Source organism: Arvicanthis niloticus, chromosome 19 (assembly GCF_011762505.2).
Source record: "Arvicanthis niloticus isolate mArvNil1 chromosome 19, mArvNil1.pat.X, whole genome shotgun sequence".
NCBI classification, from domain to species: Eukaryota; Metazoa; Chordata; class Mammalia; order Rodentia; family Muridae; genus Arvicanthis; species Arvicanthis niloticus.
The window spans coordinates 460,620-604,798 of NC_047676.1; the positions used below are offsets into that span (position 1 = coordinate 460,620).

At 38.8% G+C, this 144,179-nt stretch overlaps 1 protein-coding gene, 1 non-coding gene and 3 pseudogenes across 9 annotated transcripts; 2 read left to right on the plus strand and 3 right to left on the minus strand.

Moving 5' to 3' along the window:
• Positions 1-1,765: 1,765 nt before the first annotated feature.
• On the plus strand, positions 1,766-1,884 carry LOC117724067 (5S ribosomal RNA). The gene has a single exon (XR_004608757.1). It is a non-coding gene; the product is annotated as a 5S ribosomal RNA (ribosomal RNA).
• Positions 1,885-18,005: 16,121 nt separating this feature from the next.
• LOC143435056 (vomeronasal type-2 receptor 116-like) lies at positions 18,006-19,877 on the minus strand (annotated as a pseudogene).
• Positions 19,878-20,066: 189 nt separating this feature from the next.
• LOC117723694 (vomeronasal type-2 receptor 116-like) lies at positions 20,067-20,625 on the minus strand (annotated as a pseudogene).
• A 9,518-nt stretch (positions 20,626-30,143) lies between these two features.
• LOC117723919 (vomeronasal type-2 receptor 116-like) lies at positions 30,144-78,744 on the minus strand. Of its 7 annotated transcripts, none has more exons than XM_034523509.1 (6): positions 78,539-78,744; positions 35,950-36,232; positions 34,719-35,522; positions 33,457-33,680; positions 32,021-32,151; positions 30,144-31,027 (listed from the first exon to the last, which is right to left on the minus strand). In XM_034523509.1, the coding sequence occupies exons 1-6, from the start codon at positions 78,742-78,744 to the stop codon at positions 30,144-30,146; spliced, it is 2,532 nt and encodes an 843-aa protein (XP_034379400.1). The 7 variants fall into 7 exon arrangements, with proteins under 7 accessions (XP_034379400.1, XP_034379405.1, XP_034379401.1 ...); XM_034523514.1 differs by having other exon boundaries at positions 32,021-32,144; positions 33,456-33,680; XM_034523510.1 differs by having other exon boundaries at positions 30,144-31,030; positions 32,021-32,144; positions 33,456-33,680.
• Positions 78,745-98,961: 20,217 nt separating this feature from the next.
• On the plus strand, positions 98,962-118,891 carry LOC117723695 (uncharacterized; annotated as a pseudogene). The gene is made up of 6 exons (XR_013105108.1): positions 98,962-99,075; positions 114,052-114,178; positions 114,398-114,458; positions 115,626-116,791; positions 117,425-117,497; positions 117,881-118,891. The product of XR_013105108.1 is annotated as an uncharacterized LOC117723695 (transcript).
• Positions 118,892-144,179: the final 25,288 nt, after the last annotated feature.

Sequence of the window (144,179 nt, forward strand, 5' to 3'; positions counted from 1 at the left end):
GTTAATTGTGTATCTAACAAATTTGCTGAAAGTGTTTGTCAGCTCTAGGAGTTGCCTTTGGGAAGTTTTGGTTCACTTATGCATACTATCATATCATCTGCAAATAAAGATAACTTTACTTCCTATTTTCTAGTTTATATTACCTCCATCTTGTTCAGTTTTATTGCTCTAGCTAAATGTTTAGATAGTATAGTGAATAGATATGGAGAGAATAGACCACCTTGTCTTGTTCATGATTTAGTAAGTAGATTATTTAGAATTTCTCTAGATTTAATTAAATGCTGCCTATATGTTTGTTATAAAGTTACATAATTATGTTTAAGTATGTCCCTTGTATCCTTAATCATTTCAACAGTTTTATCATAAACGGGTGTTGGATATTGTCAGAGATTTTTTTATCATCTAATGAGATGACCACTTGTTTTTTTCCTCATTCATTAATCGCATTATGTTGAATGATCCCTGCCTCTCTTTAATGAAGCCTACCTCATTGATTGTGGTAGATGATGTTTGGATGCATTTTCTATTTTATTTTATTTTATTGTTTTATTAAGTGTATTTGCATCTTTCATTTTAAGGAAAATTGGTCTGTAATTCTCTTTTGTTGCTGAGTCTTTATTGCCTGAATATATTACTAAACATGGGTTCACAAAATAAATCTGCTAATGTTTTTTTTTCTGTTTCTATATTGTTGAATACTTTAAGGAGTATTCTTATTAACTCCTCTTTAAAAGTCTGGTAGAATTCTAACCTAAAATTCATGGTCCTGGGCTCCTTTTGGTGGCAGATATATAATGACATCTCTTTTTCTAGATGTTTAGGCAGTTTTAGTTGTTTATCTTAGTTTGATTTAACTTTGGCCTATTGAGGATTTTGTCCATTTTTTTTTCTTTTTTAGTAATTCCAGTTCAGTGGAATACAGGCATTTTAAAACTATGTCTCTGTCATTCTCTGGATTTCTTCACTGTCTGTTTTTTTTTTTTTTTTTTTTTTTTTTTGTCATTTTCACTTTCATTAACTTGGATATTCTCTATCTTTTATAAGGGTTTGACTATATTGTCTACTAAAAGGCTTGAAGAACCAAAGTCATGTTTCATTTTTTGCATTCTTCTCTTTCTATTTTATTGATTTCAGTGACCAATTTGATAAATTCTTGATGTCCACTCCTTTTTTTAAAAATTGCTGAATCACTTCTTTCTGTTTTAGACTTTAAGGCGTGCTGTTAAATTGACAGTATGAGAGCTCTCCGATTTTTTCATGTAGGGATTTTGTGCTATTAACTTTCTTCTTAGAACCATTTCATTTTCTTTGTGCTCCATAAGATTGTACATGTTGCATATTTATTGTCATTGAATTCTAGAAGTCTAATTTCTTCCTTTATTTCTGTGTTAAGCTAGTTTTCATTCAATATTGCAGCTTCCATGTATTTGTAAGCTTTGTGTTCTTTCTGATTTTGTTGGTATCCAGCTGTAATCCATGGTGGTCTGATAAGATACATGGTATTAGCTCATTTTTCTTGAATGTATTGAGACTTGCAATGTGTCTGAATATGTGGTCAGTTTTCGAGTAAGTTTCATGAGGTACCAAGCAGAAGGTATATTCTCTTTTATTTCAGTAGAATGTTCTCTAAATATCAGCTGGATTCATGTTCATGTTGTCAGTTAGCTGGAGTGTTTCTCTGTTTAGTTTTGTTCTGGTGAATTTGTCAATTGGTGAGAATGGGATATTGAAATTTGTGAGTATAAGTATATAAGTGTATGAAGGTGTCTATGGCCATACCACCCTGAATGCGCCCGATCTCATCTGATCTTGGAAGCTAAGCAGGGTCAGGCCTGGTTAGTACTTGGATGGGAGACCACCTGAGAATACTGGGTGTTGTAGGCTTTAAAAATAGTGTATGAAGATTAATATGTGATTTTAGCTTTAAAACTCTTTTACAAAGGCTTGTGACCATGTGTTTAAAGCATAGGTGTTAAAATTTTTAAATGTCAGAGGCAGGCGGATTTCTGAGTTTGAGGCCAGCCTGGTCTACAGAGTGAGTTCCAGGACAGCCAGGGCTACACAGAGAAACCCTGTCTCGAAAAACAAAACAAAACAAAACAAAACAAAAAAAAAAAATTAAATGTCATTTTTTGTGATTTTTTTCCTTTGAGGAATATGTAGTGTCTTTCTCCAATTCTTGACTTTTTTGTTTACAATCTAGTTTGTTATATTTTCAAATGGCTACATCGGCTTGCTTCTTTGGTCCATTTACTTAGAATATCTTTTTAAAACTCTTTACCTTGAAGTAATGCCTATTCTTGATATTGAGGTATATTTCTTGTATGTAATAGAAGGATAGATTTTGTGTTAGCATACACTCTGTTAACCTGTGTCTTTTTATTGGTATTGTTGATTTCTTCCAATTATTTGTGTTTTCCTGGATTTCTTTAAGTGATTTAATCATTTCCTCTTTAAGGAACTCTATCATCTTCATATAGTGGGTTTCATAGCCTTTTTCTTGTAATTCAGCTATGTTGGAATATTTAAGACCTTCTTTTGTAATATAAATGGGCCCATGGTCATTAACCAGAGAGTGATAAATATTGCTCCTTATTACATAATCTAGTACCACCATCATGGAATTGAATGTGGCTACAACTTTTGAAAATGAAAATGTCCTCTTCATGTAATGAAACTGAAATAAAATAGTTTGTTTTCATACAATGAAATTTATAATGGGGCCCACCCAAGGCCCCATGATAGATTCTGTCAAGTATTCAGCTTACATTTAATACAATGTATGATTAATGCCAAATTTGTTCTTTCTCCTTAAATGGACAGGGAGTCAAGTGAGGCACTTTATAAAAGAATTATATTTTTTGAGATGCCTGTTTTAATAACGTAGCTTCCAATCACTAACCCTGGAGTCACCATTAATAAAAAAAAGACCTGATGGTGACAGTGTGAGTGATTTTGTTTTTTTGCCAACATGTATTTATTAATGTCAGGTGAATGAAGGCAGACCAAATTGATAGATATATAACTTGGGTACTTGAGCGTGATCCAAGGAATATGGAATTTCCAACTTTGAGATATATCTAATGCACTTTCAGAGTTAAGTCAGCTCAGATGATTCAGACAAAGGCCATCGGCTGTAGCTTTGAGTCATCACTGGAGCTAACTTTGCACATAGCAATCAGGTCCAAAAGTATTATATTAATGCCATTTTCTCTGCCAGGAAACCATCTGATCTTTTTTCAAAGTCAATGTGGGTATATATTTTTTCAATTATATATTTATTCCTTTTTTATAATTTTTTAAACATATTTATATACCAAAGTTGCCTCCCTCACTGGTCCCTCGCCCCTGAGTTCTTCTCCCCATCTCCCTCCTCACTGTCTGAGAGGTGCTCTCCCACCCACGCACTCTCCCACCAGAACCTAACCTCCACCAGCATCCCTTTTCCCTGTGGCATCAAATCTCTACAGGGTCAAGTACATCCTCTCCCATTATGGCCAGACAATGCAGTCCTCTGTTGCACACATGCCTGTGGCCATAAACCAGCCCCTGTATGCTCCTTGGTTTTTGGCTTACACTCTCTAAGCTCGGAAGTGTCCAGGTTAGTTGACACTGTTGTTCCTCAAGCAAATGGTCCTAAAAAACAAGCTTGAGTAGCCATGCTAAAATCTCCAGCCCAAGAACACAAAAGGAGGGACTCATGGCTCCACCTGTATAGGTAGTTGAGGGTGGCCTTGCCAGGCATCAGTGGAAGTGGAGGTGCCTGAAAGTTTGGATTTCCTAGTGTAGGGGCATTTGAGAGCAGGGAGGTTGGAATGGGAGGATGGTGGGAGCACACACTCATAGAAATTCCCAGAATTATATGCATTAGACATGAAAGGGGCAGGCCGCCAGAAGACTACATTCCAGAATTCAAACAAAAATTTATCTTGATACCAAAATTTGTTTTGAGAATTGTATATTGCAGAATACACAGCCTTGGTATATCTACTCATCAAGCAAGGTGAGCTGACCTGCTTGAATCTCTGATGTCCTGGAATTTCAGCTTGATGCAGTAAAGACACAGCATCAGAGGCTTATCAATTTACTCTTCCCCCTGCCCCTCTTCTAATATCTCAATGCCCATAGTCAGCTTGAAGAAGTTAATGAAGATTTGGCGTTCCTATTCCCTGGGCTTGGGTACTGAGGTGGTTAATATTTGGCTGTCTTCCTAACAGGGAGGATTAGCTAGGATTTATTGCATAGCCCTAACCTATTGGTGGGAATGTGTATAATTGTTATTAAGATGAAGTATAATTTCTTAAATGGTACAAAATTTACTTTGATTTCAAAGTTAAGGTTTTCATTGGTATGAGCTTCTTATTGATATAAAATTGAGATTAATATTGTTACTCTCATAGGCATTGTGCCTATATAACACATTTAGGAATACAAGGCTTAAACCCAGTCTTTCTTTAACTTTTCTAACTGATTTTAGATGGTCCTGTGAGTTAAGGGCCTTTAGCAAATTTATAGCTCTGAGTTTATTGCTAGGGCATTTTCTATATTTTATTTAGAAATAGCTGAGAGGAGTTAACAGACAACCTTCCTGATTGCCTTACATGGATAGTTGGTTTTCAAAACGTCAGAAGTCCACAGAATTGATGTTACAAACATTTCTGTATTAATGTTCATTTTAATTAGAGATTTGTCTGCTCCTGACAGCTTCCTGTCTTGGATTCTAAGAAGAAATTGAGCATCTTTGGAGTTACTACAGTTTTGGTGAGACAGCCACTAGTCAAGAATTGCCTCTTTCCATCTACAGAAAAATTATTGTCTAGAAAAGGACACACTTGCAGAATAGTTGACTGCTTATATCTGCTAAGTAGAGTAATCAGCCCTTAATAATTCTGCATCACTAGGTCTGTCAGATGATCCTGGGCCAGAAGGCTGAAGATCAGATGTTCCAACATTTTGTGGTATAGGGCCTTTCCAGGTGTTCAGCGGTCTCTATAAATTGGCTAAGTTTTAGAAGCTATGCTTTGTGTTTCCCATAATTTTAGTTAACTCAGTCATTCTAGATTTCTGACAGGGTTGAAGACTTATAGTCTCATAGACAATTCTGGTTATTTACTTTGAGAAAAAAATATTTGAGAAGATGGTTTTCAGCTGACATCCATTCTGAAGTCAAGAAAAAAGTCAGGTTCAGAACTAAGTCTTTTAGTTAGGAGAGATGACAGAGGTTCTGGTTAGTCAACAAAATGATGGACTAGGTATTGAATCTATCTTGTACCTTACTGACACTAATTGGTTTGCCAGCCAGTGGAGCTACTTAGCAAGCACAGGTGCAACATCTCTAGAATACACCCAGAGAAATAACATTAATCAGAACCCATTTTCAGAAGTTACTTAAAACTCTACAGGAAAACACTAAGTATTCAACTACATATAGATTTCCCCAAAATGCTCAGGATTTCAGATGGGGTGGTTCAGTATGGAGGCCACTGGTACCACCATTGTGAGTTGTCCCAATCACTGCTCCACAGAAGCCATGTAAGCCCTTGAAACTGAAGTCTACAGGTGTTCTGCCCTCCTGAGTTCCAGAAGTGTTCCAATTGGCCTCATTGCATGCTATTGAAGGTCATGGAGTCAGATATCTTTTCCAACTGTGAGCCACAAAACAAGTATTTTCAGTTGGTATAGCAGGATTTTACATAATACATTATTCTTAGTTTTAGTTGTTGCAGTAAATCTCCTACCCATTGGGAGTCCATAGAAGAAAAGACACAAGTCAATAAATATCAAATGAATGCTGCATGCCTAGATTGGGCAGATTTACCATTAAACTACACTATTCCCCAGCTATGAGAGCTCTTAACAACTTGCAGTTTCCTAGGTCAAGGTCTTCTCCATCTTCTCTGCTTCCACCAACTGCCCCCCTCTCCAATGGCTCTTCTCCTCTTATCTTCTTTCCCTGCCTCTGGCTCCTCCCACTCCTCTTCTACTGCCCAATCACTGGCTCTAGCCTTTATTTAACAAATTTGATTGGACAGAAGGTTTACAAGATTCACTCCTCCTTCGCAGCCCCTCCCAGGAGTGGAATTACCATGACAACAAGAGGCTAGGGCTATCCACCACATTTCCCCCTTTTTGTCCAATTTAAGACCTTTTTTTTTTCTCTCAGATATTCAACCTTGAGACAATCAAAGATTTCTAAAGTAACCAGAACCATCCACCCCAACATAAGGAACTGGGTCGATGATCTCCTTTTGTCTGCTTCCAGCTGAATTGGGGCGAAGAATTCCCATTTGGGGGCCCAAAGGGAAATAGGAAAATTGGCTTAGTCAAAGAAGAGCTAGCTGGCATCATTTGCCTTGAAGTCACTATGTGCTGAGAAAGTTCATAGCTTAGCTGACACCATAACTGTGACAGTCAGAAAGGCTGGACAGGCAAGCTAGCTGTTCTGGAAAAGTTCTGGAAGCAAGTCCTTAAAAGAAGCAGCTTCGATGCAATTGCAGTATAATCAAGCACGAAGCTGGAATAGGAGGTCCCAGAGACTCAGCATCCCCGAGTATAAATCATGCTAGGGCTGAGTTTCTCTTCTTTCATCCTGTAACATATAAAACTTAAAAGCAACAGGTAGTTTTATAAAAACATTCACGTTGTGCATGTAGGGCATACAGTTTGGTCAATGAAGATCAATAAAGAAAGGCAACTGCCCTCTTCAGGTTAGTTTGATCACTTAATCAAACTATAATATAACTTTGTATACATGCCTCTCATAAAGGATGGCATGAATTAAATTATGAGAAATTAATACCCAATTAAATGTTCTTGGCTTTGTATAGACATTTTAGTCCCAGCCAATTCCAGAGCTGTCACCATATAAGAGACATAAACAACACCATATATACATCACCCATTTGGTTGGTTGTATTAGTCTCCCTTTTCTTCTATGTCAAGAGGTCTTCACGGGGTCTCCCTTTGTCATTTCTGATCATTATCAACTTGGAAGGAACCCACATCTTTTCTATTCCTGTGGAAACATAAACATAACCTCTCCCCCAGCGTAATACATTTCCCACTTTCCATTCTGACGTCAAAATATCCTCAATATAAACAGGTTGATTTAGTTCAGTAGTTTTATCCACCATCCAATGTTTCTCAGCGGCTGTGGTGTTTTGTTCATTAATATTCAAAAAATTTAAGTTTAATAAAGCAATATGTAATCCATCTTTGGGGGGTTCTTATTGATCCTTTAGAGTTCGATTAGATCTCTCCATTTTTAGGCACTCTTCCTTCTTCTGCTCAAGAGCAATTTCTAAGGTCTTGAGCCATGAGTCCTTTTTTAGTCCTGAGGAAACCAGGGAAGAAGCATGCTCTTTGAGATTCAAGAGAGAAGTCTCCTTCTCTAAGAGGTCTCCTTGCAATAGGCTGACCTTTTCTTTCAAGGCTTTAAGATCTTTTTTGTAGGTTTCGATCTCCTCTTGCTTCTCTTGCTCATCTCTGTCCTGCGGCTCCTTTAAACATTCAATTGTCCGCTCTTTGTCTGCAAGAGCCTCCTTCAGCATTGTCAGAGCTGTGTCCATGTTAGTAGTGTCCACCTGCAGAGACTTGACTTGCTCTTTCAAGCTGCTCATCTGCTTCTCTTTATCTCTTAGTTGTTCCTGAAGATTTTCTATCTTATTCTGGAGAACATTGACCATCCGCTCCTTCATGTCCAGCATGTCCTTGAGGTTGTGTATCTCTCTATCTTTCAAGCTGCTCATCTTTTTCTCTTTATCTCTTAGTTGATCCTGAAGATTTTCTCTTTTTCTGGAGAATATTGACCATCCGCTCCTTCGTGTCCAGCATGTCCTTGAGGTCATGTATCTCTCCAGTTTGTGTGCCCTTCTCCTCAGTCATAACTGGTTTCAGTACATCTGTTTTTGAAGCAGTGACATTTAATTGTCCTGAGGAAGAGAATTCTCCCTTTCTGGCATTGGGGCCTGCGAGAGGCCCCCCCTGGAAGTTTTTTGGCAGGGTATTGCCCCATTTGTCTGTTGTTGCTCTACATTCCCTAATCAGATGTCGGCCTTTGCCACATCTTTGACATATTCCAGAAGGCCTAGGCCCCCATTTCGTATCATTTTGATTTGTCCTGCAGTCATTTCTAAGATGACCCCATTTACCACAATTAAAACATTTGAAATCTTGGGTCACCTCTAGGTTTCTACTTGCAGTTTTTCCTATTACCATCATATCAGCTGAGTGAGATCCAACATCAGCTGTGTATCTAACCCATTCATCTATTGATGCTGACCTTGCCTTCAGTGGTCTGATTACTTCCTTGCATTCAGCAGTTGCATTTTCAAAGGCTAAAGACTCAATTATTGCCTTTCTTGCTAATGAATCTGATACACTTCTTTCGACAGCTGAGGTTAGCCTTTGTAAAAAGTCAGGGAAGGTTTCTTTTGGCCCTTGTATGACTTGAGTAAATGGTTCAAGTCTCTTCCCGGATTCTGCAACTTTGTCCCAGGCATTTAAGGCTGATAATCTACACAATGCCAGAGTTTCTTCATTATATACAGCCTGCACCTCTATTTCAGCAAAATGAACTTCACCAAGCAATTGGTCTATGGAAATCTCTCTTCCTCTGGCTCTATTTTGTCGTGCTATCTCCCTCACCTCATCTCTCCATCATGCAACCCATTGTAAATTTGCTGCAGGTTCTTTTTTTGTTTTGTTTTTTGTTTTTTTTGTTTTGTTTTGTTTTTCCGAGACAGGGTTTCTCTGTATAGCCCTGGCTGTCCTGGAATTCACTCTGTAGACCAGGCTGGCCTCGAACTCAGAAATCCGCCTGCCTCTGCCTCCCAAGTGCTGGGATTAAAGGCGTGCGCCACCACCGCCCGGCTTGCTGCAGGTTCTAATATGGCTCTTGCCATATCTTTCCAGTCTTGGGGAATTATTCTATTTTTTAATAGCCCAAGAAGTCAGAATTTGTTTAACAAATGGTGAGTGCATACCAAAATTAGTGACACTTTCCTTAAATTTTCTCAGATCTAACACATCCACAGGTTGCCATTCAAATTCCTCATAACCCTGTGGGTAAACAACATTTGGAGGTCTTTGTTATACAGTAACCGGATAGACCAAAGTGTGTTTTCTAATAACCCTTGGATGATTTTCTCTATTTTCTTCTGTCTTTACCTCAGTATTTTCTTCAACTGAAAATTTAAATTCCTCCCTTAAGGTTTGTATACATGCTTCATATGTTTCTTTATATTGTAATTACTTCCAGTCCTCATTATTTTCTATCTGTTTCTCCATCTGATCTGTGAGCTGTTGTATCTTCTGTTTGATCATCTTTCTAATCTCCTGTCTCCCACTTTCATTTTCATCTTTCTGTCTCTTATTCTGATCTATAATTTCTTGTGTCTTCAATTCTACTGTTTTCTCTAAGCCTTGTCACCAAGTCAAAAGCTTCTCTTTCTGAGGTTCATGCTGCTCTATAATTTCCTGTAACTTCTGTTTTAAGCTCTGCTTCCATAATTTTAATTTCTCATTATTTTCTTTCTGTTGTATTTGCTTCCATTCCTCATTATTTTCTATTTGTTTCTCAATCTGATCTGTGAACTGCCATATCTTCTGTTCAATTATCTTTTTAATCTCCTGTCTCCCACTTTCATTTTCATCTTTTTGTTCCTGTAACTTCTGTTCTAAGCCCTGCTTCCATTCCTCATTATTTTCTATTTGTTTCTCCATCTGATCTGTGAGCTGTTGTATGCTCTGTTCGATCATCTTTCTAATCTCCTGTTTCCCACTTTCATTTTCATCTTTTTGTTCGTGTAACTTCTGTTCTAAGCCCTACTTCCATTCCTCATTATTTTCTATCTGTTTCTCAATCTGATCTGTGAGCTGCTGTATCATCTGTTCAATTATCTTTTTAATCTCCTGTCTCCCACTTTCATTTTCATCTTTCTGTCTCTTATTCTGATCTATAATTTCTTGTGTCTTCAATTCTCTGTTTCCTCTAGAAATTTATGCTGCTCTGTAATTTCCTGAAACCTCTGTTCTAAGCTCTGCTTCCATAATCTTAATTTCTCATTATTTTCTTTCTGTTGTATTTGCTTCCATTCCTCATTACTTTCTATCTGTTTCCAAATCTCATCTCTATCCTGTACCAAAAGTTCTAGTGTTACTTGTAATCTCTTTTTTATAAAAAGAATTTTTTATCTAGAGCTTTGTCTTTTGAGAAGACATAGTATAACAAAAAAATAAGTATTGCAATACTTACTGATAAAGTGTTCCCTAAATTGATTCTTGTCAAACCATTTGAAATATCATCATATAAAGCCAAAAAGCTACCCATTGTTTTTGTTCATTTTTAAATATCAAAATATGTTTCTTTTTTATATTAAAAAATTATCAGGTCTGCAGCCCTCAATTCACTGTTTCTACCTGAAAACTACCTCGCAGGCAGTTATGTTCTAGGATCACCAGTCCCTCCTTACAATTCATTACTATAACCCTTTTTATCTATCTGTTTGGGTCTCTTGACTCAGAGCAGCCTGCAATTTACTCCTCGCAACTTTAAAACCTCTTTCATCTATTCATCTATTTCTATTCACTTATTTTTTAAATTTAATTTTTTAATTTAAATGACCTACTGGTCTCGCTACAATTACTTATGTTTCACTTTTGAATTCTCGGAAGACCCTACTTTCAGTTTTCACAGGGCAGTGAGCAAGCCCAGCTGTAAGCTGAGTACTGCTCCTGACCTTTGGCCGTAGTCAGGGGTTGGGGAAGCTTTTATTCTTTGTAACTTTTTGTTCTTTGTAGGTCCTTAGACCCATTCAGCTTTCAATACAGTTTCATCTCAAGTTAGTTGAGTTCTAAATAATAAGTTGGGTACCAATTTGTTGCGGTAAATCTCCTACCCATTGGGAGTTCATAGAAGAAAAGACACAAGTCAATAAATATCAAATGAATGCTGCATGCCTAGATTGGGCAGATTTACCATTAAACTACACTATTCCCCGGCTATGAGAGCTCTTAACAACTTGCAGTTTCCTAGGCCAATGTCTTCTCCATCTTCTCTGCTTCCACCAACTGCCCCCCTCTCCAATGGCTCTTCTCCTCTTATCTTCTTTCCCTGCCTCTGGCTCCTCCCACTCCTCTTCTACTGCCCAATCACTGGCTCTAGCCTTTATTTAACAAATTTGATTGGACAGAAGGTTTACAAGATTCACTCCTCCTTTGCAGACCCTCCCAGGAGTGGAATTACCATGACAACAAGAGGCTAGGGCTGACCACCACATTTAGTTTTAAATTTTGTTTTTATATAGATATTTTGAAGCTAAGACTACTCTACAGATGAAACTATGTGGGATATACATTGATAGACCTGTATAGTCTTTTAAAGAATAGCAGTATTGCAGTGGGGAAATGAATGACTCAGTGTTTAAGAATATGTAGTTCTCTTCCAGAGAACTGGAGTTCATATCACAAATTCTGTGTGTACTGGGTCGCGGCAGCATGTATCTCCAGTCTGTAAACTCATGCTCTTCTGACCTCCACATGCACCTGCCCATTGTGCTTCTTTGATTAGGCCTGTCTTCCTTCCTGTTTAGCATCTTTGGAGCTGTGTTGTATAACATGGTACCTGTATTTTGGCTAATGTTCACTTATAAGTGAGTACATACCACGCATTTTCTTTTGAGACTGGGTTATCTCACTCAGGATGATCTGCACAAGTTCCATCTATTTGCCTGTAGAATTCATGATGCCTTGTGCTTTAATAGCTGAAAAGTATTCCATTGTACCACATTTTCTTTGTCCATTTTTCAGTTGAGGGACATCTAGGTTGTTTACAGTTTCTGGCTATTACAAAAAAAAAAAGCTGCTATGCACATTCTAGAGCAAATGTCTTTGTGAGATGTCAGAGTAACTTTTGGGTATATGCTATTACCGGGAGAGTATTATATTCTCTTTGACTATTTGTGTTTATTGTATTGCTTGTTCCTTGACTATTTGCATCTATTGTATTGCTAGACCCTCAATCTAGAACTGACCTTAATATATACATGTAACTAAAATGGTATAAAAGCATAAAAAAGGGGGTGGGGTAGGGCGTTCTAGGGAGGCAAAATGGGGAAAGGGGATTACATCTGTATTGTACATAAATAAAATATCCAATAAAATTCGTTTGCCTTATCTTGATTTAAGTTTGGTAAGAACTATATGTCTAGAAAATTATCCATTTCATCATTTTCCAATTTTATGGAGTACAGGATTTTGAAGTAAGACCTAATGATTCCTTGAATTTCCTCTGTGCCAGTTGTTATGTCTCCTGTTTTATTACTGATTTTGTTTATTTGAATACTGTCTTTCTGTCTTTTGGTTAGTTTGGATAAGGGTTTGTCTATTTTGCCAATTTTCTCAATGAACACATTCTTGATTTCCTTGATTCCTTGTATTGTTTTCTTTGTTTCTGATTGATTTCAGCTCTGATTTTGATTATTTTCTGCCTTCTACTCTTTTGGTGTGCTTACTTCATTTTTTCCCTAGAAATTTCAATTGTACTTTTAAATTGTTGATATTAGACATTTCTAATTGTGTGCTATAAACTCTCCTCTGAGCACTGCTTTCACTGTGCCCAATAAATGTGGGTATGTTGTGCCTTTATTTTCATTAAATTGTAGAAAGTCTTATTTATTAATTTCTTACCTGAGCCAGAGATCATTGAGTAGAGGGCTATTCAATTTCCATGAATTTGCTGTTGAAGTCCAGCATTAATCCATGTTGGTCTGATAAGAAAAAAGGCACTATTTCAATTTTTTGTATCTGTTGTGTCTTGCTTTTTGACTGAGTATATGGTCAATTTTGGAAAATGATCCATAAGGTGCTGAGAAGAAGCTATATTCTTTTGAGTTTGAGTGAAACATTCTATAGATATCTGTTAGGTCCACTTGTTTCATACTATCTATTAGTCTCATTGTTTCTCTGTTTAGTTTTTATCTGAATGTCCTGTCAATTGGTGACAGTAGGATGTTGAAGTCTCCCACTATTAATATGTGGGGTTCCATGTGCTATTTAAGATTTACCAATGTTTCTTTTATAAATGTGGTTGCCCCTGTGTTTGGGAAATAGATGTTCAGAATTGATATAACATCTCAAAAGATTTTTCCTTTGATGAGTATAAAGTATCCTACCCTATCTCTTTTTGATTAATTTTGGTTGAAAGACTATTTTATTAGATATTAGGATTGCTACTTCAGCTTGCTTCTTGAATCTATTTTCTTGGAAACTTTTTTCCAGACCTTTACTCTGAGGTAATATCTATGTTTATTGCAGGGGTGTTTTTCTTGTATGTAGCAGAATGATGGATCCTGTTTTCCCATCCATTCTGTTAGCCTGTATCTTTTTATTGGAGAATTGAGTCCATTGATGTTAAGAAATATTAATGACCAGTTAGTGTTATTTCCTGTTATTTTAATGTTGTTGTTGGTGGTGGTGGTGTGTGTGTGTGTGTGTGTGTGAGAGAGAGAGAGAGAGAGAGAGACAGAGAGAGAGACAGAGAGAGAGACAGAGAGAGAGACAGAGAGACAGAGAGACAGAGACAGAAACAGGGAGACAGACACAGAGACACAGAGACACAGACACAGACACAGACAGACAGATAGACAGAGAGATAGAGATTGTGTGTGATATTGCTGATATGTAAGTACTTATTTTCTGTGGTTTTTTTTTTTTTTTGGATGTAGTTACCATTCTTGAGTTGAAGATTTTCTTCTTGTATTTTTTCTAGGACTCTATTTCTGAATAGATATTAACTGAATTTGCATGTGTCTTGAAATGCCTTGATTTCTCCATCTATGGTGATTTACAGTTTTACTGGGTATCATAGTGTAGGTTGGCACCGGTAGGTATTTGTTTGTTTGTTTGTTTGTTTGTTTGTTTAGAGGTTGAGAATATCTGTCTAAGGCTTTTAGAGTCCCTATTGAGAAGTCTGGTGTAATTCTAATAGATCTGCCTTTGTATGTTACCTGACCTTTCCCCCCTGCTTCTTTTTAATGTTCTTTCTTACTTCTGTAGATTTTGTGATTTGATTATTATGTCCTGTGATGATTTTATTTTCTGATCCAGTCTCCTTGCTGTTCTGTAAGTTTCTTAAATGTTTATTATGTTTATTGGCATCTCTTTCTTTAGGTTGGAAAAGTTTTCTTCTATGATTTTGTTGAGAACATTTTTTGGGCCTTGGATCTCAGACTCTTTATCTGTTATTCCTATTATTCTTACATTAGGTCTTCTCATGGTATCCCAGATTTCCTGCATGTTTTGTGACAGGAAGTTTTTTGACTTAACATTTTCTTTGACTGGTGTATTAACTTCTTCTCTTTTATCTTCTATGCTTGAGAATATATGTTTTCCATCTCTTGTATTCTATTGAATACAAGTATTCAATTGAATACAAGTGGTGACACTTGCATCTGTTGTTCCTGTTGTCTTCCCTAAGTTTTTCATCTCCAGGATTTCTTCAGTTTGTGTTTTCTTTATTGTTTCTATTTCCACTTTCAGGTCATGCATAATTTTATTTATTTACTTCACCTGTTTAATTGTATTTTTTCTTTGTGTCTTTAAGGGATTTGTTTCCGCCTTAAAGACTTCTATCTGATTGTATTTACCTGTATTTCTCTACAGGATCTATTCATTTCCTATTTAAAAGCTTCTTACGCCCAGCTGAAGAACATGGCAGCTGAGCTAGGCAGAGACATTGCAGCTTAGTCAGCTTGACCAGAGGTAATTTTTAAATATCTCCCTCTACGGGCCTCTATCATTTTTATAAGATTGATATAAGATTTTATAAGGTCATTTTCTTGTGTTTTTGTTGCCTTAAAATACTCCCAGCTTGCTGTAGTGGGGTAACTGTGCTTTGGAGAAGTCATGCTGCCCTGGCTCTTGTTGATTGTGGTCATTTAAGGACATTTAGCCATCAGGCTAAGTTTGGTTCCTGGATGTTTTTGTTGTAGTAGGTACTAAAAGCAGTGTGAACCTTGATGTTCCTAATGTGTCAGGCCTCTGATGGTTGTCTTTGGGCACTATGTTTCAGGACCTGCAGTTCTGTTGGGTTCAGGAGCCTCAAGTCCAATGAAGGTAGGCTGAGAAGTAGTAGAAGAATGAATGCCACCCTGGGATTGCAGGCTGCTTAGAGCTGCTTAGCTTGGCCCAGAAAGCTCAGAGAGTAAAAAAGATGGGTAGGGAAGGGAAGCTTATATGTATGGCCCAGGAGACTGATGAAGGTGGGTAGACAGGTAGCTGGATAATGGAGGTCCCCTTTGGATGGCAGACTGCTCAGGGCAGCTTGGCTTTGCCCAGGGAAGGAGTGCTCAGAGAGCAAGGGAGACTACAGCTTACCTGTATGGTTCAGGTATCTGATTGAGGTGGAAGAATGGCTGTGGAAGAATGAGCTTGGAGACTCTTATTAAGAGGAAGGAGCGTGGGCCCCTAAGGAAATAGGAACTCCACTGGAAGACCAACAGAATCAACCAACCTGGATGCTTGGGGATCTTAGAGTCTGAAACACCAATCAAAGAACATACATGGGCTGGACCTAGACCTCTGCACTTATATTTAGTAGATGTGTACCTTGACCATCATGTGGGTTGTGAACAACTGGAACTGGAGCTACCTCAAAACTGTTGCCTATTTGTGGTATGTGTTCTACTAGCTGGGATGTCTTGTGTAGTCTCGGTGGGAAAGGAAACACCTAGCAGTATGCCCAGATTCTATTTAGGGGTAACTCTAATTTAAATATTCTAGCCATAAATGAGTATATAAGCTTCTAAAGTAATGTTTTCATATGGCTTTCTCAAAAGACCTTTGGTGCTATTTATCCCTCTCTGTAGTCCTTCCTTTAGCCACTCCTCCCATCACATACCTCAGTAAAAACTTCCTGATCTACAGTTCCATTTCTGCCTTTATGTCTTCTTCCTTGAAAGATTACTTTCTCTATTGTCCCTTATTAATTTCCACACATCTATAGGTATTTCAGATAAAACACTAACACCTATGTATTCAAAAATAAACCACTAAAAGCAGTTAAAAATAAAGCAACAAACAATACTTTGAGAGACACTGGCCTTCAACAACTGATGTTCAGAAATAATGAATTATGTATGTATGTATGTATGTATGTATGTATTATGTAATATTAAACTCAAATAATACTCAGTAACTCTTATTCTGATAAAATTTATAATCAGACCCTTTGTCTAGAGAGATCTGTGATTTCTCAGATGTTACTGACCCTTTTGTAATAAAGGTATTATGTATTATAATCATTATGTTCACTACCAACTTTTCTCACTAAATGAGAAATCCCACATATTTGCTTTATACTGAAAGGATCCATTTTCACATAAAGTTTAAGAGCCATCAGGGGAGTCACAATCTGAACCCAATTTTTCTTTTCAAATACTGTACCATTCTTAATATGTTATCTGATATTCTTAACATCTTAGAGTACATGGTAAAGCTATTTCAAAATCTAGCACCTCTTTGATGGCCATCAACAATATGCAATGGCTGCCACTATGCTTCACACTCTGCTAACATTCACTCTTATCAAATAAGTCCCTTTAGTTGTATCAGTAATCCTTGACAGTCCAAATCCCAACTGAGAGAATTGGCCATTTTGCTGATGTGTTAGTTTCTATTGCTGTAATACCATGATCAAAAGGAACATACGAAAAATGCATTTATTTATGTATATAACTTGGCCACAGTTAATTGAACTTGGATGCAGACACTAAATGAGGGTTCATAGAATAATGCTGATTATACACTTTATGTCCATGTTGTCTATAGTCCTCTTTCTTATAACCACCAGAATAACTTAGATAGAGGTGGCACTGTCCACAAACAGTAGGTCGTCTTATAGTAATTATTAATTAAGGACATGCCTTACATACATACCGTAATGGTAGCCATTCACCAACTGAAATTCTGTCTTCTCAATTTATTTAGGTTTGTGGACTCATGAACAAAACCAGTTTCCATCAAAACTTAATAATTGGCACTATATTAGGCAGTGCTATCCTGTCCTGAATTATAAGTGCTAATTTTGTTTATTAATATTTTGTATGACTTGGTAGTGAAGACCCCCAAATTAGGGAGACCCTCACTCAAGTCTCGGGAAATCACGGCCACCCAAGAACTCTCGCAAGACAGCGTACCAGGATGCAATCAGCAGAGGCTTTATTAGGGAAGTTGGCCGGCCAAGGTCAAACCACAAGCTCTCTCAAGAGCAGAGTTTGACCTCGAGTGGTGGGCTAAGGGGTCTTTTAAAGAGGAAAACTGCAAACCAGGGGAGTGAGGAGGGGGTGAAGGGTTGCAAAGGATACATAACATAAGAATAGCAAAACATTCCAGAGAAACGCACCCTGAATGGTTAATAGCCATAGAAATTACTCAGTACACTCATTCTTCTCAAAAATGTGGTTTTACCATGTCACTGCCCTACCCTGTCATTTACCAACTATTTATTAACTATTTCTCACTTGTTTCAACCATAGTGCCACAGCCCTGTCGTTGTGTTTCACCACCTGAATGACTTTCATTCTTTACAGCCAGTTCCTGAAATTGGCCTGGCTTGCTTCAGAGAAAATTTTCCATGTCCCTAAAAGAACTTTAAAAGCATCTATATATGTATATATTCTATAAAAATGATTTTTATAATTTTTCATTCTTCAGTAGTATTTTTAAAGACAAAGCAAAAACATATGTTGAATATCACCTGACAGTTTTTAATTAATTTATTTATTTTTACTTATTCATATTACATCCCTACTCATTGACCCCTTCTGGCTATTTCCCCTTGATCCTTCCTAGATTCCCTATCACCTTCTCTACTGAGTGGGGGATGCTCACCCAAGGTACTCCCCACCCTGGCACTTCAAGTCTCTGTAAGGCTTCCTCTCCCACTGAGGCAAGACAAAGAAGCCCAGCTACAAGATCATTTCACACATCTCAAAACTATTAACATTTTAATAAAGCAATTTAGATGTGTACTTCTGAAGTAAATTTGAAACTGGTCTAAAAACAATAGCAGTACTTTGGGACACAGATACAACCTAGCAACTCTACACTAGAAGCCAAGATAGAAAAGGCCTTTACAACCTCCATGATCTTCCCCCTGGTGTGGTAGACAGGAAGGAAGGTGATCCAGATAGTGATCCAGAACACCAGCATATTGAATGTTAGGAACTTGGCTTCATTGAATCTTTCAGGAAGGTTTCTAGGCAAGAAAGCTACAGTGAAGGGCTCAGAGCCAATAAGCCCAATTATTTCAGGGCAAAATGGAAGACAATGACAGAGCCTTTGTTGCAAATAATTATGTTATTTTCATCCATGTTCAGATTGTATATCCCTGTCAATAAAGGGAGGAGATGTTACCAACCAGGTTCCACAGAGAACAAGTTGAATTAGGATACAAATGGGAATAACTAAGTTAGATGCCCATGATTCCAGCACCTTTTTCATCCTTCTTAGTCGATTTATTTTGTACGAAGAATCAGGTAAGAGTAAACATATGCATAGACTATTACTAAAATGCTGTTTGAAAAATTCTTACAGGTGCTTGTTTCCCTAAGCATTTCTCCAAAATATAAAATGAGTGACCATCATATTGTGAGGCAAATGGATAATTTGTAGAAGATATTCCAGGTAGCTTGTAGCATCCAAAAATGTTGATACCATTCAAATAATTAAATGAACCCAGAACTGTTCCTGTCTAAAGGAAAGGGAGGAACAATGAGTAGAGCAGAGACTGAAGGAGAGGACATCCAGAGGCTGCCCACCTAGGGATCCATCCCATCTACAGACAACATGTATATGAGAATGAGTGGGATGTCTGATGCCTGGAAGTTGTGGAAATAAGGAGTGGTAATGGGTCTTTCATGTATATACAATATACATTGTATATATATGTGAAATAAACCTAAACTTAATAATATATGCAGTCTTCATCATTTATGTTTTATAAGTTGTTAATTTAATAACTATTAATCCCAACACATTTATCTTTTCTTGAAAAAATTATTCTAGTCTAGTCAACACTTAGGGCTTTTATTATAAAACGTTTGGCTCCTATTTTAAATATTGAACTCATTTGGCAAAATGGTGAGACACATTTTCACAAAAATCACTGATATTCATATAAAAAAACATATTCTGCTGTTAAAAGTTATCCTGTGCATGATACATATCTATGCAAAAGACTCATGAGGGACTTTTGTAGCGTGTGTTCCACTATGTTCATAGTAGCCTTATTTGTGATTGCCAGAAGCTGGAAACAACCCAGATTTCCCACAACAAAAGAATGGATACAGAAAATGTGGTTCATTTACACAATGGAATGCTATTCAGTTATTAAGAAAGAGGACATCATGAGTTTTATAGGCAAATGAATGGAACTGAAAATTATCATCCTGAGTGAGGTCACTCAGACCCAAAAAGACATGCATTGTATGTACTCACTAATAAGTGAATATTAGCCAAAAACTACAAATACCCAGGATACAATCTATATAACTTAAGAAGGGTAACAAGCTCAAGGGCTCAAGTTAGAATGCCTCAATCCTACCTGGAAGGGAGAAGAAAGCAATCATGGGGGGCAGAGGGATGGAGGGACCTGGGTGGGAGAGGTAACAGATACAGGGTGGGGTGTGAAGAGGGACAGGAGTGAAGTGCTTAGGGCCAGCAAAAAGAATGGAAACAGGCAACCTTGGGAGGTAGGAGGTGGGGGGGGACCCTCTAGAATGAATTAGAGACCTGGAAGGTGAGAGATGCTCAACACTCAGAGGGAAGGACCTTAGTGAAATGCCCAACAGTGGGGAGAGGAAACTTGTGGAATCCATCTCCAATAGAAAAGCAGGGCATTTATTGGAGGGATGGGTTTGCCATCTCACAGTCAGAAACTCTGACCTAGACTTATCCTTGTCTGAAAGAACAGCAGGGACAAAAAATGGAGAAGAGACTAAAGGAAAGGAGGTCCAGTGACTGGCTCAAATTGGGATCCACTCAAGGGGAGGCTCCAAGGCCTGACACTAAATAAATCTAAGCATAATGAAATGGGAAAAAAATTTATAGTGACAGTTAATGAATAATCCTTTGAGTTTTGCTATTTGCTGATATTCCTTGTTGAATAGTTTGTGGTAGGTGTGGGCCACAGTATATACAGCTTTACACAGACTGAAGCCTTCCTTATTAAGGACCATGTCAAACTTTTGCTGTGCTAACCATTCCTACTAGTTGTTCAATGTAAGTGATCCATTTTGCTCTCATTGTTCTTAGATTTTGAACAATTAAAATAATTCCAACCTAATATAGTCTGAGAAATGTCTACTGGGTATTTGGAAGAATTCGTTGTTCTCATAAAATTTTAAATTTAGTAATCTTACTGTTGTGGTGTACAAAAGTGACAGTCCTGTGGAAGAAATCAAGGCTGGAATCTCTTATATTTGTGATAACATCCCATTGTGAAGTTGTGATCCAGATTCTCCATGCACTTAATTTTGCCCATCTTCTAAAGCTGACTTTTAGCATAGAGTTCATTTCACCATAAATAATAACAACCTTGGCTGATGATGTCATAATTTGTTTATAATATATATGTATAATAATATATATAATAAGATATATATAATATAATGTGTCTTCAGTTCTATTTCATTGATCTTCCTGCCTGTCTCTGTACCAATACCATGCAGTTTTTATCACTATTGTAGTAGATATGGTCACTCAGGTTAGGAATAAATGATCCAAAGAAAATGTAAAGGATATAGAAGAGAGGATGAAACATCGACATTAGGAATGTAATTGTTAGGAAATTTGGACTTATATATAAGTAATGTTCTTCATCTTTCGTAACTCCCATTAAGATTACCCTATAAATATGATATATTATTTCTATTAATTTCTAATTATTTCTGACAGGTATGTATGTTCTAGAAAATAGTTTTGCCTGTTTCCCCAGTACATCCATGAGCCTTTCATGTAATTTTTTATATGTATAACAACACTCTCACAAATGCATGCTGCCTGAGTATTCTTTCTAGGCATATAAAAATGAGTTGTTAACTCATTCGTTTTCTCACATTCTAAACTTTGGTCTCCTAGAATTAATTGCCAGTTTTAAGGATGCTTTCCAGGATGGTCCTGTAAGTAGTACATATATTACATGCTTCCCATATTCCACAATTACAGTTAATAAAATTCAAATTATTGTTTTGTGGTGAATATTCTTTATCCAGAACTCTCATTGAATCTTTATACATGCCAACAATTTGGGCTACTATCAAAGACATGCCTGGTAAAAGATAACGATTCTTGTTGATCTCATTAGTAACAAAAACAATACCAAAAGGAACTCATATCTTCTTGATGTTATTCTAAATGGAGGCATAGGGATAATTAAGGAGGATGTTTGTAACATTAAATTTTATATTTTGTTGCAGTAAACATTGTAACACAAAATATTCTAAGTTTCTTTTTAAATAATACCTTTTCTGATATAATCCTGGGAAATTAGAGCTCTTTACAGGTGAATATAATTTAAGACTCCATAAATATATGTTACTCATATGATAATTTTTATATTTATGAAAATTCATAAAAAGCTTGTTTTATCTCTGACTGCCATCCATGAAGTAGACCAAAGTCCTAGAGAGTAAAACTGCTACACAATAGTCTTGAAGTTCTACTTCCACAGATACATTAAAAAAATGACTTGACTTGGAAAAATCAGGAATTCAAGGCCCATACCTAAACATAGTAAAAGCAATATACAGCAAGCCAGTAGCCAACATCAAACTAAATGGAGAGAAACATGAAGCAATCCCACTAAAATCAGGCACTAGACAAGGCTCCCCACTCTCTTGCTACCTATTCAATATACTACTGCAAGTCCTACCAGAGCAATTAGACAACAAAATAAAGTCAAAAGGATACAAATAGGAAAAGAAGAAGTCAAAATTTCACTATTTTCAGATGATATACTAGTATAATTAAGTGACCCTAAAACTTCCACCAGAGAACTAAACCTGATAAACAACTTCAGCAAAGTGGCTGGATATAAAATCAACTCAAACAAATCAGTATCCTTCCTCTACTCAAAGGATAAACAGGCTGAGAAAGAAATTAGGGAAATGACACCCTTCACAATAGCCACAAATAAAATAAAATATCTTGGAGTAAATCTAACCAAGCAAGTGAAAGACATGTATGACAAGAACTTCAAGTCTCTGAAGAAAGAAATCAAAGATCTCAGAAGATGGAGAGATCTCCTATGCACATGGATTGGAAGGATTAATTTAGTAAAAATGGCCATCTTGCCAAAAGCAATCCACAGATTCAATGCAACCCCCATCAAAATTTCAAATCAATCCTTCATAGAGATAGGAATAGCAATTTGCAAATTCAAATTCATTTGGAATAACAAAAAAACCAGGATAGCGAGAACTAATCTCAACAATAAAAGAACTTATGGGAAAATCAATATCCCTGACCTCAAGCTGTATTACAATAGTGATAAAAACTGCATGGTATTGGTACAGAGACAGGCAGGAAGATCAGTGAAATAGAATTGAAGACACAGAAAGGAACCCACACACCTATGGTCACTTGATCTTTGACAAAGATCTAAAACTGTCCAATAAAAGAAAAGGACAGCATTTTTAAGGAATAGTGCTGTTTCAACTGGAGGTCAGCATGCAGAAGAATGCAAATTGATCCATTCTTATCTCCTTGTACAAAGTTCAAGTCCAAGTGGATCAGGGAACTCCACATAAAACCAGATACACAGAAACTAATAGAAAAGAAGGTGGGGGAAGACCCTCGAATACCTAGGCACAGGGGAAAAGTTCCTGAACAGAACACCAATGGCTTATGCTCTAAGATCAAGAATTTACAAATGGGACCTCACAAAGTTGCAAAGCTTCTGTAAGGCAAAGGACACTGTCAATAGGACAAAATGACAACCAACAGATTAGAAAAAGATCTTTACCAGTCCACATCTGATAGAAGGCTAATATCCAATACATCCAAAGAACTCAAGAAATTAGACTCCAGAAAACCAAATAACCCTATTAAAAATGGGGTATAGTGCTAAACCAAGAATTATCAATTGAGGAAACTCAAATATCCAAGAAGCACTTAAAGAAATGTTCAATATCCTTAGTAGTCAAAAAAAATGTAAATCAAAACTTTGAGATTCCACCTCACACAAGTCAGAATGGCCAAGATAAAAACCTCAGGTGATAGCAGATGCTGGTGAGGATGTGGAGAAAGAGAAACACTCCTCCATTGTTGGTGGGATTGTAAACTGGTACAACCACTCTGGAAATCAGTCTGGCGGTTTCTCAGAAAATTGGACATAGCATTACCTGAGGACCCAGCTATACCACTCCTGGGTGTATACCCAGAAGATGCTCCAACATATAACAAGGACACATGCTCCACCATGTTCATAGAAGCCTTATCTATAATATCCCAAAGCTGGAAAGATCCCAGACATTCTTCCACAGAGGAATGAATACAATAAATGTGATACATTTACATAATGGAATATTACTCAGCTATTAAAACCAATGAATTTGAGAAATTATTAGATAAATAGATGGAACTACAAAATATCATCCTGAGTGAGGTAACCCAAGTACAAAAGAAAACACATGGTGTGCACTCACTGATAATTAGATATTAGCCCAAATGCTCCAATATCCAAGATTCAACTCACAGACCACATGAAGCTCATGAACAAGGAAGACCAAAGTGTGGGTGCTTTGGCCCTTCTTAGAAGGGGTAACACAATACTCATGTGAGCAAATATGGAGACTGAGTGTAGTACAGAAACTAAAGGAGTGGCCGTCCAGAGACTGCTCCACCTGCGTATCCATCCCTTGTGCAGTCACCAAAGGTAGATGCTGATGTGGATGCCAGGATGTGCATGATGACAGGAGCCTGATGTAGCTGTCTTCTTAGGGGTCTGCCAGAGCCTGACATATACAGAGGTAGATTCTCACAGCTAACCATTGAGCTGATTATGGGGTTCACAGTGGAGGAGTGAGAGAGAAGACTGAAGGAGCTGAAAGGGTTTGTGGTCCCATAGGGAGAGCAACAATACCAACCAACCAGAGTTCCCAGGGTCTAAACCACCAGCCTGGAAGCACATAGGGAGGGACCTATGGCCCTAGCTGTATATGTAGGGGAGGATGACATTTTCAGGCATAGGTTGGTGTGGAAGTCCTTGGTCCAGTGAAGGCTGGATGCCCCATGTGGGGGAAATAGTAGGTAGGGAGGTGGGAGTGGGAGGATGAATGGGGGCATATTATCATAGAAGCAGGAGGAAGGTGGATGGGATAGGGGATTCCTGGGTAGGTGGGGGATATGGACAAATGGGACTACATCTAAAATGTAAATAAAATATCCAATAAAAAATTTAAAGTAAAAAAGTGACTTGAAACATATAAGATTCATAGCACATTCAATTTAAAATTTTTTAGTATGTAAATTTTCTTTTATGTTTCAAATGTCTTAATCATATTGAATATTTTAAGAATCAAATAAAATGTCACTCACACTTTGGTCTTCCTTGTTCATGAGCTTCATGTGGTCTGTGAGTTGAATCTTGGATATTGGAGCATTAAAGAATATTTATATTCTTTAATAGTCTAACAATAACATTAACACATATTTAATAATAACCATGCCTTGGGAATCCTATTTTTAAGGTTTGAGTATCAAATTAATTTTTAAAACCTGCTAAATAGTCTTTGGAAATTAAACATATTAAAAGAGCATAAAATATTAATGAGTGAGTTATTAAGAAATATATTCAAAATCCTGTTGTCCAAGGGGCACCTCCATTACCCTGCCACATCTCTTTCCGCCCTCAGCAGACTTGTTAAGCCTGAACCACACAGGTAAGCTTTTCTTACTCAATCCATCTTCCCTGCTTGCTAGGTCCTCTGGGTATGTGTAACTGGTCTGAGCAGCCTGCTAGTCCAGGGGGACATCCATTCTCATGCAGCCTCTCTACCAACCTTCATATGACCTGTAGCTCCCAAAACATGCAGATAAGCAGATCCTCATACAGACATGCAGAACTAGAACCAAACAACCCAAGGATACCTACCCTTCATAGGCCTACCACACCAGCACCAAATGAGGTTAAGCCTCCTCCCAAAATCTATAACAACAGGAATATCCAGGGACCAAAGCCTTCCAGATGTCTAAAGGTCATTGACTGAACACAATCAACAGAAGCCAAGGCAATATGATACCTCCAAAGCACAGCTACCCCACCATAGCATATGGATAGCGTACACAACTGAAACACAAGAAAATGACCTTGAAAAAAATCTTATAAAAATGATAGGGACCTTTAAAGAGGAAATTAATAAATACCTAAGATTTTTTAAATTAAGAAATATAGGAAACTGCAAACAAAAAAGTAAAGGCCTTGGAAGAGGAGACAAATGAATCCCTTAAAGATTTACAGAAAAATACAGTTAAATGAACAAAATAAATAAATAAAACTGTGCCAGATGTGAAAACAGAAATAGAGGCAACAAAGAAAATATAAACTGTGGAATCCTAGATATGGAAAACAGGTTAAAGAACAGCAACAATAGATGTAAGCATCACCAACACTACACAGGAGATAGAAGAGGAACTCTCAGGTGTAGAAAATACAATAGAAAAAATTGATAGTAATTCAAAGACAATTCTAAATCTAAACAAATCCTGACACAAAACATTACACCAGAATTTGCAACAGGCTCTAAAAGCTAGAATGACCTGGTCAAATATCTTGCAACCTCTGAAAAACCACAATGTCAGCATAGAATGCTAGACCCAGAAAAACTCTCAATCACCAATAATGGAGAAAACAAGATATTTCAAGACAAATCCAAATTTAAACAATTTCTATCCACAAATACAGCCCTATAGAAAATATTAGAAGGAAAACTCCAATCCAACAAGAGTAACTACATCCAAGAAAATACAGGAAATAAGCAATTTCATACCAGGGAACCTTACACAAACTCACACACACTAAAAACACCAACATCAAAATAACAGGAAATGACAACCACTGGTCATTAATATCTCTCAACATCAATGGACTGAATTCGCAAGCAAAAAGAAACAGGCTAATAGAATAAATGCAAAAACAGGATTCTTCATTCTGCCGAATGCAAGAAACACCTATCAGTTATAAAAATAGATATTACTTTAGAGTAAAGAGATGGGGGAAGAAGGGGGTTTTCAAGAAAATACTTCAAAAAGCAAGCTGGAGTAGCCATCCTAACATCTCATAAAATAGACTCTCCACTAAAATGAATGAAAAGAGACTGGGAAGATCACTTCATACTCATAAAAAAAAAAAATCTACCAAGATAATATCTCAATTTGAAAATGTATGCCACAAACACAAGGGCAACCACATTTATAAAAAAGTATTCCTATCCCATATGCAGTTACCAAAGGTAGACGCTGATGTGGATGCCAGGTAGTGCATGCTGACAGGTACCTGATCTAGCTGTCTCCTTAGAGGTTTGCCAGAGCCTGACATATACAGAGGCAGATGCTCACAGCTAACCATAGAACTGATCATGGGGTTCCCAATGGATGAGTTAGAGAAAAGACGGAAAGAGCTGAAAGGGTTTGTGGCCCCATAGGGAGAGCGATACCAACCAACCAGAGTTCCCAGGGTCTAAACCACCAGCCTGGGAGCACATAGGGAGAGACCCATGGCTCCAGCTGTATATGTAGGGGAGGATGGCCTTGTCCGGCATAGGTGGGAGAGGAGGTCCTTGGTCCCATGAAGGCTGGATGCCCAGGGTGTGGGAATTTGATGGTGAGGAGGTAAGAGTAGGTGGGTAGTTGCACGTCCTCATAGAAGCAGGAGGAGGGGGGATGGGATAGCGGGTTCCTGGGTGGGTGGGAAAATAGGGTAAGGGTTTAACATCTGAAATGTAATAAAATGTCCAATTAAAAAAAGCATTCCTAAAGCTTAAATTCCACATTGAACCATAGACATTAATAGTGGAAGGCTTCAACACCCCACTTTAGCCAATTAGATGTCATTCTGACAAAAACTAAACAGAGATTAATTAAACTAGCAGACATTATTGATGAAATGAACCTAAATGTCATCTATAGAATATTTTGCCCAATCACAAAAGAAAATATTTTTTCAGAATGTCATGAATCATTTTCCAAAATTGACAGTATCATCAGTCACAAACCAAGCCTCAACAGATGCAAGAAGTTGAAATAATGCCTGTACCTTGTCAGACCTCCATGGAGGTTGTCACAGCTTGCAATCCCACCAGCAATGGAGGACTGTTCCTCTTTCTCCACATACTCTCCAGCATCTGTTGTCATCTGAGTTTTTGATCTTAGCCATTCTGATTGGTGTGGAATCTCAGGTTGTTTTGATTTGTATTTCCCTGATGACAAGGATGTTGAACATTTCTTTAGGTGCTTCTCAGCCATTTGACACTCCTTTTTTTATTGGATATTTTATTTACATTTCAGATTCTATCCCCTTATCCATTTCCCCCCACCCAGGAACCCACTATCCCATCTCCCCTCCTCCTGCTTCTATGAGGATGTACCCCCACTTACCCCCCACTCCCACCTCCCCACCCTCGAATTCCCCCACACTCGGCATCCAGCCTTCATGGGACCAAGGATCTCCTCTCCCACCTATGCCCAACAAGGCCATCCTCCCCTACATATACATCTGGAGCCATAGGTCCCTTCCTATGGTTGGTATTTGAGAATTCTTTGTTTAGCTCGGTACCCCCATTTTTTAATAGGGTTATTTGGTTGTCTGGAGTCTAACTTCTTGAATTCTTTGTATATATTGTTTATTGGTAATGGTCTCTTCCCAATCTTGATTTTTGTTTTGTCCAGTTGACAGTGTTCTTTGCCTTACAGGAACAGATGCTAACAAATACCATCAGATCTAGGATTACAAAGCCTGACATTGTCTTTGTTTTCTGAAAAAATCTCATAATCTATTGTTGCCTTAGCCTCCAAACTGAGCAAATTACTGTCATGTATCACCATGCCTGGCTTGATCATTATGTTTTCATTTAAAAAAATGACTTAAGAAAACACTTCAATCATATTGTTTTGTGTTTAAGACTCAGTCTTGATTTATATCAAAGTTGGCAACAAGTTACAATTTGATTTCTGTTGCTGTGCTAAAACACTAACAAAAACAACTTGGGAAATTTTAGGGCTCATTGTGCATCCTGGTTATAGTCTGGCATAGGGAAAATCTGGGCAGGAACAGAAGGAGACCATGGAGGAATACAAATTACTGGTTTGCTCAGCCTGCTTTTCTGTACTGCCCAAGGCTAATGAGCTAAGAATAGCACTACCCACATTGGGTTGGGTCCTGCTACATTTATCGTTAATCAAGAAAATGCCTTAAAGTCATGTTCACATTCCCTCCTCTCAAGTGATGCTAATTTGTATCAAAGTGATAAAAATTAACCAGTACAATATTTTGCATATGCCTTATCAAATGAATCTGTTGGGATACATGATGTGATATCACAAAGAAAAAATTAAAAGATAAAATAATTAAATTAAATGAAAAAGAACATTGGTGAAAAAGACATGTGGGGAAGAAGCATGTGTATAGATGTTAACAAATGTTTGAAGGATTTGAAAATATTTGTGTCCCAAGTAAATGCTCATCAAAAGTTGATCTTTGCTGAGGATATGCTCAGTAGTCAAGTATAATTCTGCAAAAAGATATATGACACATTATTGCACCAGACCAACAAATTTACTTCACAGCCAGAGAAGTGTGACAATGGGCAGAAAATGGAGATTACATGTTTTATATCTGGAATGTGGGAGATCTTTTAGGATATCTCTTGGTGCCACCAAGTATTTGTTTAAAAATATTTGTGTTTTCTTTCCTCAATTTCTTTATCAGGTGATATAACATCAATATAGAGTCTATCAGTGGAAATCATATTTAAGTTCAAGATAACAAAAGAATGTTCCTTGACAGAAATTTCCATGTATTCTAAATTTATAATGTGTTTGCCATTATCTATGTCTCTTTGTTAACAAAGGGACAATGTGTAACTTGATCTTATGTAGGTAATATGAATGCTGAGAAATCTCTGTGAGTTCATATGATTATTAGTCCTTTTGTGTCTTTTTTTTTTTTTTTTTTGGTTTTTTGAGACAGGGTTTCTCTGTATAGCCTTTGGCTGTCCTGGAACTCAGTAGACCAGGCTGGCCTCGAACTCAGAAATCCGCCTGCCTCTGCCTCCCAAGTGCTGGGATTAAAGGCATGCACCACCACCGCCGGGCCTTTTGTGTCTTAATGACACTGTTTTGTTGACATCACCCAATAACCCTGCTATTTATACATTTTGATGGGCTTTCCCACACCGATGACTGAGCCCTGAGTAGTGGTGTTATTCTATACAAATTTGTATTAGAATGTCTTTTATTGCATCAGTAATCTATGATATTCCAAATCTCAAACATAGCAATTTACTAATTTGTTGTGGAGGCAGTGCATTTCTGTTGCTGTAACAAAATGCTATGGTCAAAAGGAATATATGAGAAAAGTGTTATTTCCCTATGTATCTTGGGCACACTTAATTGAAAGAAGCCAAAGAACAAGAATGCAGAAAAACAATCAAATTCCATGGAATAATGCTAATTACTGGTTTCATGTCTCTTGTATCTAAACTCTTCTTTCTTATAACTCCCAGAATAACTTGCTTAGAGGTGGCACTGTTCACAAAGAGCAGGGTCATCTTACACTAATCATTAATTACAAAAATGCTTTACACTCATACCTACAAGTCAAAGTGATAGTAGCCAGCCCTCAACTGAGATTTCCTGTTCTCAATATGTTTAAGCTTATGAGCTCATGAAAATATCCATTGTCCACCAAAACTTACTAATTGGTATTACTTTAGGCAGTGCTACTCTACAGTGTAATTACTATCTTTATATATTACTTAATTTTTTATGATTTAGAAATAATTTTATTAAGATAAAGCAAAAAGGATATGTTGAGTATCATCTACTATTTTTAAAGTATTACACTTTCAATAAAGCAATTTCTCATTTTAATTCTGAAGAAAATTTGAATCTGGGCTAAATAAAATAATGTAACACTTTTGGACAAAGATACACCCTAGCAATCCTGCACTAGAAGCCAAGATGGAGAAGACCTCCACAGCTACCATGATCTTCCCTCTTGTGCTGTGGTAGACAGGGAGGAAGGTGATCCATACACTGTAGAACACCAGCATGCTGAATGTTAGGAACTTGGCTTCATTGAATCTGTCAGGAAGGTTCCTAGCCAAGAAAGCTACAATGAAGCTCCCCAGAGCCAAGGAACCCAAATATCCCAGGACAAAGTGGAAAGCAATGACTGAGCCTTTGTTGCAAACAATGATGGTTTTCCCATGTTCAGATTGTATATCTCTGTCAATAAAGGGAGGAGATGTTACCAACCAGATTCCACAGATCACAAGTTGGATTAGGGTACAAATGAAGATGACCAACTTAGGTGCTGCTGTTATCATAATCCCTCTCATCTTTCTCCCAGGGGTAATGAGCTTGAATGCCATGACCACAGTTATTGTTTTGGCTAACACTGTAGAAATAGCCATTGTAAAAAACACTCCAAACATGGTTTGCTGCAGGATGCAGGTAGCCTGGTAGGGTTGTCCAATGAAGAGCAATGAACAAAGAAAACAGAAGATGAGGGAAATGAGCAGAATGTAGCTGAGAATGCGGTTATTGGCCTTTACAATAGGAGTATCCTTGTGCTTCACAAAAATGACTAGTACTAGAATTGTGATGGCTGAGAAGGACAGGGCCATGCAGGCTAGAGCCATCCCCACTGGATCTTCATAAGCCAGAAAGGACACAGCTCTTTGGAGGCAGTGGGTTTGCTGTAAGTTGGCATACTTATCATCTGGACACCTCACACACTGTTCCATATCTGCTAGTGAACAACAATTAACCCTTATAAGATATCATAATTATGTAGGCAATAATTGTGTATTTATATTATTCATAGGATATATCAACATATAATTTGGTTTTGAGCATCTATTTCATTCCTTATTGCCATAGGGACCACTGAGTTAAGATTGCTCTCTATTAACATATGCTTTGTGTTGGAACAAAACACCATCATAGGGAATGGAACAGAAAAAAAAACATTATTTATGAAACAAAACAAGGAAAATTCTGAGGATGAATAATATGCATAATCTCAGATTATGAAATTTCTCAAACCACAAATTCACTACTCACACACAAGAGTAGTATGCAGACATAGTTATTGATGCCAGTTCATGAAACACATTATGTACTTCGTTTGCTTTGAGAGTTGTTCCCTTTGTCTATATCTATACATAGGCACCAGAGCATGCAATTCCTCATGCAAATACTGTTTGCATGAAGTAATATTTTCATTCTTGAAGCTGTATGCCTCACAGACAAATGCATGTCCCTCTCATTGTGGTAAGATCTCTTTCTTCCCAACTACAGATTCAAAGCTATATGGCATGAACATTATGGATATTTACATTCATTCCTCTTTCCTTAGGTAGGCTGGGATTGATGATAGCACTATCCCCTCTCTTGCTGCATTCTTGAAATCTTCACTCTTGTTTTAATTCTTTGACAAGAAATGCTTAATCCTTTAAGTCATCTAAGCTCTAAAATGTATTTCATTAAACAATAACTGTTATCTGAGATCGTGGTCTTAATATAAAATCAGTAATCATCATATTGTGAAGGAAATGTGTTGTTTGTAGAATATTATGCAAATTATTTGCTAGGTTCAAAAGAAGTTATTATTTAACTGATTAAGTTCTAAACATGAGAGTTTAGGTCTTCAGTTTCCATATAGGCCATATCATATTTCTAGTCTGGAATAAGAAGGTATTCAAATTTAGCAATTTCTCTTCTGCATGCAAGCATGTACCTGTTTCATTGGAAACCTCATTTTCTGGGCACTGGACACAATCAAAGCAGCAGTCTTCTGTTTCTTTCTGATGAATTTTCCTGAATCCAGCAGTACATGTCACACTACACACGGAGGAGGGAAACTGAGGCAATATATATATATATATATATATATATATATATATATACAAATATATATATCCATATATATACATATATATGGATATATTTATATGTATATATGTATATATACGTATACATATATACATGAACTACACACAAATACAAACACTATATATACATATATGTATATATGTATACGTATATATAGTGTTTGTATTTATATGTATATGTATATATATAGTGTTTGTATTTGTGTGTAGTTCATGTATACATCATATGTATAATGACCCATAGATTGCTATGTGGGACATTAGAAGATATGGCTATAAATATTCCTCTGATAACCAGTATTACTTAAAAATTTCAGGGACATTTTTATTTTGTATTACCCTGCAATGCACTGAATGCCACAATACATTTATATATCATGTAATACTATATATGCAACATTCAGTTCGTAGCAATATAAACTTTTTCCTTCCTAACCGATTAATTGAAAAAGAATGTTTATTTGGCATCAGTTTCTCTATAACAACTTATAAATAAAAAAAAAAAAATAGAACACTAAGTTGTATGGAGAGAGAAGGTAGGTAAATCAAGGACAATTTGTTTGACGAGTATGAACAAAATATGTTATCTAAGACTATCATAAAATTATTGATGTTTTTGTAAGCTTAAAAGAAAATCTTGAATTCCCTATCACACCGACCCCCTACTTCTATGAGGGAGCCACCCTACCCACCCACCAATTCCTGCCTCATCACCCTGGCCTTTCCTTATGCTGAGTCACCAAGCTTCCACAGGAACAAGGGCCTCCCCTCCTACTGATGCCAGATAAAGGAATCCTCCACAGAGAAAGGGAAACCAGGAATTATGGTGATATTTAAAATGTAAATAAATAAAATAACCAATAAAAATATATAAATTAAAAAAACCCTTGAATCTGGAGAAAGATTTCTGTTAATAAATATGTGCTGTACTTAATTAGACTATAAATATGCTCACACAGAATCAAAAATTTCTGTGATTTACATGTAGTTTCAAAAATTTTAATTATATATATATTTATGTATACATATTACTATACATTTAATAAATATATTCCTGTGTCGTGTGGTTGAATAGACATGCAGGTACAACTGAACATGCAATCCTTTGATCCCTATGACCAGATTTACATGAAGTTGAGAGTTATCAAATTTTGGTGATTGGAACTGAGGATGGTCTTTTGCAAGAGTAGCAACTGGTCTTAACCACAGAGCTATTACTTCAATGCCTCATATTTTAAAATTTAGATATCCTGAAAAAAATAAAAACTGTGGTATACCCACTGATGTTCCTCCTGTGGCCCACTCCAAGTCTTCAGATATGTGAAGTTGTTGACTCTGTGGGAAACAAGGAAAATAGCTTCCTATTTTCACTTTTAATCCAAAGCCTTGTGGAAAATCCCAAATGATGAAAATGTCATACTCTGTACACTGATTTTCTCTATCGTTCATGTTCACCAGTTCTCCAACAGGGTTAGTAAATACCCTGGTTTTCAGCAAGGAAGTCATCTAAATGAGATGCATCATTAGATGATTACATATGCATATCAATAAAGAAAATGACAAATTGAGAATTTCCCCTAATTTTTTATAGACGTTCAGAAAAGATGGCTGTATTAACATTATTATGTGTAGTAAAATACAATATACCTTATGGATAATTAAAAATTAATATACTTAATACTAATGTTCGATGATAAAATGTACTAGAAAAAATATTACCAAATATCAAGTAACATGCTGTGTGTGTTTGTGTGTGTGTGTGTGTTTAGTGTGCACATTTGTCAAAACTACTTTGTAAAAAAAGGAAGCCATGTATATGCTAGTGAAGGGGAAGACTGAATGTCTGCAAGTTGTGAAAATTAAGAATGGTTCTGGATCTTTCATGTATATAAAATACACATGTATGAAAAAACACAAACTTAATAAAATATTCAGTCTTAATCATTTATGGTTTTGTAAATAATTGTTAATTTAAATGAATAAGTATTAATCACAGTTCATGAACCTATTCTTTTGTTTGTTTGTTTGGTTGGTTGGTTGGTTTTTGTTTTCTCAAGAGAAGGTTTCTGTGTATAGGCCTGGTTGTCCTGGAACTCACTCTGTAGACCAGGCTGGCCTTGAACTCAGAAATCCACCTGTTCTCTGCTTCCCAAGTTTTGGGATTAAAGGCGTGAACCACCACTGCCCAGCTCAATGAGTACCTGTTCTTGAGAAATTATTCTTAAAAAAAAATTCTAGCCTATTCATCACTTAAAGCTTTTATTATAAAACTCTTGGCTCCTATTTTAAATTTTTAATTCATTTGGTGAAATGTTGAGACACATTTTCACAAAACTCCCTGATATTCATAAAATGTATTGCTTTCATTTAAATGTTATCCTTGTGTATGATATTTATCCATTTAAAGATTCATTAGGGAGTTTTGCAGTGTAGAATTTTTTCCACAGAGAGAATAAGCTCTAACAAATGTACAGCTGTTTCTCAGAGTCCATTTAAAAGATCACATTGGTTTATCTAAACATAATGAAATGTAAGAAACTTTACCTGCAGACAGTCAGTGAATAGTATATATGATTCTGCCATTTTTTGAGACTCTACTTGTTGAAGAATGAGTTCATGGTAGGTGTGGGCAACAGCATAAATCGCATTATACAAATTGTAACCTTCATCACTCAGGACCATATCATATTTATGCAGTGTTGTCCATTCCAATGTGTTGACGAATGTAAAAGGATCCATTTTATTGCTGTTCTTAGAGATTGAACAATTAAAATAATTCCATCCCAGGACAGAGTCAGAAATGCTTACTGGGTATTTGTCAGTGTTCATTGTTTGCATAAAATTTCTAAATTTAGCAATCTCACCTTTGTGGTGTGCAAAGGTGACAGTCCCATGGAAGAAATCAAGGGTGAAATCTTTTTTATTTGTGACAACATCCCATTGTGAGGTTGTGATCCAGAGTCTACGAGCACCTAAATATCCCCATCTTCTAAAGCTGACTTCTAAAGTAGAGTTCATTTCACCATAAATGATAACAACCCTTGCTGTTGATGTCATAATTTGTTTATCATATATCTTAGCCCTTGTCATGTATATGTGCATGCTTTCTGGGATTACATTCACAAAAGCTAAACAGATCCCATTCCTTTGCATTTCTTCTCTCATGTCTGAGAGAAACTGAATACCCTGGTCATCATCTGGGATGACCAGTCCTATCCAAGTCCATCTAAAATGAAGCATCAAGAAGACCATGCCATGGGACAAATGTGTGTCCTTGGTGGCTACCTGATGGACATAGGGCAACTGCTCATGGTCCTTTAGGTTAGAATTAAATGGTCCAAAGAAAATCTAAAGAATGCAGAAGAGAAAATGAAACATCCACATGAGGAATATGATTGTTAGGATATTTGGACTTACATACAGGTAATGTTACTTGCCTTCAGAACTCCTGTTAATGATAATTATACTATAAATATCATGTATTATTCCTATTAGATTCTAGACTATTTCTGACAAGTTTGAATGTCATAGAAAACAGTTTTCTCTCTTTGCCCAGATATTTAATTCATATATATATATATATATATATGTGTGTGTGTGTGTGTGTGTGTGTGTGTGTGTGTGTGTGTGTGTGTAATATATATATATACACACATAATATGTGTTTGTATGTGTGGAGCAGCACACACATAAATGCATGCTCTCCAAGTTTTTTTGTAGGCACATGCAAATGAATTTAAAAGTTGTTAATTATTTTAGTGTCCCACATTTTTACCTGTGGTCTCCTAGAATAAATTCCTTGTTTTAAGGATGTTTTCCATGATGGTCCTGTAAGGTCTACATCACATACTGGCTCTAATCCACAGACATAATTAATAAAATTCAAACTGTCGTTTAGTTGTGAATATTCTTCATTCAGACCTCCCAATATATCTTCACATATGCCACTAATAATGATGAACATAAAAGTCATGTTGGGTAAAAGATAAGGATTCTTGTTGATCTCCTCAGTAGCAAAAATCATTACCAGAGGAAACTCATATTTTCTTGCTGATAATCTAGAATAAGGCATAAAGATGATTAAGGGAGATGTTTGAAACATAAAATATCAATTGCAGTAAAGTTTGTAATATGAGACATGCTAAATTTCTGTCTAAATTTCTTTAAATAAGCCTCATAAATTAGAGACCTTTAGAGATCCCTACAATTTAAGAATTTATAGGTGTAGGGCATTATGATATAATAAATTTTATATTTGTTAAAATCAAAAAGATTATTTTATCTTTCTCATCCTTGAACTAGATTCAAGTCCTATTGAATAAGATTGCTATAAAATAACTTTGGAGTTGTAATTCCACAGATAAATAAAAAAGCATTGCTTAAACCACACATAGAATATATAACCCATTCTCCTTAAATTTTTTATTATTTAAATGCAATTTATACATCAAACATATTAATAATATTGACTATTTTGAGAATCAAGTAATACATCAAAAATTTGTTAAACTTTTATATTCATATCCTTTCATAATATAAAATATCATTAATGCATATTTAATAATATTCATAACTGAAAATCCTATATCTAACATTGAGTACTGAATTGTTTCAAAACATACAAAATATCCTTTGGGAAATTAGTAAAAGAGCATAAAATATTAAAAAGGAATCAGTAAAAATTATATTCAAAAGCCCTTATATGATATAGTTTGAGAGTATTCAAAACAAATTATGTATCTGTGTACATTGTCTAACAATCAGTTAACTTAAAATGATTAACAGTGTTTATAGGAACAAAATTATTTTATCAGTAAGAATACTTTATGGATTTCAAAATAGCAAAAACTGTTTGTAGTTAAACATTAAAAAATGCTAGCTTCATGCACAATGAGAAAAATTATCAATAATATTTTGATGATGTTTGTAGAACATGATGTTAATATTTTCAACTGTTAATATTCAACAAACAGAACAATTATTTTAAGATTATTTCATTTAAATTGATTTATCCATTTCAAAATATACAGTATGATACAATATACCACATAACCAGAATATTAACCTTTATGCTCTTTTACACATCAATTTAATGTTACCTATCAGTGTGTTGTTACTATGTCAGTTTTGTAAAAAAAAAAAAATGGTATCAGATTTCTCTTAACACCTCAGTCTTCCTAATTGTTTGAGAATCTTTAAGTGATATCTGAACACAGAAATCTTCTCTTCTCTCCATATGAAATGTGTTCACCTAACCCAGGAGAGTTGGCAGATTATCTACTACTATTAGCAATTACCTCTCATCAGAAGTAAAAACTGCAAGCATCCTCTTTTAATGAAATTTGTATTTTTCAATTGGAGTGTTTGGAGCTAAGTTTTTTCTTTTGAAACCTGAAAACTGCATTGGCCCAGTTCATATATTTATAATTTTAAACCTAATTATGGCTTATAAAAGTGTCACCAATGAGAATTTCCAGTATTTTTCTACTGAGGTGAAGGATAATACAGAATACATCAGAAATGAAATTCCTACTGACCTAGCAGAGAAGTATAATGATGTGAAGCCACCATCACTGTCAAAGTGTACACAGTGTACTGTGGCTAACAATTGGGAAACAAATTTTTTAAATCCCAAAGACATGAAAATTAAATAAGAGATGGATTGAAGCGTTCAAAGACAAAAGCACAGGAAACCTCAGATCATCAAAAAAAGAAAAAAGAAAAAAAAAAGTAGTCCCAGACATACTGATTAGCAAAAATGTGAGTAATTTCAATACTTCTTCCCTCATGATCAGCAAGCACAAATGATAACATCTTACACTTGGGATCTCAGAACTATGTAGCCACATTAATAACAAGTTCTTATTCACAAGAAATACATTTATTTGCCTAGATTTTCTCTAACATTATATTTATTTGATAATTAACAGACATATTGACCATCTACCAGATACTGATAATAAGCCTAATATGTGACTGGGCATTTGCATAATTGGACCAAAAGATTATTCTTGTAACAGAATATGAAGCCTGGCAGTCTTTTTCCACATTCAGTGTCAACTCCAGAATGGCAAGAGGGACTCATTTAAGGACTATTTTAAAAAGTAAATTATATATGCAATGTTATATTACATTATATCACAAGTTATATCACACACATATAATATTATTCATGTAATCAGGTATAGTAGAACCACACATACACAAATTTTTCAATGTCTGAATGTATGCTCAACTTTTGAAGACCAAAATTTAATAACCTTTTTATGAAGGAATTTAGATGCTTGTTCATACAAGAATCATTAGCAGACAATAGAATATAGGCAGTGTTGTAGTCTCTTCATATTGTGCTCTTCCCAAAGGTAAGAATTGTGAATTCAAAGTAGATGAAGAGACATCTTTCAACATAAGATATCCACAAACACTCAACAGAATCCAGTCTCTCTCATTGTCCATCATTGTGAACTGGAGGCCAACATAGTAAAGCTAAACTAAACTGTGACACATTTCAAAGTATTAAAATAGTCATTGATGTAATAATTAATTTTCAGTAATTCCTAAAGTAACAGTGTGAAGAACAGGACAGAACCATACAGTTTGTGTATACAGCTAAATATTTCTAATTCATGACATTGAAGCAGGAAACAAAGTTAATGACTTACCTCAAATTACCAAAAATGCCAGTATAATTATCATCAAAAGCTCCCTTGAATGTCGAAAGCATAAAACCACAGTCACGTCTCAAATCTTCATTGTCTTCACTCTGCTTTGTCCTCCAAAAACAACTGAGCTCAGTCAAACAGCACAAGATGAGAGAAAACTTAAGGAGCAAAAAGGAAATAGTGAAACCACGCAGCTTCTTCATGTCTGCTAGGATCTAAGCCAGAGCAGTGGTTTAATCTGTTTCTTATGCAGACAAACATCACACACACACACGCATACATTTACACCTATGTGTCTGTTTTGAGGCTACTGCTGTTTGGAGATCTAAATTATATTCACCAATTCCTTTCCATTCATCCTATGTCATGCTCCCTGGATACATTGGGAAAATTCTGGCCTCAAGCTCTACATCTGAGGTCTGAAAAGTTTTGATCAAAACACCTCTGAAAACATGTTGTGAAGATCATGTTCTCCATCCTCAGGTGCCATAATTTCATTCATATCCATGGCATAAATATTTCCAGGGAGTATTTTCTCCTGGAAAGCTTGGGCCAGACCATGTGTCAACAGCCTTATGTATGAACACAATGGATTTCATCAGAATGTTCATAGTAAGACAAAAGTTGAGAAGGTCATAAGTGTTCCATATCATTTAAACTTTGAGTTTAATCATGGCACATCTTATCTTCCATTGTCTAGTGTAGGGAAGGGAAATCTCACATGCAACATTGAGCCAGAAGTTGAGCATTCTCTCTGTTGTTCATATACTATTATATGCTAGTCATGTTTACAAAGTTTCCTCAAACTCCTGTAATTCCTGTCATCTCTAGAATATGTCATCATGCTGAATCCAGTAATGACTTGAATTATAGAGATTCATCACCCATCCTGATGAGTTATAATGCCGATGTCTTGCTTGATAATCAGTCCCTGGTAGTCAGTGTCATTTGAGGAAACATTTCTTTGGTTGATGTTTGTTCATAAATCATTAAGAAATTTGAGAACAATTTCATACATTTTACTCAAAGGAATGAAAGAAATTAGGTGTCATTTATGAGAGAGAATTTTATTGCTAATGTTAGTATATACCTTATATTTTTCATTCTTGTCTAGTTGGTATTTGTTTTGATATAGTCCTGTCTTGGATTACATTGCAACAAGACAGATGTATGTCTCTTATGCTCATTTATGTAACTTGGTTAGATTATAATTAGTGACATAGATGGAGCATTGAATTGATGTGTTTTTTTTTAACTACCTTATATTTTTGCCCATAATATCTACACTGAGTTAAATAGAGTCTTTAACTCCATTTTTGTAATGGTTAGTATGTAACTGGCTTATAGTAAAATCTTGCTATGGAGTTTATTGTGCTATCTTAGTTACTATGAATACGAATGTGTTTCGTACTTTGGTTGAATTATGAATTTGTCAGTTTAAATATTTTTAGTACTTTTGAGGACCTATAGATTGTGTAAATTGAGTTATCTTGTTATGATATTCTATAGTTTCTGTATACTGAGTGGTAATGCTGTGTCAAAAGAACTGGAAATGTTGATGGAGGCTGACTCTTCACTCTAGTGTGCTCAGTCCAATACTTGGCTGCAAGCATTTGCATATGTATTGGGAAGGGTCTGGCAGAGCCTCTCAAGAGACAGCTACATAAGGCTCTAGTCAGCAAGCACTTCTTGGCATCAGCTATAGTGTCTGGGTTTGCTGGCTGCAAATAGAATGGATCCACCAAGTGAGGAAGTCTCTGGATTTACCTTAGACACGAGCAATTTGGGGTTAATATTTTTGAGATGAGTGTTGGGCCCTGTGCCTTAACCAGGTGCAGAGCCTAACCTCTGTTTCTATGGGGTTTTTTCTCCCCTTTTTTGGTTTATTCAGCTAATGTCATCCCCATTGGGTCCTGGGAACCTATTTCTTTCCTGGCATCTGGGACTTTCTAGTAGCTACCTCCAGTTTCTCATCACCTATTGCTACACACCTCTCTTCAATTTCCTGACCCTCTGTTCATCTCCCCTGTCTTCCACATCTGATCCTGCCCCCTTTCTCTTCCCCTTCCTTTCTTCCTCCAAATTCCCTCCTACCCTCTAACTCCAGAATTATTTTGTTTCCCCTTTTAAGTAGTACTGAAGAACCTACACTTTTGTCTTCTTGAGCTTCATGTGTTCTTTGAGTTGTATCGTGGACATTCTGAGCTTTTCCCCTACTATCTACTTATCAATGATTACATACCATACGTGTTGTTTTGTGACTTGGTTACCTCTCTCAGCAGGATATTTTCTAGTTTCATCAATTTGCCTAAGAATTTCATGAAGTCATTGTTTTTAATAGCTGAATAGTACTCCATTGTGTAAGTGTACCACATTTTCTGTACCCATTTCTCTATTGTCAGCTGGTTCTGACAGGAGGTGCCCTTGGGGTATGCAGTAATGCAACAAGCAGCCATCAGACTGGTTTTCTAATGTTTTAATTCCACACTCGGGTCACACACAATTATTGCAGTTGAGGAGCAGACCTCCTCTTCCACTGTCACACACAGACAAAAGAATGTAACTGCTGTGGCTAATATTCCTAACAAAAGGATCATTAAAATGTCATTATACGACCTGACCAGCGGGTCTCAGGATCACCTCTTTGCATTCAGCGAGTCTTGTTCCGCTGGTGTGGGCCAGTTCTCTGGGCCCACGGATGATTGGTTGGCGGTTTGTGTCTTGTTAGTTCACTCGTAGGGCTGAGTGAAGTCCAGACCGGTGTGGAGTTCACAGGCAGGTCATTTTGGACTGAATTTCCTTCTCTGGTCAGGGTTTTTATGCTCTATCCTACTCTTATCCCTCTTTAACACTTTACTGCAAACGTCACACTTCTTAATCTATGTGCATGGCTCCTCAGCTGGTTTTTATCTCTCCTAGCCTGGCTGTCAGCTGTCTCTTCAGCTGCCGCCTACACTATTGAAGGACATCTGTGTTCTTTCCAGCTTCTGGCTATTATAAATATGGCTACTGTAGAGTGAAAAATTATAAAAGCCATTTTATGAAATATGTGTAGATTTTTTGCCTTACAGAACTGAAAATAAGATTTCAGGCCTTCACATTCCAGGTGAAGGACACTTGCTGGATTACATTCCTCAAGCCTCGCCCAAGGCAGGAAGACATTCCTGATTACAGATAAAGATGCTACCACCTAGGTGGGGCCCTAGCCCTATAGCCGGAAAAAGTAAAGATAGCAATCTGAAATGGCCGGATAGGGCACAATGGCATGGTAAAAACCACATTTTTGAGAAGAATGCAGGGCGATTTCCACATGACACTAATCATTTAGAGTGAATACCTCTGAATTGTTCCACTGTTTTCATGTTTTGTATCTTTAACAACCCCATCCCACTCCCCTGGTTTGTGGTTTTTCCCTTTAAAACCCTCCAAGGACTGGCCGAGGGGGTCGGACCTTGACTCCAGCGCGAGTACCTGGTCAGACCGCTGGCTGCCAGCTCTTTCCCTAATAAACCTCTGCTGATTGCATCCAGGTATGGTTTCTTGTGATCTTTGGGTGGTCGCGATTCCGGAGGCTTGAGGAAGGGTCTCCCGAGTATGGGGGTCTTCATTTGGGGGCTCGTCCTGGATATGCGACCACCTTAATCCAAGAACCACGCTGGGAGGTAAAGGGACACTGCGGTTTTTTCTGTCTGGTTGTTGTGTGACCTTTTGTATAAATTGCCTGGTTTTTCATGTACTGATTTCTGGTTTTTCATGTGTGGGTTTGCCTAAATCGTCTGATTTCTCGTGTGCTAGGGTTGCCTAAATCGTGTGCTGTTTTGTCTAGGTTTGTTTAAGTTATTTGGTTTCTAAGTTGTTTGTGCCCGTCTGTCTGAATTATTTGGTTTCTGAAAAGTGCACTTCGGTTTGGACTGGCAGCTGTTTCTGTCTCGTGAGGGGCAGTAAACCATTTTTGTTTCGAGAGGAGACAAATGAGTAATTAGCAGACGTGCTGGAGAGTCACTAGCTGCTGCACCCCCAGAGACGTTTGGGGGTTCATCTAGGTGCCGGGGAGGACGTGGAATCCCTCTAGGCTGGCACAGGTTTGCATCTAGGTGCCGGAGAGGACGTGGAATCCTTCTTGGCTGGCACTGGCGATTGAGACGGGTTTTTTTGTTAGTCTTTTTGTGTGTTAACAATGAAAACTAGAGAGAAAAGGTCAGAAATGGCCACCGTGGTAGTTGTGCTCTCATGGCAGTGTGTCTATTTTTGGGTTGTTCATTGCTGGTATGTTAGAAATCTGTTAGACTTGGTCCAGCATAGGCTGACCAAGTTGTCTGAATCTGTTAAATCTGAATCTGTGAAGACTGACCGCGTTGTCTGGTTATTGGAGTCTTACTTGGAAGGCGAGAGGCCTTCCAGAAGGTCAGGGGATCTGACTGTCAGGTTTCAAGAGACTGAGCGCTCCTACTTGGGAGAAGACGTGGAATCCTTCTCCATCTGGGGTCGTGACCAAATGTAGTTAAGTGCTATTTGTGCCACCCGTGGCAGGGGTGAGCTATCTGTGTTTTATGTACTACCCGTGAGAGGGGTGAGCTGTTTGTGTTGTTTTTTTATATGTGTGTGTCTTTTCTTGGCAAATCATCTGTGTGTTAGCTGTTAATCTACTGTGTTAAACATCTTGAGTTAAAAATAGGTAACATGATTGGCGGCAGAGAGAGAAATGAAGCCGCTGGTACAAGAATACAACTGCAGAAAGGCGGGCAGGTCCTTTAATAAGGGGCAACTACCTCAGTTCGTGCTCGTGGTTCGTGTTCCTACAGCCCGCCTACCGCATGTAGGGTATGCTTCAGGTAACAGCACATGGAGGGTGCCCTCACCCAGCCCGCACTTGGCGGGCAACAACTCGTGGTTCCCCAGCACAGCAACAGCGTGCAACAGCTACCTAGTTTGGTATTCCTGGCTGTACTGGGTACCTTGAGGTCACTAGTGCAACAAATGGCGGTTTTCCACCTGCCGCCTATGAAGATAGATGAGAACCCAGGTGATAAAAGAAAAAAGAAAAAAACCTGGCAGTGGAGCCAGGACAGCTAGACAAACAGCCGCAGCAAGATTGTTCACCTGAGAGTTAATTATTTTTTAAAAAAAAAAAAGAGAGACAAGAACTGGTTAAAACTGCTTACTTAATTTAGTTTAAAACTTACTTGTGAGGCAGTCTTGATTTACACAAGAAAAACTGATAATTCGCCCTGCTCTGTGGCTAGGAGAAGGGCACCAGCAGAAAGTAGAAAAAAAAGGGGGCCAGCAGTTTTTTAGCTTCTGTAATAAGGAAGTTGATAATGATTTTTCCCAGTTTAATAAGTAAAGCAGTGCTTTTTTTCTAAAATTACAGCTTAAAAGTTATAGGCTGCCCTGAGTCAGAAATATATATATATATATATATATATATATATATATATATATATATATATATATATATCCTTCAGTTTTGATAAATTTTTTAGCCATTACTGTTTGAGACAATTTCATTATTTGTATGAGATTTTCATTAAGATTTGGTTCAAAGATGAGAGTTCTGACAAGATAAAATTAAAGAAGTGGTGAAGACTTGTGCTCTTATGTTAGACATAAGAATGTTTACTTTATTGTTCTTGTTGTAATCAGAAATAACTCTTCAAAAGGTTTTTATAGAACTATGACCAAAGTTTCTATTTTGTTAAAAGTTAAATTCAAATAAGTGTCAAATGTTACTCAAGTTGCCTTTTAAAAATTGTTAATACTGTGTAAACCTTTAACATCGTAATAGTCCTTACTGTGAAATGCTATAGATAAAGCTATTTGTTCTGATTTGATTTCTTTCTTAGAGCTTCAGAGGTGAGCTCACATTACACCTGTGGACAAGGTTTACAGACTGAATTAGGTTGTGGTTTCTAGTGTGATGTGAACAGCAGTCATGCAGCCTCACAAATGCATCAGTCTACACAGAGTTCAAAGCAATAAATAAGGTAAAAGCCTTGCTTTCACAAGACCTTTGCAGGTTCTGGTCTTCAGATTGGGGACCCCGTCAATTGATCAGGCCGTGGTCAGCAGCAGGTCAATTTGGAGCAGATGTGACTGAGACCTCCATGTGACAGAAGGTAAGGGACACCCAAAGGCCCACGCCAGATTCCGCTGATAGATCTTGAGAGAGAGGGTTATATGAGACCCCACTAAGTTTGATCGGGACACATGAGGTTAAGCAGAGATCAGATAAGTTACCCACAGCCTTTCTAGACTAGCTCATAGAGACATTCTGTCAGTGTAGACAAGGCTCCAGAGGCTACAGAGACTACAAGATAAGTCATTGAAAGATTTAGGAAGTATACTACATATTAAAATGATTGATGGTAATAGCAAGTGAGAGAAGATTTAAAAGAAAGGAATAGAGAAGAGGAATAGAGAAGGTTTAGTGTAAGTCTAGAAGAAAAGAGTAGAGAAGAAGAATAGAGATCAGTTGCTGTGAGTCCAGAGGAATAGAGAGGAATAGAGGAGACTAGAGAGAGGTGAAGAAAGAGAAAGGTGACAGGAAAGAATTTACAGAAAGCAGAAAAAAGGGATTCCAATCAAAGAGAGATAAAACTCTTTGAAAAAGACCAGTGTGCGCATTGCAAGTAAAGGAGCCAGCTTCAGGGTCCAAGAGGGCCCTAACAAATAGAAGCCAGGGCCAGAAAATCCCAGGCCTCGAAAAACACCCCAAGTGGCGAAGATAACAGCTCTGTGTGAAGACGGCTATTGAGATAGACGGGGCAGCTTGGAGCCACCCAACTTTTGATAGACACAGGGGCTTCCTCCAGGCCAATGGGTCAAAAGGTATTCATGGACTACCCGAAAATGGTGGACTAAGAGATGGGCTGGGTATCCCATTCATTTATGGTCATCCTAGACTGTTCCTACCCTCTGTCGGGTTGAGACTTACTCCCCAGGATTGGGGCCCAGACAGGCTGCAACTAACTGACAAGAACTCATGGGTAGAGGAAAGGCTCCTCCTACTGACTCCAGCCGGGAGCCGAGGTAACGTGCTTTACAGACGGGAGCAGTTTTCTCCATGCTGGTCAGAGACAAGCCAGCGCTACTGTGGTGGACACATGCCATCTGGACTGACTCCCCACCCCTGAGATCATCGGTGCAGAGAACAACCTTGGAACTTGGGGCTGACAAGAAAGCCAACATCTGCATGGACAACAGGTATGCTTTTGCCACAGTCCATGCCTGCAAGGCTATATGCCAAGAGAGGAAACCCTGATGAAACCGGAAGCTGTAAATATTTGTTGCCCAGGATACCAAAAAGGGAGGAGACTCCAGCCTGAGGCAATAACCGGACAGATCAAGTGGCTTGATACAGGAGCCCTCCCAGGTTTGGGGCCTAAAATAGACAATGGCGCACAAAAGAAGGGAGAACTATACTCCCCAGAAAGCAAAGGATTTACCAGGCTAAATACACAGATGAACTCTTAAGATATGAGTGCAACCAAGCAGCTAAGAGACTTAAAGCGTATAAGGGACCTTAGGTTCTAAGCCAGAGAAATAATAAGACTTAGAGTAGATAAGAAATACCTAGGAGAAAACAGCCTAGAATAGGGACCTTCCCGAGGTTTCAAGTGTCCTAGGTAATTAGATCAGAGAGCAGTTTTAAGGTAAGTCAGGAATTGAAGATCCACTGTTTATATTGTCTCCGAAGCTCAGGACAGGTAGAGAGAATATACAGGACCCTAAAATTAAACTACCCTTGGGAACTGGCGCTGGCTAGAGTGTCCCTTGTTCTTGCTCCATACCCAGAATGCCCATTTTGTGTGAGAAATGATTTTTCAGGCTACTAAAAGACTGTTCCTGGTGCTGTGGACCATCCGACCTCCTTGAAGTTCACCATCACCACCTGTGACTGATGCCAACTGGAGAAGATCCAGATGCCTGAACAACCCCCTACTCTTTGGCTCCAGGTCTTCTGCTATTCTACAAGGCTAAAGAAGCAGCAGGCCTTGACTCCTGAGACCACCCCAGAGGCACAGGGAAAATGCTGCCTTGGAGGGTGGGACTTAGTGTGTACACCCAAGGTTAAATGACAGCTTGTGATTACAAGATTGAAGTTGAAATGTGAATCTAGAGTTATATAGATTTGTTCCTTTTGCAATTTCTCTTTATTATATATGTGATTTTATGTATATGTAGACAGCTATGTGCCACAAAATGTGGAAAAGTCAGAAGACAACTTTGAAAGTGTGCTACAAAGAAAAGGAAATGTTTTGAAACCCCTAGTCAATAGAATAGAGCCCAAGAACCCCTGCTAACAGATACCTAGTGCCTAAAATTGATAAATGGTAGACTTACAGCTCCGGGTTAACACCATGTGTTTCCACTGCTATCTTTGATGAAAACAAAGATTATTGTGTACTTGTCCAGCTAGATCCCGCAGGTACTCTTGAACTGAGTTTGAGATACACCCTAGATGATTCTGCAGAGAGCCTATTTTCCTTGACTCTAGCTGTTACATTGTGACTAGGAGTGGCCATAGGTATAGAGACAGGTGTAACTACATTGATACAGACACCTCATTACTTTCATCAGCTGAGAACTGCCACTGATGTGGATTTGAGAGCCCTAGAACAGTCAGTAACAAAGTTAAGTTGTTACTAGACTTGCTGTTTCTTAAAGGAGAAAGTCTGTGTGCTGCTCTAAGAAAAAATGTTACTATTATGTAGACCATTCAAGAGTGACCAGAGAGTAAATTCAGAAAAAAAGTTAGACCAGAGACAAGATAGAGATGCACAGCAACTTTGATTCGAGAGTTGGTTCAATCCTCCCTTGCTGGACCCCTTGTGATTTTACTTTTGCTCTTAACCATAGGCCCCTACATTTAAAATAGATTAGTAACTTTTGTTAGAGAAAGGATAAATGCTGTTCAGCTTTTTGTGTTGCGCCACCAATATAAGACTTTGGGTCAAGAAAATGGTAATTATGATGACACTGGAGTTTAAACTTTTCTAAAGATCCTAATCGGAAAAAGTGGGGTGAGAATAGACTTATTAATAATTGAGTTTTTATGATTAAAAACATAGCCAAATCGGAAAAAGTGAGGAATGTAGAGTGAAAAATTATAAAGGCCATTTTATGAAATATGTGTAGATTTTTTGCCTTACAGAACTGAAAATAAGATTTCAGGCCTTCACATTCCAGGTGAAGGACACTTGCTGGATTACATTCCTCAAGCCTCGCCCAAGGCAGGAAGACATTCCTGATTACAGATAAAGATGCTACCACCTAGGTGGGGCCCTAGCCCTATAGCCGGAAAAAGTAAAGATAGCAATCTGAAATGGCCGGATAGGGCACAATGGCATGGTAAAAACCACATTTTTGAGAAGAATGCAGGGCGATTTCCACATGACACTAATCATTTAGAGTGAATACCTCTGAATTGTTCCACTGTTTTCATGTTTTGTATCTTTAACAACCCCATCCCACTCCCCTGGTTTGTGGTTTTTCCCTTTAAAACCCTCCAAGGACTGGCCGAGGGGGTCGGACCTTGACTCCAGCGCGAGTACCTGGTCAGACCGCTGGCTGCCAGCTCTTTCCCTAATAAACCTCTGCTGATTGCATCCAGGTATGGTTTCTTGTGATCTTTGGGTGGTCGCGATTCCGGAGGCTTGAGGAAGGGTCTCCCGAGTATGGGGGTCTTCAGCTACTATGAGCACAGTGGAGCATGTGTCCTTTTTGTATGTTGGATCATCTTTTGAGGATATGCTCAGGAGTGGTATGGCTAGGACCTCAGGTGGTACTATGCCCAATTTTCTGATGAACTGCCAGACTGATTTCCAGAGTGCTTTACCAGCTTACAATCCCACCAGCAATGGAGGAGTGTCCCTCTTTCTCCACGTCCTCATCAGTATCTAGTCTCACTTGAGTTTTTGATCTTTGCCATTCTGAAATGAAGAGAAATCTCAGGGTGTTTTGATTTGCATTTCCCTGATAACTAAATATGATGAACATTTCTTTAAGTGCTTCTTGGCCATTTTCGATTCCTCAGTTGAGAATTCTTGGCTTAGCTTTCTACCCCATTTTTAAATAGGATTATTTGGTTCTCTGGAGACTAACTACTTGAGTTGTTTGTATATATTGGATATTATCCTTCTATTGGATGTAGAATTGGTAAAGATCTTTTTCAAATCTGCAGGTTGCCATTTTGCCCTGATGACAGTATCATTTCTTTTAAAGAAGCTTTTTAATTTTCTGAGATCCCATTTATGAATTGTTGATCTTAGAGCCTGAGCCATTAGTGTTCTGTTCAGGAAATTTTTCCCTGTGCCAATACATTCGAGGCTCTTTTCTACTTTCTCTTCTATTAGATTCAGTGTATCTGGTTTTGTGTGGAGGGCCTTGACCTCTTGGACTTGAGTTTTGTATAAGGAGATAAGAATGGATCAATTTGTATTTTTCTCCATGCTGACTGCCATTTGACCTAGCAACATTTTTTGAATATACTGTCTTTTTTTCCACTGGATGGTTTTGGATTCTTTGACAAAGATGAGGCAATCATATGTTTGTGGGTTTAATTCTGGGTTTTTCCTTTCTAGTTCATTAATTTACCTGCCTGTCTCTGGACCAGTACCATGTAGTTTTTTAATCACCATTGTTCTGTAGTACACTTTGAAGACAGTGATGGTGATTCTCCCAGAAATTCTCTTATTGTTGAGAATACTTTTCACTATCCTGAATTTTTTGTTGTTCCAAATAAATTTGAGAATTGCTCTGTCTATCTCTGTGAGGAATTGTGTTTGAAATTTGTTGGGCTTGCATCCATTATGTAGATTGATTTTGGTAAGATGGCCATATGTTAATCCTGCTGATTTGTGAGCACAGGATATCTTTTTATCTTTTGAGGCCTTCTTAAATTTTTGTCTTCAGGAACTTGAAGTTCTTGTACAGAGCAATAGTGATAAAAACTGCATGGTATTGGTACAGAGATTGGCAGGACAATCAAGGGAATAGAATTGAAAACCCAGAAATGAACTCACACACTTATGCTCACTATGATCATTGACAAAGAAGCTAGAATCATCCAGTGGAAAAAAGACAGCATTTTCAACAAATGGTACTGTTTCAACTGGAGGCTAGCATGTAGAAGAATGCAAATTGATTCATTCTTATCTCCTTGTACAAAGCTCAAGTCCAAGTGGATCAAGGACCAAAAAAAAAAAAAACAAAAACAACAACAACAACAACAAAAAAAAAAAAAAAAAACAGATACACCAAAACTAATAGAAGTCAAACTGGGGCAAAACCTCAAACACATGTGTTCCCTCCCCTCAGCCTTGAGCAGGCCTGAACTAGCTGTTTACCATAGTAGACCAAAACAATAGGACCTAGGAGGCATTGCCTCCTGCAGGCCTGCAGTCTGCTACAGGAGCTAGAAGAATGGGCTGCCTGCTGAGCTTGCCTTGACCCCTGCAGAGCTTGCCTTGAAGGGCTGCTATCCCCTTACCCAGCCAATGGGCGGAAACAAGAAGAGACTCTGGGGGTGGGGCTTCCCCTATATATGTGAAAGCAAAATATTAAACTTCCGGCCTTGATCAGAATATGTTGTCTTGGCCCCATGTTTTCTCTCACCCTCCATTCCCCTTTCATTCCCAGCCTTCCTTTCAGTTGAACCTGGTTACCCATAGCTGCAGGCAGCTACAGATTGGCACCTGAATCATGGGGCCTGAGAACAGAAAACCAGCTGAGGAACAGTATCTTGGGTGGAGCTTCACGGAAAATGGAAAAAGAAGCAAAGTATCCCGAGTGCTTGGTGATCCACAAACAGCATTGGTGTTACCTAAGTTATGGCTGTGTTTGCAGGGAGTGTGTTTAAGTGGGATACGATCTAGAGTGAGTGAGCATTGACCTGACTCGAGCTCATCTAGGAGGTGACAGTGAATTTGGGATAGGAGACTACTAATTGGCATCTGCCCACAGCCCAAGAGCTGCCTCAGGTGAGAGAAACAGGGTTAGAAAGAATTGGAAAACTGAAAAAGGCAGAGCACTGAGTAATATCCATAATTCTGCCTTCTTTGTTTATTGTTTGTTTTTGGTGTGCCAGTGTCCATGTGTGTCAATTGTCTGTTTTTTGTTTCATTGTCTGAATGATCAGTGTTCTATGTTTTATGGTATTCTATGCTTGATGTTCAAAAGATCATTAAAATTGTTTGATCCAACCCTTGGTCAAGTTTAACTTGGTTTTAAAGACAGTCTTAATATGCACAGCAGAGGCTGATAAGTTTTCTGAACACCTGTAGCTAAGAGTCAAGGTGAGCTGGGAAAGCCTTTCCAAAAGTTGATTGTCGGTATAAGCTTTTAAAGGGACCAGCATTTTTTGGATTTTATAAAGAAGCTAAGAGTTGCTTGTCCTAGAAAAAAATCTCTGTGACAAGGTGCTTTTATCTTGAAATTACAGCTAGAAAAAGCAAGAAATTTTGTTTGGTCTAAATATGTAAGATGTGTTGTCACTTCATTTTTGTTTCTGATTGGTTTTAAAGGTATAACTATGTTCTGCATGTCTTGGTTATAGATTATTGGCCTATAAGTTATTGGATATGATTAAAAATTTACAACCTTGGTAACAGAAAGTTGACTTAAGATTAGTAACTCAGGGTTGGAGTCATTCAGAGACCAGATGTATAAAGATAAGATTTAAAAACAATGTCTCTTCAGTGAAATATTAAAAGCTGCACTATTGTGCATTTATATATAAGAACTGACAGCAAAATTTTGTAACATAAAGGTAATCTACTTGGTGTTGACTTTAGAGAAAATAGATTGTTTACATTGTTAAAAATTGGTTTTGTTTCTCAAAATTATGGTTATACTCTAATGTTGCAAATGAAGCTTAAATATATAGTTAAACTGCCAATATTCCATTGGCTACAGTTAGCAGTTCAATCGTGAGTTTGGGGTTTTTTTGATTTGCCCATGTTTATAGAGAAAAAGATACAGCATGTAGAGTTAAATTAAAGTTAAAAAACCCTGCAGCACAGTATAGGCCTAGTCTTTGGGTCAGGCCTCAGAAAACAGGCTGAGATTAAGAACATTTACATTTGAATTAAGACAATGCAGACTGAGCTCAGCAGAAACTTGGGTGACAAATATTCCTTTTGTCCTGGGTCTTCATGACCAGTTCCCAGAAAGGTGTTTTCTGGAATTTGTTTTTTGCCTTGTTTGTTTCTTGTGGGGGAGGGGTCAATCTAAGACCCAAAGACATTCACAACAAAAAGTTTATGGAACAGGAGTTATAACTGTACTTGCTGGCAAAAGAATTGTTCGATTTCTTTTGGTTCCTTTGCATCTGCTTCCTTCCAAATTTGTTAAGAATGACAATGAGATGGCTTTGGTTCTTCTAATGTATATTGGGTTCAATCTATTACTAGCAAGAGACCTAATCTTAAGTTATGTAACAATTATTAGTGGACAAGGTTGCCTTCAGTTGGCCTTTATCTGATACTCTCACTCAGCTAAAAAAGATTGGTCATTGAATTAATCCAAAACAAAGTTCAAACTTAAGATTTATAGCCTGATTTGCCTACTCCAGCTGCCATTTCAGTAAATGCATATAGAATTATTATAGATCTAGAAGACTGTTTTTATACCATTACTTTACATTTCTGGTAAAGGTGGGAAGTTTGCATTCAGTAAATTTGTTCGTAATTTTTGAGAGCCCATGAAGTGATATCATTAAAAAGGTTTGCCTCAAAGAATGGTTAATTGCTTTACATTATATTAAAAAATTGCTGTTGCTTTAATACAAGAAATTAAGAGTTTGAATCTTTTAGTGTATATTATTCATTATATGATACTTTATTAGCTTATCTCTCTGAAGGAGTTTTTCTGCAAGCCTTTGCTCCAATATAGCCAGCTTTAAAATTTTGGAGTACTTGTTGCTCCAGGAAAGATTCAAAGACACTATCTTTTCAATATCTTTTCAATATTTGAGACCTCAGTTATATCCTAAGCAGATTGTGGCACAGAAAACTTCAATAAAAATAGATAGTTGGGGTTAGAGAGATGGCTCAGCCGTTAAAGGCTAAAATATAAAATATAAGAGTTGAATTCCCAGCAACCACATGGTGGCTCACAACCATTTGTGGTGGGATCTAGTGTCCTCTTCTGGCTTGTAGGTATATATGCAAAAAGGAAATGGTTTTCTTCTGATTTTATTTGCGTTTAATGATTTTCAAAAGTTGTTAAGAGATATTAATTGGCTAAAACCTCATCTTAAGCTTACCATAAAAGAATTTGAACCTCTGTTTGATATTCTCAAGGGGGATGCAAGTCTTAATTCCCCTTGACAATTAATTAATAAAGGAGAGATAGATTTGCTGCAAGTAGAGTAAGCTGTTAGTTATCAACAGATAAATTATGTAGACTATGATAAATTGTTGGCTGTTTGCATTATTACTACTCATGTGCTCACAACAGCCCTTTGACTAAAGAAACCATTAATGTAGATTTATCTTTCTTCATCTACAAGTAAAGTTTCAACATCCTATTATAAAATTATTGTGTTAATACAAGATTGTATGATAGAATCCTAAAAGCATTTTGGATAAAGGGTTCATTCCTTATTCCTAATAGCAATTAACTTGGTTATTTAAAAATAATGATATTTGGCCTATTACATGGCAAACTTTTTAGGCAAATTTGATGATTATTATCCAAAAGGCAAGTTGTTATTGTTTTTCTCTGCATGCTTTTATATTTCCTGAAATTTACTACACATGCAGCCCATAGAAAAGATGTATTCACTATATTTACAGATGCCTCATCTATTGAGAAGGTAGTATGTGTAATTAGATCACATTTTTATTTTCATGCATTTCCCCTGCTTCAGGACAAATAATTAAATTATGTGTTGTAGCCATTGTTCAAAATGCTGAAAAAGGCCGGATGGTGGTGGCGCACACTTTTAATCCCAGCACTTGGGAGGCAGAGGCAGGCGGATTTCTGAGTTCAAGGTCAGCCTGGTCTACAGAGTGAGTTCTAGGACAGCCAGGGCTACACAGAGAAACCCTGTCTCAAAAAAAAAAAAAAAAGAAAAAGAAAAAAAAGAAAGAAAGAAAGAAATGCTGAAAAATCAAGTTTTCAATTTATGTACTAATAGCCAGTATATGGCTCATGATTTATAATTGTTTAAAATTGTTCCTTTTTTAAGATATTGATAACTCTCAAATTTTATAGTTATTTATAAAAAATACAGCTTAACTTAAGAAACATGTATTGTTTCTTAACTTTATAAAACATTTAAAAGCTCATATTGGATTGTCTGAACCTCAGGGCAATGCCAGAGCAGATTTGTATACTAGGCAGATTATAGGCCTTTCAGAGATAATTGGACATATAATCTTATTTCTTACAGCATCAAAATAGTAATAGCTTGAGACAATAATTTGGCATTTCTAGTAAGTGTTCAAGTTAAATTGCAAAAACTTGTTCTCAGTATCTTCAATTTTTTTCATAATCGTGTTAAGCCTTGAGGACTTATATGTAATCAATTTTCGCAAATAGATATTACTCATTTCTGATTTTAAAAAATTAAAATATGTACATGTGACTTGACAGCTTTTAGGCTTTCTAGTTGCAACTACTTTAACAAGAGAAGCAACTAAAAATATACTTAGTTATTGCCTATATTATTTTTCTGTGCTTGGTGTTCCATATCAGACTAAGATAGGTAATGGAACCAGCTAGTGCAGTTATTTGACTGCAGTCAAACATTTGAGATGTTTTGTTGACAATTTAATATTACTGATATTTCCTTATTATCCTCAAGGACAAGAAATTGTGAAAGAGAAATTATGAAACTTTAAAATAATATCTTCATAACTCTCTGAGTGTTGAAAAGCAGCTAATGGTGCTTCTTCCCTGGTTTTACAAGAAACTCTAGACAGGTGGACAGGGTTTTGTTTGTTTGTTTGTTTTGTTTTTTTGGTTTTTCGAGACAGGGTTTTTCTGTGTAGTCCTGGCTGTCCTGGAACTCACTCTGTAGACCAGGCTGGCCTCGAACTCAGAAATCCGCCTGCCTCTGCCTCCAAAGTGCTGGGATTAAAGGCGTGCGCCACCACCGCCCGGCCCTACAAGAAACTCTAAAAAACTGGCATTTTAAACTAGAAAGGGGAAATTATACCCCATAAGGTCACCAAAAGCACACCTTGCTTTTGTCTTATTTGTTTAAATTTTCTGCAAACTGATGCTAAAGGTCAGTCTACAGTAGATTGCCAGTGGCAATCCACTTCCAGCTCATTTGCCAGGGTCATATGGAGAGACCCCTTAACTAATACTTGGTGTGGTTTCGATCCTGTTTTAATTTGGGGTCATGGGTCAGTCTGCATTTTTTCAGAAAAACAGAATGGAGCCTGATGGCTGCTTGAAAGACTGGTTCGTCAACTGAACACAGATCTTGAACCTAATAATTATGATTCTAATGATGAAGACGGCTCAAAATCTTTATCAGCCAGATGATTTAACTTGGCATATAATTTCCACTCTTACTGGACAATGCTTTTTATCATTACTTTTAAAGCCATCCACCATATACCTGGTGGCTAGACTTGTGTCTGATCCCTGCTAATTAGCAGTTGGATTAGATACTGAAACATTTCTGCTTTCAACATTATTTTCTACATTGCTTGTATAATCATGTTGCTTTTAATCTTTGAACCTTATATTTTAAGGAGATTGATTGTCCTCACACTGGATCACTGTCAGCAAGCTCGGCTATTCATCCTGATAGTTACATATTGTTGTGAAGAATTGCATCTAGTGCATGCCCACAGGTCCTTTGGTCTGAAGGTACTCTTGGTCTAAAGAGTGTGCCAATGATGGCTGGTTAGTCTTTGACTAACCAGTAAGAGTGTTCTTGAGCTCCTATAGACCTAAGGCAGAGGCATACATCAATATGCTATGTATGTTTTCCTCAAAGACAGGTAATATAGGAGTAATATACACACAAACCTAAGCCAAGCATGGTTGCCTGGCCACTCTAGACAATAGACAAGATGAAATTTTGTGCCCTGTCCAGATATTGGCACTGCCATCTTAAAAAATTAAGGGGGGAACTGTGCCCTCTCGCCCAGCCTTGAGCAGGCCTGAACTAGCTATTTACCATAGTAGACCAAAACAATAGGACCTAGGAGGCATTGCCTCCTGCAGGCCTGCAGTCTGCTACAGGAGCTAGAAGAATGGGCCACCTGCTGAGCTTGCCTTGACACCTGCAGAGCTTGCCTTGACCTCTCTGGGCTGCTATCTCCTCACCCAGCCAATGGGCTGAAACAAGAAGAGACTCTGGGGGTTAGGCTTCCCCTATATATGTGAAAGTAAAATATTAAACTTCCGGCCTTGATCAGAATATGTTATCTTGGCCCCATGTTTTCTCTCACCCTCCATTCCCCTTTCATTCCTAGCCTTCCTTACAGGTGAACCCGGTTACCCATAGGTGCACGAGGCTACTCACATGGGCACAGGGAAAAAGTTCCTGAACAGAACACCAATGGCTTATGCTCTAAGATCAAGAATTTACAAATGGGATCTCAGAAAACTGCAAAGCTTATGTAAAGCAAAGGATACTGTCAACAGGACAAATTGGCAAACAGCAGATTAGGAAAAGATCTTTACCAATCCTACATCTGAGAGGGCTAATATCCAAAATATACAAAGAACTCAAGAAATTAGACTCCAGACACCCAAATAACCCTATTAAAAATGGGGTACAGAGCTAAACAAAACGTTTTCTTTTTAAATTTAATTTATTTATTTAAAGTACATTTCAGATTTTATCTCCTCACCCCATTCCCCCAACCACCCAGAAACCCCCTATCCCATCCCCCCTCCTGCCTCCACAAGGGTGAGCCCCCACCTACCCCCTGTGGGGAGCTGACATAAGGCAGCTATCATCCTTGCAGCCATCTTGAGCCATATACCCTGACAAAAGACTTGATTACAATAGCCTACAACACCTGAGCACACTCTGATAACATCTTGCTTTAGATACCCAGGATTTTCCCTTGGGTGTGTGAGATATTAGACATCAGGCACTTAGCACTTGGGAGAAGTAACTTGGAACTTGGAGGCACTAGGGACTAGGAACTAGGGACTAGGAACTCAAGACTTGGGACTTGGAGAGAAGAGAGACTGAAGAATAAACGGGATTGAATCACACTCTGCCTGGTCTCCATTCTTCGAGTCTGTCCTCACTCTCTCTCTTCCTGAACCCCAACCTGTGGACTGGAGCAGCTTGGGGCAGTGCGAGCTCTAACAGTTTAACCCCCAAGGCTTTTGGCAGTGTGGGTTCCAACACTGACAGAGCCATCCTTGACATTTTGGCCCCCAAATGTAGGACAGCTCAGGCTGCAACAACCCCCGACTCTCCCCTCCCTACCCTGGAATTCCTCCCTGCTCAGTGTTCAGCCTTCATGGGACCAGGGATCTCCTTTTCCACCCATGCCAGACAAGGCCATCCTCCCCTAAGTATACAGCTGAAGTCATGGGTGCCTCTTTTGTGTTCCCAAGCTGGTGGTTTAGACCCTGGGGAGCTCTGGTTGGCTGGCACTGTTGCTCTCCTCTTGGGGCCATCAACCCTTTCAGTTCCTTCAGTCCTCTAACTTCTTCATTGGAAACCCTTGATCAGATCCATGGGTAGCTGCAAGCATCCACCTCTGGATATGTCAGACTCTGGCAGACCTCCAAGGAGACAGCTACATCAGGCTTCTGTCAGCATGCACTTCCTGACATCCATATCAGCATCGATCTTTGGTGACTGCACATGGGACAGATACCAAGGTAGAGTGGTCTACCAATGGCCCCTCCTTGACTTTCTGTCCCACACTTTGTCACCTTATTTGCTCTCTTGAGCATTCTGTCACTCTTTCCAAGAAGGACTGAGGCATCCACACTTGGTATTCCTTCTTCATGAGCTTCATGTGGTCAGTTAGTTGAATCTTGGCTATTTCAAGGTTTTGGGCTAATATCCGCATATCAGTGAGTAAATGCCATGTGTGTTCTTTTGTGATTGGGTTACCTCAATCAGGATAATATTTTCTAGTTCCATCCATTTACCTAAGAATTTCTCAAATTCATCATTTTTAATAGCTGAGTAGTACTCCATTGTGTAAACGTACCACATTTTTTTTGTATTTATTCCTCTGTTGAAGGACATCTGGGTTCTTTACAGCTTCTGGCTATTATAAATAAGGCTGCTATGAACATAGTAGAGCATATGTCCTTGTTATATGTTGGAGCATCTTCTGGGTATATGCCCAGGTGTAATATAGCTGGGTCCTCAGGTAGTGCTATGTATGTCCAATTTTCTGAGGAACCATCAGACTGATTTCCAGAGTGGTTGTACCAGCTTGCATTCCCACCAACAATGCAAGAGTGTTCCTCTTTCTCCACATCCTTGCCAGCATCTACTATGGCTTGAATTTTTTATCTTAGCCATTCTGCCTGGTGTAAGGTGGTATCTCAGGGTTGTTTTGATTTGCATTTCCCTGATGACTAAGGATGTTGAGCATTTCTTAAGGTGCTTCTTGGCCATTCGAATTTCCTCAGTTGAGAATTCTTTGTTTAGCCCTGTACCCCATTTTTAATAGAGTTATTTGGTTGTCTAGAGTCTAATTTCTTGAGTTCTTTGTATATATTCAATATTAGCCCTCTATTGGATCTAGGATTGGTAATGATCTTTTTCCAATCTGTTGTTGCCGTTTTGTCTTGTTGACAATGTCCTTTGCCTGACAGAAGCTTTGCAATTTGATGAGGTCCCATTTGTAGATTCTTGATCTTAGAGCATAAGCCATTGGTGTTCTCTTCAGGAATTTTTCCCCTGTGCCTAGGTATTCGAGGGTCTTCCCCAATTTCTCTTCTATTAGTTTCAGTGTATCTGGCTTTATGTGAAGGTCCTTTATCCACTTGGAGTTGAGCTTTGTACAAGGGGATAAAAATGGATTAATTTGCATTCTTCTACATGCTGACCTCCAGTTGAGTCAGCACCACTTGTTGAAAATGCTGACCTTTTTTTTACTGGATGGTTTTAGATCTCTTGTCAAAGATCAAGTGACCATAGGTGTGCTGGTTCATTTCTGGGTCTTCAATTCTATTCCATTGATCTTCCTGCCTATCTCTGTACCAATACCATGCAGTTTTTATCACTACTGCTCTGTAGTACAGTTTGAGGTCAGGGATAATTATTGCCCCACAATTTCTTTTATTGTTGAGAATGGTTCTCAAAATCCTGGGTTTTTTGTTATTCCAAATAAATTTGCAAATTGCTCTTTCTATCTCTATGAAGAATTGATTTGGAATTTTGATGGGGATTGCATTGAACCTGTAGATTGCTTTTGGCAAGATGGCCATTTTTACTAAGTAATCCTGCCAATCCAGGAGCATGGGAAATCTTTTCATCTTCTGAGATCTTCTTCTATTTCTTTCTTCAGAGACTTGAAGTTCTTGTCATGCAGATCTTTTACTTGCTTGGTTAGATTCACACCAAGGTATTTTATATTATTTGTGACTATTGTGAACGGTGTCATTTCCCTAATTTCATTCTCAGCCTATTTATTTTTTGAATAAAGGAAGGCTACTGATTTGTTTGAGTTGATTTTATATCCAGCCACTTTGCTGAAGTCATCAGGTTTAGGAGTTCTCTGGTGGAAGTTTTAGGGTCACTTAAGTATACTATCATATCATCTGCAAATAGTGAAATTTTGACTTCTTCTTTTCCTATTTGTATCATTTGACTTCCTTTTGTTGTCTAATTGCTCTGACTAGGACTTCCAGTACTATATTGAATAGGTAGTGTGAGAGTGGGCAGCCTTGTCTAGTCCCTGATCATAGTGGGATTGCTTCAAGGTTCTCTCCATTTAGTTTCATGTTGACTACTGGCTTGCTGTATATTGCTTTTACTATGGTTAGGTATGGGCCTTGAATTCCTGATCTTTCCAAGACTTTTAACATGAAGGGATGTTGAATTTTGTCAAATACTTTCTCAGCATCTAGTGAGATGATCATGTGGTTTTTTTCTTTGAGTTTATTTATGTAGTGGATTACATTGATGAATTCTCAAATATTGAACCATCCCTGCATTCCTGGGATGAAGCCTACTTGATCATGATGGATGATTGTTTTGATGTGTTCTTGGATTCGGTTTGCAAGAATTTTATTGGGTATTTTTGCATCAATATTCATAAGCGAGAGTGGTCTGTAGTTCTCTTTGTTTGTTGGGTCTTTGTGAGGTTTAGGTATGAGCATAATTTTAGCTTCATAGAATGAATTCGGTAGTGTTTCTTCTGTTTCTATTCTGTGGAATAGTTTGAAGAGAATTGGTATTAGGTCTTCCTTGAAGGTCTGATAGAATTCTGCACTATAACTGTCCAGTCCAGGACTTTTAGTGGGGAGACTTTTAATGACTGTTTCTATTTCTTTAGGGGTTATGGGACTGTTTAGATGGTTTATCTGCTCCTCGTTTAACTTTGGTACCTGGTATCTGTCTAGAAAATTGTGCATTTCATCCTTATTTTCCAATTTTGTTGAGTATAGGCCTTTGTAGTAGAATCTGATGATTTTTTTTAATTTTCTCAGTTTCTGTTGTTATGTCTCCCTTTTCAGTTCTGATTTTATCAATTTGGATACTGTCTCTGTGCCCTTTGGTTAGTCTGGCTGAGGGTTTATCTATCTTGTTGATTTTCTCAAAGAACCAGCTCTTGGTTTTGTTCATATTTTGTATAGTTCTTTCTGTTTCAACTTGGTTGATTTCAGCTCTGAGTTTGATTATTTCCTGTGGTCTACTCCTCTTGGGTATATTTGCTTCTTTTTGTTCTAATGCTTTTAGGTGTGCTGTCAAGTTGTTAGTGTATGCTGTCTCCAGTTTTTTTAAGGGCTTAGAGCTATGAGTTTTCCTCTTAGTACTGCTGTCATGGAGTCCCACAAGTTCTGGTATGATGTGTCCTCCTTTTTATTAAATTTTAAAAAGTCTTTAATTTCTTTGTTTATTTCTTCCTTGACCAAGTCATCATTGAGTAGAGCATTGTTCAGTTTCCACGTGTATGTGGGCTTTCTGTTGTTTTTGTTGTTATTAAAGACCTGTCTTAGTCCATGGTGGTCTGATAGGATACACTGGATTATTTCAATATTTTTGTATCTGTTGAGGCCTGTTTTATGACAAATTATGTGGTCTATTTTGGAGAAGGTACCATAAGGTGCTGAGAAAAAGGTATATTCTTTTGTTTTAGGATAAAATGTTCTATAAATATCAGTTAAATCCATTTGGTTCATAACTTCTGTTAGTTTCATTGTTTCTCTGTTTAGTTTTTGTTTCCATGATATGTCCATTGCTGAGAGTGGAGTGCTGAAATTCCCCACTATTATTTTGTGAGATTCAGTGTATGCTTTGAGCTTTAGTAAAGTTTCTTTTATGTATGTGGGTGCCCTTGCATTTGGGGCATTGATGTTCAGAATTGAGAGTTCTTCTTGGTACCTTTTTCGTTTGATAAGTATGTAGTGTCCTTCCTCATCTTTTTTGATTACTTCTGGTTGAAAATCAATTTTATTTGATATTAGAATGGCTACTCCAGCTTGTTTCTTGGGACCATTTGCTTGGAAGATTGTTTTCCAACCTTTTACTCTGAGGTAGTGTCTGTCTTTGTCACAGAAGTGTGTTTCCTGTATGCAGCAAAATTCTGGGTCCTGTTTATGCATCCAGTCTGATAGTCTACATCTTTTTATTGGAGAATTGAGTCCATTGATATTAAGAGATATTAAGGAAAAATGATTGTTGCTTCCTGTTATTTTTGTTATTGGAGGTAGAATTATGTTTGTGTAACTATCTTCTTTTGGGGTTGTTGGAAGACTACTTTCTTGCTTTTTCTTGGTTGTAGTTTCCCTCCTTGTGTTGGAGTTTTCCATCCATTGTCCTTTGAAGTGCTGGATTTGTGGGAAGATATTGTGTAAATTTGGTTTTGTCATGGAATATCTTGGTTTCTCCATTAATAGTGATTGAGAGTTTTGCTGGGTATAGTAGTCTAGGCTGCCATTTGTGATCTCTTAGGGTCTGTATAATATCAGCCCACAATCTTCTGGCTTTTATAGTCTCTGTATGAGAAGTCTGGTGTAATTCTTATAGGTCTGCCTTTATATGTTACTTTGCATTTTTCCCTTCCTGCTTTTAGTATCTTCTCTTTGTTTTGTATATTTGATGTATTGATTATTATGTGATGGGAGGTATTTCTTTTTTTGTCTAGTCTATGTGGGGTTCTGTAGGCTTCTTGTATATTTAAGGACATCTCTTTCTTTAGATTAGGGAAGTTTTCCTCTATAATTTTGTTGAAGATATTTACTGGCCCTTTAATTTGGGAGTCTTCACCCTCATCTATACCTATTTTCCTTAGGTTTGGTCTTCTAATTGTGTCCTGGATTTCCTGTATGTTTTGTGTTAGGAGCTTTTTGCATTTCACATTTTCTTTGATTGTTGTATCTATGTTTTCCATGGTATCTTCTGCGCATGAGATTCTCTCTTCTACCTCTTGTATTCTGTTGGTGATACTTGTGTCTATGACTGCTGATCTTTTTCCTAGGTTTTCTATCTCCAGGGTAGTTTCCCTTTGAGATTTCTTTATTGTTTCTAATTCCATTTTTAGATCCTAGATGGTTTTATGTAATTCCTTCACCTGTTTGGTTTTGTTTTCTTGCATTTCTTTAAGGGCTTCTACCTGTTTACCTGTGTTCTCAAATTCTTTGAGAGTGTTGTTTATGTCCTTTCTAAAATCCTCTATTATCATCATGAGAAGTTATTTTAATTCTGAATCCTGCTTTTCCAGTGTGATGTGGTGTTCAGGACTTGCTATGGTGGGAGAAATGGGTTCTGGTGATGCCAAGTATCTTTGGTTTCTGTTGTTTATATTCTTACACTTTCCTTTCACCATTTAGTTAGCTCTAGTGCTACCTGTACTCATTGGTTCTGACTGGAGCCTGCCTTTCCAGTTATCTTGGTTGTGTCAGAACTCCTTGGTGTCGGGATGTCTCTGTGATCCTGAGCTCCAACTCTTCTGGGTACAGTGGCTCCTCTAGGATATCTCAAGATATAGTGTCTCCATGGTAGTAGACCAGCTAGGTGTTTGCTGCTCTGAGTGTAGTCGCTCCTCTAGGATGTCTCAGGATATGATATCTGCTGCTCTGAGTTCAGTGGCTCCTCTAGGATGCCTCTGGATATGGTGTCCCCTGCTCTGAGGTCAGTGGCCTCTCTAGGATGTCTCTGGACATGGTTTCTGTAACTCTGAGGGCAGTGGCCTCTCTAGGATGTCTGCAGCTCTGAGGGCAGTGGCCTCTCTAAGATGCCTCTGGATGTGGTTTCCACAGGGGAGCAGATCAGCTGGGTGTCTGCTCCAGTCATCAGGATCTGGGCAAGGGGTAGAATGGGAGTGGTATTCTGCAGGGGTGGGGTCTGAATGCCAGGTGCATTCTGGGGGCTCCCTACTGCCAGTTGTACCTCTGGGGCCTAGGGCGGTGTGCCGGTGCTCCTACCTACAGCTCTGCAGACCGTGGCCTCTCTAGGATGCCTCTGAATGCAGTTTCCACAGGGGAGCAGATCAGCTGGGTATCTGCTACAGTCACCAGGATCCAGGTGAGGGAACAAAGAATTTTCAACTGAGGAAACTCTAATGGGTGAGAAGCACCTAAAGAAAAATTCAATATCCTTAGTCATCAGGGAAACACAAATCAAAACAACACTGAGTTTCCTTTTCACACCAGTCAGAGTGGTGAAGATTAAAAATGCAGGTCATAGCAGACACTGGCAAGGGTGTGGAGAAAGAGGAAAACTCCTCCATTGTTGGTGGGATTGTAAGCTGGTACAACCACTATGGCAAGCAGTCTGGTGATTTCTCAGAAAACTGGACATAGTATTTATTACCTGAGGGCCCAGCTATACCACTCCTGGGTGTATACCCAAAAGATGCTCCAACATATCAAAGGGACACATGCTACACTATGTTCATAGCAGCCTTATTTATAAAAGCCAGATGCTGGAAAGAACCCAGATGTCCTTCAACAGAGGAATGGATATAGAAAATGTTGTACATTTATGCAATGGAGTACTACTCAGTGATTAAAAACAATGAATTCATGAAATTTTTAGGCAAATGGATGGAATTGAAAAATATGATCCTGAGTGAAGTAAGCCAATCATGAAAGAACACACATGGTATGCACTCACTGATAAGTGGATATTAGCCCAAAAGCTCACAATACCTAAGGTAAACTTGCAGACCACATGAAGTTCAAGAAGGAAGTCAAACGTGTGGTACTTTGATCCTTCTTAGAAGTGGTAACAAAATACTCATGGGAGTAAGTATGTAGACAAAGTGTGTAGCATAAACTGTAGGAGGGATTGTCTGGCTGTATTGGATATATGTTCCTGACCCACCTTTGCTTGCCTATATTCCAGATGGGACAAGCTGCTTTGCCTCAAGTTTTTAGACCTTGTGGGACAGAGAGTCAAAAAGGGAAATTATAATGACTCTTGTATTTTTCTTAAATTATGTACTGGTATAGAAATCAATCAAATATTGGAAATAATAGTCTTCCTTTGGAAGGCAGCATCTGCACATTTTTCAGAGTTGTATTTGTAAGTTAGCTGCAGTTCTCTACGATGTTATGATATCAAGAGATAAAGTTGGGAGAGGATCTGGATTTTAAACAAGGGTTACTGCATGTGTTAAGGCTTTTATAATTGTCACACTACAATTGGTTTAGTCTTTTCTACAGTATTTATTGTAAGCTGCATTGACTATATGTTTTCTAATTAGTGTTAGTGTGTTGAAACTTGACAAGTCTGTTACATGGTTCAAGTCTATCAACCAGCTTTTGTCTTACTGCCCTGAGTATTAGCAAACCTTACTTCTCTGAAAAAAGCTTGAGCAAATTATTCTTTAGGAAGTTACTCTAGTATAGTCATCACTTAAGGCTTTCATGATAAAACTCTTCATTCCTATTATGAATATTGAACATATTTGGTAAAATATTGATATATGCCCTTCCATTTTGCATCTCTACCAGGGCAGATAGCATGTCTGACCTCTAGACACCCTGCAGTGTGAAGGCATTCCAGATATATATATATATATATATATCTCCAGTCCTACATAGGATTCTAGAATGAAAACTCCAGCAAGAGGAAGGTATCTATACCAAAGAAAAAACTGAGACCTCTGCCTGGCCTGCTGAGAGGAAAAAATAGAAAAGTGGTTAGAACCAACATTCTTAATAAAACATCAGCCCTCTTAAAAAAAACTATCTTGATACTAAAATTTGTTTTGAGAATCGTATATTACAGAATGATCAGCCTTGGTGTATCTACTCAACAAGCAAGCTGGGCAGACCTGCTGAGGTCCGGGAATTCCATCTGGAGGCAGCAAAGACACAGCATCAGAGGACTGTCAATTTGCTCTTCCCCCCACCCCTCTTCTAATATCTCAACGCCCATAATCAGCTTGAAGAAGCTAATGAAGAGTCAGCGCCCCTATTCCCTGGGCTTGGGGACTAAAGTGGTAAATGTTGGGCTGTCTCTCTAGGGAAAAGTAGTGGTTTTGTCAAAATAGAGAGGATTAGCTAGGGTTTATTGTATAGCCATAACCTATTAGTAGAAATCTGTATAATTAATATCAAGATGAAGATATAAATTCTTAAATGGCACCAATTTACTTTGATTACAAATTTTAAGGTTTTCATTGGCATGAGCTTCTTAATGATATAAGAGTAAGATGACTATTGTTACTCTCATAGGCATTGTACCAGTATAACACATTTAGGAATACAAAGCTTAGACCCAGTCCTTCTTTAACTTTTTTTAACTGATTTAAGATGGTCAGCCTGTGAGTTAAAGGACTATAGCAAATTCATGACTTGGAGTTTATTATAAGGGTGTTCTCTATGTTTTATTTAGAAATAGCTGAGTGGAGTTAACAGGCAACAGTCCAGATTACCTTACATGGATAGTTGGTTTTCAAAACATCAGAAATCCTTAGAATTGACATGACAAACATTTCAGTATTAATGTTCATTTTGATTAGAGACCTGTCTGCTCCGGACAGCTTCCTATATTGAATTCTAAGAAGAAATTGAGCATCCTTGGAGTTACTCCAGTTGTGGTGAGACAACCACTAGGCAAGAATTGCCACTTTCCTCCTACAGACAAATTACTGTCCAGAAAAGGACACACTTGCAGAATAGTCGACTGATTATATCTGCCTAGACAGAGTAATCAGCCCTTAATAATTCTGCAGCACTAAGGTCTGTCAGATGATCCTGGGCCAGAAGGCAGAAGAACAGATGCTCCAACGTTTTGAAGTAAAGCGAGTGTCCAGGTGTTCAGAGGTCTCTATAAATTGGCTAAGTTTTAGAAGCTATGCTTTGTGCTTCCCACAATTATAGTTAACTCAGTCATTCTGGATTTCTGATGGAGTTGAAAACATATAGCTATTTACCTTAAGAGAAAAGATTTGAGTGGATGGTCGTCAGCTGACATTCATCCTAAAGCCAGGTTCAGAACTAAATGTTTTAGTTAGGATAGATGACAGAGGAGCTGGTTAGTCAACAAAAGGATGGACTGGGTATTAGGACTATCCTGTACCTCACTGGTACAAATTGGCATAATTATGCTCTAATTGTATTTTGAGAGAAAAGTTTCATTTTAACAGGAAGGGTGATGTGTAGGAGGAGCTAAGGTAGGAGGAGTACTGAGAGGAAGAAAAGGAATAAGAAGAGGAGAAGAAGAAGGAGAGGAGAAGCTAGGTGATGAAAGAGAGAAAGAGGGGGGAGACAGGGAGGCAGATATTCATGTATCTCCACCAGTCAAAGATAGTTGTTATATCTAGGTTGGTCAGTGGGTTACACCTCTGATTGAACAATTCCAAACTTATAAAGGCTATGATTAACATTATTTTTAAAAAATGTATAAATGCAAAAAGGAAAAGGGGGCATGGGATAGGGGTTTTCTAAGGGGGGGGAATGGGGAAAGGGGATGGCATCTGAAGTGTAAATAATATATCTAATAAAAAAAGAAGGAAAAAAAGAAGAAAAAAGAAAAAATCAAGATATTAATCATCTCAAAACAAACACAAAAGGAAAGAACCACACACACATAATACCACATCCAACAACAAACAGAGCAAGAACTTCCAATTATCTGTCTTTACTACTGCTCAACATCAACAGACTCAATTTTCCAATAAAAAGACATTAGCTTCCACACTGGACAAGCAAGCAACATTCAGCTTTCTGCTTCATACAATAAACATACATCAATGACAAAGACAGACACTACCTCAGAGTAAAAGGCTGGAAAAAAGTTTTCAAGCAAATGGTCCCAAGAAACAGGTAGGAGTTTCCATTCTAATATCCAATAAATTAGACTTTCACCTAAAAGGTATCAAACAAGATGGGAAAAGAACACTTCATTCATTAACAGAAAAATTCACCAAGAAATCTCCGTTCTGAACATCTATGCCCCAAATGCAAGGACACCCATGTTCATAAAAGAAAACTTACCTAAGCTCAAAAGACATATTGAGCCTCAGATATTAATAGTGGCAGACTTCATAACTCCACTCTCACCAGTCAACTGGTCATTGAAAAAGATACTAAACAAAATGCTTTGAAGCTAATAGAACTTATGAAACAACTGGTTTTAACAGATATATACAGAATATTTTATCCTAAAACAAAAGGATATGCTTTCTTCTCAGCACATCGTGGTGCCTTCTACAAAACTGACCATATAATCAGTTACAAAACAAGCCTCAATAGATACAAGAATATTGAAATAATCTCATGTATCCTATCAGATCACCACAGAGTAAGTCTAGACTTCAGTAACCACGGAAATAACAGAAAACCCACATACCTATAGAACCTAAACCACTCTCTATTTAATAACAACTTAGTCAGAGAAGAAATAAAGAAAGAAATCAGGCTTTTATAAAATTCAATGGAAATAATGACACAACATACCCAAACTTACGGTACCTAAAGAAAGTAGTGCTAAAAGGAAAATCCATAGCATTGAGTTTCTTCATAAAGAAGTTGGAGAGATCCTACACTAGCAACTTAACAGCACACCTGAAAGCCCAAGAAAGATGATATCCTAATTTTTAATTCATACATTTGTGCTTCGTAGATTTGTTTGTTTGTTGTTTGTTTCATTTCAACATAAGATAGAGTTAACCTAAAAAATTTAATTCTGAAAATGCCTACATAATATTCAGCTCTAAGGCATATTTCTTCCTTTTTTTCTAATTCTTAATGCCTATGCTTATATCCATAAATCAGCATAGCCCAGTTTACTAACAATATGGATTATTTTTAATAGACTTTTAGCATTGCAGAAAATCTCAACTTGTTAACATGTAAGGACAACTAACTGAGGGTGTTCAACTCCATGTGATATACACACAATACAACACCTCCAGCAACATCTCAGGAAACATCATATAAAGAGACTGGAAGATGGTGAAACCTGGAGGACTTGGGTGCCTGCTGACATACAATGTCTTCTCTGTAATAGTGAAGCTGCACCTGTGATAACGTAACAAGTGGGTCACCTAAGTAAGATCTACAAAATGACATTACCAGTTGGCATGTCATACGGAGGGGAAATTTTTCATTTATCCACACACCTAAATGGATAACTACATACATTCTACTGATGTTGAGAAATGGAGATTCAGTCTTCTATGATATCTGACACTCTCATCTATCTTTGGCATCAAAAATACATGTGTTTCACATACTTTTCTGAGTATTCCATTTATATGAATAAACATCAATAAATTAATCAATCAAAAAAAATAAAAAAACTCAATCAATTATAAAACAAAAATGACCTGTACAAATATTCTGAACTGTAGAATTTGAGTCATACTGTTCTCCAGGAGAGTCCTGTCAATATATATTGCTTAAGCTCCCTTAAAAGATGTACTTAGGAGAAATCTAATTAGAATTCTTGGATGCAATGTAGACAGATTATTAGACCATGTTACATAAATGATAATAAATCTGGCCTTTGTGTTCCTAGACTTTTCTTGGTATTTATTATCATATACTTCTTTTAAGTGATTACAAATATTTTCAAAGATTCTTTGCTCAGGACTGGAGAGATGGTTTGTTTGCTTTTCTTTTTCATTAATTAACTTGTTAATTAATTAATGTATTTATTTACTTTATATCCAATTCACTGCCCCTTTTGGAGTTCTACTCTCATATATTCCATCCCCCACTTCACCCCTTATTCTATGAGAGGGTAAAGTTCCCTCTGGGTATCCTATCAGTCTGGCACATCAAAACTCTGTAGGCCTACAAATATCCACTCCCACTGAGGACAAACAAGGCAATAAAGTCAGGAGTTGGTACAAATATGGCAGCATTAGGAAGGTTGAGAATCACTGCTTTGAGTTATTTAACACACAGAGGTAAACCTACCAACATCCAAATATAGCTGCATCACATCTACTGCACCTTTGGCTCATGGAACATCATTGACGATGCAGTGAACAGAATACCAGGTCATCTACTGTAAAACATTTTCCCTAGAAAATTATATAATAAATAAAAACACAAAACTGTAATAACAATGTACTTCTGAACTTGAAAGGGATCAAATTTTATGAGGAGCCATGTTCACTGCATACAAGAAGCAAAGGACTCCAGACAACTAAGGACAGCTGAGAGAGGAAAATCAACCTCTCCTACAGATGCAGAGTGTCATTAATTGGTTGTAGAATGCAGTGTGTTCAATACACACCAACCAGTTCTTATCATTTTGGAGCAGTGGTTTTTCATCTTCTTAATGTTGTGAATGTTTAATACAATTCCTATTGATCGGAATCATCCCATCCATAAATGTTCTTTTCCTACTTTAGAACTGTCTTTTTGCCACTGAAGAACCTGCCCAATTGGGATCCATCCCATGCACAGCCACTAAACCCTGACACTATGACTGATCCCATGTTGTGCTTACAGACAGGGGCTATGACAGCTGTCTTCTGAGAGGCTCTACCAGCAGCTGTCTAAAACAAATGAAGACACTTACAGCCAACCATTGGACTGAGGACACAGACAACTATGAAAGAGTTAGAGGAAGGTTTTAAGGAGATGAAGGGGATGGAAACCCCATAGGAAGAACTACAGTTATCAATTAACCCAGACCCTTCAGAGCTACCAAAGACTTATCCACCAACCAAAGAGCATACATGAGCTGATCTGTGTCCCCTAGCACATATGTAACAGAGGACTACCTTGTCTGGCCTCAGTGAGAGAAGATGTGTCAAATTCTGTAGAGACTTGATGCGCCAGGGGAAAAAAATGCTGGAGAGGGTGAGGTTGGGGTTATGGGTGATGGTCAGGGTTGAGTTGGGGAATACACTCTCAAAGCCAGAGGGTGGGGGATGAGGCAAAGATTTCTGAGAAAGGTACCAGGAAGAAGAGCAACATTTGGAATTTAAAAAAATAAAATACTTCAATTAAACAAATTCACCCTGGGGTCATAGCCCACAGGTAGACAATTGGTATTTAAAGCCTCTTGCCAAAATCTTTAATTTAATTTGACATTATAGAAGAGAAATGAGAATGCAGAGACAGGAAACTAAGGAGAAAGACATGAAAAAGGGGTAGAAGATAGAGGTTTTAGAGGAACCTGTGGTATTTATTTTTTTTAAATACCAGTACACTTGACTGAGAGAGCAAGTGATGGTGGTAGTTCCAGCAAACTCTAGAAGCCAACAAGCTTTATAGCCTAATGCTCACTATAGGAAAATGAAACTTTCAAAGCTGAAAGATTCTTTGTTTTTACTTGTGAGATGTTCTCTCATCACCCATGTTAGTCATCAATTCACTGTATAGCAAGCGATGACTTTGATGAACATATAGGCCTCCCATATGCCTTCTTCTTACAGTGATTACAAACATTTGGCAACAGCTCCACTCAGCTTCCTGAAGAACCTTTATGTGTTTGTGGCTGCTGCTGTTTTTCTTGTTATGTGGTTAATATGTGGGATTGTTGGTCACATTAGGAAGTACATCTGAGAAGTGTGCAGTTGCATGCCATAATCCCTTAGGGATGCTTGGGCAAGAAAACTGAATATTCAAAAACAGTATGAGTTCTTGAGTTTGAGCCTAAATCGAGATAGAAGACCATCTCTTAGGAGAAAAAAAGTAAAACTTTGAACTGTCTCAAAGTATTTTTGTTGTTGTTTGTTTGTTTTGTTTTCCCCAAGTATTTTAAATCATGTATGTGTACTGGAGAGACTCATATGTTCATGAATGCATGAGGACAGAAGAAGTCAATGAAAATCAAGGTTTATTATAGGCAGTTGTGATCCTGGGAACCAAATTCTCTTAATTACCAAACTATTTCCTCTGTCCCAAACATAGAACATTTGAAAATATTTCTATTCATATTAAAGGTACAGATGATAAGAAATACAAGATGAGATCTAGGATCACAGAGCCTGACTTTGTCTTTGTTTTCTAACAACAGCTCATAATCCCTTTTCATCTCTGCTTTCCAATTAAGCAAATTACTGTCATATACCACGATGCCTGACTTGGTCATTATTTTTTTTAAAAAAAAATTACTTAGGAAAACACTTCAATTGTATTGTTTTGTTCTTAAAACTCAGTCCTTGTTTTGTATCATATTTGGCAACCAGTTACAGTTTGATTTCTGTTGCTGTGCTAAAACACTCGCCAAAGCCACATAGGGGAATTTTAGGGTCTTTTTGGCTTCCTGGGTATAGGCTGGCATAGGGAAAATCTAGGAAGAACCTGAAGGAGACCATGAAGAAATACAAATTGCTGGCTTGCCCAACATGATTTTCTATACTTTCCAGAGCTGACAGGCTAAGGATAGCACTGCCAACATTAAGTTGGGTCCTGCTACATTGACCATTCATCAAGGAAACACCCTAAAGTCATGTTGTCATTCCCTCCTCTCAGGTGACTCTAATTTGTATCAAGGTGATAAAAACTAACCAGTAGAATATTTTGCATATGCCTTGTGAAATGAACCTGTGGGGGTACATAATGTGCAATTCACAAAGAAGAGATTAAAAGGTAAAAATTTAAATTAAATTAAATGGGAAAAAAGAACTTTTATGAAAAATACATCTGGGGAAGAAACATATGGATAGATCTTAACAAATAGGAAAAGGATTTGAAAATATTTGTGCCTCATGTAAATGCTCATCAAAAGTTGATCTTTACTGAGGATATGCTCAGTAATCAAGTACAGTTCTACAAAAAGGTATTCGACACAGTATTGCTCCAGAGCAAAATCTTACTTCATAGCCAGGGCAGTGTGACAGAGGGCAGAGAATGGAGCTTACATGTTTTATATCTGGAGTGAAGTTGATCCTTTAATATACCTCCTGGTGCTACCAAGTCTTTGATTAAAGATATTTGTCGTTTTTTCCCTCAATTTCTTTATCAGGTGATTTAACATCACTATAGAGTACATTAATAACAATCTTATTTAAGTTTATGATAAAAAAAAGAATGTTCCTTGAGAGAAATTACCATGTATTCTATGTCTTCTTGTTAATACTGGAACACTGAATGACTTGATCATGTGCAGAGTTATGAATGCTGAGTAATCTCTGAGTTTATATGATTATCATACCTTTTGTTTGTTAATGATACTGTTTTGTTAAAGTCACCCAATACCTCTCCTTCTTATACTTTTTGACCCACATTTCCACAGAGATTCCTGAACCCTGAGTGCTGTTTTGCTCTACATAAACTGGTAATAAGAAGATAGTTCTGAAGACAAACCTTACTTATGTCACAAATAGGGAAAAGTTGTGCTGGTCCCCAACTAGAAGCTTGACCTATAATGACTAGAATTCAAGTTTCTAGAAATTACACTACAGGCTACCAGAGAAAAATGTAAAGGGAATAAAGATGACTGTGTCATCTTACAAAATTTTTCCTCATCCAAGCAACAGAGAAAAGTGAACACAATGGTGGGAAAGATCTTGAGTGTCAAAAAATGAGGAAGATGGCTGGAAACACAAATATTCTAGAAAGACCATAGGTAGATATAGAAGTCTTACAGATATGACTTCAAAAATAAAATTTTAGGAAGGATCACTACACTGTGCATGCCAGTATGGAAAAAGAATGTTTGCAAAGCTTCTGGCCTACACAATCATTTACATGAAACTGTAAATATGGGGATGGGCGAGGTTGTCATTGCAAGAGAAGGGAACAAAGATTATCTGTGTAGTACTAAATAATGCAACATCAGTACAGAAATGTATGCAATTTTACATTGTCTCTATAATTTATATTTCATAATGTATATGTATATCCAAATACAAATGTATATATACATTCAGTGATTATGATATAAGGGCCATGTACATCTTAGGAGTGCAGGGTTAGAAATGGTGTGTTGGAATCAGGAAATATAAAAAAAAATGAAATTACACTCTCAAAAATAAACTACCGCCGGGCGGTGGTGGCACACGCCTTTAATCCCAGCACTTGGGAGGCAGAGGCAGGCGGATTTCTGAGTTCGAGGCCAGCCTGGTCTACAGAGTGAGCTCCAGGACAGCCAGGGCTACACAGAGAAACCCGGTCTTGAAAAAACAAAACAAAAAAAAAAAAAAAACTACCAAATAACATCAAGATAAAGCAACAAACAATACTGAGAAAAAAAAATGAGTGTCCTTCAACAACTAATGTTCAGAACTAGTAATGTGTATGTGTTTGTATCTGTGTCTTTGTGTATATAGTATAAACCTGAATAATCCTTAGTTACTCTGATTTTGACAACATTTATAATAATATCCTTCATCCTGAATGATTTATGTGTTTATAAACTTCACAAAACTATTGTAAAAAATGTTTGTGTATTACATTATTTTCACTACAGATATTCTTCGCTGAATGAAACACTTACATTGCATAATGAAATGGTGTGTTTCATATGAAGTTCAAGGGTTTTATACAGCAGGCACACTCTGAAACCCATAGTCCTTTTTTATTTTTTGAGATGTCAAATGTATTCCAGAGGTATTGAATCTCTGAGCACATGTAATAATGGCCAGCTCCACAGCTCCACAACAAAACCACACATAATCTTAAATGCACTTTTAAAAAAAACTACTGGAACTTTGGTTATTCTCAGGATGAAGACACTGGACAAGAACTGTCATGGGGCAGGTCTTTGGCAAATTCCTCTAACTTGTCCTGGGTACTTGCTCCAGTCAGAACCACACAAAGTCTGGGGACAAGACTGTTTCTGTGGTAGCTCCTTCTGTTTAGCAGAGCTCTCCCTGGAGGTCTCCACAACCATCAGTGCTCAGCAGTACTTCTCTGTACTTAAAATGAGCAACAGGAGTTAAAAAATAAAAAATTAAAAATTAAACTGGGTTAAGTGAGAAAAGACAACTCCATATGTGGAGTTGTATGCACTGAGAGGTGTGGTTACCCGACCACCCCACCTCGCATCATTGAGAATGGCCAATCAGCAGTGACTTCGAGGCAGCTGCTGATAGGATCAAAGCAATGCTTATAAGGAGCTGCGGGAGGGGGAGGAGAAGAGAGAGAGAGAGAAGAGAAGAAAGAGAAGAGAGAGAGAAGAAGCTCTCTGTACAGGGATAGCTGAATAAACCGCTTGAAGAAGAACACGGTTGCCATTGCCTTATTCTGCCAGTCGGACATGGGTAGCGACACTTAAGTGAGGATTAAATGGTCCAAAGAAAACCTAAAGAATGTAGAAGAGATGATGAAACAAACACATGAGGAATATGGCTGTTAGGATTCTTGGACTTTTATACAAGTAGTATTATTCACCTTTGATAACTCCTATTAAGGATAGTAAAATTATACTATAAATATTGTGTATTATTCCTATTAGATTCTAGACTATTCCTAACAAGTTTGAATGTTCTAGAAAATGGTTTTGTTCATTTGTGCAATAAAATTTAATCTGATGTTTAATTCTTAATTATACATATGTTATATATAATATATGATATTATATATATAATTATATATATAATGTTTGTGTGTTTGTGTAGCAATGCACTCATAAATGCATGCTGTTCACATTTGCTTGTAGGCACCTGTCAATGGAATTTAATGTTGTTAATTCATTCAGTGTCACATATTTTTACCTTTGGTGTCCTAGAATGAATTGACAGTTTTAAGGATGTTTTCCATGATGGTCCTGTAAGTTCTAGTCTACAACATTGCTTTTTTCCACAGGTATAATCAATAAATTTAACACTATTGCTTGGTTGTGAATATGCTTTATCCAAAACTCCCAATGTGTCTTCACATAGACCAAGGACAATGTAGAATATCAAAGACATGTTGGGTAAAAGATAAGGATTCTTGTTGATCTTCTCAGTAGCTAAAAACATTACCAGAAAAAATGTGTGTCATTTTGCTGGTATTCTAAAACAAGGCATAGTGATGATTAAAGGAGATGTTTGAAACATAAAATTTCAATTACAGTGAAGTTTGTTATATGAGACATGCTAAATTTCTGTCTAAATGTCTTGAAATAGACCTCATAAATTAGAGACATTTAGACATGAACACAATTAAAGAATTCATAGACATAGGGCACTATGATATGATATATTTTGTATTTGTGAAAATCAATAAGAAGCTTGTTTTATCTCTGAAAGCAATCCTTGAACTAGATTACAGTCCTATTGAATGAGTCTACTATAAAATAATTTTTTAGTTGTAATTCAGCAGATATATTTTAAAAATCATAACTAAAACCATATACTAATATATAGCATATTCTCCTTAAATTTTTTATTATTTAAATGCATTTTATACATCAAACATCTTTACAATATTGAGTTTTTGGAATAAAATAATATATCATAAATTTTTGTCAACATTTTTATTTATATTCTTTCATATCCTAAAAATATTATTAATGCATACTTATTAAAATCTATAGCTGAAGACCCTTTATCTAACCTTGTGTATTAAATTGTTACAAACATATAAAATATTCTTTGTGAATTAAACATAGTACAAGAGCATAAAATACTAAAGACTGAACCATAAAGTAATATATTGGTACCAACTCAAAAATCAACCATATCATCAGACAAAAACCAAACCTCAATAGATACAAGAATGTTTAAGTAATCCCATGTTATCAATCAGACCACCAAGGACTAAGGCTGGTCTTCAATAGTAACAGAAACAATAGAAAGACCATATACACTTGGAAGCTGAACAACTATCTACTCAATGATAACTTGGTCAGTAAAGAAATAAAAAAGAAATTAATGACATTTTTAGAATTCAATGAAAATGAAGGCACAACTTATCCAAATTATAAAATACAATAAAACAGTGCTAAGAGGAAAACTCATATCCCTAAGTGCCTACATAAAGAAATTGGAGAGATCAAAAACTAGCAGCTTAACAGCTCATCTGAAAGCTCTAGAACAAAAAGAAGTAAACACACCCAAGAAGAGTAGATGGCAGGAAATAATCAAAATTAGGGCTGAAATCAACCAAGCAGAAACAAAGAGAACTATACGAAGAATCAACAAATCTAGAATATGTTTTTTTGAGAAAGTCAACAAGATAGATAAACACTTAGCAAGATTACCCAGAGGACACAGAGACATTATAGAAGCAGGGAGAAAGGGGATGAAATAGAGAATTTTTGGAGTGGAAACTGGGAAAGAAGATAACATTTGAAATGTAAATAAAGAAAATATCCAATAAAAGAAAAGAAAACAATATATTCAAAAGGCCTTATATAATAGCACCTGGCATTGTATGAGAGTATTCAATATGCATTAAATAATTGTGTATATTGTCTAACAATTGGTTTATGTAAAAATGATTATCAGTGTTACAAGGAGAGAAATTATTTTATTAGTAAGACTATTTTACAAATTTCAAAATAGAAAAACAGTTTTTGAAGTTAAACATTAAGGAAATGCTAATATCATGCACAGTGAGAAAAATAATCAATAATTTTTCATGATGTTTATACAACAAGATTTTAATATTTTCAATGTTAATACTCATCAAACAGAATTTTTAGTTTAAGATTCATTTCATTTAAATTTATTTATTTATTTTAAAATACACAAAATGAGACAATATGCCACATAACCAGAAAATTATCTTTTAGGCTCTTTTACACACCAATTTAATGTTACCTTTCAATGTGTTGTTAATATGTCAATTTCGTAAAATGGTTTCAGATTTCTCTTAAGACCTCAGTATTCCTACCTCTTTGAGACCCTTCAAGTGATGTCTGAGCACAGAGATCATCTGCCCCAGCACAGTTGGCAGTTTTTTTAGTAATATAAGCAATTACTTCTAATCAGGAGTAAAAACATCAAACATGCTCTTTTGATGAATTTGTATTTTTCAATTGAGAATTTGGAGCTAAGTTTTTCTTTCTAGTCCTGAAAAGTGTATTGATACAGTTCATATATTTGGTATTTTAAACCTTATTATGACTTATGAAAGTGTCACCAATGAGAATTTCCACTATTTTTCAAATGAGGTGTGGGACAATACAGAATATATCAGAAATGAAATGCCTACTGATCTAACAGAAAGTATAATAATGTGAAACCACCATCACTATCAAAGTGCACACAGTGTACTGTGGCTAACATTTGGAAAACATATATTTTAAATCCCAAAGACATGAAAATTGAATAAGAGATGGGATGAGAGTCAAAGACAGAAAAGCACTGGAAACCTCACTTCATGAAATAAAGAAGTCCCAGGCTCATCAATTGGCTAAATGGTGAAAGATTTCAACACTTGTTCCCTCATGATCTTCAGGCACAAATGATAACATATCACACTTGGGATCTCAGAACTATGTAGCCATATTGAGATCAGCTTCTTATCCACAAGAAGTACATTTATTCTCCTAGATTTTCTCTAATATCATATTTATTCAATAATTAATAGAAATATTGACCATCTGTCTGATACTGATAATAAACCTAATATGTAACTGGACATTTGCATAACTGGACCAAATGATTGTTTTGGTAACAGAACATGAAGCCTGTCAGTCATTTTCCACATTCAGTGTCAACTTCAGAATGGCAGGAGGGGCTCATTTAAAGACTATATTAAAAAGCAAAGTATATGTATAATGACAAGTATATATGTAATATTATACAAGTAATCAGGAATAGTAAAGCCACAGGTCCACAAATATTTCAGTGTATAAATGAATGCCCAGCTTTTGGAGACCAAAATTAGATAACCTTTTTGTGAAGGCATTAAATGCATTCTCATACAAGAATCATTTTCAGACAATTAAATATAGGCAGTGATGCAGTCTCTTTATATTGAGCTCTTGCCAAAGGTGGAAATTGTGAATTCAAGGCAGACATCTTTCAACATATGATATCCACAAAGAGTCAACAGATAGAATCCAGTCTCATAGTCCAGCTTAGTAAACTGAAGACCAATGTAGGAAAGCTAAACTAACCTGTGACACATTTGAAAGTCTTAAAATAGTGATTGATGTAATCATTCATTTTCAGGGGTTCCTAAAGTTACAGGGAAAAGAAAAGAACAGAACCCCCACTGTTTGTGTACACAGCTACATATTTCTAATTCATGACATTGAAGCAGGAAATAAACTTAATGACTTACCTAAAATTAGTAATTTCATTATAAAAATTGTCTTCAATAGGTTCCTCTATTATCAAAAGGACAAAACCACAGTCACTTCTTAAACCTTCATCATTATCTTCACTATTCTTTATCCTCCAAAACCAGCTGGGATCAGTCAAACTGCACATGAGAAGAGAAAACTTCAGGAGTGAGAAGGAATTAGTGAAAACACACAGCCTCTTCATGTCTGCTAGGATCTAAGATGGAGCACTTGTGAAGTCCACTTCTTTTTTTTTTTCAATTGGACATTATATTGGTATTTTAGATTTTATCTCCTTACCCTATTCCCCCACCACCCAGGAACCTCCTATCCCATCCGCTCTCCTCCTGCTTCTATGAGGATGTGCACCCATGTACCCCCCACTCCCACCTCCCCACCCTTGAATCCCCCCCCACTTGGTGTTGAGCCTTTATGAGACAAAGGGTCTCCTATCCCACCTATGCCCTATAAGGCCATCCTCTGCTACATATACAGCTGGACTCATGGGTCCCTCCCTATGTGCTTCCAGGCTGGTAGTTTAGACCCTGGGGAGCTCTGGTTGGTTGGTATTGTTGGTCTCCTCATGGGGCCACAAATCCTATCAGCTCCTTCAGTCTTCTCTCTAACTTCTCCATTGGGAATCCCTTGATAAGATCAGTGGTTAGCTGTGAGCATCTGCCTCTGAATATGTCAGACTCTGGCAGACCTCTAAGGAGACAGCTATATCAGGCTCTTGTCAGCATGCACTTCCTGACATTCACATCAGCCTCTACCTTTGGTGACTGCACATGGGATAGATACCCAGGTGGAATGGTCTCCAGACAGCCCCTCCTTCAGTTTCTGTCCCACACTTAGTCTCCATATTTGCTCCCTTGAGTATTTTGTTACTCTTTCTAAGTAGGACCCAGGCATCCACACTTGGTATTCCTTCTTCATGAGCCTCGGCCATGGACAGATCATGGAAACAAAAACTAAACAGAGACACAATGAAACTAACAAAAGTTATGAACCAAATGGATTTAACTGATATCTATAGAACATTTCATCTGAAAACAAAAGAATATACCTTTTTCTCAGCACCTCATGGTACCTTCTCCAAAATAGACCATATTATTGGTCACAAAACAGGCCTCAACAGATACAAAAAGATTGAAATAATCCCTTGCACCCTATCAGACAACCATGGACTAAGGCTGGTCTTAATAATGACAAAAACAATGGAAAACCCACATACACATGGAAACTGAACAATGCTCTACTCAATGATGACTTGGTCAAGGAAGAAAATAAAGAAATTAAAGTGAAATCCATTTCTTATGCCGAGAAACATCACACACATTTACACCTATGTGTCTGTTTTAAGGCTACTGCTCTCTGGAGATCCACTTAATTATATTGAACAGTTCCTTTCCATTCACTCAATGTCATGCTCCATGGATACATTGTGAAAATTCTGGCCTCAAGCTCCACATTTGAGGTCTGAAACATATTTTATCAAAACATTTCTGAAAACGTGTTTTGGAGATCATGTTCTCTATCTAAGGTGCCATGATTTTATTCACATCGATGGCATACACCCCAGGGAAAATTTCCTGAACACCTGGAGCCAGACCATGTATCAACAGCCATATATATGAACACAATTTGCAATCATGATAATGAATTTCATCAGAAATTCAATAGTATGACAAGAGCTGAGAAGGTCATAACTGGCCTATGTTATTCAGACTTTGAGTTGAGTCAAGGGATATTATGTCTTCCATTGACTAAGCTATGGAAGGAAAGTCTCACATGGAACAGTGAGCCAGTAGTTGAGCATGCTCTTTGTTGTTCATATACTCTTGTGTGTTACTCAGGTTTGCAAAACCTCCTCAAAATGAATGCTGTCCATCAACAGTACCTGTGCAGACATTTACAGACATAATGATGATCTTATTGCCCAAGTGGTCAGTGACTTTTGATGAATCATTTCATCTGTTGATTTTGTTTATACCTCATTAAGTCTAATCTTTATCATGATTAACACGTATATTTTCCTCAGATGAAATGAGATAATTGAATTTTATTGTCATTTATGAGAGAATTTTATTCCTAATTTTAGTATATACCTTACGTCTTTCATTCACCTTTATTTGGTATTTTTTGATACAGAACTCTCTTGAATTGCACTACAACAACACTGATGTATGTCTGATATGTGAATTTATGTAAATTTGTCAGATTACAATGAGTGACAGAGATGGGGCATAAAATTTGACTTGTAATTTTTGATCTCTTTAATACTTATGTCCATATTGGATACACTGAATTCCATTCCCACTAGAAATGACGTGGGATCTTTAACTCCATGTAGCCATCATCACTGGATATATTTTCTGGATTGTAGGTACTTCATTGGATATAACAGCATCTTGTTATGGAGTTTAATGCTCTTTCTTAGTTACTATGAATTAGACTTTGTTTCATACTTTGGTTGGCCTATATCTTGTCAGGTTAAATATTTTTATTACTTTTGCACACCAGTCACAGTGGTTAAGATAAAAAATGCAGGTGATAGCAGATACTGGCAAAGAAATGGAGAAAGAAAAACACTTCTCCATTGTTGGTGGGATTGTAAGCTTGTACAACCACTATGGCAAGCAGTCTGGTGGTTCCTCAGAAAACTGGACATAGTATTTATTACCAGAGGACCCAGCTATACCACTCCTGGGTGTATACCCAAAAGATGCTCCAACATATAACAGGGACACATGCTCTACTATTTTCTTTTTTTTAATGTAAAGTTAGTTTATTTATTTTATTTTATTTTATATTTTATTTACATTTAAGATGCCATCCCCTTTCCACATTTCCCCTCCCTAGAACACCCCTGTCCCATGCACCCCCTTTCCTTTTTGCTTTTATATAATTTTTTTAAAATGTTAATCAAAGGATTTATAAGTTTGGTAATGCTCAATCAGAAGCGTAACCCAACAACCAACCTAGATATAAATACTATCTTTGACTGGTGGAGACATGTGAACATCTGCCTCCATGCCCCCTCTCTCTTTCTCTCTCTCATCACCTACCTTCTCCTCTCCTTCATCTTCTCTCCTTGCTCCATCTCTTCCTCTCAGTATTCCTTCCCACTTAGCTCCTCCTACATATCACTCTTCCTGTTAAAGTAAAACTTTTCTATCAAAATACAATTAGAGCATACTTATTCCTAATTGTACCAGTGAGGTACAAGATAATCCTAATACCCAGTCCATCATTTTGTTGACTAACCAGAACCTCTGTCATCTCTTCTAACTAAAACACTTACTTTTGATCCTGGCTTTTTTGGCTTTAGAATGAATGTCAGCTGAAAACCATCTGTTCAGATCTTTTCTCTCAGAGTAAATAGCCAGGATTGGCTGTGAGACTATAGGTCTTCAATCCCATCAGAAATCCAGAATGACTGAGTTAACTGAAGTTATGGGAAGCACTAAATATAGCTTCTAAAACTTAGCCAATATATAGAGACCGCTGAACACCTGAAAAGCCCCTATACTACCGAACGTTGGAGCATCAAATCTTCAGCCTTCTGGCCCAGAATCATCTGACAGACCTTAGTGATGCAGGATTATTAAGGGCTGATTACTCTGTCTAAGCAGATATAATCAGTTGACTATTCTGCATGTGTGTCCTTTTCTGGACAGTAATTTGTCTGTAGATGGAGAGAGGCAATTCTTGCCTAGTGGCTGTCACCACACAACTGGAGTATCTCCAAGGATGCTCAATTTCTTCTTAGAATCCACAACAGGAAGCTGTCAGGAGCAGACAGGTCTCTAATCAAAATGAACATTAATATATAAATATTTGTAGCATCAGTTCTATTGACTTCTGATGTTTTGGAAACCAACTATCCATGTAAGGTAACCTGGACTGTTGTCTGTTCACTCCTCTCAGCTATTTCTAAGTAAAATATGGGAAACCTCCTAATAATAAACTCAAAGCCATGAATTCGCTATAGTCCCTTAACTCATAGGTTAACCATACCAAATCAGTTAAAAAAGTTAAAAAAGGGCTGGGTCTAGGCCTTGTATTCCTAAATGTGTTATACAGGCACAATGCCCACGAGAGTATCAATATTCATCTCATTTTTATATTAATAAGAGGCTTATACCAATGAAAACCTTAAATTTGAAATCAAAGTAAATTTTGTACCATTTAAGAAATTATAACTTCATCTTGATAATAATTATACAGATTTCTACCAATAGGTTATGGCTATGCAATAAGTCCTAGCTAATCCTCCCTGTTCCAACAAAACCACTACTTTTCCCTAGAAAGACAGACCATTATTAACCACATTAGTCCCCAAGACCAGGGAATAGGGGCGCTGACTCTTCTTTAACTTCTTCAAGCTGATTAAGGGCATTGAGATTTTAGAAGAGGGGTGGGGGGAAGAGTAAGTTGATAAGCCTCTGACGCTGTGTCTTCACTGAATCCAGATGGACTTCCAGGACATCAGAGGTTTGGGCAGGTCTGCTCAGTATGCTTGATGAGTAGATACAACAAGGCTGTGTATTCTGCAATATACAATTCTCAGAACAAGTTTTAGTATCAAGAAAAAAAATTCTCCCCCCCCCCCCAGAGGGCTGACATTTTTTTTAAAGATGTTGGTTCTGACAACTTTTTTCTGCTTTTTAAAATTGGTTGTAATATTTACATTTCAGATTTTATCCCCTTACCCCACTTCCTCCCACCACCCAGAAACCTCCTATCCCATCCCCCTCCTCATGCTTCTATGAGGCAGTGACCACACCTACCCCCCCAATATCCCCTCCCTGCCCTCACATTCCCCCACCCCACTCTGTGTTCATTTTTTTATGGGACCAAGAAACTCCTCTCCCACCTATGCCCAACAAGGCCATCCTCCCCTACATATACCTCTGGAGTCTTGGGTCCCTCCCTATGTGTTCCCAGGCTGGTGGTTTAGACCCTGGGGGTCTCTGGTTGTTTGGTATTGTTGCTTTCCTCCTGGGGTCACTAACGCTTTCTGCTCCTTCAGTTCTCTCTCTAAGTTCTCCATTGGGAAACCCCTGATCATATCAGTGATTAACTGTGAGCATCGTCCTCTGAGTGTGTTAGTCTTTGGCAGACCTCTAAGGAGACAGCTATATCATGTTCCTCACATTATGCACTTCCAGCCACCCACAACAGTGTTTAGCTTAGGTGGCTGTACATGGGATGAATACCCAGGTGGAATGGTCTCCTGATGGCTCCTCCTTCAGTTTCTGTTCCATGTTTTGTTTCCCTATTTGCTCCCTTGAGCATTTTTGTTACTCATTCTAAGAAGAACTGAGGCATCCCCTCTTGGTCTTCCTTCTTCATGAGCTTCATGTGGTCTGCGTGTTGAGTCTTCGCTAATCCAAGCTTTTGGGCTAACATCCGTGAAGATCTGTTTGTGTAGCTACCTTCTTTTACGGTTTCTGGAAGATTACTTTCTTGCTTTTTCTACGTTGTAGTTTCCCTTCTTGTGTTGGAGTTTTCCACCAATTATTCTTTGAAGTGCTGGATTTGTATTGAGATACTGTGTAAATTTGGATTTGTCATGGAATATTTTGGTTTCTCCATCAATAATGATTGAGAGTTTTGCTGGGTATAGTAGTCTGGGCTGGCATTTGTGTTCTCTTAGGGTCTGTATGATATCGGTCAAGGATCTTCTGGATTTTATGGTCTCTGGTGAGAAGTCTGGTGTAATTCTTATAGGTCTGCCTTTATATGTTACTTTGCTTTTTTCCCTTACTGCTTTTAGTATTTTTTCTTTGTTTTGTACATTTGATGTTTTGACTATTATATGGCGGGAAGTATTTCTTTTCTGGTCTAAACTATTTGGAGTTCTGTAAGCTTCTTGTATATTTATGGACATCTTTCTTTAGGTTAGGGAAGTTTTCCTCTATAATTTTGTTGAGGATATTTACTGGTCCTTTAAGTTGGGAGTCTTCCCCCTCATCTATACCTATTATCCTTAGGTTTGGCCTTCTCATTGTGTCTTGGATTTCTTGTATATTTTGGGTTAGTAGCTTTTTGTATTTTGCATTTTCTTTGACAGTTGTGTCAATGTTTTCCATGGTATCTTCTGCACATGAGATTCTCTCTTCCATCTCTTGTATTCTGTTGGTGATACTTGTGTCTATGACTCCTGATCTTTTTTTTAGGTTTTCTATCTCCAGGGTATTGTCCCTTTGTGATTTCTTTATTGTTTCTACTTCCATTTTTAGATCCTGCATGGTTCTGTTTAATTCCTTTTCCCGTTTGGTTACATTTTCTTGCAATTCCTTAAGGGATTTTTGTGTTTCCTCTTTAAGGGTTTCTATCTGTCTACCAGTGCTCTCCTTAAGTTCTTTGAGAGTGTTATTTATGTCTTTCTTAAAGCCCTCTATCATCATCATGAGAAGTGATTTTAATTCTGATTCCTGCTTTTCTGGTGTGATGGGGTGTTCAGGGCTTGCTCTGATGGGGGAGCTGGGTTCTGATGATGCCATATAACTTTGGTTTCTGTTGCTTACGTTCTTGCGCTTGCCTTTTGCCATCTGGTTAACTCTAGTGCTACCTGTACTTGCTGTTTCTAACTGAAGCCTGCCTTTCCAGTTATCTAACTTGTGTCTGATCTCCTAGGGGTCCAGATGTCTCTGTGATCTTTTCCAGCTGCACTGATTACAGTGGTACCTCTAGGATGCCTCAGGATATGGTGCCTCGAAGGTAGCAGTCCAGCTAGGTGTCTGCTGTTCTGGGTGCAGTGTCTCCTCTAGAATATCTCAGGATATGTTGTCTGACGCTCTGAGTTCAGTTGTTCCTCTGTGGCTCTGGGTTGAGTGGACCTTCCAGTAGTCTCAGGTGGAATCCGGGGTTCACACAACAGCAGACCTGGCAGAGGACTAATGCTGGCTGTGGAATCCGTGGAGCCTCCAGAATGTCTCAGGCGGGATCCAGGGTCCACACACCAGCAGACCGGAGGTCTGGTCCAGGCCTCAGATCTGAGAACTAGTTTCTAAGACACTGCCCAAGTTAGAGCGCCTGGGATCCCTGCTTCCTCTGGGTTCTTGGAGGTTGGGGACAGAGCTGCCACCCAAGATCTGCTCAGAGCTCTGGCCCAGAATGGAAGGAACCCTACTATTTTCATAGCAGCCTTATTTATAATAGCCAGAAGCTGCAAAGAACCCAGTTGTTCTTCCACAGAGGAATGGATACAGAAAATGTGGTACATTTACACAATGGAGTACTACTCAGCAATTAAAAACAATGAATTCATGAAATTCTTAGGCAAATGGATGGAATTGAAAAATATGATCCTTAGTGATATAACCCAATCACAAAAGAACACACATGGTATGCGCTCACTAAGTGTATATTAGACCAAAAGCTCACAATACATAAGGTACAACTCGCAGAACACATGAAGTTCAAGAAGAAAGACCAACATGTGGGTGCTTTGGTCCTTCTTAGAAGTAATAACAAAATACTCATGAGAGCAAATGTTGCGCGCACCTCCCGTGTCCCCCTTCGCCCGTGGGAGAGAAACACAAGAGGCAGAATTCGGGTAGTTACCACAGACGAGGCTTTACTCTGTATCAGCAAACGTGGAAGACCTGGAAGGGCCAAAGACAGGAAGAGGCACCGCTTAAATACACCCTAGAGTGACGTATTCACTTCTGATTGGCTGTTCACTCATTACCCAATATTATGCCTCGGGATTGGCCAGTGACTTTGGCGGGCTTTCTGCCTTTGCAGCTGTGCAGTTACTTGTTTACTACTGGGAAGAAACGATGTCAGCGCCATCTTGGAATGGCGCATACTGACTGCGGCTCCCAACATCTCTCCCTGTTTAAATTATTAATATGGAACAGCCTATTGCCTATCAAACGCAGTACCAATCAAGATTCGAACTCAAGCCCGATCAAGCAAACTCCATCTTGGGGGAATAAGCGATCAAGAGCTTATAGCCCGAAGATTCTCCCTTACCCTACCAGGTGCAATGGAAACAAGTCCTCTGGGTGCAAGGGCTAAGGGGAAGTAAAGAGGAATTGACACCCGTCCCTGTGCAATGGAGTATAGCTCCGAGGAGTGCAAGGGCTGTCAACCTACTATTCAGGTACCACAGCTATTTAGGCAAGGGCTGGCTGGACTTAGACCTCTCATTGACCCAGTGCAATGGGCTAAACCCTTGGGGTGCATCGACTGAGGGTCTCAGTCATCGGCTACTTTCTTAGCCTAGATAGTCAAATTTCAGGGGGAGATGCTTGCTCCAAGGCTGCGAGTGCTTGGGCGTTAGTGGCCTTGTCACATTTTTGTTGGCCTCTGAGCTTACAGACCAACCATCATGAACACTAATCCACAACATAGGGCTGCATCAAACAGGCCTATTCCCCCCTTTTAGAAAGAAAGAAAGAAAAGGCAGAAGAAATTCAAGAAGTAAAATCGCCAGGGGTAACGGGGTCCATCTGTGCTCCATCAAGGCTCGAAATCCGGATTTGCAATTGCTGCTGCACCAAGTCCAGCTCCCCAGTCCAATTCTCTTTTAAATAAGCAGAAAGATTATGGCTTTGAATAAATGTATCATTCACAAATCTCAGAGGTGTAATACCTGGATGTGGAGTTGCTGACAGACGCAGCTTATTTGAACCACATCCGTGAGCTGCTCCACATGGGCCTGGAGCAAATCAACTCTCTGATTGACCAACAGGATGCCTGATGTCAGGTATGCATCCACTTTCTGTGGAAGGGTCAAAGCCTTAGAGGTCTTTTCTGAAATTTGATTAACAACAGTAGCTGCTGTAACTTGATTAACCATGGCTAGTTCTAGTGATCCATTCCAACATTGTGCCAAAAGGCATGCAACATTCTTACAATCCAAGATATCAGAATTATTCTGAAAGTTGGATAACATAAAGAAAAATGGAGGGTCCACACACACCGACACCGGTTGTGCAGATGCATTCCTAAACACCTTATTAATTTCAATGTTATTCAAATGGCTAGAGATATTAAATCTTGTAGCTGAAACATTCTGCACTTCATGAAATACACCATTTAACAAGACAAAGGCAGATACACCCTTTTTTAACATTCTAAACAGTGGCTACAACACATAATTTAATTGTGTTGAAGCAGGATAAACTCAAGAAAATACACATATGATTTAATTTAGGACTTGTATCCCTTTGGAAATATCAAACAGAGGTTTAAATCCTCCTATGGTAAGCTTAAGATGAGGTTTTAGCCAAATAATATCTCTTAACAACTTTTAAAAATCACTAAGAGCAAATCAAGATTAAAAGTAAACCATTTTCTTTTGCATGTACACTCACAAGCCAGAAGATGGCTTTAGATCACCACCACAAATGGTTGTGAGCCACCATGTGGTTGCTGGGAGTTCAGCCTTTATATTTTAAATTAAGTCCAGCCTTTAATGGCTGAGCCATTTCTCTAGCCCCCCATCTGATTAGGATATAACTGAGGTCTCAAATATTGAAAGACACTGTCTTTGAATCCTTTTTTGGAGTAACAAGTACTCTAAAAATTTTTTAAAGCTCGTTATATTGGAGCAATGGCTTGCAGAAAAAACTTCTTTAGAGAAATCCACTAATAAAGTATCACACAATGAATAATACACACCAAAAGCTTTAACCTCTTAATTTTTTGTATTAAAGCAGCAACAATATTTATATATATATAAAATGTAAAACAATTAACCATTTTCTGAAGCAATTATTTCTAACAAATATCGCTTCATGGGCTCTTAAAAATTATGAATAAATTTACTAACTGTAAATCTCTCACCTTTACCAGAAATGTAAAGGGAAGGTATAAAACATCTTTTATATAAGCATTTACTGGAATGGCAGCTGGAGTAGACAAGTTATGTTGTATAAATCTTAAATTTGAACTTTATTTTGGATTAATTTAATAACCAATCCTTTTTTAGTCCCATGAGAATATCGGATAAAAGCCAATCTTATTCTCTAATAATTGTTACATATATTAGAGGAATCCAAAGCATCTCATCCTCAACAACTCCAAATACAGAGGAATTAAAACAACCTGAACCATACTCTATCAGCAGGCACAGCTATACTTATGGAGGGAAGCAGACATAATTTTAATCTCTGTAGCATAATCATAACTCTTAGCCCACAGACTGTTGTAAAGTCTTTGGTTCTTAGGTTTACCCCTCCTCTCACCAGAAACAATGAGGACAAAAGACGAATTCCCTTAAGCACATTTCTAGGGCCAGGATGTAAAGACCCAGAACAAAAGGAGCTTAATACCTGAGCTTCTACAGCTGCAGTCTGCATTGTCTTAACTCAAATGTAAATGTAACCTCCCTCAGGCCTGTTCTCTGAGGCTTGGCTACGCCTGAACTGTGCAATTTTGATTTTAACTTTAAAACCTTAAATTTAAACTGTAAACTTTAAAAGATACGTGTTGTATCTTTTCTCTATAAACATAGGCAAATCAAAAAAAAAAAAAAAACAATCTTTAACGATGTAAGCAATTATTTTCTCTCAAATCAACACCAAGTGGATTACCTTTATGTTATAAAGTTTTGCTGCCACAAAATAAAGTGTAAAATTTAATGGAAAGCTTGTAGCATTTATGACCCAGGCTGTCGGCAGATGCGCCTGAGGCCAGGGCAACCAAGTAACACTCAATAGCTGTAATCAAAAGCAGCGCTTCAGCATTTGAATGCAAGGGAACAGGCCAAGATCTGACTATGGCCCACAGTGGTATACTTATTGCCAAATCGAGCTTCAGTGTCAGGAGAAGCAGGGTCCTCATCTTGCAATCTAGCTTCTTTCTTCACATTCTGTACCAGCCGAGTAGGGGCCCAAATTGAATTGTTTTCACCTGTGGAATAAGCACAAACATCCTCCCTTCCCGGGCCACAGCAGACCCTTAGCCAATCTTGTAGCCTCCTGTTCTTACGAGGGACAATGGCTGTACGGCATTCAGCTCTGGCATTTTCAAAGATCATCTGTTCTATCACTGGCATTGCTTGCTCTAAGCTCGCGGGGCACTACCCGTGTGCCCGCCGCACTCTCTTTCTTTCGCTCTGCCGGGCTGCAAGCAGCCGCATGTAGCAAAACGCAGACGCTTCCCCAAAGATTCTGTCATAAAGGAGGATCCTTTTGTCCTCTGCTCTCTCTTCACGCGCCAGTGAAGGTTCCATAAGCTTAATGGACTCTGCAGTAGCCCTTGTTCCTTTTGAGTACTCTATTCTATGACCAGGCCTTTTTGCCTGTTTCTCCTTTCCAGGCTCCTTAGCCTGATGCCGGCTAACACGCCCTGGTTCTGGTATGCTAGAGTGGATCTCTTTCTCACAACGCAAATAAGCTAAAAGCAAAAGCATTGCAACGAAAGCTTCTATCCCAGGCATGTCTTCCAAAGGCGTACCTCGAATCCTGTAGTCTTTTAACCCTCCCCAAGACTTGGGGGCCTCCGCATTGCCTTGAAACTCCAGGGTTTCGGCTCCAGTTGTTGCGCGCACCTCCCGTGTCCCCCCCTCGCCCGTGGGAGAGAAACACAAGAGGCAGAATTCGGGTAGTTACCACAGACGAGGCTTTACTCTGTATCAGCAAACGTGGAAGACGCAGAAGGGCCAAAGACAGGAAGAGGCACCGCATAAATACACCCTAGAGTGACGTATTCACTTCTGATTGGCTGTTCGCTCACCACCCAATATTACGCCTCGGGATTGGCCAGTGACTTTGGCGGGCTTTCTGCCTTTGCAGCTGTGCAGTTACTTGTTTACTACTGGGAAGACACGATGTCAGCGCCATCTTGGAATGGCGCATACTGACTGCGGCTCCCAACAAGCAAATATGGAGACAAAGTGTGGAGCATAAACTGTAGGAGGAATTGTCTCCTGTATTGGACATATGTTCCTGACCCACCTTTGCTTGACTGTATCCCAGATGGGATAAACTGCCTTGCCTCAAGTTTTTAGACCTTGTGGGACAGAGAATCAAAAAGAGAAATTATAACGACTATTGTATTTTTCTTAAAGATGACCAAATATTCAATTTCAATCATGTACTGGTCTAGAAATCAATCCAATATTGGAAATAATAGTCTTCATTTGGAAGGCAGGATCTGCACATTTTCAGAGACATATTTGGAAGTTAACTACAGTTCTCTATGATGTTATGATAGCAAGAGATAAAGTTGAGAGAGCATCTAGATTTCAAACAAGGGTTATTGCATGTGTTAAGGCTTTTATAATTGTCAAGCTAAAATTGGTTTAGTCTTTTCTACCATACTTATTGTAAGTTGCATTAACTATACGCTTTCTAATTGTGTTAGTGTGTTGAAACCTGACATACCTTTTACAGGGGTCTATCAACCAGCTTTTGTCTTACTGCCCTGAGTATTAGAAACCCTTAATTCTCTGAAAAAAAAAAAAAGCTTGAGAAAATTATTCTTTAGGAAATTATTCTAGTATAGTCATCACTTAAGGCTTTTATGATAAAACTCTTCAATCCTATTTTGAATGTTGAACTTATTTGGTAAAATATTGATACATGCCCTTCCATTTTGCATCTCTGCCAGGGCAGATATTATGTCTGCCCTCTCAACACCTACAGTCTGAAGGCATCCCAGAACACCTGCTGCAACCCCGGGCCATAGGTCTCCCAGGAGATTTGCTTTAACCCAGGGACAAAGAAGGTAGGCTCCAGACAGAGAAACCCAGGCCAGTTAACACCAGAGATAGCCAGATGGTGAGATGCAAGCAGAAGATCAAAGCTAGAGAAACCAATATGCTTTGGTACCATTTAACTCAGCTCTCTCACCACATAAAGGCCTGGATAACCAAACACACCTGAAAAGCATTTTGCTGACATAAAATTCCATCTCATGCAGGTAATAGAGATTTTTAATTACAATATGAATAACTCACTTAAAGAAATATAGGAAAACAGAGTAAAAGGTAGAAGCCCTTAAAGAGGAAACAAATGAATCCTTTAAATAAATGCAGAAAACCACAATTAAACAGGTAAAGGAATAGAAGTTGTCCAAGACCGAAAAATGGGAGAAGAAACAATAAAGAAATCACAAAGGGAGGCAACCTTGGAAAGGGAAAACATAGGAAAGTCGTCAAGAGCTACAGATACAAGCATAACCAACAGAACAGAAGAGATAGAAGAGAGAATCTCAGGTGTAATGGATACCATCGAAGATACTAACACAATGGTCAATGAAAAATTCCTAACCCAAATCATCCAGGAAATCCAGGGCATAATGAAAAGTTCAAACCACAGAAAAATAGGAAGAGAAGAAACTGAAGATTCCCAGCACAAATACCAAAAATCATCTTCAAGAAAATTATAGAAAAAAACTTTCCCAAACTAAAGAGATGACCATACCGTATAAAAAGCCTACAGAACACAAGATAGATTGTAATAAAAAAGGAAAACCCTCCCATTATATAATAATCAAAACACTAAATGCACAAAACAAAGATAGAATATTAAAAGCTGTAAGTGGAAAACGCCAAGTAACATATAATTTACATAAAGGGAAACCTATCAGAATTACACCAGACTTCTTAACAGAGCCCCTAAAATTCAGAAGATCCTGAACAGATATCATGCAGAACAGAAGAGAACACAAATATCAGCCCAGGTTACTATGCACAGCAAAATATTCAATCATCATAGATGCAGAAAACAAAATATTTCATAATAAATCCAAATTTAACTATATATTTCAATTCAGCCCTACAGAGGATTCTAGAGTGATAACTCCAGCAAAAGGAAGGTGTCTACACCAAAGAAAAAACCAAGATATTAATCATCTCAAAACAAACGCAAAAGGAAAGAACCACACACACATAATACCACACCCAACAACAAATATAGCAAGCACTTCCAATTATCTGTCTTTAATACTGCTCAACATCAACAGACTCAATTCTCCAATTAAAAGACATCAGCTTCCAGACTGGATAAGCAAGCAGCATCCAGCATTCTGCTGCATACAATAAACACAAATCAATGACAAAGACAGACACTACCTCAGAGTAAAAGGGTGGAAAAAGTTTCCAAGCAAATGGTCCCAAGAAACAGGTAGAAGTTTCCATTCTAATATCCAAAAAATTAGATGTTCACCCAAAATGTATCAAACAAGATGAGGAAAGAACACTTCATATTCATCAATGGAAAAGTTCATTAAGAAATTTCAGTTCTCCAGGGATACACAGAGAAACTCTGTCTCAAAAAAACAAAAAAAAGAAAGAAAGAAAGAAATTTCAGTTTTGAACATGTATGCCCCAAACGCAAGGGCACCCATGTTCATAAAAGAAAACTCATCTAAGCTCAAAACAACATATTGAACATCAGATAATAATAGTGGCAGACTTCAAAACTCCACTCTCACCAGTCAACTGGTCATTGAAAAAGATACTAAAAAATGCTTGAAGCTAATAGGACTTATGAATCAAATGGTTTTTAACAGATATATACAGAATATTTTATCCTAAAACAAAAGGATATGCTTTCTTCTCAGCACATCATGGTGCCTTCTTCAAAATTGACCACATACTCAACAGATATAAGAAGATTGAAATAATTTCATGTATCCAATGAGATCACCACAGACTAAGTCTAGACTTCAGTAACAACAAAAACAACAGAAATCCCACATATCCATAGAACTTGAACCATTCTCTATTTAATAATAACTTAGTCAGGGAAGAAATAGAGAAAGAATTCATGCTTTTATAAAATTCATGAAAATAATGACACAACATACCCAAACTTATGTTACATACAGCAGTGCTAAGAGGAAAATCCATAGCACTGAGTGTCTTCATATAGAATTTGGAGAGATCCTACACTAGCAACTTAACAGCACACCTGAAAGCCCTAGAACGAAAGACCATCTCCTAATTTTTTTTTTTTTTTTTTTTTTTTTTTTTTTTGGTTTTTCGAGACAGGGTCTCTCTGTATAGCCTTGGCTGTCCTGGAACTCACTCGGTAGACCAGGCTGGCCTCGAACTCAGAAATCCGCCTGCCTCTGCCTCCCAAGTGCTGGGATTAAAGGCGTGCACCAACACCGCCCAGCCATCTCCTAATTTTTTAATTCAAACATTGTGCTTGGTAGATTTGTTTATTGGTTGTTTGTTTCATTTCAACATAAGATAAAGTTATCTGAAAGAATTTAATTTTGAAAATGCCTACATAATATTCAGCTGTAAGGCATATTTCTTCCTTTTTTTCTAATTCTTAATGCCTATTCTTATATCCATAAATCAGCATAGTCCGGTTTACTCACAATATGGATTATTTTTATAGACTTGTAGCATTGCAGAAAATCTCAACTTGTTAACATGTAAGGACAACTAACTGAGGGTGTTCAACTCAATGTGATATATCCACAACACAACCCCTCCACCCACATCTCAGGAAACATCATATAAAGGGACTGGAAGATAGTAAAATCTAGAGGACTATGGTGCCTGCTGAGACACAATGTCTTTTCTGTAATAGTGAAGCTGCACCTGTGATAACTTAACAAGTGGGTCCCCTAAGTAAGATCTACAAAATGACATTACCAGTTGGCATGTCATAGGGAGGAGGAAATTTTCACATATCCACACACATAAGTGGAGAACTACATACATTCTACTGATGCTGAGAGATGGAGATTCAGTCTTCTTTTATGTTATCTGACACTCTCATCTATCCTTGGCATCAAAAATACATGTGTTTCACATACATTTATGAGTATGCCATTAATATGAATAAACATTAATGAATAAATCAATCAAAAAATCAATCAATTATAAAACAAAAATGACCTGTACAAATATTTTGAACTGTGGAATTTGAGCCATTCTGTTCTCCATGAGAGTCCTGCCAATAATAACATAGCTTAAGCTCCCTTAAAAGATGTACTTAGGAGAAATCTAATTAGAATTTTTGGATGCAATGTAGATAGATTATTAGACTGTGTCACAAAAATGAAAATAAATCTGGGCTGTGTGTTCCTAGATTTTTTTTTGAATATATTACCATATACTTCTGAGCATTTAAATGATGTAAAGCATGACTTTTCTGGGCCTGTTCTACAGAACCTAACAACACTGGAAAGGTCAAGTGGGTGGCAGCATCTGCACAGGCATTTCCTCTAGAGAGGGGACCAGGCAGATCACATTGAGCATGGAGATGTCCAACAAAAAAAGGGGTGGCATCTAGAGGCAATCAGCTTTTGAAGCTGATAAAAAAGAGGGGCAGCATTTGTGGAAGGTCTAATGTATGGGACCATTTCAAGAATGGGAACAGAATGAGCAATATAGGCACTGTCAGTATACAAATTAAAAGGGCAATCTTTTAGTAACTGAAAAATCTTTATTACTGCAAAAAGTTCTACAAGTTGGGTTGATTTAAAGGGGGAAAAAATAGGGGTAACCTGTCCATTTATAACGTAAGCTGCTGTTCCATTAGAGGAGCCATCAGTAAACACCAAACAAGCATTTGATATTGGTTGCGAAGAGGTAAACTTTGGGAAGATAAAGGGATGAATTTTAGCAAATTGAAGCAATTTATCAGCAAGGTAATGATTACCAATTATCCCCAAAAAGGAAGAGCAAGCTATGGGCCACTCATCTGTGGTTTACATGAGCCAGTCTAGTTGATTTTTAGCATATGGCATAATTATCTTATCAGGATCTTTTCCAAAACACTGGCAACTCTGTTCCTGTCCTAAAAGAATAAGTTTAGCAACCAGAGAAGTATAAGGGATGAGTACTTTAGTGGGGGAAGCTGAAAGGTGGACCCAGAGAAGAGGGCCATGCTGCCAAAACACTCCTGTAGGTGTATGTGAGGTGGCACAGATAACAAACAGGAGTGGTGTTTCATAAGAAATAAAGGAAACTCCCTGTTCTTGGATGGCTTTTTCTACCAACCCCAAGGCACATGTGGCTGCAGGGGTCAAGGAAGGGGTGGGGAGGAAGGATTGGAATCACCCTTAAAAACATCAAAAAGAGGCTTAAGCTCCCCGGTTGTAAGTTTAAGATAAGGTCTGATTCAATTTATATCACCTAACAATTTTTGAAAATCATTAAGTGATTTCAAATGGCCTACTTGGAGGTGGAGTTTTTGGGTAATAATTTTTTGATGGCAAAGCTCAAAGCCTAAATAAAAATAAGGATCTTGTAGCTGAATTTTATCAGGGGCAATCTGGAGTCCTCTATCTGCCAGCTTCTGTGATAATTCTTGACAACAATAAAATAATTGTGTACCATCAGGTCCAGCCAGAAGAATATCATTCATATAATGGACAATTTAAATAGAGGGCCATTTTTACGAAAGGGATCAACCACTTGTGCTACAAATTTCTGACATAACGTTGGTCTGTTAGCCATGCCCTGGGGTAGGACCCGCCACTGGAAACATGACATGGGCCCTTTGAAGTTGGTTACTGGCAGGCTAAAGGCAAACCGCTGTCTATCTTCAGGGTGTAAGGTAATGGTGAAGAAGCAATCTTTGAGGTCTATTACTATCTTAAAATATCCAGCAGGAATGGCCACAGGGGTGGGCAATCCAGGTTGTAAGGCTCCCATAGTGAGCATAGTTTTATTAATCTCTCTCAAATCTTATTACAGTCTCCACTTGCCTGATTTTTTTTCTTAATAACAAAGATAGGTGTGTTCCAAGGGGATGTAGTAGGTTCAATATGGCCAGCAGCAAGCTGTTCCTGTACTAACATTGTTGCTGGAGCCAGTATTTCTGAGGTTAATGGCCATTGACTAACCCATACAACTTCATCTGATTTCCATGTAATCTTGTCTGCATGGGGTACAGGGATGTCAACAGCCATTAGGGTAAATTTTCAGCACCAAGTCCCAGGAGGTTAAATTTTTCAGCCACTTTGATAGGTTCTTTTACTCCTTGCGAGTGTTTTCATAGCCCTTGTCTGGGTCGAAATCCCTGTTTTAGCATCTGATAAGTAACTATCTCATTAGGGCTACACATGATAAGATTCAACTGGCCAAGTCTGTCTCTGCCCCATAGATTAACAGGTGAATCAGGCACAACATAAGGCTGTACTGTACCAGAATTGCCTTCTTCATCTACCCATGTGAGGATCTTAGAGCTTTGTTGGGGATTAGAAGTTTGTCCAATGCCTTTTAAATGTGTTAATGAGGCTGTCAGAGGCCAGGCAGAAGGCCAGTTTTCAGGCTTAAAATAAACTACATACATCTGTCTAAGACCGCTTGCCTGATATCCTGCCGACTTTGCCAACTGTCGTGAGCACTTCCCCTAGACTGCCAGTTGGTTCTGACAGGAGGTGCCCTTGGGGTAGACAATAATACAACGAGCAGCCATCAGACTGGTTTTCTAATGTTTAATTTCGCACTCGGGGTCACACACAATTCTTGCGGTTGAGGAGCAGACCTCCTCTTCCACTGTCACACACAGACAAAAGAATGTAACTGCTGTGGCTAATATTCCTAACAGAAGGATAGATAACATGTCTTTACAAGACCTGACCAAAGTGTCTCAGGCTCGGGCTCCAACATCTCGGGATCACCTCTTTGCATTCAGCTCTTTGCATTCAGCGAGTCTTGCTCCTTTGTCTCTGGGCCCACGGATTATCAGTTGGTGGTTTGTGTCTCATTCATTCACTCGTAGGGCTGAGTGGAGTTCAGACCGGTGTGGAGTTCACAGGCAGGTCATTTTTAACTGAACTTCCTTCTCTGGTCAGGGTTCTTATACTCTATCCTACCCTTATCCATCCTTAACACTTTACTGCAAACGTCACACTTCTTAATTATGCGCAGGGCTCCTCTGCTGGTTATCTCCTCCCAGCCTTGGCTGGGCTGGTCTTATCTCTTAGCCTGGCTGTCAGCTGCTTCTCCTAGCCTGGATGTCAGCAGCTGCCTTACATGTTCACTACAGAATATTAGTTCCAATCAGCATCTTGGGTTTTCTTCAAGGGTCCATTTAATGGAAATCAGATCTTCTGGTTTGCATGGTCCCCACAAATACCTGAACTACCTTCCTTACCTCATTTGAAGAAATGATTGTATGGCAAAGTGTCTTACATTCCTCTATTTAGTCTTTCCCATTCTTCAGTTTCTCACAAATGCTCCTGTCTTTCCATGAATCCATCACTGGTGATGCTGTGGCAAGATGAATGAGTGTGCTGGCATTGTGCTCACCCATGAGAGGATAACGGTACTCTTTGGTGTTTGTAAAATTGATCATCCTATATTTTTATACTGACCAAAGCAGTGATATAAAAGAGCAGCAGTTACGGTGCCTCAGAGAAGAGTCCTCTGAGGGCCAAAATAAAACTAAAGTGAAGACAAGCATTCTGAAAATAAGACAATCATGGAAGATGTCATGGAAGGATTTTGTTACGTGAGTCGGGAAACATCCACACAAGTCAGACTGTTAGGACTAATATAATTTCTACTTAAGATATCAGTAAGTACTTACATCTTCAAAATTCTAGTATATACTGAAGATCAGCTGTAATTTCCTGCAACATGAAATCAATTTGGTTTTTCCCTTGGCTGACAGCCTTTATTGAGACATTCTATTAAATATCATTTCTATATGTATAGAGAGATTCATTCTCTCTATGATTTGAGATATGTTCATCTAGAGAACCTGTACTAATGCAAGTGTGGTTTTTCTCTGCTTGATCACCTATGAAGATGTGCTGGTTAACAATAGTGCTCAATAGTGTTTCCTTATGTTTCTGGCCTTTCTCCCAGGGTTGTTTGATACCTATCATCTGGTGAAATGGAGTTGTAGTTTCCCTGAGCCCAGTGTGAAGCCACAAAAGAAAACTGTTGTTTTATTAATAGACTGGGCACTCTTCCATTCCTAGGTCAGATTGATACCTCCACTACACCTATAAAAGCTATTCACCTTGATTTCAGGAAGAAGTCTAGTGTTGTGAGGAAAACTCACAACAAGGTCTTAAGTCAGGTCCTGATAAGTGCAGGATCAATGCTCACAGCAGGGGATGGGGAATGTCAAGTAACTAAATAGTGCTGCACAGTGGTGTCTCACCCCTTTAATCCCAGCACTTGGGAGGCAGAAGCAGGCAGATTTCTGTGTTCAAGGCCAGCCTGGTCTACAGAGTTCGCTCCAGTACAGCCCGAGCTACACAGAGAAACACCCAGTGTGTGTGTGGGGGGGGGGGGGGAAGGTATCTAAATTGCTTGAGCAGGAACGGTGGGTTCTCCCCCAGGGCTGGGTGAGGTGAGATTCCTCTTGGAGGAGAGGCACAAATGCTAATGAGTGCAAACCACTCCCAAGATTTCGCAAGGTCTGACACTGGACTGAAGCACTCTTTAACCTTGAGGAAAATTCACTGGCCAATCAGGCCTCCAGGTCAACCTGCCAGTCAGACAAAGAGGCGGGAACTTCCGGGTTCCTCTCAGCAAGTTTGCCACGACTCTGCAGGCTTGGATGGTTCTCTGCTTCCTGCTCTGAGCTGTGCGGTTGGGTGCTGTGAGAGAACCCCAGGGAATCTCTGAAATCGAGACATGGTGAGCACAAGAAAACAAATGCCCACAAAGGGGAGGAGCCAGTGGCGGAGCAGTGGGAGCTGGGATGGTGGGTCCTCTCTGGCTCTGGAAAGAGTCAGCCAGATGTGACCACCTGTGTGGTACCTTGTGCTCCTCACTTGCCAAATCAGTCAGTGACCTATGAATAACTTCACTATCTTGGCTGATTCTGGATTTGCCCAAAGCATTTGGGTCATTGGCTTGCTTGGAGAAACATGGGTGGTTTCTTTGAGTCTGCAGCAAATGTGTCCAAACACTTTTTTATATATACATTAAGAAGACAGGTATGCTGGGCAGTGGTGGTGCACGCCTTTAATCCCAGCACTTGGAAGGCAGAGGCAGAGAATTTTTTTTTTTGGTTTTTCGAGACAGGATTTCTCTGTGTAGCTCTGGCTGGCTGTCCTGGAACTCACTCTGTAGACCAGGCTAGCCTTAAACTCAGAAATCCACCTGCCTCTGCCTCCCAAGTGCTGGGGTTAAAGGCATGCGCCACCACCTCCTGGCGGCAGAGAAATTTTTGAGTGGTCTACAGAGTGAGGTCAGGACAGCCAGGGCTACACAAAGAAACCCTGTCTCGAGCCCACCCCACCCCACCCCAAAAAGAAGGCAGGCATATATCTAATAGGCCTGCTTTTATATGTTACTTGTTTTTGTTTTGTTTAGTTTTATCATTTTTTGTTGCAGTTTTTTTGTAATTCTTTATATGTTTAGTGTTTTGATTATTATGCAGCAAAGGGACTTTTTTGTCTAATCTATTTGGTATTTTCAATGCTTCTTTAACTTAATAGACATCTTCTTTAGTTTAGGAAATTTTTCATTTATGATTTCATTGAAAATATTTTCTAGACTTTTGAGTTGATATTCTCTTCTATTCCAATCATCTGTAATTTTTGCCTTCTGATATGTTGCACTGTTCAGTTTCTTTTTGCCATGATACTGTTAGATCAACATTTTTGTTTTTGACCAAGATGTCCATTTTTCTTTTTATCTTCCCTTTCTATTCTGTGGGTGAACCTTGCCTCTGTAGTTGTCAGTGTACAGACAATTTTAATTGCCTGCATTCAGGGTCTTAGCAAATGCTTAAATCAATCCAGGCCACCATCACCTGCTGCTGTTGTCAAGTGTGCTTTACATACATGAACCACCAAAAGAGCAGCTCTATCTTTGTTCCCTGTCTCTGTTCTCTGCACATGCACCTTCTCTATTCTCTGTCTCTACCCTCATGGCTCTCTCTCTGCTCCCTGTCTGCCTGTCTGTAGGCCCTCCTGTGTCCCTCTATCCCTTCCCCAGGTTCTCACTCCTCTCATTTCCCCTAAACAACCTCTTTTGCAAAATATGTTACATGTTTTGATTTCTTTTTTTTTTTAAAGAGTTATTTATTTATTATATATGAGTACACTGTAGCTGTCTTCAGACACATCAGAAGAGGGCATCAGATCTCATTACAGATGGTTGTGAACCATCATGTGGTTGCTGGGATTTGAACTCAGGACCTCTGGAAGTGCAGTCAGTGCTCTTAACCACTGAGCCATCTCTCCAGCCCATGTTTTGATTTCTAATGACCTGGTGTGATAGAATAGCTTGGATTTCTTGATGGCATATTTTTCTTGCTGTTATTTATTATATTCCTATGCTGGTATCTATGTATCTGGGTTTGAGGTGATGATTGGTCTAGGCACTGGTTTCTGGGTTTGTATTGTTTGTTTAGAAGTTTTGTTCCTGGGTTACTGTTCGAGTTTTGGATTTTTGGAGAGTGTTGACTGAGTGTTGCCTCTTTTACTGATCTTTTTGGTGGATATGTTCAAGAGGGAAGGCTTGCTCATGTTGAAAGCAGAAAGAAGAGGCAGGCAGGATGTTGTTCTTTGTGTCAGTGGCTTGTCTGTCAGATTTGTGTCTGTGTACCTTATTTTTGAGATTAATTCTTGGGTATTTGTTGAGGGAAATGACTAAAGCAAATGTGGAAGCACAGTATAGAAGATGCACTGGAGAGTTGTAGCCAAAAATGTCTTGGGAGATGCTCCAGAGCCTGGTATAGGACATGCTATTTTCTTGGTTTTAATTTCTAGGAAGGTTAGAGAAGACTTGGAACCCTGCTTCCTGGCTCACAGCTGCCATCCTGTCTTCATTTTCTCCTCTGTCCAAGTGGAAGAATCACCTGGCTTACCTTTAACACCTTCTTGTGTCTGTCTGTTATGTGTGTGACACTTTATTATTTTGTGACTAAGAAAGGAAATGATACCTTTTTCCATCTCAATTGATTTAGTTACTAACCCCACACTTTGGGTCAAATCCATCTTACCAATAGTACCTAGAGCCATTGAATAGGTCATGACAGAAAGCTCTTCAAGATAACATTTAGGGCAAAATCAAGCCCTCCCTACCTTCATAGACCCCTTGGTTTCCCCCACTCCCAATGTGATGTCTCTGGCAATCCTAAAGATGCCGCTACTTTTCCACTCCCACTAACTAGAGATTTTCATTCATATTTCTCACTGTCTTGTTCTACCTTGTGTCTCACCATACCTGTTGCTGACCCCCTTCCCTTTCTTATCTGCTCTCCCATCCAGTTCTCTTTCTTCCATCTGCCTTATATGACTGTTTTATGATGAGTTGTATCCATTTGATTGCAAGGCTCATGATGTCCTTGTTTTAAATAGCTAAGTAGTATTGCATCTTATAAATGAATGACATTTTCTGTATCCATGTTTTGGGTGAGGGACAGCTGGATTGTGTGCAGCTTCTACCTGTAATAAATAAAACAGCTATGAACTTAGTGCAGCACATTCCCTTCTGTGTATATGCCTAAAAAGGTCTTCTAAGTGTTGCACCTCCTCCTTCTAAGTCATAAATTAATGGAAGGAGTAGGGAAATTAGTCCTAGGAAGGAACCTTAAATAAAACCTGCTGTAACTGTGATCCAAGCATGGCATAGCCTATCAACTTAGAAGCCAAACTTGACAGGATCATCCATGTTGCACTGCTTCTGGAAACTGAAAGATGAAAATGTCAAGGTCATGGATTCTTCCTCTATGGTTTCAGTTTATCACTATTCCATCTATCTTTTGGCAGAGTCAGAGTCCCAGGGAAGATTCTGTTTGAGTTCATTGCATTCAAGCTGTGAGGATGATGCTTGTGTTGCAGTTTGTGACTACAACTTCTTGAGATACCTAAAGCATTTATAAATCTGCCATGAAGAGCTACATAGAGGGAGAAGTACCCAAACTGAGGGATGTATGAAAAGTTACAGGAAATGGGCCTTCTAAGCCTTTAGAAAGTGAAGTCCAATATGTTTGAGACAAAGCTCTAGGATTGGTATTTTATAAGATGTGGCTTTCCAGATATTGCCTTGAGTTTCAGAAGAGACTTCAGACACTTGAACACTTTAGGAGCTCCTACAGACTATTAGGATCACTGTAGACTGAATGCATTTTCATCAAAGGATGAACATGAGCTTATAGTGTCCAGGGTCAGAATGAAGTTGATTGAAACAAAAAGCTTCTAGACAGGATGATGTCTTAGAACACTTGTCTGTCATATTTGGCTTTCTTTGTGGAGCTTCTGGAAGTTCTTCTAGGAGGAGCCATTCTAGATTTCTTTGGGGAGATAGAATAGTGTCTACAGTTTTTTAAAAAAATTCTTTCTTTTTTTTTATTCTGCAATAATTTATATATTCATTATAACCATGACCATTGTCCCCACTCTTGGTCTCTGGTGTTTACAGAATCCCTCCCACCAATCTCTTCTGTTTCTCCTTTGAGAGTGTGAAGGCCCCATGGGTATCCTCACACCATGGTGCATCAAATCTCTGCTCAGTTAAGTACATCCTCTCCCACTGAGGTCAGACATGGTAGATCCTTTAAGAGAACAGATTCCAAAAATAGGCAAAAGCTTTAGGAACAGCCCCTGCTAAAGTTGTTGGAGGACCCTCATGAAGACTGAGCTTCACATCTCCTATGTATGTGCCAGGGGCCTTAGTCCGGCCTGTGTATATTATTTAGTTTGTGGCTCTGTCACTGAGTGTCCCCAAGGGTCTAGGTTAGGTGAGCTTTAACCCTGCATTTCTGCTAGACAGGACAAATTTTGTTCTGTGTCTACTGTGTAGTGGTTGAATCTGATCCTTCAGCTTTCTTCTCACGCTCTCATACATTCACTGTTTGGACTCTGTCCCTAAATCACATAAGATACAGTATAATCATTTGCTATTCAATAATAAGCCATTTTCCTAACTCCCTAATCCACCCTCTAATCCCATAACTCTAACCCTGCATACTATGGGGAATATTTCTTAATTATACCACTTGAATCGAGAAATCCTGTCTTAATCTTAATTTTTTTGAGATGTTCAGATCCAACTTGATCTAAGCTATAGATTCTTTTGACAACCTACATATATAAAGGTCATTGAATAGCATAGTTCTTTTGTGGTTTTTTTTGTACTTCCCTACTTTTTTACAAAACAAAGGTGATTGTTTGTGTTTTAAAACTGGCTTTAGCAAATACTTTTTTCTTCAAAATTTTGAAATATGCTGAAGATAAGCTGTAGTATCCTACAACATGAAACACACCAGTCCTTGATTTTTCTTGGCTGACTGCCTTTATTGGGACATTCTCTTAAATACCCTTTCTATATACCTAGAGAGATTCATCCTCTCCATGATTTGAAATATGATTATCTAGAGAACCTGTACTCATTCAACTGCTGTTTTTCTCTACTTTGCCACTGATGAAGATGAGCTGGCTAACAATAGTGCTCAACAGTGTTTCCTTATGTTTCTGGCTTTTCTCCCAGGGTTGTTTCATAGCTGTCACCTGCTGAAATGGAGCTTCAGTTTCACTGAACCCACCATGATGCCACAAAATAAATAAATAAATAAATAAAACCTCTTGTTTCCTAAAATCCCTCTTTAATGTTAATAACCTGGGTACTCTTCCACTTTGGGTCAGATTGATACCTCCACTGCACCTTGAGTAATGGGCTATGCAAGCTATTTACATTGATTTCAGGAAGAAGAAGGCAAGTGCTGTGAGGAAAGCTCAGGCAAGGTCTGAAGTCAGGTCCTGGTAAGAGTAGGATCATTGCTCACAGATGGGAGGAGCAGGGAGCTGAATAGCCTGAGCTGGAATGGTGGATACTTTCCCAGGCCTGGAGAGTCCTCTTGTGGGACAGGCACAAGTGCTAAAGGAGTGCAAACCACTCCTGACATCTGGAAGAGGCCTGGTCCTGCACCAGAAGCACACATTAACCTTGAGGAATACTCACTGGCCAATCAAGGCCTCCAGGCTGACCTGCCAATCAGACAAAGAGGGGGGATCTTCCAGGTGCCTTTCTGCAAGTTCTCTGCAGCTGTACAGGCTTGGATGATTCTCTGTATTCTGCTCTGAGCTCTGCTGTTGGGTGCTGTGAGGGGACCTCAAGGAAGCTCTGAAATCAAGATATGGTGAGCACAGGATCACTGCCCACAATGGGTAGTGGCAGGGGTCTGAGTAATAGGAGCTGGGGTGCTGGGTCCTCTCTGGGGCTGGATGGGAAGCATCAGCCAGGTGTGACCACCTGTGAGGTCCCTTGTGATGCTCCTCACATGTTAGATCAGTGACCTCTGAGTAGCATCACTATCTTGGCTGATTCTGAATCTGCCCAAAACATTTGGACCAGTTGCTTTCTTGTAGAAACATGGGTGGTTTCTTTGACCCTGCAGCACATGTGTTCAAATACTTTTGTCTTTTATAGTTTACATTAAGAAGACAGGTATAAATCTAATAGGCCTGGTTTTATATATTACTTGGTTTTGTTTTGTTTAGTTTTTGTTAATTTCTTTCTGTTGCAATTTTTTTTACATTTCTTTATATGTTCAGTTTTTTTGATTATTATGTTGAAAAAGGGCTCTTATTTTTCCAATCTATTTGGTATTTTGGATGCTTCTTTTATGTTAATAGGCACCTTCTTCTTTAGTTTAGGAGAATTTTCATTTATTATTTCATTGTAAATATTTTCTAGACCTTTGGGCTGATATTATTCTTCTATTCTAATCACCTGTAGTATTTGCCGATTCATTACTCAGACCCCTTAGGGCTGATATTATTCTTCTATTCCAATCACCTGTAGTATTTGCCGATTCATATGTTTTAGAGTTGCTAGTTGTTTAGTGGCAGTTACCTTTTAAACTCAATATTTTTTTGACTGATATGTCCATTTTTCTATTCTTTTTATTACCTGAGATTCTCTCTTTCATTCCTGTTCTGTGTGTGAACCTTGCCTCTGTAGTTGTCAAGGTACAGACTATTTCAATGGCCTGCTCTTAGACAATTACCAACTGCTTAAGTTAGTATCTGCCTCAACCACCTGCTACTGTTGCCAGGTATGCCAGATGTGTGTTCAATATAAAAGGACCACCAGTCACTGCAGCTCTCTTTCTTTATTCCTTGTCTTTGTTTTCTGCCCATGCCCCACCTCTATTACCTTTCACTACCCTCATGGCTCTCTGTTACTTGTCTGTCTGCCTGTCTGTAGGTCCTCTTTTGTGCCTCTATTTCTTCTCCAGGTTCTAAATTCTCTCCCTTCCCCAAAACAACCTTTTGTCCATCAGATCTGTTGCATCTTTTAATTTTTCAGGACCTGCAGTGATAGGATAACTTTGCTCTGCTGGTGACATATTTTCCTGGCTGTGTTTTATTATATTCCTATGCTGGTGTCTAGGCCTCTGGTTTGAGGTTTTAGGTGTGTCTTCCTTTGGTGGGAGTTATGTTCCTGGGTTAAAGTTTAATGTCAGGATTTGCAGAGAGTGTTGGCTGAGTGTTGCCTCCTTTACTGACCTGTTTGGTGGGTATGTTCAAGAGGGAATGGTTGCTAATGCTGAAAGCTCAAAGAAGGGCCAGGCAGGAAGAGATGATCTTAGCAGTTCTCAAGAAGACATAGTCAGGGGAGATAGTCAGCTGCCTCTGGTGTTTAGGACAGTGCTAGGGGCAACTGAAATTTGCATCTAGGATAACAAATAGGGTGGTAGATCTATGGAAAGCCTACCTTGTCTCCTGGCAGGCATGGCATGTGGTTGAACAGGGCCTGTCTTCCAAAGAGGGAGCTGTGAAACAGGGATGGGGCAGGTGGGGATTGTCTTTGGTGTCTACAGGAGGCATTCACAGTGGGAGAGGAAGCTTCCAATGGCATTTTGTTCCAATGGTAATGGCAACTGATACTAGGGTTTGCAGTAACAGATAGTGAGGTAGGTCTTTGGACAAATTACCTTTTCTACTGGCAAACATGGCTTGTGGTTGAACAGCAGTATCTTTCAATAATAAGGGGCTTAGACACACACACACACAAAAGTGTTGGTAAGGCCTTATCAATTTCGGTTTTGAGAGTGTACAGAGTCCACTTGAGCAAACATGCTATAACAAAACCCTCTTTTTGAACAACCAGTCAAGGTACAACAGCAGGGTTAAGATACATATAGATAACTAATACACCTTACAGAAAAACCAATGTTAGCCTAGCCATCATGGGTGTCAGTTGGTTTTGCCCTCTTGTTTGGTTCTTGTAAATTATGCCAGGCACATGATTTCAAAAATATTAAGTTGCTGACCTGTATGTTAATGCCCCAAACTTGCTGTAACTACAATAAATACACAGCACCCCTACACTTGGTCTCTCAGTTTGGACCTGTTGCAGCGTTGACTGGTTACTGGTTGTCCTTGTTACTGAGCTCATAATAAAGACCTTTGTGTGTTTGCATTACAATAGGCTCTTGTTGGTCTGTGAGGTCTATGTGACTGGGGCACAGCATCTTGGTATATTGACATGACCCAAAACAAAGTCACTCAGGACTCCAAACTGAAGGGTTGAAAGACCTGCTGTTAAAATATGTCATTGTTGTTGTTTGAGTCAGTGCCTTGTCTGTTAGATTTGTGTCTGTGTGACATGATGTTCTGATTTTTCATGAGTATTTGTGCAGGGAGATGATTAAAGTGAACATGAACCAGTGGATACACTGGAGAGTTTTACCCACAATGGGCTCAGAAGATGTTCCAGAGCCTGGTATAGGGGACTGTGTGCCCCTCAACTTAATTTCTGGGAAGGTTACAGCAGACTTGGAACCCTGGTATATGACTCACAGCTGCCATCCTGTCTTCATTTTCTCCTCTGTTCAAGTGGAAGAATCTGCTGGATAGCCTTTACCACCCCCTTGTGGCTGTCTACTATGTATGTGCCACTTTATTATTCTGTGACTATGAGAGGAAATGAAACCATTTCCATCCCAATTGATTTAGGTACTAACCCCTCACCTAGGTTTTAACCCTTCTCACCAAAAGGACTCACACCCACTTAATTGCCCGTGACAGAGTGCTTTCCAGACAGCATCCAGGACAAAATCATGCTGCTACTAAACCCTCAGCCTCTCCTTACTCTGATTTACAGGGTGAAAAGAAAAAAACTCATTTTTCCCCTTCCCTATTCACCTTCTTCCCAGTCCATATGTGACTCTGTAGTATTGGAGTTGTCTTAAGATGGAAGGATGGTCTTCACCCTTTCCAACAGAGTTAGCATGTCTTCTTTTGATCAGAGTTCCTGTCTTTTAGTGGTCCTCCTTTCCAGGTCTATGGTGTGATGTGTTTCTCTCTTCACCTTCCAGCTGTTTTAGCCACCTCTTTGGTTGCACTGGCAGGGAAACCCATCTTACCCAAGGGCAGCACAGTCTATTAACTCTCCATTCCAGTGTATCCTTCCCTGCTCTGAGCCAGGAAATGCCCTTCCCATTTTATCCTGGCTCAGCCACAACTGCCATTACCTCAAGCAGAGGCAGGAGCTCCTGTAATTGATATGGTTAGATCACTGGTTTGGGATTTTTAACTTTTCATTTATTATTGTCTCTGTGTCCTTATTGTCCTCAGTTCTCAACATTTCAGAGCTACAGTCATCTGAAGGAGCCTCAACTGAGGGTGTGCCCTCATCAGATGGCACTTTTTTATGTCTGTGAGGTTTACTCTTGATGGTTGATGTGGGAAGGCTCTTCCACTGAGGCTGGCAATATTCCTAAGCAAGTGGACCTGGGCTGGATGAGAAAGCTAGGTGAACATGAGACAGTGACCAAGCAAGAATGAAAGCCAGGAAAAAATGTTTGTCCTTGGTTTTTGCCTTCATATTCTATCTTCAGTTTCTATTCTCAGCTCCAAGTCTGATGGTCTATGATCTGACAGAACCATTCACAGCAATCATTTGTTACCAGAGATGCTGTTGCTTAGAGGATTCAAAGGAAGCAGCAGAATAGCAATGTAGAACAACAACAGCAAAATGATATCAAAAGATGATTTTGCTGTCTGACACTATGTTCTCTTTTAGAGGAATGTGGAAAATATCAGAAAATGAGATGGCAAAATTCATAGAAAGGTGTACATGGATCTTAACCAGTTGTTCTCATAGGACCTGGAAGATCGGAGTGTTCACAGTAATGCAGCCATAGGAAGTTGAGGACATAGTATTTTGTGAAAAATAGACTCTGTCAAAAAATTTAGCTAGAGGTCATTTGTGTGTTACTGTGGGCAAAAATCTTTCATAATATGCTTATACACTGAGATACTGAATAGCGACAAATTTAGAAATAAATGTATTTGTTTACTTTTCCCATTCAATTATATATTCAACGTACATCTCATTTGATATTCCCACTTCATTCCACCTTACACCATCCCTCATCTCTGACTCCTCTTTATCTTCCCAGGGAGGGTTGGGACCACCTCCATATCCCCCAACCTGTAAAGAGACGCACATCCTTTCCCACTGAGATCAGACAAGGCAGCCAAATTAGGGGAACAGTTTGCACAGATAGGCAGCAACTTAAGGGACATCCCTTGTTCCATCTGTTGGGTGAGCCACATGAAGACTGATTAGCACATGTACTACATATGTGGTGGGGACCTAGGTCCAGACTCTGTATGCTCTTTGGTTGGTGGCTCAGTTTCTAAGAGTCTCATAGGGTCCAGGTTAGTTGATTTCGATGGTCTTTTTGTGGACTTCCTGTCTCTTCTGGGGCCCTCAGTCCATTCCCCAACTCTTACAAAAGACTCTTTGAGCCCTGTCTAATGTTCAGCTGTGTGTCTATACATCTGTTTCAGTCAGGTGCTGAATGGAGACCATCAGTGGACAATTATGCTAAGCTGGGGTCTCAAGTTTAACAAAGCATCCTCAGTAATGTCAGGCAGTCATGCTTGCCCATGGGATTGGTCTCAAGTTGGGCAGGGTATTATTCGGCCATACTCTCAGTCTCTGCTCCATCTTTGTGCCTGCATTTCTTGTAGACAGGACCAGTTTTGGGTGGAAAGATTTCTGGTTCTGTTGGTGTCCTTAACTCTCCACTGGGAGACCTGCCTGGCTGAAGGATGTAGCCTCTTTAGGGTCCATATCTCACTGTTATGCATCTTAGGTAACATCAATCCCACAGACGCCTTGGTGCTCTCCCATTCATGGTCTCTGGCACATCCTTTAAGATGCACCCTCCCCCCAGCCAGCTACACATTCCAATTTATTTTCCACCTCTGGCCCTCTCTTGTCTCTCACCACATCTGTTCCTGATTCTCCCCCCATTCCCCTTTCTTACCTGCTCTCACATCCAGTTTTTACTCTTCCATCTGCCTCATATGACTGTTTTACTCCCCTTCTGAGTGAGATCTACTATGCTCATTTGGACCTTTCTTCTTAGCTTCTTTTGGGTCTATGGAGTGTAGTGTGGATCTCCTGTACTTTATGGTTAATATTCACTTGAAAATAAATCCATTCATACATGTCCATTTGGGTCTGGGTTACCTCACTCAGGATGAAAGTTTCTTGTCCTATCAATTAGCCTTCAAAATTCATCATGGCATGCTTTTTAATAGCTGAATAGTATTTCATTTTGTAAATGAACCACATATTGTGTATCCATATTTCGGTTGAGGGATATCTGCATTCTTTCCAGTTTCTAGTTGTTATAAATAAAATGGCTGTTAACTTAGTGAAGTACATGCCCTTCTGGGTGTATGTCTGAGAAGGTACCCTAAGTATAATACTTTCTCCTGCTAATTCTTAAATTAATGGAAGGAGTAGGCAAAGTGTTTTCTAGTGTCAGGAAGGAGCTTAAACAAAACCTGCTGAAACTATGGTCCAATCAAGACAGGGTCCATCTACTTAGAAGGCAAACCTGACAAGGTCACCCATATTGTGCTAATTCTGGAAACTGAAAGATGAAAAATCGAAGGTCATGGAGCCTCCCCTATGGTTTCAGTTTAGTATGACTCCAGCCATCTTTGGCAGAGTCACAGCCACAGTGAAGATTCTGTGAAAGTTCATTGCATTGAATTTGTTGAGGATGATGCTTGGGTTGCATTTTGCAACTACAACTTGCTGACATATCTAAGGCATGGAGAAATGTGCCATGGAGAGATACATACAGGGAGAGAAAATACCCCAACCTGAGGGATGTATGACTGGTTACAGGAAAAGGGCCCTCTAAGCCTTTAGAATCTGTAGTCCAATGTGTCTGAGACAAAGCTATAGGATTTGGATGTTTGCCCTTCTGTGTTTCTTGACTTGGCCCAATCTTCTCTCCCCATGTGCACATTTCAATCTATTGGAATTGGAAGGGGTATCCTGTGCAATTGTATGTTGGAAAGATATAACTTGCTTTCTGATTTTATAAGATGTGGCTTTCAAGATATTGCCTTGAGTGTCAGAAGATACTTTAGACATTTGAACACTTTAGGAGTTCCTACAGATTATTAGGATCAGTTAGACTGAATAGATTTTCCTCACAGGATAGACATGAGGCTGTAGTCCAGGGTCAAAATGCAGTTTATTGAAACAAAAAGCTTCTAGATAGGATGGTGTTTTGAGCAGTAGTCTGTCATGTCTGGATTTCTTTGTGAAGCTTGTGGAAGCTGTTGTAGGAGGAGCCTTTTCAGGTTTCTTTGGGGGGATAAGATAGTGTGTACATTCTTAAAAATGTTTCTTTCTTTTTTAATTTCTTTTTTTTTGTTTCTTCAATAATTTATATATTCATTATAACCCTGATCACATTATATCCCCACAATAGGTCCCCTGCCCTCACAGAGTCCCTCCTACCAATCTACATGTTTCTCCTTTGACAGGGTGTAGGCCTCATGGGTTTCCCCACACCATGGTGCATCAAGTCTTGGGTTAAGTGTATCCTCTTCCACTGAGGCCAGACAGGGCAGCCCTGTTAAGAGTATAGATTCCAAAGATAGGAAGCAGCTTTAGGGACAATCCCCTGCTAGAGCAGTTGGAGGACAGTCATGAAGACAGAGCTGCATATCTGCTACATATGTGCTTGGGGGCCTTGGTCCAGCCTGTGTATGCTATTTTGTTTGTGGCTCAGTCACTGAATGTCCCCAAGGTTCCAGGTTAGTTGAGTCTGTTGTTGGTGTGTGTGTGTGTGTGTGTGTATGTGTGTGCGTGCATGTGTGCATGCGTGTGTGTGTGTGTGTGTGTGTGTGTGTGTGTGTGTGTGTGTAGATCCTATCCTGCTGAGGACCATCAATCTTTCTCCCAACACTTCCATAACAGTCCCCAAGGTCCATTGAGTGTTTGTTTGTGGTTCTCTGCATCTGTTTCAGTCAGTTGCTGAGTGGAGCCTCACAATAGACAATTATGCCAGGTTCCTCTGCGGAAGCATAACAGAGTATCCATAATAATGTCATGGATTAGAGCTTGCCAGTAAGGTGGGTCTCTAGCTGGGCAAGTGTTCCATGGCCATTCCCTCATTCTCTCCTGCAGCTTTACCCCTGCATTTCTGTTAGACAAAACCAATTTTGACCTGTGTGTCTACTGTGTTGTGGTTGAATCTGATCCTTGAGCTTTGTTCTCATGATCTCATATATTCACCATTTGGTCTCTGTTCCTAAATCACATAAGATGCAGTATAAACATTTGCTATTCAATGTTAATCTAATTTACAAACCTTTTGATTTTATATTTTTAACTTTATACTTTTTGTTTTTCAAGACATTTCTCTAAGAAGCCTTTCCTGTCCTGATAGTAGATACAGAATCCACACAAGACACCTGACATGTTACATGCTTCTGTGCTGCTCTTCATTCATTCACATGTTTATTTTTGAAATTTGTCCAAATATATAGGTTATATTTTATTTCTAAGGATGGCATATGCTCATGATATCAATACTACCTGGGGATTCAGTGTCATTGGATTCTAGGTGTATGATGTTCTGCCTTACTCTTGTGTTTCTTCTGAAATTTTTGGACAAATAGGAGTATTTTGCCTGTGTGGATGTATATGATTCTCATATGTGCTTCATCTTTAGTTTTCTCTGAATGTTGCCTCAGAACTCTTGATCTTCATGTTATGGGTAGTTATTGGTCCCCATTAGAAATTGCCCTTAGAATCCAAGACAGGAAGCTGTCAGGAGCAGACAGGTCTCTAATCAAAATAAACATTAATATAGAAATGTTTGTAACGTCAATTCTGTGGACTTCTGACATTTTGAAAACCAACTATCCATGTAAGGTAATCTGGACTGTTGTCTGTTAACTACTCTCAGCTATTTCTAAATAAAATATAGAAAACACCCTAACAATAAACTCAAAGGCTTGAGAACTGAGTGGATTGTTTTCAGCTGACATTCGTTCTAAAGCCAAGAAAAAAGCCAGGTTCGGAACTAAGTGTTTTAGTTAGGAGAGATGACAGAGGTTCTGGTTAGTCAACAAAATGATGGACTGGGTATTAGAACTATCTTGTACCTCACTGGTACAAATAGGCATAATTATGCTCTAATTGTATTTTGAGAGAAAAGTTTTATTTTAACAGGAAGGGGGATATGTAGGAGGAGCTAAGGGGGAAGGAGTACCGAGATGAATAGAAGTAGTAAGGAGAGGAGAAGTAGAAGGAGAGGAGAAGCTAGGTGATGAGAGAGAGAAAGAGAGAGAAAGATGGGGGCATGGAGGCAGATGTTCACGTGTCTCCACCAGTCAAAGATAGTTGATATATCTAGGTTGGGTATTGGGTTACACTTCTGATTGAGTAATACCAAACTTATAAAGCCTTTAAAATTAACATTAATTTAATTAAATTAACATTAATTTTAAAATTAATGTTAAAATTAATTTAAAATTAACATTAATTAATTAAATGTTAATTTAGAAATTAACATTTTTAAAAAATTGTATAAAAGCAAAAAGGAAAATGGGGCATGGGATAGGGGTTTTTCTAGGGAGGGGAAATGGGGAAAGGGGATGGCATCTGAAATGTAAATAAGATATCCAAAAAAAAAAAAAAGAAATTGCCCACCATTATGTGGAAGACCAGCCAGTCTGTACATTTGTGTATCTGTTTAAACATGCATTCCCTTTTATTAAAATTTTATTAATGTTGCACTTTAAACTGGTACACTTTATGTTTCTATAAGATGAGTACAGAACTGCTTTGAATGTATAATTCTTTGTAGGAGCTTCAGTAAAGAACTGTGAGTTCCCTCTATCATTTCTGTTTACTTGGTTGATTTTTACAGGGGCATGAGTGTCTTAATAGATAATAGTTGCTGTCTTGGAACTTGTTGCATTGACCATGCTGGCATCAAGCTCAATGACATACACCTGCATGTGCCTCTGGGAATAAAGACATGGGCAAAAACACCCAAATTGTCCAAAATTTATGTAGTTACTAATTGTTTGTATAATTTTTTTAATTTGGGCTCAATGCTGTGGGTCTGTTTCCATCTACATCTTCCTCTCAATTGGCATTTCTCTTGCAAACTTATATCCCATTCAGTGGGTTCAGAAGCGAAACAGGCAATCCTCATAATACAAATCCCTTTTAAAATGACATACCAATTAGATTATAACTTCTGTGTCAAGAAATAAATGGAGGTAGCACCGAAAATATATGATTATATTGTCTAGTAAGCATACATTTATTTACAGTGATGTTAGTGTCATGCTTTGTGTTGTACACATATTTTAGGATGCAGTGACTTTTGATGATGTGCATGTCAACTTCACTGAAGAAGAGTGGAATTTGCTGGATCCTTCCCAGAAGAATCTCTATGAAGATGTGATGCTGGAGACCTACAGGAACCTCACTGATATAGGTAAAACTGAATTTTCTTTTGCTTTTCAAAATAAGGGGACAAATAGTTCTTGGTTATTGATGAAACCCTGTTATTTCAATTGAGAACAAGGAAGATTGAGTGGAATAAATCAGGTTCAGTGCAAAATAAATCAGGTTCAATGCTGTGAAAATTCACAGTAACTTGAATTTTGCCTAATTTCCAATACTATATCATTTATTTTCTGGTACTGTGTTTTAGGCTACAATTGGGAAGACCACCATATTGAAAAAGAATTTCAACATTCTAGAAGACACAAAAGGTAATATTAATGTGCAAACTGATATAAATGTGCCTCTAAGGAAATTTTAATATATCCTGGAAACTCTAAAGAAAAGGAAGTATGTAAAATATTAGTCCTTTAAGTATAGCTATGATTATAATATTCTCACAAAGCCATGTGTGTTAATTTCAGTAATCTGATTTGTGTTTGCAAGGCATTCCTCTAAGGAAGAAGACATGAAAACAATTTTTTAAGAGATACCTTTACTTGATTTTTAGCTCCATTAGAGCTATGCTGTGGAACTTCCAATCTGAATAGTTTCATAATATTTAGATTTTATACATTGAATAGTGATAAATATATATCCAAAGCCATCCAATAAACAAATAGTTTATGGTAAATTTGGTGATACTCATATTCTTGTAATGATATTGGTAAGTTTATTGAGAGGTCAGTTTATGAGAGTCAAGAATGTTGCTGTGGAGAATTGTCAATCCATATACAGTATGTCTACAAGAAACAAAAAGTCAAAATGGTGTTCATTCAATGTGGAAACCTTTCATTTGTTCTTTTTACAGGTATATCAAGTGTCAGAATAAATGAAACCATTGAGCATATGAATATTTAAAGGAGCAATGTACCTCTCTCTATTACAGAACAGTGAGAAGATTGGTACTATTCTGCTTTTGGTAGACTTTCTGAACATGATAGAAGTTTGGTTAATTAATTAATTGAGTAATTGGTTTTCTAACCTTACTGGGAACATACCCAAAATCACACTGCAGAAACTCCCTGTGGGTTCTAAAAATTTGTAAATTTTTCTGGTTTTTTTTTTCCTAGTTCATAATGCAGATGTGATGTGAATCATACTAAGAAAAATTCATGAATATAATTAGTGCTATAAAGGTCTGCTTATTTCCATTTTCCTTGAGATACATAAAATACATCATATGGAAATCTCATATACAAAAAGCATCTTATAACAGTGAGCCATGTAATAAATGTTCTTGTCATCACAAGTATTTCTAAGGAGACAAATAAAGCCATAGTTGGGAAGAATACCATGAACCTATGAAGTTTTAAAACCTTAAGATATGGTTTTTCTTTATTATTAAACCAAACTGTAAAATTAATTTATATTGATTAAATGATTGATCAGGGTAATGAATGTGGTAAATCTTTCACCTGTGCCAATTATTATTGCAGACATGTAAGAAGTCATAATGAGGAAAAACCATATGAATGTGATCAATGTGGCAAAGCCTTTGTAAGACGTAGTCATCTTCAATATCATAAAAGAATACACACTGGAGAAATACCTTATGAATGTAATCAATGTGGTAAAGCCTTTCCAAGACCCGATCATTTCAAAAGTCATAAACGAACACATATTGGAGAGAAACCCAATGAATGTAATCAATGTGGTAAAGCCTATTTAGAAGAGAGAACTCTCCAATATCATAAAAGATCACATACTGGAGAGAAACCATATGAATGTAATCAATGTGGTAAAGCCTTTGCAAGACACGATCATTTCCAAAGTCATAAAAGAAGACATACTCGAGAGAAAATTTATGAATGTAATCAATGTAGTAAAGCATTTGCAACACCCTATCATCTCAAAATTCATAAAAGAACACATACTGGAGAGAAACCTTATGAATGTAATCAATGTGGTAAAGCCTTTGCAAGACCCAGTCATCTCAAAAGTCATAAAAGAACACATACTGGAGAGAAACCTTATGAGTGTAATCAATGTGGTAAAGCATTTTCAGAATCTAGTACTCTCCGATATCATAAAAGAACACATACTGAAGAGAAACCTTATGAGTGTAATCAATGTGGTAAAGCCTTTGCAAGACCCGATCATCTCAAAAGTCATAAAAGAACGCATACTGGAGAGAAGTCTTATGAATGTAATCAATGTGGTAAAGCCTATTCAGAAGAGAGAACTCTCCAATATCATAAAAGATCACATACTGGAGAGAAACCTTATGAATGTAATCAATGTGGTAAAGCCTTTGCAATACCCAGTGTTCTCGAAAGACATAAAACAACACATACTGGAGAGAAACCTTATGTATGCAATCAATGTGGTAAAGCCTTTGCAAGACCCAGTCATCTTCAAAGACATAAAATCATACATACTGGAGAGAAACCTTATGAATGTAATCAGTGTGGTAAAACATTTGCACAACTGAGTACTCTCCAGTATCATAAAAGAACACATACTTAAGAGAAACCTTATGAATGTAATTAGTGTGGTAAAGCATTTTCACAAGAGAGTACTCTCCAATATCATAAAAGAACACATACTGGGGATGAAACTTAAGAATGTAATGAATGTGGTAAAGCCTATTTACAAGGGAGATGTCTCCTAAACTGCAAAAGACTATATACTGGAGGGAATTCTTATAATGTAATCAATGTGACAAAAGCCTTTTTACAAAGTTATTTTCTGCAAAAACAAAAGAACCCATATTGGAGAGAAACTATGAATATAATTCTAATGGCTGCTTTCATGTGTCAATATGACACTGGCTGGAATTATCACAGAGAAAGGAGCTTCCTTTGAGGAAATGCCTCCATGAGATTCAGCTGTATGGCATTTTCTCAATTAATGATAAGTGGGGAGATCGCATTGTGGGTGGTACCCTTTCTGGGATGGTAGTCTTGGGTTTTATAAGAAAGGAAGAGTAAGCCAGGGGGAAGCAAGCCAGTAAATAACATCCTTCCATGGCTTTTACATCAGCGTCTGCTCCCTGGGCTGCTTAGTTCCAGTCCTGACTTCCTTTGGTGATGAACAGCAAAGTGATGGAAGTGTAAACTGGATAAACCTTTTCCTCCCCAACTTCCTTCTACTTCATGGTGTTTTGTACAGAAATAGAAACCCTGATTAAGACAGTAATTAATGTGCTAAAGCCTTTGCAAGTCCCACTACTCTCCAAAACATAAAAGATCCTATACTGGAAAGAAACCTCATGAATGTAATCAATGAGTTCAAGACTTTTCACAACCTTGTAGTCTCTATTATTATAAAAGAACACATACTGGAGAAAAACCTTATGAATGTAATCAGTGTTGTAAACCATTTGCAAGTCACAGTCATCTGAAGTCATATAAAAGATTCATGTAAGTGATAAACCGCATGAATGCTATCAATGTGGTAAAGCATTTGCACGGCATTGTTCTTTACTCAAAAGAAATCACACTGGAGAACACCCCTATTAATGTTACCATTGTGGTAAACCTTGTCAATTCACTGTCATCTGCATCTACATAATAGAACACATGTAAGAGAGTAACCCTATGAAGGTAATCAATGTACTGAGCTCTTGAGAGTTACAGTTATCACCCAATACATAAAAGAAGGCTTACTGTATAGAAATTGCATGAATGTCATGAATGAGGTAGTGCCTTTCCAGGACAGTCATCTCTGAATACAAAACAAAATGTTCAAGAGGGAAACCTCATGAATTTAATCAATGTGATAAAGCCTTTGCGAATCATAGTTGTCTGCAAATACTTGAAGGAGCACATAGTGGAGACAATCCCTATGAATGTAAGGAATGTGGTAAAGACTTTGCATGTCACTGTACTATGCAAATACTTCAAGGAACACACACTTTAGAGAAACCTTATCATAGTAGTCTCTGAATACAACAATGAACACATACTAGAGAAAAACCTTCTGAAAGTAATCAATGTGTTAAGGACTCTGGCTGTCCTAATCATATATAAATGCATGAAGAAATTCATAGTAGAGGTAAACTGTGGTGATTTGAATATGCTTGTACCTTAGAGTGGCAAAATTAAGATATCTGGCCTTTTTGGAGTAGATATTACTGCCTTGAAGGAAGTGCATTCCTATGGTGGTGGTCTTTGGAGCTCTGGCCAGCACAAAACAGACCCTCCTGCTGTTTGGCTGGAAGACCATCTCTTCCTGGCTGCCTTCTCATGAAGATGCAGAGCTCTGGGCTCCATCTCCAGCATCATGGCTGCCTGCATGCTGCCATTCTTCCTGCTATGATGGTAATTGACTAAACATTTGAAACTGTAAGCCAGGCCCAATTAAATACTTGCCTCTAAAACACTTGCCTTGGTCACAGTGTAGTTACTTAGCAATGGAAATTCTAACACAGAAGTTGGTACCCCAGACATAAGTATTGCTATGATAGGCTTAACCATGTTTTTGTTTGGAACAGTGTTGATTTTTAGACTTTGGATTGACACATGCATTAAGTGGAACTTAATGGTCCATTCTATTAGGAATATGGAACACATATGTACTAAGGGTGATTTGAACTTTGTATATAGTTTTTATGATGTTTTGCTGAACAATGTTGCTGCCTTTTTCCCTTGTCTGAAGAGTGTCCTTGAGGCTAAGGTAAGGAGGTTTATGTTGATTGCATTGACAAATAAAGTCTCAGGAAACCCAAGCATAGCCTTTGGCCTGTGTATACTTTTATGGTGATTGTTTTGATCAAACATAGTAATCTTAGAAAGGAGAAATATAAAATGTTAGGTTCAAAAAGAAAAGGATTATCAGGAAGTTGGTTGAAACTAAATCCTGTGATCAAAGATATCTGATGGTATTAAAGAAATGGTGATGTCATGGCAAGATTCCATCCACCTAAACATATGGATGCAAAGTTGTATGAAGGAGAACTATATCATCATAGGCATTAGTATTGCCTGGTTATTGCTTCCATGTGGACGTAAGGAGATACAAGTATGTGTCAAATTGACAAAGGATGGATTGTCATTACTATTCTATTATTATCAATTTACGATCTAAAAGGAAATACTTAGGTTCAGGCATGGTGGTACATGCTTTAAATCCCAGGAGATGAGAGTAAAGCAGATTTCTGTTTCAAGTCATTTTGGTCACAAACAAGTTTTAGGTAAAGAAAATCTTAGGTACAGGCAAACTGTCACACACACACACACACACACACACACACACACACACACACACTCACACACCTTTTATCCCAGCATTCAGGAGACAGAGCCATGCAGATCTCTGAGTTCAAGGATAAACTACTGAGTAAGATCCAGTACAGCCAAGCTTAGGCAGTGAAGTTGTTCAAAATTAGAAAGCTGATGGTAATGTAATAAAAGGGGACATCTTCCAGCCACAGCAAGCACAGAATTCAACAGCTTTGTCCATGTGGCTGTGGCTTTAGAGGCAAGACTAGAAGGGACTACTGACACAGCTGATACTGCTTAGCTATAGTAAAAAAAAAAAAAAATTAGCTGAGGTGAAGAAGAAACCAGCATCACAAAGGTGAAATCTTCTGGGGCATGTTTTCTAAGAGGACAAGAAGCTGTGTTCCAGAGATAACCAAGGTTTTATCTTGTGCTGCACCTGGTCTTGGTCATGTGTAAGTATCACCAACATGGCACCGGTTTTAAGGCATGAATGTCATGGAGAACAGCTAAGGCTTGGTACCATGAAGGGAGTGTATGAGAGAAAAGCAGTGAAGCCTAGTTGCAGCAGGAGAACCCAGCATATTGAAGATGTCAGAACCATGGGATGAGTAGAAAGATCAGCAGCAGCAGTAGAGTGGAGTCAACCAGAACCTAGAGTGCTATAGAGGGAAGAGCTGGAGAAGTGACCCAATCTCTTTAGAGATCCACATAAGACCATGTGTGGATCCCAGATTCTGGAACATCAATCTGTAATATTGACGAAAGCAGAAAGGAGTCAGAGATCTGAATAATGCTTTGACCTCAGACAAGGAGATGGAGATTTTGGAGATTGCCCTGCTGGCTTTTTTTCTTCTTTTGGCACAGTATTTCCTCACAATGGCATTTGGGAATAATGCAGTGTACTTCCTGTGAATTTGGATATATATGATGTGCTATTTGTTTTGAAAATATAGGGGATTACAGTTACATGATGAGATGAATCACAAAAGAGCCTTCAACTTTGGACTTTTAACATTTTTGAGACTGCTATAGATGATGGAGACTTGTTCATTTGAACCTCATGTATTTTGCATTATGCTATCCTAAAATATGGTCCCCATGCACTCATGTGTTTGAATAAGCATATTGGGGCCAGGAAGTGGAATGTGGTAGTTTAAATATGTTTACCTCAGGTACTAGCACTATTATGAGGTGTGGCCTTGTTGGAGTAAGTCCATTCCTGTGCGGGTGGGCTTTGAAGTTCTACCTAGTACTGAATGGATCCTCCTAGTAGCTCCCTGGATGACAGTCTCTTTCTGGCTGCCTGTGGATCAAGATGCAGAGCTCTCATCTTCTTCTCCAGCATCATGTCTTCTTGTATGCCTGCCATGCTTCCTGCTATGATGAAAATGGACTACATCTCTGAAACTGTAAGCCATCCCCAATTAAATGGTTGCTTTTATAGGAGTTGCCTTGTTCATGAAGTCTCTTCACAGCAATGTAAATGCTAAGACAGAAGCACTGTGAGTGTATTTAGTATGGTCAACCCTTTGCACAATTCTGTAGTCTTCATTATGAAAGAATATGTGCTAGAGAGAAACCTTATGAATGTGTTTAGTATAATGAAGCCTTTGCACACCTCTGTCATCTTCATCATTATGAAACTATTTATACTCAAGAGAAATTCTATGAATTTTAGCAATATGGTAAAGCCTTTATGTTATGGCTTCCACTGAGTTCCAACACAATTCAAACACCAGGACAATGCAAGTGATAAGAATTTTTGTAGTCAGCTCACTACTGATTAATCAGGACCACAAAAATATACTCAGATGCTTAGCTGAATCACCCCCACCCTCACCTGAGCCAAAAAGTTATAAATATTCCAAACCTGAAAACCACAAATATCAGTGTCACGTTACAGCTACATTTCCCTCCAATCAGGATTTTCTTCTGTTGTTAACCTATGTTAAATTCTATAGAATGTAGTTTTTATGGTTTAGTCTATCACACCCATTTTGTGGTTAGAAAAAAAGAATGCATAGAGAACATGGTTTCCTGGATTTTTCTTTTTTGGTGGTAGGTAATGATGTTATATGGATGTAGGTAATATGTCCAAATGCATCAGATACATACACTAAATATGTGCAATTTTTACCTCAAGTATAACACCTATCCACCTATCTGACACCAAGCACACCTGGGAAACCTCTGTATCTCAGAAACTTCTTTTGTATTCTGAATCATGCCGAGGTACATGGTGTTAGTGGAAAGGTAAAAAGATTCTGATCAAGTGTTACCAAAGGAAGATCCCCATCACTTCCTTTATACCACTTTCAAAACTATTTATAAAAGTTGTCACACAAAACTGAATGAGAAATTAATTCAAACCTTCTAGAAACCAGACCTTCAGTTTTTCAGTATGTCTTCCTACTGCACACTAAAAGCAATGCTTGTGTATGCATACTGGAAAGTGATATTGTAAGCTTTCCACTGCCAAGGCTTCAGTGTCTTGCTGTCACATCTCATCCCTTCCCCCTTTCACCCACTCATCCAGGGAATACACACTCAAGTAGGGTAAAAGGCCAAGGGCCTCTGCCCAAGTAAACACATGGACCAACTGAACCACAGTCTCACCCACAGGCTATCTCAGTCCAAGCAGATTAAGACTCAGCAGTCATGCTCCTCCTGGTCTGGGGACAGTGCCCCCATATGCATCATGACATGGCTTGTGGTCTCCCTCTCTGCTCTCTACAGCTATATCAGGACAATCCTGGAAAGAGCCTACAAGCTACCTACCACTGGTTCTCCTGATTGCCAGGCCTGCCCAGAGCCCCTCATTAGCTTAGACAACCAAGCTGAGCCTCAGGAAAGAAACAGCTCCTGTACTAAGGGATCAGAGATCAAATGACTCTGACAGCTGAGGCCTTCCCAGTTCTTCCCTTCCACCTAGGGACAGACAGCCCTACTCTGGGAAATTTGTATTTTAGTAGAACTTTCCAGTCTCGCAGAGTACTTTCTGTTACTCTTCAAAGGCACAGGGAACTTTGTAAGCAAATTACATTACATACTCAATATCCAGTGGAGCCATCCCTACCTCATAGCTAGGAAGTCCTGTAGCCAAACTTTTGCCAAATAAAACAGTAACAACAACTAAAGCAAAACGTGGACATTAATTTGAAAGCAAGAAGTGGTCGATGAGAGGTGAGTGAAAAAAAAGAAATGAAAAGACATGGCTTCCCCTAGTTATGGTGTAGTAGAAATTTTGTTATAGATAAAAGGGAAAGCATAGCAAGACATAGGGGCATCTGGGAAATTTCAGAGTGGCCATGATCCAAGCCAAGTAAGGAGAGAGGAGTGTAGAGGGTAAAACCAGATCATGAAGTCAGTGCTCTAGACAAGAATCTGAGGTGTATATTTTACACATTATAACAGACCTGGCCTCCAGGTTTACCCAGCACCCCTCAGTCCCTATCTGGTATAACCCGGCCCAACCCTGAACTTTACAGCCCAGGGTTGGGCTGCCTTCTCCTAGAGGCTCTTTCCTGTACAATCCAGACATTTTAGTCTCCTCTTGCTCTTTCCCTTACCTTCCTTCTCTGTGCATACACCCTTTCTGTCTTTCTCTCCCCCCTCAGCTACACCTCCCCAGGTGACTTCCCAAATAAACCTCATTTAATACAACCTAATCTGGATTAAACTGGCATATTTCAAATGCATAGGAATAACCTATCAGCCATGAAGAGAAATAACCTATCAGTCAGAAGGGTAAATGATAGATAAAAAGACCAGTTAACAAAACGGTTGGATTACATAAGGAAAGGTGGTTGAGAGACAGACCAACCCCTGGGCTAGAGAAAAATTCTACCAGGCACATCTTGTAACTGGTAGGAACTGAGGAATGTCATGGATAACTGGCAGCTGCATCTCCTTTATTTTGGTAGACAGGCACCTCAGCCATTTGTCCCAGGGTTTGAGACTTAGCAGTAAGAAAAAGTGAAAAGGTTCAAATAATTAATAATAATCTCAAAAATTACTTAAAAAGTTTGAACAGGCTATATGGTCCAATATTGTTCAGGGACTAGACATATGTATTAGTGCACACCAAATATTCATATTTTTTCTCTCAAGTTGTGCACTTTCAGACAAAAATATAACAATAATCCTGTTATGCACAACGACACCAGTTTGTACAGATCTTCTGTGCTGGTTGAACTAGTGTAACTGCAGAAATAAATTCAGTAAATAAATCCACATCCAGATTCTTGATTGCCCTAGTCTGTGAACTTCCCAAAATGGCCACTTTGGACTTTTACTGATCATCTAAAATTGATTATCTGAATACTCATTGATAAAGCCAACTACTGTCAAAACAGGAAAGCTCCCACTTTCTTTCCTCCACAGCCTTTCTGTACTGTGACTACACCAGCTTCAAAGTTGTTTGATGAAACTCAACTGTTACACAGGTCCCTCTTTACTTGTAATTCCCACAAAAAAGCCATGGAGGTTAGAAGACACTCATTCACTAATGTCTTTTCCTTCACACTGAGCAGTAGGGCCCAGCCTGAAAGGAGGTATATGACTGACTTGAAGGCATAGTGCAGCAGAGGCAGGATTAGGTCTTTAAAGCAAGTCTTACCTACATACAGTGACCAAAGTCTCAGCTATAGAAGACACTGCTCTAAACAGAAACAAATATCAAAGCCTCTGAGCAAAAGGAATGAAATTCTTAATGATGAGGAAACTTTGGAGAATAGAAACAAACAAGAGAATAGAGCAGTGATACATTAAAAAAATGAAATTAAAAAAGCAATACCAACAATTGACTTCTTAAAAGGATAAATATATTTTTAAAAACACATAGGTATACTAACTTTGGAAAAAAGCAGACATTTCCTAGTAGAGAGAATGGCATTAATAAGACCTTGTTCCTATGTGCAGTGTTACTACTGACAAACACAGCACAGCCAATGGTTTATGTCTCAAATTTCTGAGCTGACTTAATTATATCAGTAAGCATTCCACATATCTCCACAGGACAGTCTCCTAATTGGTAATTCAATATCCACTGGCTCAAGTTAACGTACCCAAATTGTCCACCCCCACAATCTGGTCTGCTTTTCTTCACATACATGAATTAATACATGCTGGGAAATTACAAAATCACTCACCCTGCTTGTATCAGGTCTTTCTTCATAATAGTGTCCCCTACAGCTGACTCCCTAAAACTTTAATCTGTGATGTAGCTATTGCCTATCCTACTTCACTGTGCAGTGTACACAGTAACCTGTTCCTCATGCTCTGATCTGAAGGCAGAAGCCATGGACAGTTCACTACATGACTCCAATGGGTAATTTTCAAACTTGTGGTACAGCTTTTTAACTAAAGAATTTAGGAAGTTCAATCAAGAGGAAAGCAACATCATTTCCCTGGGGAGCAACAGATTGGCAACAAGCTGACCTGAGTCAATATAGCTTTTCTTGGAAACATTTTTCTAAAAGGCTGAAGATACAGCTGACTCAGAATGAATATGCCTTCCTGTCCCACGCAACCTCTCGCCAGCAGGAACGACGCAGCACACACAGGATCCTTCTGCAGTAAAGCTTTTATGCGTCTTGAGAGGGAGAGCATAAGCTTACAGATGAAGAGGACGACCCCGAGGGGGCAAAATCCCAGCCCTTATATATGAAACTGCTCCCCGCCTAGGACGTGGCACCCAACGGTTGGCTGTAGCCTGTCGACCGGTATTGTGTCACAGGTGAGGCAGTGCACAAGGAATGAAAAAAACGTCCTAGCACACGCGCAAACCACCTGTTTGTCAGTTGGTCGAGCGGATGTCAGTGCCATCTTGCAATGGCGAATGTGAGGGCGGCTCCTCACATCTCCCCCTTTTCTTTTAATCATCAAGCAATAGACCACCCAATGCTGAGAGCAGAGATAGAGGTCAAATCCCCAGTAAGCAAATTAGAGTAAGGCAAGATCACCCTATCGCGTGCAATGGGCAACACCCCAGCAATGTGCAAGGGCTGATATAGCCTACAACTCTCTCTGTGCCATTTTTCCTGGGGGAAGGTTATTTTAGGCACTCAACCTTCATGCAAGATGACATATCTCCCCAGAATAGGCCCATTTAACACTGCAGGGCCATTCTGCTGCAGTGCTTAGCCATGCAACTCTCCTGGGCTGCTGAAGCACGCTCACTCTACCCAGTGCAGTGAGGGCAGCCTCTTGGGGTGCAAGAGCTGAGCGGCCAGCGATCTATTGCCTAAGCATAAAGAGCCAAATATCGGGGAAGTCACCTTGTTCTAGTGCCATGAGTGCCTGGGTGATAACCACCTTGTCTCTTTTCCTTTGTGCCTTAAACTTGCAAACCAACCAGAAGAGTAACACACCCCCAAAGCAGAGTGCAGCTCCAAACAGGCCAACCCCCACCCACTCTTTGAAGAAGGAGACAGCTGAATGGATCCATGACGACAATCCTTCGGTCAAGAATAAATCAAGGCGGGTCAAATTCACCTCAATTATGGCAAAGTGCAATTGACGAAGCGTTTCTTCGAATTCTAGGGTCCAATTCTTCAATAAAAACTGAGAAAAAACTTTTGACAAATTAGCGGTGCGGGTATAATTATCATAAGGTATGGATGTTATACATAACCCAGGCATCTTCTGTTCGCATCCCAGTTGAGCCAACTGCCATAAAATATCAATTTGCTCTTGAACCAGGTCAATCCTCTGATTCACTAGCATCAATCCCCCCATGATTTGTGAATTGGCGGAGGCTTGTACATCCAATGCTGGAGTGACTGATGCAGACAGTTGGTTTATAGAATCTGCCGCCTGCACCGAGGAGGATAATGCAAGGGCAGAGGCCGTAACCGATCCTATTACAGCGGCCCCTGCAATAATGCCCACTATAATGGCAGAAATTCCAAAATCTCTTTAATGATAGCATAAATTCATCTGTGTTTAATGCTCTGTTAGAATCAGGATTCATGTTATACTTTGAACAATTTAAATAGGGACAGAAGACTGCACGTCTAGCCAGTTAGGTAGATGAGAGATTTATACTGCAAAGGTATTCCTGAAATTATTTCTTAAGTACACCAGTGCCCAAATACAAAGGATCATTCTTCAGTGACAGAGTCCCTGAGTTGAAGGTTCCAGAGGATGAAAAGGAGAAAAAGCAGAAGGTAGAATGTATAAAAGTTGTGGTGGAGAGGTCTTTTAGAAACCATGTCTTATGCTAAGTAAAGCTCCTAAGAATAACTTCTTGTATACTACTTACAGAGGGAAAATGGAAATAAATGGGAGACCTCTAAGAAGCCAGCAGAAACTATCATACAACAGGACAAACTTGGGAAGAAACTCATAAACAATGCTGCAGAAGGAGAATTTACCTTATCTCAAAAACATTACTGACCAAGCCTACTGTGACCTTCGGACTGATAACCACAGTCCCATATGGCAGAAAGAGTAGGGTTCTGGGGATATAAAATGTCATGAAGACCCTGCACCAAACCATTACCAGCTCTCCCAAGGATATTTTTGGCTTTAGAAAAGGAGCTCTATTTTATTCTCAATCCATTGTGGCCCAAGGCATAGGCCCCAGGCCATTATTGGCTCTGCCAAGTATGAGCTCTGTCATTCTCCAGACATGAGAGTCTCATGGAAAGACTTGCTTGATAAGGCTAGCCCTCCATACAACAGTGTTTTCAGTGTTTCTCTCTCTTTCTCTCTCTCTCTCTCTCTCTCTCTCTCTCTCTCTCTCTCTCTCTCCCCCTCTCTCTCTTTCTCTCTTTGTCTGTCTCAATTTCTTTTTGTTTTCTTTATTTACATTCCAGATATCCAGGTGGGAGTATCCAGTCCCACCTCCCAGAGTGCTTTACCCTATTCCCCTTCCTCTTTGCCTTTGAGAAGGTGCTCCATCACCCCCACCTCCATTCACCCACCCACCACCACCTCACTTCCCCCATTCTCCTTCCCTGGGGCACCAAGTCTCTACAAGATTAGGTGTATAGTCTCCCACTGAGTACAGACAATGCAGTCCTCTACTGCATATGTTCCTGGAGCCATGCACCAGCCCATGTATGCTCTTTGGTTGATGGCTTAGTCTCTCTGAGCTCCTAGGGCTCTGGGTTACTTGATACTATTCTTCTTTCTATGGAGTTACCATCCCCAATCACTCCTTCAGTCCTTCACCTAACTCTTCCATAGGGGTCCCTGACCTGAGTCCAATGGTTGGCTATAAGTATCTGCATCTGTCTCAGTTGCAGGTAGAGCCTCTCAGAGGACAGCCATGCTAGGCTCCTGTCTGCAAGTATATAGGTGTTTTTCCTTCTTGAATGGATGTCGACCAGTGTAGCCTTTCCCATGGGGCAGAACTATGCATTTCTCAATCAGAAAATGGGAGCTTCAGGCACACCAGGCCTTAATGTTGGTTGTGACTATATAATGACCCATTGGGTAGCTTGTTACAGACCGTTATTTTGCTATGAGCATGTGCCAAGTGGATGGTTGTACATTACAGTTGTCTCCTTTGTTATGGTTTGGAGCCATATATCTAGACAAACCTGATGAACAAACATGTGAATCCTAGCATCCTAGTCTCTAACCAGCCTGCTTAGCACACTAATCTGTGGGGTGTTTTAGGCACTTAGAGTATGAGACTTATGAGAAATACATATGGAATTAAAGTCTCTGTCTTCAAAATAACATCTATGACAAACTGGCTGTAATCTAAGTTTAATTCTATCCTGTGTCCAGTCTACATTGAGGAGAGTCAAAATACAGGAGTGATTCTCTCAAGGCTTCAAAGGGAAGTCACAGTCAGCACAAGCAAGGCTATAGAGTAATGTTCACTAAGAGGAAAAATAGTACAAAGAAAACCTTGAAGATTCAAAGGTTCTTTGGAAGCCCAAGTGATAACTTAGGCGTGAATTTAGTCCAACTCATAACAGAAGCAATTTCACCTTACTAAACATAACTCATGTTAATAATGATGCTAAAAATATTTTTTCAAAATTTAACTCTTCATATATCACACAAGGTTATAACACAGGAGAGACTGTGGTTGAATATTAACTTACACTGGCTAGTCCAAATTCCCTCAAGTGTTTCTACCATACTACTGGCTTTACAAGAAAGAAAAAAAAACAGTCTTCTAACACCCAACACAAACATTGACACTGATTTTTAAATGGTATTCTTTCTATTCCCTTTCAATAGTAAGTGTAATACTACCCTAATTATGTTCTTTTGGGGGGGGGTGGTTTTCAAGACAGGGTTCCTCTGTATATCTCTGGCTGTCCTGGAACTCACTCTGTAGACCAGGCTGGCCTCAAACTCAGAAATCTGCCTGCCTCTGCCTCCCAAGTGCTGGGATTAAAGGCGTGTGCCACCACTGCCCGGCTCCCTAATTATGTTCTTAACTACATCCTGAATAGAAATTATAGTAGCCCTAACAGTCTGACTTCTGTGTATGTTATGCCACACACATAATACACTCCTACTATAAATGCTAACTTCAAATGACTTTTATTTTCACAATCTTTTTATCTGTTTAGTTATATTTTGGTGGCCCCTTAGAAGCATTCATCTCTGAGGTACCATTACTGTTGCTCTTTCTGTATCACCCATTTCATCAGTTTAAAAATGTAGGATGATTCATTGTACAAACATGAAAAAGTACAGATATCCTCTCGAGGGTGACTACATTGCCAACCCACTCATATTCATCTTGCCACAGCATCACCAGTGCTGGATTCATGGAAAGACAGGAAGATTAGTAAGAAACCTGAAGAACTGGAAAGACCAAAAGGTAAGGATGGAAGCTCGGGTATTTATGGTGGCCATGCAAACCAGAGGACATGAATTCCTAAGAAGGCCCTTTGATCAATGGAATAGAATTGAAGAAATCAACTCTCACACCTAAGGTCACCTGATCTTTGACAAAGGAGCTAAAAACATCCCGCAGAAAAAAAGACAGCATTTTCAACAAATGGTGCTGGTTCAACTGGAAGTCAACATGTAGAATGCAAATTGATCCATTCTTATGTACTTATACAAAGCTCAAGTCAAAGTGGATCAAGAACCTCCACATAAAAGCAGAGATACACTGAAACTAAAAGAAGAGAAGGTGCAGAAGAGCCTCAAACATAATGGGCACAGGGGAAATTTTCCTGAACAGAACACCAATGGCTTATACTCTAAGATCAACTATAGACAAATGGGACCTCATAAAATTGCAAAGTTTCTGTAAGGCAAAGGACACTGTCAGTTGGACAAAACGGCCACCAACAGATTGGAAAAAGATCTGTACCAATCCTACATCCAATACAGGGTTAATATCCAATATATACAAAGAACTCAAGACGTTAGACTCCAGAGAATCAAATAACCCTATTAAAAATGGGATACAACCAACATGTGTTGTCAACCTGAATTTCTCATCTTAGCCATTCTGATTGGTGTAAGGTGGAATCTCAAGGCTGTTTTAATTTGCATTTCTCTGATCACTAAGTACTTTGAACATCTTTAGGTGCTTCTCAGCCATTTGAGATTCCTCTGTTGTGAATTCTCAGTTCAGTTCTATACCCCAATTTTTGATTTGGTTGTTTGGTTTTTTGGTGGTTAGCTTCCTGAGTTCTTTATATATTTTGGATATTAGCCCTCTTTCAAATGTGGGGTTAGTGAAGATTTTTTCCCAATTTGTAGGTTGCCAATTTGTCTTATTGACTATGTCCTTGTAGCAGCCTTACAGAAACTTTCCAGTTTCATGAGGTCTCATTTATCAATTCTTGATCTTAGAGTATGAGCCATTGGAGTTCTGTTTAGAAAATTTCTCCTTTGCCAAAGAGTTCAAGGCTCTTTCCCACTTTCACTTCTATTACACTCAGGTGACAACACTTATTGGTGAGGATGTGAAGAAAGAGGAACACTCCTTCACTGCTGGTGAGATCACAAACTAGTACAACCACTCTGGAAATCAATCTGGAGGTTCCTCAGAAAATTGGAAATAGATCTACCTGAAGACCCAGCAATACTACTCTTGGGACTATACCCCAAAGATGCCCCACCATGCCACATGGGAACTTGTTCCACTATGTTCATAGCAGCCTTATAGCACAGGGTCTCCAATGAAGGAGTTAGAAAAAGGACTGAAGGAGATGAAGAGGTTTGCAACCCCATAGAAAGAACAACAATCTCAACCAACCAGACCCCCAGCCCCCAGAGCTCCCAGAGATTAAACTACCAACAAAAGACTACACATGGGAGGATCCATTGCTCCAGCCGCATATATAGCAGTGAATGGCCTTGTCAGGCATCAGTGGGTGGAGAGAGGCCCTTGGTCCTGTGAAGCCTCTATGGACCAACATAGAGTAATGCCAGGGCAGGGAGGTGGGAGTGGGTGGGTGGAAAAACACTCTCATAGAAACAGAAGGAGAGGGGTTGGGATATGAGGTTTCTGGGGGAAAGGAACCAGAACAAAGGATAACATTTAAAATGTAAATAAAGAAAATATCCAATCCAAAAGAAAGAAAGAAAGAGAGAGAGAGAGAAGGAAAGAAAGAAAGAGAGAGAGAAAGACAGCCTAAGATGCTGATTAGAACTAATGTCCTGTGTGAGTTATGTGATTATATGCATATCCATTGAACATACGGGTGAATGAGAGACTCTGTTGTACATACATTTATCTGTGGCTTTGATATATCTATCCCTTTAATTTACCTTGGTGAATCACAAAATGTAAACAAAGACTATATAAAACTTTCCCAACACAGTTATACTCAATTGTACACAGACACACACAGAGTGAGAGAGAGGCAGAGAGACAGAGACAGACAGAGACTACACAGAGAACACACAACACAGACTCACACAACACAAACACCCACATACACAGACACACACAAATAAAAGTTCGTGCTATATCAGGAGTATTCAGGAGCTTTATCTACTTTCCACTGAAACTGGTATGAAATGTTCTCTTTTATGTGAGTTAAAGAAGTTTATAGATTAGGAGCAATTTGGTTTAAACCAGGATAGTTATACAAATTTTTGTTAATACCACAAAGTTTAGGATATTTGAGAAATACTACTATTTTTCAAACTACAAAGTGAGTCCAGGCCAAAAACAATGAAAAACTTGAAGGAAGGACATATATCACTAGTGAAGTCCTTAGGAAAACTATTGAGAAGCCATCTGACAAGTGATACTGTTTGATGCTAGGAAAGGCCTATGTGCTGTTCTCACTATATGTATTTACTCATAAACTGTGATGCAGGATGATCTCAAACTAATTGTGTCCTGCCTGAAGATTTCCTCAATGTTTTTTTTTTTCTGCTCCAACACTTGGGTACTGGGGTTATGAGCATGGGGACTGAGTCTAATTATACAGTACTTGTTATTTAGACCAAGTCTTTGCACACATTAAACAAAAAAAAAAAAACTCTACAAATTGTCATTTCTACCAATATCCTTTTAAATTAAATAAGAGTTCAAGAGAAAAGAGTCCCTGAGGAGAAGTGTATATGATAAAAACTACATTGGAAAAGTGGATAACAGTAAACACTCATATGGAACGTGACAATTAAAATTCTAACATTTATTTAATAAAAAAATTAATAACATATGGGGTGTTCAGCCTGCTGAATGTCTTTGCACCACATGCATACAGTTCCCACGGAGGCCAGAAACAGGCATCAGATTCCACCAGAATTCAAGTTAAAGAGGTTTGTTAGCTGTCACGTGAGTCCTCTGAGATTGCAACAAATGTTCTTAATAGAGAACACATTATTCCAGTCTACAACGCACTTGACTTTTGTCCTTCCAACCAAGTGTGCTGGCTCGCTCCCAATCAAAGAGAGAAATATCTGTAGACCTGTAGTGACAGGGACATGAGGGCATGCTAATTGTCTTAGGCTGCCACACAGTCATGCAGGGCTCCTGTGAGTTCAGAATCCAGCCACAGGATCAATGATTATCGGTTTGCAATAGATTGGTCACCACTCATATAGGATAAAAATGCAGATTAGGCCCATCAGATGACATAAACAATTGAAAAGACCCTCCTTGTGGTGGTAAGGGGTAGTCATGGTCCAGGTAGGCAATGTTGTGAGGAACCTTACTACTAGCTGGATTGGATAGAGCCTGCTTCAGGGTTCACATGCATCTGGTGGAGAGTGTGTCTCTGCGAGGCTAGGAATGGAGAGGGTTAATTAGTGCTGCTCTTTTCCTTCAGGAGATCTCAGAGCATACTGAAGAAGTGTTTCTTCCAGATGACTGTTTAGTTCTTATGACAATCCCTAGAAAGAATCTGACTTCTGAGACTGACAATGAATCAATGTGTGGGAGAAATCTTGTGGGTCTCCAGACTGGTGTTGTAAAATCAAGGATAAAAAGAATCACCTGTCACCTGATCTTTATGTGAGTGGGAGTGGCAGGTCTTGGCCTACCAAATCTAAGACTCTGGTTTTCCATTCCTCAGTTAATCTGGAATTTCTCTATCTGATGGTCTCATGTAATTATGTTACTGTGAGTTCCAACTGGGGTATTTTATACTTTTGCTATTTGACTTTATTTTCTAATAGCTATAGAAGTTCAGCATCAAAGCATCACCTGAAAAAAGAGGTAAAGAGAGTATGGCCAATTTGAATTTGTAACTGAGCTGAGATGGTTGTGAGGCCCACACTGCTCTAAAAGTAGTCTATACTTGTCTAGTATATTAGTCAGAGTTCTCTAGAGCAACAAATTAGAAGAATGAATTTCTATCTATATAAAGGATATTATTTAGAATGACTTAGAGGCTGTGGTAGTCCAGCTAATTGAACATTGGCTAGCTATGAAGGCAAATTCCATGGATCCAATAATTTCTCATTCCACACGTTTGGATGTCTCTTCTTCTTCTTCTTCTTCTTCTTCTTCTTCTTCTTCTTCTTCTTCTTCTTCTTCTTCTTCTTCTTCTTCTTCCTCTTCCTCTTCCTCTTCCTCTTCCTCTTCCTCTTCTTCCTCCTCCTCCTTCTTCTCCTTATCTTCTTCCTCCTCCTCCTCCTTTTCCTCCTCCTCCTCCTCCTTTTCCTCCTCCTCTTCCTCCTCCTCCTCCTCCTCCTCCTCCTCCTCCTCCTCCTCCTCCTCCTCCTCTTCTTCTTCTTCTTCTTCTTCTTCTTCTTCTTCTTCTTCTTCTTCTTCTTCTTCTTCCATGTAATTATATAGGATTACAGCACAAGTTATATCAAAGATTAGAGGTGGGTTTTTTGTCTGAAAACATCTGGATTGAAGCTGTGTCTTTTCTTATCAACATCCAGATTAAAGGCAGGTATTACTACCACAGACAGTTGTGTTTTCTTTCCTCAATTTCATTTTCATAGGGATGTGAATCAATTAAGAGTGTATCAGTGGTTATTATGCCTAAATATGAGACACTAAAAAAATGTCCAACAAGAGCTATTGCCACCTATTCCAACTTTATTGGGTGACTATGATTATACAAGGGTTGGTTAAATCATTTTAGGTACAATTATGTCCTTGTCTAATATAGAATGTTTTGTGAGAGATCTGGATTACATGAAGATCTTCCTACTTCAAATTAAGAAAAAATCCCTTTCAAGTGTTTCCCTCTGTTTGGGGGTTTTAGTTAATTCCAGATGTAATAGAATTAAGAATCAAAAATAGCAATCCCAACTCTACCTCATGTCAACCTCACACACAATTATATCTTCTTATATCATGGTTAATTTCCAAATTTAATTCCAAAATTTAATGCATAAATGCATAAATGTGATATAATGGACTATTCCATGTAACACACACACATTGATAATTATTCTAAAAATAAATAGACAATAAACTAATAAGAATCAAAAACAAAAAACTTTTTGGGGTCAACATTTGGCTGCCAATACATGCACAGAACAAGAAATTAAAAACAAACACACACACACACACACACAAAACCTTGCTAGGATAAAAGAAAGGAAAACAAACAAACAAAAAATGAAAGGAAGCTTGGTGTTGCATGCCTTTGATCTCAGCACTGGGGAGGCAGAGGCAGAGGCAGAGGCAGAGGCAGAGGCAGAGGCAGAGGCAGAGGCAGAGGCAGAGGCAGAGGCAGAGGCAGAGGCAGAGGCAGAGGCAGAGGCAGAGGCAGAGGCAGAGGCAGAGGCAGAGGCAGAGGCAGAGGCAGAGGCAGAGGCAGGACTTACTTGAGAGGCTGGCCTGCCTGGACTGTCTAGTATGGTTTGGCACCATGTAGAGAGACTTTGTCTCTCATAAATGAATAAATATAGGAAAAGATATTCATCCATTTTTACATGTATACGTGTGTGGTGACTCAGAAGGCAAAGCTGCTGGCTATTAAGGTCGAGGTAAAATATTAAGACCTAGATAGAATGTGAAGGACTGGGTCAGATTAGGTAAATCTTACCTGGCTAGCCTACCATTTTGTGCTGTTAGTAATATTATAAGGACATTGTCTCATACATTCTTTCTGCTGTTACTGCCCAAGTTGATTACATATTCTGTTTGGCTCTGTGTCCTTGGAAATAAATCACTATAGAAGCCTGTTGAACTGTTTTCTTTGTTCTATAGTAACCCACAATAAGCTTGGACCCAATCCAACCACCCAAGAAGCATTTCCTGCATTTATCCATATATAAGCTTTTGTGGTATTTGCTCTTATAAGCTGCCCCGGGGATGGACACACTCCCCAACCCCCAACACAAGAAGAGACTCCTGCACCTATTTGGTACAGCAACTGTTTGGAATCAGACTTCTATTTTGAGTAGGGTGCAAGTAAAGTGTAAGTTCCAAAGACCTCCCTGGGAACTGAAGTTGTACTTGGCAAAAAGAGACATGTATGATTGACTTACTGGTTGGCAAGTTGAGACATGAATGCTAGACAAGGCAAGTCCCCTGCCACACTCGACTACTCCAACTGATGGGAGCAGTACAACAAAGACATGTTCCTACGAAATTCTCCTATCCCTAAGTCCAGATCGGTGAAATAACTTGGGACAGACGTTTGTGGATTTTAGGCATAAAAACCCTGTAGGATCTTCACTCTATGTCACAGTTCAGCTCTGGAACCTGAATTGTGGCCCTGATTAATAAGTCCTGAGGCATATACAGTTCTAGATACTCACCTGCCACACCACCACCCCATGCTGGCCAAGATACCTGATTGACCTGATTTTATTTTTCAGTCTCTCTCTCTCTCTCTCTCTCTCTCTCTCTCTCTCTCTCTCTCTCTCTCTCTCTCTCTCTCTCTCTGTGTGTGTGTGTGTGTGTGTTGGGGAGGAGGTAGGGGTGGGATGAGGGTGTGGGTTGTTCCTTGCCTGCCTGCATGCCTATCTGCCTTTTTGTCTGTGAACCCTGTGCTTCTCTGATGTATTCAGAAGCCAGATGAGGGGGTCAGATCTGCTGAAATTGGTGTTATGGGTGGCTGTCAGGCTTGCCCTGTTGGTGGTGGGACTTGAACCCATGAAAGACAGAAACAGGCAGGCAGGAGCAGACCAGGGTGTTCATTAAGATTCTGTCATCCATTTTCCTGTTACAGAGCTGAGTCTGAGGACACTCCTAGTTACATGGAACAAAAGCAACACTGGGAAAAACCATACCTGTGTGAGCTAGTTTTCCCATCTTACTTAAAGATACTTGATCATCTCTAAGATATACAGATCAAAGAAAGCATATTTCTGGAATATACTTACAAATAAACAAGCAACCACCACTAACACCTATACCAACACCAACAACAAAAATAGTGAAGAACAGCAACAACAACAAAAAAGTGTGTTGGGATTGTCAATTTAACAGCCACTTCCAACATTCTGGTCCATGACTCTCCAAGCTTCTGTGGTAATTGTTTGATGCACCCCTTTACCCACACTACACAAGTGGATGAGGATATAGCTGCTTGTAAATTGACACTCTGTGTGTGTGTGCATGTGCATGTGCATGTGGGAGTGTGTGTGTGTGTGTGTGTGTGTGTGTGTGTGTGTCTGTGTCTGTGTCTGTGTCTGTGTCTGTGTCTGTGTGTGTCTGTGTGTGTCTGTGTGTGTCTGTGTGTGTGTCTGTGTGTGTTTCCATGGCCAAGCTAGGGGCCACCCTAGGTTTGGTTAGAGATCCTTATTTATTTCTTGTGCCTGGACTTGTATAGGCCCTAGGCCACACTTCCTGAAAAACAAAGCAAAACAAAACAAAAATCAACTAACAAACCAACCAAGCAAACAAATTTGCCTGCTTGCCTGCCTACATAGAAAAAGGACATCTCGAATCAACCAACACTACCTCCTAAGTCTGCCTGGTTTTCTTTCTTTTCTATTTTCTTCTTTTCTTCCTTTCTTCCTTTCTCCCTTTTTTCCTTCCTTCTTAAATTTATTTTTATTTTATTCATACAGGGTTTCTTAGTGTAACCAGCCCTGGCTGTCTTGGACACACTTTGTAGACCAGGCTGGCCTTAAACCTGTAAGAGCCTGTCTCTGCTTTTCAACTGCTGGGATTAAAGTTGTACACCACTATGATTCTAGCTTTTGCCAAGCAGTGGTGGTAGCAGAGGGAGGTGGATCAGTATAAGTTTGTGGCTAGTGTAGTCTACAGATGGAGTTACATGAATGGAGTTCCAGGATGACTGATTATATTTATCTTTTATTATGTGTTTTCATTAAAACTAACAAAAATTAAAATGACCGATTCAGACTCTGTCATTTAAAAGTATTATACAAAAGCAGGAGAAAAACATGTGGCTGTGGATTGTATGAGGCTTTTGGCTGCTTTTGGGTACCTACCCACAATTCTGCACATGCAAACTGGGACCCGTAGAGGCTGGTAAAAAGAGAAACAAAAGTGACCTGGCAGGTCACCTTCATCTTGGTGAGAAAGTAGCAACAAACAGACATGAAGACATAATACTTTCCAGAGTTTCAAGAGAGAAAAGGAATTTGGGTGTCAAGAAACATTGGTGGAAACATATAAGGGAGAGAGAAATGAAAATTAAAAAAAAAAATCTAAACATGTTCCCAGCCTCACAGAGTTCCATGGCATTTTTAGTAGTCAATAAAACATGGCAGTGTTTTCCAACCTGCTGTCCAGACCTGTACGCATCCTCTCTGCATGGCCCACACCATTTGAGTTTTCATGGCTGCCATTTTTTAAAGATTATTTTGTTTATGTTTATACATTTGTCATCCGTGTCAGTTCAAAAGCCACTGTGACTTCAGTCTTATTATTTATTCATATTTGCCTTTTATTTGTTATCATTTTTCAAATTTATTTTGTTCAAATTCTGTTTGTCATTAATCTCAATGTAAACTCTTATTAACTTCCACTTTGTTATTTATTCATATTTTATAAAATTATTTATTTTTTATTTTATACACATGAGTACACTGTAGCTGTCTTCAGACACACCAGAAGAGGGCATCAGATCCCATTACAGATGGTTGTGAGCCATCAAGTGGTTACTGGGAATTGAACTCAGGACCTCTGGAAGAGCAGTCAGTACTCTTATCTGCTGAGCCATCTCTCCACCCAGAGAAAATCCAAGTTTGGTTTTGTTTGTTTTTTTGTTGTTTTTTTGTTGTTTTTTTTTTCATCTTGCTTTGTTTTGTTTTTATGAGACAGGGTTTCTCTCTGTAGTTCTGGCTGTCCTGGAACTCACTCTATAGACCAGGATGGCCTGGAAGTCAGAAATCTGACTGCCTCTTTATAAAATTATTTAATTATTCCATTTCAGTCATCTATATTAGCCATTTGTCTTGTTTCCATTTTATTGTTCATTTGCATTTACTCTTTATTTATTATTATTTTTTGAAGTGCTTATTTAATTGTCCATATTTGTCATGTTAGTTGTTATTGTTTTTGATGTTTGGTCTTCATTATTTCATTGTTTAATTTTATGTAAATGCTAATTTATATGTCATCCTAAACTTGTTTTATGTCAGTCGTCCATGTTGGGTTTTCATCTTAATTTCTGCATTATTGTTTATTCGCATTTACTCTTTATTATTATTATTTAATTATTTCATGTAGTCCATCCATATCTGTCGCTCATCTTGATGTTAGTTTATTATTCATTCATATTCAGTGTTCACAGTTCACATTTTGATTCCATGTAAACCCTGGTTTAAGCACACTGGTCCCATCCCTGACTCTGTTCCTCTATATGCCTACGTGGCTATTCTCATCTTGTTAAATTTCATTTTGTTATAATTTTTTTTTTAGTTCTCACAGATATCACATGTAAGATGCACACGTGTGTCTCACATAGCATACACATATTTTGTCTGATGTATCCATTCCTTCCATTGTATCTTCAATGCTTGAGATTTGTCTTCCATCTCTGTATTCTGTTTGTGAACCTTGCCTCTGTTGTTCCTCTTTGCAGTCCTATATTTTTATTTCCAGTATTCCCTCAGTTTGTGTTTTCTTCATTGCTTCTACTTCTGCTTTTAGGTATTGAACAGTTTTGTTTCCTTCTACTCTTGGTTTGTTTTCTTTCTTAGCTTTATTTATAGGATTTATTGGTTTCCTCCACTTTTTTGTTTGTGTTTTCCTGGCTGTCTTAGAGGTATTTGTTGATTTCCACTAATTGTTTGTGTTTTCCTGGATTTGTTTATGTGATTTAGTCATTTCTTTAAGGACCTCTATCATCCTTCATATAGTTGGTTTTCAAAGCCTTTTTCTTGTAATTCAGCTATGTTGGAATAGTTAAGACCTTCTTTGGTAATATAAATGGGCTCACAGTCATTAACCAGAGAATGATGGAAGAGGCCAGTAGCCTACCGGTCAAAAAAAATGGATCCCGTAGACAGCGGGTGATCTGCCTGTCTATGATCTGTTGTTTCTATGGAAGTCTTAGTCAAAAATGCTGATAAGCTGATTCTGGGGCAGCACCTGACGGTCTTTGCCCTGCCACCATGCTGTTGAGAACATAATAAGACAACCACCAGAACACTGGCTTTCAAACACCCACAAGAGCCTCCTGCTGAACGGAGACCATATCTAGTTTGTCGTCCCCCCCCCCCATTATACTCAACCCCACAACCCTGATACTAGACACTGATCCCTACTTCCCTGTCAAGAAATCCTAGCTGAGGAAATGGGAGTCTGACAGGACTTGTGAGACCAACCCCTGCCTGATGCCCAACTAACATGGTTCACAGATGGAAGCAGCTACATAATTGAAGGTAAGAGGGTGGCAGGGGCAGCGGTGGTGGACCAGGAACAGACCATCTGGACTAGCAGCCTCCTAGAAGGGACCTCTGCTCAGAGGGAAGAACTTATTGCCCTCACCCAGGCCTTGCAGCTAGTGGAAAAGAAAAAGGGCAACGTTTATACTGACAGTTCTATGCCTTTCCACTGCCCATGTCCATGGCGCCATCTACAGGCAAAGAGGGCTACTGTAAGGCCTGACAGGAAGGGAGGAACTCCCTCCCTGTCCCTGGGAATTCGCGGGCACCCCAATAACTACAAAGACACCAAACTTGTAACTACAAGAGGTATACTTCAAATCAACGCGTTGAGGTCGCACTTCCAGCCTGTCCTACGCAGAGGCAAGAGAGGAAGGGCTTTTTAATAGGGAAAAGCCACAGCCCAGGGGGAATGGGGGGGGTCATGATTAAGTATCTATAGAAAGTACCTGTCTAGTGTTCAGTTCCCATGACAGATTCAACAAATGGTCAGGGGGAAATATCTTTTTGTTCTCTTAAGACCCTATTCAATTTTTCTCTGGTATCCAGGGTACACAGGCACATTGACCTGAACTCTTCTCAAACTCTATCTAATCCATTTCTAGTTCTTGGTACCCACAGCGCTTGGTCACGCTACCCTGATCTCTCATCATATCTATCTTGTGAATAGGTAGTTTCCTAGGACCCGAAGCACAGAACAAGCTGATCTGCATTTTGACTCCATCTTTAACTCTTTCACTACTAACTTCAGAAAGAAAAGACATTAAAATCAAGAAATTCTGAACCTGCTAGAGGCCATACATCCACCAGAGACGGTTGCAATTATACATTGTCCTGGCCACCTGAAAGGAGTCTCCTCTATAGAGAAAGGAAATCAGTGGGCAGAGGCAAAAAGGGCAGCACAGGGCTTGAACATCCTGGCTCTGCTTCCCCAGGACGAGGTGCCAGTCCAGTTACCTCCCATAAGACAGCTAAACTATTCAGAGCAAGATCTACAAAAGATGACCAGGTTGGACAAAAGTTATAATGCCACATACGATGTGTGGGAAACTAAAGATGGCAAAATTATTCTGCCTGAACAGCAGGCAAAGACCTTCTTCCTCCAGATTCACAAGCTAACCCATCTGGGAGCAAAGAAAATGGTGGCTATGCTGAAAAAGACTAGATACCATATAATTTATGATTTAGCTGAAGACATAGTTGGGAGCTGAGTCCCTTACCAGAAAGTAAACGTTTGCAGAAACAAACTATAGTCAGGAAAGCGCCTTCGAGGAAGTAGACCCAGATCCTACTTCACAGAGATCAAACCAGCCCTGTATGGTAACAGATATTTGCTAGTGCTTATAGACACCTTTTCAGGATGGGTGTAAGCGTTCCCCACCAAAAAAGAAACAGCCACTGTTGTAGCCAAGAAGATTCTAGTAGAAATTTTCACCCGGTTTGGGATGCCCAAGGTAATTGGGTCAGATAATGGCCCTGCCTTTGTTGTCCAGGTAAGTCATGATTGGCCAAAATATTGGGGTTTGAGTGGAAATTACATTGTGCATATAGACCCCAGAGCTCAGGCCAGATAGAAAGAATGAACAGAACTTTAAAAGAGACCATGACTAAATTGTTTGTAGAGACCGGTTGTGCAGACTAGACAGTCCTTCTTCCCTTAGCATTGTTCCAAGTCCAGAACACCCCTGCTGTATTTGGGTTGACCCCCTTTTATTTGGAGCGCCTCCCCCTTTGAGCATGTTAACTGATCAGATAGAACCTGTCTGTCATAGTGTAAGGCCCGACAGGAAGGGAGGAACTCCCTCCCTGCTCTCGGGAATTCACGGCCACCCCAATAACTGTAAAGACACTGAACTTGATGTAACAGCAAAAGGTATATTTCAATCAACGCATTGAGGTCGCACTTCTAGCCCGTCTTACACAGAGGCAAGCAATGAAGTATGACCCCCACTTAGGGAAAAGATAGAGCTTTTATAGTAAGAACTGCAACCCAGGGAAACGAGGGGGGAAATATCAAACACTATTTAATTTGTCTTGTGGTTAGTTTTGTTCCTGGTATCCAGGATGCACGGGCACACTGAGAACTCTCAACTCAAACTCTCCTGGTATCCAGGGTGCACAGGCATGCTAACTTGACCTCTCAGCTCAAACTCTATTCAATCTATCTTATGGTTAGTTTTTAGTTCCTGGTATCCATAGCGCTTGGTCACGATGTCCTGAACTCCCAGCTCTAAACTCCTATCTAATTTGTCTTGTGGATAGTTAATTTCCTGGAGCCCAGAGCGCAGAACAAGCTGATCTGCACTTTTGACTCCATCTATGAAAAGTTTAAAGGATCTTTAATTCTTTCATTAGTAAAAGTGATCTGTATGCCAGGCTAAAGGCACTTGAGGTGGTGCAGAAGGAGGCGTGGACGCAGTTGGCCAAGGCCTACAAGTCAGGAGACCTACAGGTGCCTCACCAGTTGCAGGTGGGGCACTCTGTGTACATGAGATGACATTGGGTGTCCAATCTTGAACCCCTCTGGAAGGGATTCTGCCTGGTGTTCCTAACTACCCCAACTGCAGTCAAGGTTGATAGCATCTCCTCATGGATCCATGCATCTCATGTTAAACATGTACCTCCACTGGACCTTGAATGGAAAGCAGAAAGGATGGACAACCCCCTCAAGCTTCAATTTTGTCATGTGGCTACTTCGACTGACCCTCCCCCAGCTAAGGGATCCTCTTAATCCTCATGTCCCTCAAAAACTGACCTGGCAAATTTCATCACAAACTGGTGAGGTGGTGTGGTCTATCTCCAAAGTAGCTCCACCACACACCTGGTAGCCCAACATGGTCTTTGACCTTTGCCTACTGATCTCCAGATGAGACTCATGGGATATCCCTGAGTTTGGCCCAGATAAGTTACCAGTGCTATCAGAGGCCACCCACCTCCAACAAACCTCTTCCTTGGGTTGTGCCAAACCCTGGTCACAGTGCCAGCTGAGGATGGCTCCTTCTAAGTGTGCTCCCATGACTGACGTAATAGGGGGTAGCTAGGTGCTGTGGAGACTTAGAGAGCTATTATTGCAAGGAGTGGGGATGCAAGACCTCTGGAGAAGCCTATTGGTGCCCCTCTTCATCTTGGGATTTGATTAGGGTGTCCCAAAACCACTGTGAGCTCACCCGGTGCCCCCAGAGAGGGAGGTATGTGCTATCCTCTAGCCACTTGTAACCATGAAGGGCAGTGCAATCCTATAGTCATCCACTTTGCTGAAAAGGGTAAATTGTTCACTGACTGGATCTGAGGGTGCAGGTGGGGGATCCGGTTTTGCGTGACTGGTACTGACCCTGGAGTTGTATTCTCCATGCAGCTAAAAATAGAAAGCCTGACCTTGGTACTAGTAGGGCCAAATCAGGTCCTGAGATCCACCAGTGTTCTGAGGATCCCACCTCCTACTCCTGGACCTTCTACTCCTGCCCCATCCCCTTCATTGCCCGGCCTACCCTCTCCCTTGCCCTTCACTTTCCAACCTATGCTTTCAGACATGAGCCAACGTATGCTTAATCCAGGGAGCTTTCCAGTTTTAAATGCCACCAACCCCCCGAAGTTACCAAGTCTTGTTGGCTATGCTTTGCTTCAAGTCCCCCTTACTATGAGGGTGTGGGCATAGTGAGGTCGTTTAACAAAAGTTCCAACCACATGTCTGACAGCTGGCAGGGCTCCAAAAAGTTGACCTTAACCTCTGTGTCTGGAACTGGCACCTGCATAGGTAGAGTACCCACAAAGCAAAAACATCTTTGCAATCATATTGAGACTATCACGGATTCTGGTTCAAATCACTATTTAGTGCCACCCCCAGAGGGGTGGTGGGCTTGCAACACAGGGTTAACCTCTTTGTGTTTTGACCTCAGTCTTTAACCAGACCCAAGGAGACTTTTGTATCCTGGTTCAGCTAGTTCCCGGCTCATCTACCATGAAGATACCTCTTTTATTGACAAATTTGATCACCACACTAGACAGAAAAAGGAACTGGTTTCTTTAACTCTAGCCGTTCTTCTGGGAGCAGGGGTTGTAGCAGGGATTGGCACAGGCACAGCAGCTATAATACAGGCACCACAACATTATGAGAACCTCAGGGCAACTATGTATGAAAACCTTAAGACCATAGAACAGTCTATTTCCAAGTTAGAAGATCCTTGACCTCCTTGTCTGAAGTAATGCTTCAAAATAGGCAAGGGCTAGATCTGTTGTTTCTGAAGTGCAACCTCAAAGAGGAATGCTGTTTCTACATCGACCACTCACTCAGGAGTAGTAAAGGATTCTATGAACAAGCTTAGTGAAAGACACTAGACAAAAGACAGAGAGCTCGAGAAGCCCACCAGAGTTGGTTTGAAAGCTGGTATAGCCGATCCCCATGGTTTACCACACTGGTATCTTTCCTAATGGGGCCCCTCCTTATTCTGCTTCTACTGAAAGGGTTAAAATATTTTTCAAAAACTCCTAACAAGCTGAGCAGAACCAAGAGTGCAGGTCACCTTGGTCATGAGCTCCGTGTTTCAGGAACTTGGCTGATCACAAGATGGCTGATTAAGTACAGGCTCTTAGAGAATAGCCTATACAAAATGTTCCCCATGGCTCTTCCTTGCACCCTGTCACAAACTGAATAATGGGCTG

Excerpts from the sequence above, each read along its gene's own strand:
- LOC117723919 (XM_034523509.1), bottom strand. The coding sequence starts at position 78,744 with ATGAAGAGGCTGTGTGTTTTCACTAATTCCTTCTCACTCCTGAAGTTT. Across the intron at positions 32,152-33,456 it reads TGGGCCACAGGAGGAACATC|GCCTCAGTTTCCCTCCTCCG; the intron begins AGTGGGTATACC and ends TATATATATATT. Across the intron at positions 31,028-32,020 it reads TGAGGTTTCCAATGAAACAG|ATATGGAACAGTGTGTGAGG; the intron begins GTACATGCTTGC and ends GTTCACTAGCAG.